The sequence below is a fragment of the Falco cherrug genome, chromosome 9, assembly GCF_023634085.1.
Source record: "Falco cherrug isolate bFalChe1 chromosome 9, bFalChe1.pri, whole genome shotgun sequence".
Classification (NCBI taxonomy): domain Eukaryota; kingdom Metazoa; phylum Chordata; class Aves; order Falconiformes; family Falconidae; genus Falco; species Falco cherrug.
The window spans coordinates 34,433,962-34,560,446 of record NC_073705.1 but is presented as its reverse complement, the minus strand read 5'-3'; the positions used below and the strand labels follow the sequence as shown (position 1 = coordinate 34,560,446).

Below are 126,485 nucleotides of genomic sequence, written 5' to 3'. Positions count from 1 at the left end.
TTCTAGGGGGGGGAAAAAGGGAGTAATATCATTTGGCTTATGCTAGAGAACAAACACAAAACCTCCCTGACTGCCTGAACTGCCATCTACAATAGAGGGAAAGGGAAGAGCGTGTTTACTATGGCAGGCTTGAGGGTAATGCAGGCTGTCAGAATTATAAAATATTCTTGGAATTGCTAAATGCTATAGACGGTAATTCCACCTCAGAAAGTCTCCTGGTGCAAATGAAATGTGTTAAATGTTGGCTTGACACAAAATGAAACTGGGCGTTGGCGTAGGAATCTGCTGCTGTTTAGTCCCGGTTTATGGGGAATTGCTCGAGGATTTTTTCCCAGATGCTCCAAAGCCTGTAACCTGGTAAGGAAGACTGCACTGGCAAAATAGCCAGGCTGGCATAGAGGGGAAAGCAAGATAGCTTGACTTCCATTCAAAGCGGAAACCAAACCAAGCCTTGAAAAAACAGTCTGCGAGAGATGGAAATAGCAAACAGAGAGCCATGGAAGTCGATGAGATGTTAGGAGTTGTTCAAAGCCACCAAGGAAGTAAATGAGAAGAAATGTTGGGCCAATAGGATTAAAAACAGAAGACAAATGCCACCATCTCCCCTTTCTACTGCCAATGTCACCATCAGGAGACCTGAGCCTTCAGGTAAGTAGACTTGGTTCACGATGGATGAGGTTAAACAGTTGGGGTGAGATCTCAGAAGATAAATTGACCAGAAAGGTGTTAGAGTTTCTTAAAGCCAGAAAAATCTCCCTTGGGACACCATGCCAGTGGGGGAGAGGCATGGTGGGCAAACCCTAATGCCCTCCCATGTCACTATGAATGAAAAACAGGCATGATAATGCCTTTGGCTTTTGGATAAGTAGCTCCTGACAGCTTTGAAGAAGCCTGAGTGCTTCTATGAGCTACCAAAAACTGCTATAGAGATGGTGGCAGCCCCCAGAGAGGCTGCAGGATGACAACTCAAGCCGTTACAAAGAGGCAGGTTGACCTAAGCCCTGGCAGGGGTGAGGGGGTATAACAATTAATACTGTAATGAATATCATGGGAAAACACAGAGTCCAGCCTTTTCTGCTCACAACTGGCAAGTTTTAAACATTGAGTCTCACACAGATGAGATATGTTTGGTTCCCATGAAGGCATTATATCTGTCCTGCAAGACAGACTGGATGGGAGACACTTAAAGGTGTACATGGAATGCATTAGTGGGATTAAAACTGGCTGGTGAGTCTGGACATCCTTCTAATTGAAAATAATTGGAGGGTGTGATTCCCATAGTGAGAGTCTGGCCTGGGCTGATTCTTGGACATGTGCTAATTTTTGTTAAAAAAAAAACCAAAAACAAAACCAAAAGACCTCACTTTGGTGGTATTTTCCTTACACTTCTGTGCTGGTCTGCAGGGGGAAAAGCTTTGCCAGCATCATTTTCATGTTTTTATGAACTTTCATGCTGATGAGCTTTTTCCAGTGCTGGCCCCGATCCCACAGCAGTGGTGCCATTTGGTCACAGTGCCGGCCGGGGCTGGCCAGGCTGCGTCCAGCCCTGTGTTGCACAACGCCGCCGGTTCCTGGCTGCTGCTCGGGCTCCCATCCCCATGCACAACTTGTTCCTGCACCCTTGCACTGGTGGTGGTTGTTATTGCTTTTTTTTTCACCACCTCGCTCTGGCAAAGGGCTATTTTGGAAGGACTAATTTAGGGGAAAAAAAAAGCTTTATGGAAGCGGTCAGGGAAATAAGAGGCTGTATGCAAATACGTGCTTGGAAAAAACAAGTAATGCAGAATTTGGGTAAATCCTGCTGAAGCCGCCTGGTTTGTCCACTGCCACTGCTGAAGCTGGCTGTGGAACTGAACAACAGCCTTGGGAGCAAGCCAACCAGATGCTGTTCTTAAAGTAAAATTAAAAAAAAAAAAAAAAGCACACCAGGATCCAACATCTGTTAGTGTCCTCGGCGTCACAGGCTGGGGTTGCAGCACAGCGGGGACTAAAGCAGGGGCTGCAGCTCGCTGCTGTCTGCAGGTACCACCACCTCAGCTGCCAAAACCCCCTTGAGAAAACGCTGGTGTTCAGCCACCTCCTGCCGCCCACTGGGGGAGGGAAACTGTAAATGGCAGGAGTGTGCTGGGTCATTGCTTTGAGGGCTGTAAATCAGCAGTGGTGATGGGGAATTAAAAGGAAAAGCCTGTATGGTGGGGGTGCATGGCCTCAGCTGAACTTCCAACTGGCGGTGGTTTAGGCCAAAGTCCCACTTGCTCATCAACTGTAAATGGACACTGAACAGGTGTTTTTGGGTAGAACGAGACCTTGATGAGTGTTCTGAGGAGGGAAAAAAAAAAAGCAGGATCTGCCATGCTATCAGCCTGGATAGAATTTAATGATGGAAAATCTTGGGTAGGAAGGCACCCTTGGAGGTCCCTAGGGCCAACGTTGCAGCAGGTTGCTGGGGGGCTGTGTCCAGGTGATTTAGGGCATCCCTGAGGATGGAGAGCTCCCACCGCTTCAGGATCCATCCTAGGGGTGCCCCTCACACACAGCGAAGATCACTCTGTGCAGTGCTTAATACTCCCAGGTAATAAACCAAGAAGTACAGTTGTCAGTGCTTAAATTTGTGGTTTATATTCCATAAAGATTTTAAAAGTCTTGCTTACATCTGGTCTCCCTTTCAAAAATGAAATCCTGCTCACAGAGTGGCAGAGTATGTCCTTGTTGAACTGTGATTCCCTAAGAGCAACCAAACCACTAATGATGGATATACGGTTATTTTTGGATGTGGCGTTCCTATTACTTGGTTTGTTTTCAGTTTTTCTTGAGTGAGTTTGGCTGTGGAGATCTGTGGGGTTTTTTCTGGATTTGATAACAGGAACCAAATTGAGACACTCGAAACATCAGCATGGTTTGCTACTTGATTCAACAAACTTCTGAAAAATTATCACACAGAAGGAGTCTGAGGGAAGGTAAGGGTTTGCCTTTCAAATGTAGTTGTGATAGGGGATGAAAAGCAATGACGAGCAGCAAGCTTACAGGAAAAACCCCAAAATATGCAGAAAATTTGTACTAAATCATGGGCTGGCTGCAAAATTACTTCCTTGCTGCTAAAATCTAGAGCGACTCAAACCTCTCTCTTGTTTTTTGGCACTGAGGGTGCAGACTGGACTTGCTCTCCAGGAGGCTAGCAGGTCTAAACCAGACTGAGATGCTTCCAAAAAGAGTTTGTCTATACAGGAAAACCTGATTCTGCTTCATAAAGACACGCTGTGACGATCTGGATAGGCCAGAGGAGTGATGGCAGAGATGGAGTATGCTCATATGACAGATTTGAGGCATGGGATCCATACTGGAGGTATGGAATGGAAAAAAGGGTTGGGGAGCTGGTGGAAGGAGAACTATGCTGAAGGGGGCGTGGGGTCCCAAAGGGGTGGTGAGCTTACCCATAGGCAACAGTGAAGGTCAGCTCTGTCCAGGGCTGCGCTGGCCAAAGTGCATGCAGCAGGTCTGGGGAAGGCGTAATTCTCTTTGCTCGGCACTGGGGACCCACATCGGATACTAGGAACGGTTTGGTGCCCCCAGTGCAAGAGAGGCATCTGCTAACTGGAGCGAGTCCGGTGTAGGGTCCCATGGAGACTGGGGCGGGGAAAGTAGCCCAGGGTTTTCTTTCAATGGAAGAGTAAATGGTGGTTTTTTTCTTTTTAAGTTAGCAGGCACAGCATTTTGAAATGGGTGTAAGGAAATCCTCCCTGCAATATGTATTTCTCTTCCACAAAATCCAGGGAACCTGTGTATCTTTTTTGGGAGTATGTCTTCCAGAGGTAATTGCAAGCATTTGTGCACAGCTGCAAAGTTGAGATGCTGCATGCAGGCTGACTCAAAGCACGGAGGCTTGAATGACTGATTTTATTTAGAAAGTTTCAAATCCACTTACTTTTCAACTGCGCTGGTTGTGCTCATTTATTAACTTCCTTCTCCACCTAATTTACTGTGTGTCAGATGTTCACACCCAGGAAATGTGCACTTGCATAACTGAAACTTTTGCAACTTGAATGTTTAGTGGTAAGTTTGGCGCTTTTTTTCTTTTTTGTTTAAATTGTGCTTTGCAGCCTCTGCTGTGCGTGCAGATCTATAGTAATAGTGTGCTGTTAATTCCTAGGCTGAGTAAAACAGACCCACGTTCTTCCTCTGACAGGTGATAAAAGCTCTGAAAAACAGCTCTGTATAGTGTGGGAATTGGCTGGTTTTTTTTGGGGGGGGGGGGCGGGGGTGGGCAAACAAAGCACTTCAAGCAAAAACGTAAAGAAATGACAAGACGACAGGTCTGCTTCAGTTTTGATTCTTGAATTCACTTGTTTGATCTGGGCAATCAGCATTGTCTAAATGCCATGGATAAATACCCATGACAGCCAAGTGCTCATTTCAAGATCACCTATTGCATGCCATATTGAAAAAAAAAAATAATATTAGCTCTATATTTTTAACAATACTCAGGGAATAATCTTGCCATGTACCCATAATTTCAGTACAAGGGTTTCATTGTTTGAAGGATGCAATTAAAGAAGGAACATGTGTTGCATCCTGTAAAAGCATTGCTGGGTTTGATTTTTAATTGGCAGCTAGTGTTTTCCAGGGCATACCTGCCCTTGCTTCTGTGCAGGAGCAGGGATCTAATCCCAAGGACCTACTCCCTATGCAGTGATCTAGTCCCCCTGCTCCCAGCATTGCTTCCTGCTCTCCCAGCTCCTCATGCTGCAGGATCTCGAGCCTGGGCTCTGCACCAGGGCCAAGTTAGGCGTTTTGCATAAGTGATCTCCTCGCACGCAACCAGCTGAGCAAGATGAAGACTGCGCCGATGGTGCTGAACTGCTTATTTTTTGATTTGTTGGAGGATCATGTGCCCCAGCACTAAGGGAAAACCCTCAGCACTTCCTATGCAGACAGCAGGACGTGAACAATCTTGTCCGAGCATTCTGACTCGAGACAGACATCACTCGTAATTGCATATAAGCAGGGAGATCCTAATTTTGAGGTAATAAACCTGGGGTTTCGGTGCAAGCCCTGTACGCTGGAGGGTAAGGGGGCTCTGCTTCCACCTCTTGGTCAAGACGGAGAACAGCCACAGAAGCACAAGCAGCCGGTCGGGCAGATGCTCACCTGGAGAGACCTCAGGCTGTCCACGGAGAAGGGGGAAAGGTGGCCACAGATGTCAGCCTTGGCACGGGTCATCAGAGACCAAGGATGGGGGACCTTTGTCCCGCTTCACTGCTTGGCTAGAAAATGCCATGACTGCCCTGGTCCTTTGGCAGGAGCGGACTCCTGCTGACGGGGAGGTTGCCAAAGTCTGTCTTGGGGGTCCCAAGCTGGAAGTTGCTATTGCCCATCCAAATGGGACTAGCAAGTTGTAGGGGAAGGTATTACTCGCCTGTGGATTTAGGGAAAGAAGAAATGCCCTGTTGTGTAGGGCGGCATGAACGCACTGTGGGAGCTACAGAGACCCACCAGGCTGGACAACTTCTGCTCTAGAGTTAGCATGGGGAGCATCAATTGTTCTTAAGGAGAACTGCTGTTGCATTGTGTTGGGAAGCATAAGGAGAAAGAGGCAATTTGAATGATGCTGTTGCCATCTGCTATAAGGCTGACAGTGTGGTTTCCTACAGAATCCTCTCTAATCCAGGGAGCAGAGCAGATGTTCCACTATGGACCTAACTCATTTTGAGATAGTTACAGTTCTTGCATACTGGAAGAGAAGAATTATTTCCAGATTAAACATACCTATGTGTTATTTAGAGCATGTGATTAATTGTTTTTTGGTTGATTGCAATCTCAAAAGAATAGATGCATATAAAGATATGAGGTGAGATGGGTTGAGCTTGTGATCTAGTGAGGTGTTGAAATGTGTGCAGTGATGAGAAAGTTACATGGACTTTACTGGCTTCTGTATTTAATAGTTGTACAGACACAGCTTTCCCCAAAGAGCAGCACAGACTTGCAAAAGTCCTTCACTTCAATAAGCAAAGCTGCTGTAACAAAATCCTGCAACGCTACAAGCAGACTTGCATCTACCGTACAGTCACACACGCTGTCATTGCCTCATCTTTAGAAAACCATGTGATGTTCTAGAATGACCTCTGAACACTGAATTGTGACAAATTGTGGTCCAAAATTTGCAATAATACAAGATTGATGGTTCAATACCAGTACTGTGCTTGGAGAACAGCGTGAATGTTGCCTGCATATGTAGTATGCTGAAGGACCTTACTTGAAACCACAAAATGGAACAGCTCTGAAACAAAAGTTGTGCCCTGGCCAGAAATATGGAAATAAGGTCTTGTCAGATCTTCACTTAGGATGTTCAGGGTGCAATGTTGTGTTTACTGCGCAGTGAGTAAATACCACAGTGAGAAACAGCACAAGGGTTCAGTGGTAAAATCAGAAACACAATTTAAAACCTGGGTTGGATGAGAATGAATTACTGGTGGTGGGTAAACCTTCTCCATCACCAGCGAAAAAACATGCCATAAACCAGCAAGAAAACCAGTGAGGAAACAATTTAGTGTGTTTTTGGAAGCCCAGTATTCAGAGCCTGGTGGGATCACTGGCGCTTTGCAGATTATAGCAGAGCCTAAGGGATTGTGGAAGTGGAGTCACAAGCTTGAAGTGAAACTGGAAGCAGGATCACCAGTGAAAATAGTTCGGGGACTTCTGCTCTGTGGTTGTTGGTGGTGCTGAGAGCCCTCACAACATGCAGATCCCTCAGAGGGAATGTCTCTACCACCGGGTCACATTACCTTGCCAAGCTCAATACCTTCGATTGACTGCAAGCCTCAAGAAGGGGGATCTCAGGCTGGGCAAAAGAGAGTTATACCCCAGATCTGGGTAGTAAACCAAAGGTGGAAAATCTAGGTTCAAACCATGAGCTGAATTCTAGCAGGAATTTAAGTCTGTGTGTTTTCCCACAAGGCTTCTGAGCACCAGACTGCTGCTTATTCCTATAGGCTCCTGTGAAAAGTTTCGGTTTTAATAAATCTAAATTTTTCCAGGAACAACATTTTGTAATGAAAAATCCTCAGAAGAACCTGAGGCAAATCATAGGCATGCTAAGAAAATGCATGAATTATTTCCAGCATGGGTGGGAGTTCTTACAAGAATTCAGTGAGTTATTTTGTTGTGAGAGTTCGTTAGCTTGTGGCCATGCTCTAACCACAAAGGTCTTTTTGAGCCCTTATTTCTGCAGATAGGCTGGTCTCCTGGCTAGTGTGGAGATTTATGAACTGCTTTTGTCCTTCTCACCATGAGGGTTTCATAAATAACCCATGTGTTCTCCCAGTTCTCACACTTTCAACTTTTTTTTTTTTTTTGGGGGGGGGGGGGGGGGGGGGGGGGGAGAAAATGGCTGCTCCCTCCAAAGAAATCCCAACTCTAGCTGATGCTATCTAGCATTTTCACACTGTCACAATTTCTCAAGCTCATTTTGTGGTCCTGCGCAAGTGTGCATCAGGGCATCTGGGGTTTGGTACACCACAGACATCACCTGCTTCTGAACTGCTGCTAGCTTGAGGAAGGCATTTAAAGTGCACAGGACCTAAACAGCTGGAAAGGAAAGCATGTTACTTAGAAATCAGGGGGAGCTGCCTGTTTTCCTTTTGGGTGAAGAATGGGAATTTTCAGAACTTGGTCTAGATGTGGTTGGGTGGTGTTAGAAGCTGGCTCCGGGGGAAATAAGCTTTGAGTTAATCAGCTCTACAAACCCTCCATATTTATTTGGTATATTTATTGATTTGTAACTTCCTCCCCCCGCCCCTTTTCTTTCTGTTTGATAGAAGGTTGGGTTGTTTTCCAACTTCCTTTGGTGTCCACAGCAGAAAGAACAGCCTTTACAGCAGCTGCCAAGGGAGCGAGACGTGCCGCCGAGGGAACACTGTGTCCCTCATGCAGCATGAAGCTTGGCTCCAGCGGTACTTGCTTCAGGTGGCTACATGTGTGGCGTAGGTGCCGTGAGTGACTCACAGATGACTGCGGTACTTAAGACTTCTTACAAGGGGTTGATTTGAGGTGAAGGGAGAGAGGAAGGAGGAATCTTGCATGACTGTCAGGACTGGTTCTTTTGAGGATGATGTAGAAGTCTGTGAAGTTCTCCCTCTGACAAAGCTTAGCTTTACAGCAAAATATTCTCAGGAGTTCTTCTAAACTTGTGAAAGTCAAGATGACTGGACATTTCCTGATGTGTGTTTGAATATAACCAAAGACTTTATTTAATGTGCCAAACTGCTATGAAAACTTCTCCAAAACTAAAATTAAGCTTGTGCATCCAGGCTATCCTACGGCTTTTCCTACAGGAACTTATGTAGGTCTACCTTCGAGCTTGCCCTGCCCTCAGTTGCCCGTATCTCTTTTGAAGGGCCAGAAGAGCTTCAGAAGAGCTGGCTGTAGTTCCTGTAGTTTTTAGTATTGTTTCCATCTTGTTTCAGAAGTGCAGCTTGCCAATTCTCCTGCCCTAGTGAAATTGGGAAGGGTAGATGGGTTCAAGAAATGCCAAAATGATGCACATTTGGTATCAAACACAATTTTCTGTTTGTCACCAACCCAGACACATAAGCGTGGTTGTAGTCACATGGGTGCCACAACAGATGAGACAAAGGCTTAAGACAACATTGGTGGAACTACTCTGATGTGATTCAGCAATACTAAGCTGTTGATGGGTGATCCATGTGTCCATTTGAAAAACATGAGCAAAGAAAATTACATGAAAGCTCAAGAGCTCCCTGTGTGCTGGGCAAAGGCTTTGGAGCTACCAGAGGCTCAAGTAGCCCTGCATTTCTTGAGGTCTAAAATTCACATCTGCCTTTAGTGGCTGGGACCGAACTGTAACGTAAGCAACCGCTTTGGCGTGTTACACTAAGGCTTTATCTGGATGGTGGTGCAACGTCCTTCGGGCTGTGGGAGAAGACAGCACTTTAAATATGCATGTTTGAGCAAGTTCAATGCAGCTTGCCTTTGCTGGAGCCTGACTTCCTTCCTTGGATGAAGCCAGAGATTTGTGGGCTCTAATAACATGGCAGCTAACCAACTTGGCATATAGAAATGAGAAGGGTGCGTCCCTGTTCCGGTTGCATAAAAATGTCAGAGTGTGTGGAGAGTAGAAGATAGAATGAAGACCTGGTTTGTTTTCTTTCCTTCAAAGTATATTGTATTTCTGGTTGCTGAGAATGGTTTCTTAATCGTAAGCATATGGTGAAAATTTCTGGGTATCAGGAGAGAGTTAAGGTCTGAACCCATGGCATTCAGGGGGGAAAATCCTGTGGCAAAAATTCTCGGTGTTTTAACACCAGGAACAAAGCAAATAGATGTCGGTTACGGTTATAGGTGTTGCTGATTTCTTGGGTGAAGAAAGTGTCTTTCCTCTGGCAGGCACTGCGGTCGCTTCTGCTCCTGTGGTCGAGTACCATGGAGTTGGTATGTGATGGGTGTTCATCACTGCCAGCCATGTGATGACCTGGCTGGTCCACGATTACCTCAAAGAACAAAATCAGTCCAGCATGGGCTGTTCTTTGTTTTCCAGCTTTTTGACACGCTCAGAGTAGTGCTTTTGAGCCGTACCCTGTAGCCATGATGACTAGATGTTTCCTTCTGTCAGCAAGAACTGAGACTGGTCTAACTACCTTTTTTTCAGGAGCAGAGGCTTTAAAACAAATCATCAGAAGCTACAAAACTTGTAAAACTGAGAGTTCATGTTTTACTTGATGCTGTTGTTCCAAATGTAAAACTGGCGAGTGCTCCAGCATCATTGTCACAGTGCTCTCCCCCATGAGGGAAAAATGCCTTTGGTCTGCTGGGAATGACAAACAATGCTGGCAAAAGGAAAGTCAACAAGGCTAAAATCAAAATGCTTGTACTTATAATTGCTTTTACCATGGTCCCTGGAAGGCTCCCGTTGCAGATGCAGGGTCCTGTAGGGTTAGGTGCTGTGCAGAAATAGAACACAGAGCATAATCCCAGTCCCTGAAGAGTTTGAGCTGTGTGGGACTCCTCCACTGGCCAGATTGACACTGACAGGCTTGGAGACTGTGTCACAGATGTACTGGTTTTAATTGGAGAACAAAAATAATTTATACCCTTCTTTTTCAGTTGCAAATTAAATTTCTTCTGTCTTGTCAACGGCTTTTGGATGGCTACTGCGGAAGGATCCCTTCGGTGAGACAAAAAGGCTACAAAAATAATAGAAATGAACGTCTGCAGCTGAAGAGCTTGACTGAGACTTGAAGAGTTTGCTTTGGGTGGGAGCCAGGTCCTGCCGAGGTCTGCAGGAGCTTTGCTCTTGGCCTCAGTGGAGCCAGGCTTTCGCCCTTGGAGATCATGTCCTGAGGAAGAATTTAGTCTAAAATAATTTTCAAAACTTGTATTGTTTGACTCGCATCCAAGCACTTTTTTTGAGACTGAGTGGCTTTGTGTTTCTGATTGACTCAGATTGCTCCCCTTAACATCTTCCAGGGGTGAGCTTTCAGCGAAGGGCCAAACACCAGGGAGGATCAGATGAGAACAGGCCTGCTGCTGGGTTCCTAAGCCAACAGCTTCTTTAATTGTGGGGGCACAGAACTTCTTGGGTGTCTGCTCAAGCTGTGTATTTGCAGTGAGAGCTGTGCCTTGGAGCTCTAGCGCATGAGAGGGCCACTCCGTGGGCATGGCCAGGATCTGGACTGTGGCGTCTTTGGGAGATCCTTCCCTCCCTTCTGCAGATGTCCTGTCAAGCAGCTTTTTGAAAAAGGAAAAGAGAAACAGTAGAAAGCGTTTTGATTCCCACTGCATGTGCATGCTGCTCTTGGTTATTTTCCCCTCCTTTTTCAGAACATGGCGTCAGGAAAAGCATCTTGTTCAGTTCCCAGCCCGGAAACCCCTGGAGATGCAAAGCTGGGTTTTTCCCTTGTATTAAGATCTGCTCTAGTATCACACTTAAGCAGTACATAATTATCAAGATTTAAGATATGCTTTCTGAAGTCAATTGGTTCCATAGCAGACACAAATTCTTCTTTTTTTTTTTCTTTTTTTTTTTTTCCTGAGAGTGTGAAATCATTTTAACAGGTTCCTTTTTGAAAACCTTGAAAACTGTTTAAGAAATAGATTTATAATGTCTAGGCTCTGTTCTGTTGCACTTGAAGTTGTCCAGCACGGAATGCATGATTTAGGCTTGGAAAAAAAAAATTATCTGTAAATCACTGACTGCAATACAGGGGCTATCAACCTTCAAGAGGCTCCTTTAAATCTCTGCTGAGCTATGGTCTCTAAAAACTGTATGTTTGTGTGGGGAAGAATAAGAATAAAAGGAAATCTGAGAAATTTGGGGCTTTTAATTTTAGAAAAATAATTTCTTTTTGCTAGGAGAACTTTTCTTTTCTCTGGTCTAAAATAAAGCAATGATATGTCCTGCTGTGCCTCAGGCTGTCTGCTTAAAATAAAGGCAGGGCTAAAAAGACGGACCATCTGGAAGCCTGGGCAGGAGGAGTGTGCCAGTGCAGTTTGACGTGGAAGAGCATCCTTTGGACATATTTTTGAACACTGGTCAATCCACTGAGGGCTTTTTTTTTTGTGTGTGTGTGTGTGTGTGTGTGTGTATGTTCAGTTGATGGCAACTTCTCAGAGGTTTTTGCTCTGTCTTCTAGTCCTGGTCACTTCCTTCCTCTTTCATTGCAGGCTGAAAGGGAATGCCAAGGCATGGTATTTCTCCCTAGAAGCAGCTTACCTTCTGCTGCTATGACTAGCACCAAAATCATCTCTGTGGAGAATGGAAGGTAAAGAAAATGCATTTTTTTCTTGGGCTTAGGGTTTTATTTTGGTGTTGTTTCCCTGGCTGGTTTCCTCCATGACCAGGACAGTGGTCTGCATAGCTGGTTTCACTGTTGTGGTGAGTGCCAGTTGTGCTATCCCTCCTATGTTGGGGGTGATGGATGGTCTCACACTTGCTTTCCCTTCCCTCAGCTTTGCAGGGTTGGCTGTGTGCCCTGCCGTTGCAGCTGCTTTTCCTGAGCTTTTGGGCTGAAACTGCTGTCTGGATTGGGGATTCCTCTGGGTCAATGGTCACCAAACTTTTTTGATCATGCACCCCTATCTACAAAAGATTTTTGAGCATGCACCTCCAATGTGTGTGTATATAGTTTTACATACATGTTACTGAAATTCTAATATTTCTTCCTGCAACCCAGTGGATCATCTTGTGCATCCCACTTTGGAGATCAGTGCTCTAGACGATGAAAGCACAAAGGAAGCCAGAAGGCTGGTGGCACAGATCTCCTCTTTATCAGGGCATAGTAAGGTCTTTATCCTCTTCCCAGTTTTTTTTGAGAGGCCTGGTTCCTGTAACTCCAAAGTATGGAATGGGAAGTTTTTGATTTTTTGTTTTGTTTTGTTTTTTCAGGACTTATGCATTACTCAGCAGGCTTTGTTTCAGTGCTGCTTCTGACATGAGCAGAAATTTGCCCCCATTCCTGGGAAAAGGGATGAGTCTCCAGCATATGCAGCATTCTTTTTAAGTTGTGTGCTCAGGATGTTCAAGTCCCGACCGTGCACATGGTGATGGATATCCAACTTAGCCCGCACATTGGACTTAGCCCATGCAAGGTGCTCTGTTGCTCATGGTTGAAGGACAGCTCAGGCTTAAGGATTTAGAACCTCATGGCCACAAGTGTCCTCAGGGTAAGTTAGCTCTTTTGTTTTAAGAAATATTGGGCAATCTATTTATTTATTTATATTTGGTGGAAATTTTCATGACACAAGCAAGATCAACTCAACTCCACCTCCTAAAAGAAACTCTCAGTGCTCCATGCAGCCTCCATGAGAAGATGATTCTTGGCTTTTTGGATGGTGGTGGAGAGGGACATTTGAAAGCTGGTGCAGTTTTTCAAAAAGGACAAGTGTAGGCACTTTTCGTCCTCTCAGCATGGCCCATGTAGAAAGCGTTGAAGGACTAAAGGACATCACAATGTCTGGACATTTGTGCCATTAACTGCTGTTGCTTTCATCAGCCATATGTACAGCTGCATTCTTTTTATAGTGCTGCATATGGCACTATCATAATTGAATTTTTCGTAATAATTGATCTGACCTGTATCATTCTGTTCGCTTTAGCAGAGCTAATTCAAACAGATTGAGATTAGGACTAAAAATATGGTCCTGTTAGCAGAAAACCATAAAGAGTCTGACTTCACAGTAATGACGATGCACAATCTGTTTTACCCAGTCAAGTTCGTACTTTTTATACGTAGCACGTGGTCAAGGCTGATACCAGTTTAGTTCCTGTTTGTGTCTTCCATAAGATGTGTTACGGGGGGAGCAGATGGCTGTCTTTGTCCATGCTAGGATTGTCATTTCTTCCAGCAAGGCCAGCAGGTCTAGGATTTTGTGGTTGGTGACTCTGTCCATGTTGCATGGAAAACTTGCATGCAAGGGATTAGAGCTGCAATGTCCCATCGCTGGATGGTAGGATGCTAAAGGCTCTTGATTCATCTGCTTAGCTTTGCACGGCAAACTATGGAAATATCAAATGAGAAAAAACCTGGAATTCGTGAGCTGAGTCTAGCCTTGTATTTAGAGGAAAAACCCCACCTTCCATGGTCTCTGAATCTCCCTTTGCTGAAGCCAGAGTTTGGCCTTTTGGTTCAGACTTTCAAATGAATAAACAGCGGTGGCAGGCTGTGGACAACCGAGAACATTTGAAATTGTTCTACAAGATTAGGAAGCTGCAAAAATGAGCTGCAGCTACTTTTTCTCCCAGTGCTCTCAGCTGCAGCTGAGAATCTAGACCAGACTTTATTTTTGGCAAGGGGGAAAAAATAAATCTCCTTTGATACTGTGAAAAAAATGAAAGTAATTGTTGAGCCCTGTGCCTTGAGCAAGGATCTCTTCTGCTGTATGGCAGCAGCATTTTAAAGCTGAAATCCACTTGCTTTGATCGCTGAAGGGGGAAAAAAAAAAAGAAGACATAAAAGGGATTTATTGTGAAATAATGGATTTGATCCCTAGTAATCCTTTCTTTGGGATTAAACTTGGAATATTATTTTTGTGATCTCTGGAATTAGACTATGCTGGCGTTAACAAACCAAAGCATGTGAGTTTCACTGCAGGATGAGGTTGAGCTGTGAATAGAGCCGAGTGAATTACTTGCACAGAACAAAGCAGCTGATGAATTTACAGTTCTATTTTTGTTTATGCAAGGTCTACAGGCAAACATAAAAGACAACAGAAAACCCCCAAACCCAAGGCAGAAAAGACTCAGACCCTCTCTTCTTTGTAGTTGAAAGTACCCCCAAGCCACTGGGATCTCTGAGGACTATTGGTTAGAGCTTCTTTTCTGGGTATTTTCTGCTTATGGGAATTACAAGTTGTATCTGCTCCTGTTGGTGTGACCGTGGGCATGAGATGTTGGTGCAGGCTTGCTTGGTACACATACCTGTGTACTACGGCCACAGTGCTTTCCAGAGAGATTTGGCAAGCCCAGGTTTCTCTGCCTGGACATTCCCCGCATTCACAAGCCTTACATCTCTCAACATGTAGTTACTTGAGGCCAGTATGTGCTGAGAAGTCTTCCTGAGCAGTTTGTTTATGGGCATATTAAAACTAAGTAGCTACAAAATGTGCTGTGAAATCTTGGTATGTTACTTTGAGGTCCCAAATCTTTCACAGAAAGCTACTCCAGGAACTTCTCTCAGTTTCCCTGCTAAATTCCAGCTTTCCACACTTGAGGTGGGGCATAGATGGCTTTTAAACAGGCGGCAAGTTCTTCTGTGTTATGCTTTGAAATAGCTAATCTTTACCAAAAAAACCCAACCAACAACAAAAGCCCACAACAAAAGCTGTGGGACAGAGAGCAAGCTATGGAAAAGGAAAAATATTCTTTGCCTGCCCTGTTCCTGGTTTTGCTGCTGGACTCGCAACCCCACTCCTGGTTGCAAAGGTCACTCCCACCATCAAACTTTGATCAGGCTCCCAACCTCACCCTAACCTTGGGAGCTGCCATCCTGGAGTGGCATAAAAACTGTGGGTGAAAAAGCAGCAAGGAAACAAGCCCTGGAAACCCCCTTGGGAGCAGGAGCCACATTGATCTGATGCCCTGTGCCAATTGCGTCTCCAGGGTCTTGGCAGTGATCTCTGGTCGTTACATGGCTGCGTTGCTCGCAGCCCCCCTTTTGGGAGCCATGGTATGCCCAAGGCAAATGAGAATCATCCCAAGCATTACCTCTTCTGAAAAAGTGTTACCTCCTGAAAGTGTTGGGGGTAGGATTGCTATGCTGGCTCTCTGGGTCTGGGAAACTCAGGGAGTGCTTAGTTTCCCATCAAAACATCTGCTGCTAGCATGGGGATCCCTACCAAAAAAAAACCTTAAAGGATTTCTTGAAACTGGGCAAGTAATCCTCTAGGAAGCAGCCAGTGACTACAGCCTGTTTTCCAAAGGTGAAATGGTCTCATGTTTCTTTGGGGGGATAAAAAACATGTGTTAATCCTTTCCATTTTTGGTTCTGAGAGAGTGAGCTACCTTTCCTAGCAGCAATGTATATTGAAGGGTTACAAGTGGTGCATGGGGAGCTTGGAATAAATCCTGCTTGGCCAATGTTCAGGAGCTTTTCTTGAGTACACTGTGTCTGATTGTGGCTGCTGACAGCCTTGTACACAGTGTACTGCAGACACCACTCCAGTATAGCACCGTTGCATGCCACCTGGCAGAACCATGGGTGTAAACTACTGAAATTCAGACTGGCGTGAGACTTTCTCCCTTTGAAACCCTTAAAGAGCAGGAGGGATGACTCAAATGGCACAGCCTTCTGCTCTGGGGTAAGTGTGTTGGTGCAAGTGTCTTGTCTGCTGTTGTTTACGTAGAGTTGGTAGCTTTGCTTGTATATACTGCCGATGGGGGTGCTCAGCAGGACCCCTAAGCACCCGTTACAAGCCTTCCTGGTGCTCCAGACCTGTCTGTGCACTGCTCTGCTTTCATCTGTTCAGTTTGCAATGCCTGATGCTGCTTCCTTCCCTTTCAACCACATTGGGGAACATTACCCAGACTTCTCATTTTTCTGCTGTAAAATTTTGCTGTTGAATATTCCCTGGCCCGCCCTTGTTCCCTGTGCCTTTTCCCCCTACCTCCCACGCATGCCCTTGGACAGAGTGCACCCTCAGCAACTTTGTGGACAATGCAGAACTAAGGGGAGTGGCTGACGTGCTGAAGAGCAGAGCGTCAGTCCAGAGGGACCTTGAGAAACGTGGGGATTCGGCCAACAGAAACTTCCTGAAGCTCAGCAGTGAGACGTGCAGAATCCTGCACTGGGGGTGGGAAAACCCCATTGCATAGATCCAGGCTGGAAACCAACTGGCTGAGCAGCTCTCCTGGAAGGGACTTAGGGGATGCTGCACTGAATGTGGCTTAAGGTGTGCTCTCACTGCAAAGAAGGTGAATCACATCCCGGGTTACCCTAGGTGCTGCAGGGGCAGGGGATTCAAGGATGTTGTTTTCCCCTCTATTCAGTGCCTGGGAGGTTGTATCTGGATACTGTGTCCAGTATTGGGCATCGCCCACACGGTTGGTGCTTGGAGTAGATCTATGGAACTCTCTGCCAGAAGAAGCTGAAGGTGCTGACAGCTCCCATGGGCTCAAGAAGAGAGAGGATGCAACCACTGAAGACAGATCTGCTGGGAATACATTCATGGAAGAAAAGCCTGCACGGAAAACCACTAATTATATTGATACCACCTCTAATTCAGTGAGCTGAGCTGAGCTAATTTGGTGAGCTGGAGCCCAGTAGAGCTTTCTATGGATGCATAGCTACATGCTTACAATATTCTTCAGTAATAAGTACCTGTTAGTGACTGCTGCTGAAGGCATGATAAGGGTACAGGTTTGAGCTGCAGCAATTGTTTTGTTCTTCTGCGTCTTTCTGGGAATCTCTTCTTCAGTGAGAAGGGTGGCAGGCAGATAGAAATGTGCCCAGGTTTGGAGAAAACTTTGAGGAGCTGTTGGAGATGGAGCCTGGGATAATGAGCAGGAAAATCAGCACAGAAGGTTTCTGCTCCATGCCCAGATCTCACACTTGGCAGGGCTGGGAGAAGAGCTGCTGTGAAGAACTTCCTTCAAGGTGTCTCCTGTTGGGTCTCCTTGGAAGTCAAACTCTAACTTGGTGGATGTGAATGTGATTTGATCTTCCTGGTCTCCTGGCTCGGTAGAGAAGTGTCTGTAGGCATTCTTGAGTTGGCTTAGTTGCCTGTTCTCTTGTGGTCCTGTGTTGGTTAAACCTACAACTTTCTGTGCATTTCCCTCAAAGATGCCAGAGTGCAAAATGCACAAGCAGCCTTCCTGAAGCATCACCCTCTCTCTGGGGAATCCCTTTCTCTTTGGATGCCAGAGCCAGGTTCCTTCTTCTTGGCCTCCTCCCATACCTTGTGTTCCATTTCTGCAATGGCATATACTGTCACTGGCAAAAACATAAACGTCAGGGACAACATTTTTCTTTTGCGAAGCAGACCCAGTGCTTCTTCACAAAATTTGCTTCCTAACCTGATCAAGAGGCCTGCCACCAGCACCCCTTAAATTAGCATGCTCAGAGGAAAGGTTTTGGGAGACAACCCAGTGTGGCTGAAATCAGCAAGGGAAATGCACGCTGACTTTACTGGGAAAGCCTCTGTTGCCACAGTCATGTTGCACAGATCTTTCTGCCATCTGAATTTTCTTCAGAGACATGGATACCAACCCTGCAAACTGATCTTGTGACTAGAGGTGAGCGGACCCCAAAGCAGGAGGGGCTTGTTTGCAGGTCTCAGTGGAGGTCACAGAGAAAAAGCATTGAGTGCTTTCCTGACCATTTTTTTTTTTCCTTTTTGGTAGCAAGTGGTGGTTCTCAAAGATAAATGCATCTTATTTATTTAGAGAATTCTTGTTTAAAAAAACCAAAAGGAATGGGAGGAAAAAGCAAACCACGAGTACTGCCTTTCAAATATCTGTGTTATCAAATATTTGGAAGTTTGGGACCTGAAAGTAAGGGATGGACCCACAAGCTTCCATCAGCAAACACAGCTTGACAAATGAACACACATGCTAAGAACTGAATAACTCCATGGCAGTGCCAAATTCCCCTTGTGCACTAACCTGTATTGTATCCAGAGATGTAGTTTGTTTTTCAACCTTCATTTAATTTCTAGATTTGGACTCTCTGATCCAAAATTCCCTATCAACAGAGTGCTGATGCTTGGGAAGTTTACTGGAGCTGATGAATTAGTAGCATAGCGCAGGCACTAGGGATTTGTGCCAATAAAAGTTACACCGTGTGACTAAGGATGAGCAGCTCATAGTTTGGGATGTCTGGAGTAAAGACCACACAGCACCTGCTTTTTTCCTGAGGGAGTTGCTCTCTGCAGGAAAGCAGAGCCCACCCTTGCCTTAACTCAGGCATTACTAGTAGAGGAAAAGCACACTCATTTGTGCTTTTGGGGAGGATCCCTCATTTGGGGAGGATCATATGGGCTTCATATTTTGGTGGTGAACTTCTTCAAGCTTCCCAGCCTGGCATCTCACTTTTCTAGTACATTTAGTTTAGTACATCTAGTATTTCCATGGAGGTTGTGTCTAGCATTGGACTGGTTCTAGTCTACACTCAAAGTGACTCACAGTTGACAACACAGTGATACAACAGATGTGACTTACAGTCCATGTGACCTTTGCATGAAGCAAAAGGGTACTATAATTAGAGAATCTGGGTCCCTACCTGGTAGAATGAGACAACAGTGCCATTTGGAAATCATGTTACGTTTTGCTTATGTTGTATGAATACCTGCACATGTAATTTTTAGGTAGCCAAGAAGAAGTTAGTCTAGGTACCAATATGTCAAGAGACAAAATATATGTACTTGCGCCCCTTAGCACACCACTGAGCACAGTCCTTCCATGTACGTAAGACCTAGAGAGGGGGCTGTCTGTCACGGCGGGTGCTGAATAATCACCCAGTGAGAGCATGCACAGGTGGAGGTCTGCAAAGTCGCTTGTAATGTCAGGTTTTGCACACTCAAGAGCAAACATATGGAAGATGAGTAAAGAAGGGCAGAATCTTGATGTCCATCGTGTGGGTATAAAAGACCATAGAAACAGTGGAAAAGCTGAGTCTGGGAAAACACCCTCTTGTTGTTGAGAAAAGCTTAGCAAAGAGATCTCCAGGTCAACAGTACTGCTTTCCTGAAATATAAGGGCAAAAAATCAAACTTCAGTTTGGCTTTTTAGCTTGACAGTGCATGCAGCAAAGCTCATGCAAGGGTAATGAGGATTCCCCCGCACCTCCCTGGGGACCTTGCTCCCCTGCCTGGGTGCCTCTTCTCTATTCCTGCCTGTGCCATGGTCGGGGCTATTCTCAAACCTCCCCAGACTTCCCATGGCCATACCAGCAATCCCAGCTCCCTCTCATCAGCTTGTGGGTCGGCTGCTCCAAGCCCTAAGTAGTTTGGTAGAAGATTATCTTCAGCAATCTGTCCGCCACCTCCATTTCTGCTCCACAGAATAAATATAGGACTCACCTAATGCAAAGATATACATTTCATTATGCCACCATTTACCAGTTCCAGGCCTACCAGCAAAAAGACATCTATGAGGTGCATGTGCATTTGGTTGCTTGATTTTTCTTGGAAGCAGAGGAGAATTTCCCCTTCCTGCAATGGAGCCTGTGCTGCCTACAGCTCAGGAGGTGAAACCTTTTTCATCCCATGGGCAGGGTAGGCTTCTGGTTATAGTTGTGCAAAACTCTCTGTACTGTTTCAGCAATAGCCCCTGCACCAGCTGCGGTGAGCTCTCAGGCTGGTATCTCATTTGCACATACCTGAGCTTTGATGCTTGCCAGCCATGCTAAATGTGGTTAGCTGCACAGAAACTCAGTGTTGTCTCTCAAATTTACTGTTTATCGCAAGTAAGATTTCAAGCACTTCCAGATAATTGTGGTTTCTGCCTGTCTAGGTGGCATTTCAGCTAATTTTGCTGTGTAGAAAGACATCATGTTTTGAAACTGGGTAGTTCTTGCTTGGCTTCTGATTTGTGGTTCTCAGAAACCCCTTTTGATTGCACCCTTTGCTCTGCACAACAGACACAATGTTGGGTGCCGTGCTTCGTGAGTCGCAGCTGGTGATTGCTGCTGGATCTGCCTGCTTTCCTCTCTTTCTGATTTAAGCATGTCCTTACAGGTGCTTCACTTACCTCTGAGCAGCCCCTGGCCCTCTCCTTTGTTTGGGGCTCCCTGAATGGAGAACTAGTGTTCAACTGTTCCTTCTCAAGTTGTAAGCTGGTTTGAATCATGGAGTCATATACTTGTGTTTGGCTGGGCTCCAGGTACTGCCTCTATCCTGCCCGAAAGGCTAAAAATAAAACCAAACCGCCCCAAACACACAAGCAACAGTTGAGTATGAGCTCTTCTAGGGCCTTGTCAAACTTAGGAGCCACAGTCTGACATCCTAGGACACGTCCAAGGCAGTGAGAGTGACAGAATTCTTCAGGCCTGCGGTTTTGTCCCTGTACCACGTCCAGTGTATGGTTTCTAGCTGGTGAGATCTCAAAAACTGTCTCTAGTGTGAGGTCTCAAAACTTGTTTCTTTCTTTTGAAGAGCAGAGAAGATGCTGACCTGTGCTTCAGTCGAATGGCCATTGACTTCTCTTTCTTTGGAAGCATGGCATGCTATGCTATCAGCTCCCACAGGCTAGTTCCTTTCATTTGACTAAAATTTAGTCTGAGAGAGTTCCTTGCTCCATATTTACTCTGTAAGTAAGCCTGAGGTGGTAGTAAAGAGAGGAAGGAACAGACTGTGAGTTCGAGACCTGCTGTTGTAACTTGCTTTTCTGCTTCCCAGCAGATGTCCAAGTCACTTGGACGTCTGTGAGGAATTTCCATGTGCTCTCGCGTTCCTGGGGCCTTCACAATGGTGTCTCCAATTTTCTGGGGAGGAGATACTGAAGTACAGGAGAAAGGATTGGAAGTGGCCTTCAGTCAAAGTGAGTGTGGTTGAGATCCTGACACTAAATACTCTGGGTTGGAAGGAAGAATTTCCAGTGCTATCAGGAGTACTGGATCTTAAAGTCACGGTGGAAGCATTTCACATGGTGCTCTGAAAAAGGCATAAGCTAAAGACCTCAACTGCTGAAACATTCACATCCCAAACACAGTGACCTCTGTTTGCTTTCCCTGGCAGAAGTGAACCAGCTGGCATTTGGTTCTCTGAATATCAGTTGTCTTTGCCATTAATTGCATTTACAGCTTGTTTATCCTGCCAAACATCCAGTTTGTAGAAAGATTTGGTGGAGGGGTAGTGGGAAGAAGGCACTCAACTTGATAGACACAAGAAGACTTTTTTTTGGTTGGGGAAAAATTAGAACATCTCCTTGCCCTTCCTCCAACCATCTTTTCCCAATGGGGTTTCTTCCTGCTCCTCTCCTTGTGTGCTTTGACTTCAGTGCATGAAAAGTGATCCTTTATACCTTCCTAAAGCTTCCTCAGAGCACGGCTGTAAGTTTGACTCTGTATCACCATAAGCAATCACCCCTGAACTCAGGGAAAGACCAGACTCTCCTGTCCCTCATCCAGCGGATACTTACCATGTGGGTTAGGCAACCGCAACAGATCAGGCAATCCCCTTGGAGTCCAGCTGTATGTGCAGGCTCGGGGATGAGGGCTTGCACCTGGAGCTCTTCCCCACTGTTGGTGTGATGCCAGTTTTGAAGCTAGCCCTAGCCTGAAGGAAAGGGCTGGGTGCCAGAGTTTTGCCAGCAGAGCACAAGCTGTCTGCTAGGGCTAAACTTTGAGACCCTTTTTGTGCGTGTAGGGTAGGCTCACTTCTTCCTGACAGCAGTGGAGAGGTGCTGGTGGGAATACCTATACTTTCAGAACTGTATGTGTTTGGGCTACTTGTGGGCACACCCTTGCTGAAACCAACCTGCCTTTTGTGGTTTTAGCTCTTGCAAAATATTAAGAGATGAAATCTAGAGAAAAGCTTCTTTTGTTTCCAAAGAAGCCTTTATCTTTGGGCTTTTTTTCTACCTTCACTTGTTTGGCTTTCAGGGCTCCTCCCACATGGGACAACTGTAGCTTGGACAAAGTGCAGAGACTGCTGCTTGCTGAGAGGAGGAGGAGGAGGAGGAGGAGCAGAAAGATCTCAGTGTCATTCAAGGAAAAATAACACTTTGACATCATTATTAGACCTCTGTTGTTTTCAGTATCAAAGCTCTGTTTCCCTTTCACCAGAACCAGGACAAATAAAATACTATGAGTTGTAAGCAGTTGCTTTGCATTCTTTTCTTCCCCTTCATTGTGAGTCAGAGTGCTGAGGTTCTTGGAGAGGCTGGAAAGAGGAGAGTGCCTAATTTCCACGGGCACACAGAGTACCGGCATCTGGACAGAGTTATAACAAGCAAAAATTATACATAGTGTTTATGGTTATGAAGAATCTCAGTTTCTTGACCGTATGAGGCGTTCGCAGATTCTGTAAGAGAGAAAAAAGGCTCAGCTTTTTATTGAAAGTGACTGACAGAAGAATAAAACCAGACAAACAGCTGGAGATGTCGTCAACATTAACATCAGCTCTGCTGGCTGGAGTGAAGCTCGCTGCATCAGGCATGTGGACACGTGTCCAGGTCTACAGATGTCATCTCATGTTTCACCTGCTCTAGGAATCACAGGACAGCATGTGTCACTTTGGTGACAGGAGAGAAGCAAAAGCACAGGTATGAAAGGGTGAAACTTGTTGGTGGGTCTGTATTGACTCTCCCTTCCCGCTCAGGGTGGAAGAAGATCCTGGAGGTCCATGCCTAGCTGATTTGTCTTGCTGGGGCACTGAGGCTTTACCTGCAAAACTGGATTGAAGCTGCAACTGGAGATGCCACTGCTGTCAGCTAAGAAGGGCACTTTTGTTTTCCAAAGGAAAGGCCTTATTGCACAGAGGGAAAGAGACTAACGGCAGGAACCAGGGTTCTCTTAAACCTGTGACCTGGGGGTTGCCAAACTTCACTGTCTCTCAGCATCTACTATTAGGTCAGGTCCAAGGTATCTGAGTGACTGACTGGTGTGACTGCTATGGATACAGATAACTTATGTCATGAGATAATCAACCTCCTGTTTTGTACTTCTCCATCATTGCAGAGCAAGGTGCATCAGCCCAGCCAGCAAGGGCCATGATCAGTTCCCATCTTCTCTGTCATTTTTGCCCTCTTCTTGCTGCATGCATCAACAGAAAGATGCCACTGATGTTTTACTCATGTTGCATGTCTTCTGCTGTTTTGAGTAAAAGTGGGTGGTCTGGTTTTGCCTACAGAGACAAGACTATGCCACCCCCTTCACTGCTGGAAGTGGCCCATTTAAAAATACACATTAATTTTTTTTTCCACATTGCTTATCTGAATTGTGCTGAATATTATCCTTTTTTTTTTAGTAGAGACAGGTCTTGTTTCTTTTTGGATGTTTCCAGAGTAGAATTTTTTTTCAATAAAAAAGGCCTAATAGAAACTGAGTGTGGGCGCTGTCCCCATCAACACAAGGGCGCCTGCCCTGATTCTTTGCACGTCTCAAAGCACAGGTACCACATCTAGGAATACAGGGAAGCCCAAGATCCCATCAGGAAGGCTACATGACTGTAAGTCAAGGGGGTTCTTGTTTTAATGAGTCAGAGCCCTGTTTAGCATCAGCTGAAGAAAACCAAAGGGAAGAAAATAGGTACTGACATCGGATGTATGGACTGCAGAGTAAACCAATGAGAGGTCCAATCTGCAAGATCCATCTCTAAACTTGAAAAAAACCCACCACTGATAGTGTCAGGCTGCAAAATAGCATCGGCTTCTGCAGCGCCAGTGGGGCAGCCGGGAGGCAGCTGGGAGACTTCCACCAGTTTCCACAGTCTTCTGGGGAAACTGGACTTGAGCCTGCTGACTTCCAGGTGTGTATTAACAACTGATGTGGAAAATCTTCTATGATAAGCAGCAGGTGGTGGAAAGAATTTCTTCATTCTCGCAGACTTGCGAGACCCCCACATATGTATTTTATGAAGTATGGGAACCCCAAAAGCTGAAGTTTAGTTTCCATTACTCATTGTTTTAGTTTTGCATAGTCATTTTTTTTTGCCTAAATAGAGCACTCTTCTGCTTAACGTTGTGCGATAGACCTAATTTCTTTCTGTGGCTCACGCACCTTGGAGGCAAGGTCACAGCTTGCTGATCCAGCAAGCCCTGATTTTTCATTTTCCCCACCCCTGATCACACAAAACAGTTTCTCAAACATACCTGCGTCATGACCTCGATTTTGATAATCAGTGTGATTAAAGAAATAGTTTTCACAGAGAGAGAGAGAGGCAGCTATGGGGAGGTTCTGCTCTTTTCAGCCCCATTAGCACAGGAACAGAACAAACCACAACTTGCAAAGCATTGCAGACAACCCAAGGTGTGATGCAGACCCTCAGCTGATGAAATTCAAGAAATACAGTGGTGGGATAATGGCACAATAGAAGCAAAACTACTAATTTCTAAATTAGTGCCTTCCTCTGGGCTCCGGTGGATGGAACTTCTACCTGCCAGGGGGATCCTTGACATTAAAACAAGTGTTAAAGAACGTTTCTCTGCATGGAAGTAATGTCTGTACTCCTCTCATTGATATTCAAATGTTGTGGGTCCAATTCTGTTTTCATTTTGTGAAAAAAAAAAAAAAAAAGTCTTGTTGAAAGAACAAAAACCAAGCAGTTGTGTGTAGGAGGATAAAGGACCACTCTGCGTGACTCTTCAGGGCTCAAGGGGAATCAATAGTTTTATGTCAATGCATAGCAGCTGAGCATCTGTGCCAGAAACTTTTCTATATCCCCTTCCCCCATTGACATATGTCGGTCATGCATTATGCCTGTCTCTAGTTTGTTATGCAATAAGGGCCATGCTAAATAGCATGAAGGTTGAAGTGTTGTTTAGGCTTTGCATCACAAAATTTCATGGCGGCCCCGTACATCACACTTAAAAAGCAAGGAAGTCTTGCCAAAGAGATGCCTCATGGGCGATCTCACCTGGGCATCCTTGTGCACAGCCAGGCAAGGCTGGAGTCTTTCCCCTTGCTCTGTCGGTAACGGCTGCAGTCAGCCCCTCTCCTCCCACTTGCTGGGTAGAGTGAAGGCAACAAAGCCATCTCTGTGGTTGCAGGTCCTCTCCTCCCCTGTTGAGGGGTGCTCTGCTGCATGGTCCTCCATGCTGAGCAGTGACTTTCTCTGGGCGATTTCCCCCAAAGCTTTAGTGCTTGTTTGAAAACATCATGCAGGTATGAATGCATCCATTCCCATGACGCAGGGAGATGGAGTGGAAATATAAGATGCACAGTCATGATCTTCCTAGTGTAGATTGACACAGCAATCTTGTTATGTTACTGTCTTAATAATTTTTTATTCCTGTATGGCTTCTATACAAGCTTTGGAAGATATATTACTGATGCAAGGGGAGGTTTTCTGTTTAGTCTTAAGTAAACTAATACCAGTTTAGATCCTTTCTGTTCCTCAATCAGTTTGTTCTTCAGCAAATTCTATTCTCTTCTTTGATTGAGAGATTCACATCTTGTGTTGTACTCCCTATGAAATGTTTTGTTGAGCAGGCTGAAGAATAAGACTATTCATTCTACATGTCTTCAAAGATAATTTACTTTATTTACACTCATTTGCAATTCTCCTAGAAACTTTCCTCAAGAGACAAACAGAAGGACACACAGGCTGGGGCTATAAACTAAGCTCTTGCTGCTCACAAAAGGTATATTGCAGTGAGGACTTTTGCTGCAGCTTCTATCCATGGAGACCTGGGTGGAAACCAGTCCAAATGAAAGATGGCATAGGACACAGTTGCTCCAGCACAGGGGAAGAGTTCTCCAGACCCAAGCTGTTCTTTCCTCATCCTTAGGCACAGCACTGGATGGACTTCTTTTGCAGGTAGGCAGGCAAGGTGAGCTCCATGTGGCTAGGGGTCAGCTGCTACCTCCTGGGCAGGAGCATCCTCCCACCCATCCATGTAGCCAGGCTTTGCTGTACTGTAATGCTTAAGGACAATGGCATGGGACCAGCTGGGATGCTGGATCATAGAGATATGGAAAGGTTTGGGGAAGTTTGGTTTGGGTTTTGGGGTTTTGTGTGTGTGGTGGTTTTGGTTTTTTTAAACAGTATTTGAAAAAGCAGAAGATGAGAATTAACAAGTGTTGGGAGATACAGGAACAATAAATTCCACTTGATCCTTCCCACCTTCAGACATCTTGGAAACATCTTCCTTTTAAATTGCAACTTACAGCCTGTGTTGTTTGATAAGGTGACAAAATGGGTAAAACATAAAAGCCTTTTGGATCCTGCTTATGGAATATCTCTTTCTGCTGGCTGCAAAGACTTGCCAGGTCAAACCATAGAGCCTCAAAAGTCCAGAAGTAAATAAGATTAACTCTTTTCCCTCTTTTTTCAGATGTGAATTTAATTACATTTTAAAATTTAAAAAAGTATTCTTGTATGCATTTTCTAAATTTATTTTACCTAGTATTGGTCCTTGCATGAAGCTTCTATACCTTGAACTGTGGTATGGTCATGCTTGAATTGTTCTGATACATGACCTAGGTGATGGAGTTCCTCTGCAGGATGGAAAAAATCTGTTGGTAAGAAAGCATGTGTAAATTCTCATCTGAGACCCAGGCCACATCTGCCACAAGATCAGAATTTCTGGACAGATACAACAGCTTCTGCAATTTTTTAATTTTTTTTTTTTTTAAAGTAACTTCACAGATTTATTTAAGCTAATATTTCAGAGCATGCTCTCTTCTCTTTAAGTAATTTCATACAGCGGTGTCCACTGTAGGGATCTGTGGTTATCATTGAATTAGAGCTCATTTATAAATACCATAAGCATCAGGGTAAGTGACGTTATTTGGAAAAAAGTAATTAAACTGTCCTGACGAGGTGGTCCAATCTGCAGGCTGAAGACAAGTCAGGTCCTGCTGCAGTGTTGTGCCCATTTCCAGATGCTCCCTCCCTCCTGGGGCTGGCAATCCCAGCACATCCCCATGACTAAACTCCCAGGCAGGCCAGCAGTCCCCAGGTGGGTGCTCCCGTGGCAGCAAGGGAGCATAAAATTCACATCCTTGAGCACACTGGCCCAAGGTCTCTAACTTGCCTTATTAGAACTATGCCTAGTTCCCATCCAAACCAGAAGACCCATAGAAATAATCTTCAACATCAGCACTGGTAGAAGGAGACAGGAGAAAGAAATGTTCAGCTACTTCTTGCCATGTGCCAAAATGTTAATGCAACCCATATGTCCGTATGTGAAAAAGAAACAATATCTTACGCAAACTAGCTGTCCCTCATCATGGAACAGCCTTGGCTCTTTCACGTTGTTTTACATTTTTTAAGTGGGGTGTCAGGTTAATTAAGAAATCCCTGTAACGGCCTTTTGAAGTAGGAGCAGCCGGGCTGAATCCTTCCTCTTCCTCCAGCTGTCCAAGCCCCCGCGGCAGGGCAGGTGGGACAGGAGGCAGAACTTTCTGGCTGGGGAAAGAGGATGTCGCAAAATGAATGGGAGCCCCACCAGAGGGAAGAGGGTTTCCTGGGCTGGTACACGTGGCTGGCAGACGTCCTGCCAGAGGAGGCAGGTGAACCTGTGATGAAGCCACTGGAGAAGTCAGGGCCTCCTGGAACCTCAAAAATTTTGAGCAGAGCTCAAGCTGAACAAGTTTTTCCTGTGTTGCGTTTGCTTTTTCTTGGGTTTTCACACAGGCTTTCTACAAAAACGCCTTTCCTTGAGCATGAAGCAGTGGCTAATACATGAAAAAGTACTAGGATTTCAGTTTCCATTTGCTGAACTTCAGCATCTTCCCAGGCACGCTTCCAGAAATACACAATAATAGAGTGGTTAAACTCAGAGACGCTACCACAGATGTCTCACTGTCCGATATTGGATACAAGGATATATCTGCTTCAGCACACTAGCTACAAAATACTGGCTTAATCTTTCCAGATTGATGCTGCCTTCATTATTTTAGTCTCAACAAGGGAGAGGGATGTCTGGGGGATGGAGACCAAACTGCCCCCGATGTAAAATAGAAGGCATCCTACACAAATGAGAATATTTACCTTATTTGCATTTTAGCTCATTAACTAGGGTAAAACCCTGGCTTGCTGCCTCTGTGAAGAGGCAGACCACATCATTTCCTTGTCACTGCAGATTTTTGGAGCTCTAGGCTCATTCCCCAGGATTCAGGCAATGTTTGAAAGACAGCTGGAGGTGCCCTCATCCCCACCTCCACCTCCACACCCAGGTATGGAAAGACCATGCCATGCCCAGGAGCACCAGTAGCCCCTGGTGTCCGTGAAGATGCAGGTATTTCTAGAGAGATTTGGTATTTGGGGCCAGACTCTGCCCAGAGGAGCACAGCAAGAGCCAGAAAGGCACCGGCACAAGCTGCAGCATGGGAAACCCCACATTACTGAAATCCAGGTTTTCCAACGCATTTGTTAGCAACCGGGAAAAGAGGAATTTTGCTGATGATGCTGTTTTGCAGAATGGTAAAGCTGAGGGACAACAGTGAAGAACTGCAGGCTGACTAACTGGATGCAAAGGAAAAATAACCCAAATGCCACGTATGTGGTGATGGATTCTGGCTGATGATGAGCACGCTAGAATGAGATCCAAACATTTTGATGGATGGTCCCATGAAAGGACCAGTCCATTGCTCAGGAGCATCAAAAAAAGCCGGAAGGCCATAAGGAATGAGCAGGAAAGGAAAAGAGAGCATCACAATGCTGCAACGCAAATCCGCTATGCTCTGTGTCTTGTATACCAGGTGCAGTTTTAGTCTTCCCATCTCAGAAGGGATACAACAGAGCTGGGAAAACTTTGGGGAGGATGAAAGATCTGGAACAGCTTCTGTACAAGGGACTGTACATGACCTTTCCTGCTATAAAATATCAGAGTGTATCAGATGGCATTAGCTTCAGCTGGAGGCAGGTTCAGCTTGGGCAAGAGGCAGGTGTTGCTCTCAGGACATGTTTCCCCTGCAGGGTCCCCTGGTGCATGGTTTTGGGGATGTGAGGAAATTTTGTGAGTTTAAAAGAGCGATGAACAAGTTCACCTATAAGGAATTCGTTCAAGGGTACCGATTGCTTCCAAAATGACCTATTTCATAAAATCCCTGAGCAGCAAAGTACCAGAAGCTGTGGAGCACCCAGGTGAAATTTCCCTGCCTGTTTTTCTTATTCTTAGCCTTTTCCCAGGTTTCTGGCCAATGTTCAGGACAGGGTCCTGGGATTAGTGGATTTGCACCAATACAGCCATTTTCGTGTTCTTCTGACACAGGAAATCAAAGAGACGTTCCCTTGTGAAGACGGATGTAATGAGCAAGGCATCATGAATGAGTGATTTCTGCTTTACATCCTGATTCAAGCTAAACATTTAATGATGAAGCCCAGAGTTCAGAGACTGAAGGAAAGAAAAAGAAAAATAACCCCCCCAAACTTCTGTGGAAGTGTAAAAATGCATTCTGTTTCAGAAAATCTGTGTTACTCGGTTTTGAGTAAAAGAATTACAGGATATCTCACAATACAATCATTCATGAACTGAACTGGTAAGCAATACTGACAAGACAAAAGGCGCTTGCACCAAAATGCTGAATAAGCAAAGAAATGTGTGCAATTTGCAATGTGTTCACAGTTATTTTGCCAGCAGAAAAGGGTCTCGGTCTGGGTGATTCACTTGCTGTCATTTGGCTCCACTTCAGAGGTGAGGGTTTCGGAATTACTCAGCCCCATGCTAACGAATCGGAAGTTGTGTAATGCTATTGAAGTATCTTGCACCTTTGACCCCTTTGAACCCACAAAAAGTACTAAGCAGATGACTTAAAAATAAGACCTTGCTGCTCTTTTTTCCCCTAACTTAATGCAAGTTTCATTCCAGTTTTATGCAAGTCCTTGTTTTAGACATACTGGCTTGCTCATGGCTGATACTAAGACTCAACAAAACAATCTCAGTGCTGCACTGTAGAGACAAGTGGTCTTTAATTACTGACGATAGATACTGTGGTCTTAGTCACTACTCAAGCACCACCAAGACTTTTCCATAGTACCAGAGCATCTCTTTTCTAATCTGACTCATACAAGGAAAGAAGAGGCAGAGTATCTGGGGCACGAGGCATAGTCTGGCAAAGATGGGACAAGGTAGAGTGAGAGGGCTCAAAATTCTAAGTGCAATCCTCTTTTGACTCAGTAATTGCTTTTTTGTCCTCTACCTTGACTTCTTCCCCAAGGAAGAGGAGTAGTAAATAAGGACATGTATTTGTTGGTGGGAGATGGGAAAAAGTGATAGTCCTGTCCTGGAGGAACCTGGGCAGAAATCAAGGAAGACTATAAAGCTGTGGGGTTACAAGTGAGAAATTTTGATGCCCCAGTTATTTTTTTCTTCCATTTTACCAGTAAGAGGAAAGGGTGCAGCCAGAAATAGATGTATAATGCCCATCAACTTCTGGCTTCACAGCTGGTGCCATCGGGAGGAGTTTGGCTTCTATGACATTGGGACATTCTTTGACTAGACCCTGTTAGGGTGGGATGGGACCCATCTGTCTAGAAGCAGCAAGGGAATCTTTGGCAGCAGGCTGGACAGCTTGGTGGGATGGGCTTTAAACTGAAGGACTTGATGTGGGTTGGGGTCCAAGGTGGCAATGCTCACACCATCACATCCAACTGGGGAATAAGCCAGGCCAACCAGAGCAGCGATGCATGTTCCCTTGCTGCCTCCCAAGATGGGTACAGAAGGCCAGCCACCTCAAGGGTGTGCGTGGCCATGGTGGATCCTCTTGCAGCCCTCCTGGGAAACCTGTGTGCTCTGAAGTGCCTGTACACCCACGCACGCAGCACGGGGAATACACAGGAAGAATGACAGAGCAGTGTGCGGTGGCAGGGCCATGATCTCATTGCAGTTATGGGGACATGGTGGGGTAGCCCACATCACTGGAATGCTGTCATGGGTGACCACGTACTTTTTAGGAATGTCCATTTGGAATTAAATCTGGTGAGGGAGGTCAACAGATCTTGTGCTGGGGCAATGTGTGGTTTCCCAGACAGCCTGGCAGGCAGGTTTCCACCAGATGCACCCTAATCCCTTCCACTCCCTGGGATCCCAGTGAGTGAGAGGGATCCCACTCCCCAGTTTTGGAGCAAACCCAAGAGAATCAGTGATCAGAGCCAGGACAGTGGCTGGGAAACAAGGTCTTGATTTCTCCATAATGAGCAGTCAAGGTACCCACCACTACAGGCAACAGCCTCAAGGGATCCTGCAGTGCGTGTTTCCCACTGTGCCTCAGGGCTTCAGAAAGAAAATATTGCAGGATTTCTAGTCTTTTTTTTTTTTTTTTAAAAAAGAATTAAAGAATTAAACAAAGCAAGAAAAATCAGCAGTTTTGTCTTTTCTGCCTGATTTCAGCCAAGTGTGTGTTCAGAAACTCAGAAGTTTTATGTAACTGGAACTTGGCGTCCCTTTTGGCTTTACAGTTAACTTCCCCATCTTGCTTACAGGGAAGACAAACAGAGATTTCTTTTCCAAATTATTTTATTGTTAAAGAAAGCCCATGTGCAAGCTCAGAGAGATTACCTGACAACCATCTGTTCCTCTCTTGGTGGAGGGGACTGGGTGGGTCTCTAGTCCAAACCCCATGCACCAGCACAGTCCCAGGCTGCTATAGTGTGGCTGCTCTCCCTGGGGTGCCTCTCCTCCATCCCTGCCTGTGCCACAGCCAGGGGCCGCTTTCAGAGCCCCCCCCAGCCTCCCCATGGTCAGACTCAAGGATCCCAGCTGTGTGTTTCAAGGTGCTGTTGGTAGGTATTTAATGATGCCAGAATTCATCTCTCCTTGATGGTTTTGTTGGAGATGTGTTTTCTTCTGGATGCCGCCATCAAAAAAAGCCACACTGCATGCAGGGCAGCAGTTGGTGCTTCTGGTTGTTTTGCATTTTGATGCAGAGGTTTCTCAGGAATTTATCTCAGGAGACCTACTAATTTGTCCTTCTCTCTTTACCAGCCTGTCTTGTCAAGCTCCTAAGACTCTTCCTTGGTCGTTGTGCTCAATCACTAACTAAAATCTTCTCATTCTCCCCCCCCCCACCCCCCCTCACCCCCACTATAAAATAGTTAATAAAGTAAAATATCTCTAGACCTGTGCAAAAACAATGAGCCTGGGCTCTGCTAGGTAGGTCTTCCATGGGAAATTTCCCCTAACATGTTCACTGGTGGGGCAGTGGGAGAGAGTATCTTTTCATGGCTGGGTAGAGCTCTCCCATGGTCTCTAATTCCCCTAAAGCTCTACAAAGAGGCTTGAAATTCAGGAGAGGTGGGTGCTAGATGTGACACCCCTGAGCCAGGCTCTTCTTGCCAAACCCAGCTCTAAACATGCATTCAAGAATTTGCTGGATTTTCCCAAAGCCCTGAGCAGGGACTTGTGTGATCCACAAGTCTGAAGGTGCTACTGGATAAATAAATACCTCCTGAGAGCAGCCACCTTCCCCCAGGCCCACCTGCCATCTGGTTTGGGTGAGATTGGCATGTCCCAAGCATTTGCACCACAGTCATGGGGGGTCATTTGAAGGAAGAGTGGGGGAAGAAGGGCATTCGTGCCTCTGTAGAGGAATAAATGAGGAAAACCAGTGTGTTGTGGTGGAAGACCACAGCTGCTCGTAGCTATTAATACCTTTCCTTTTCAACACAGAAAGGGTATAACCTGTCGTGCCTTTGCCATGGGCATCTCCAAGAAGGAGAGCTGCCCGAACCAAGAGGAGCAGCCCTTGCCATGACTCAAAACCAGGAAGGGCAGTGGCAAAACTCAGTGATTCGTGGCCTAGGTTTGCCTGGCATCTTGGGAAATGCCTCAGGTGGGTTTTAATTTGCTTTTAGCCTGTTTAGCTGGCGTTACCTCTTTCCTTGGGCTTTCTCCCTCTCTGCATTGGGAACCTTTCTGCGCCTGCTCCCACCCAACCTGTCTCTCCTTAAAACACAGCTCTGTGATTACATGCAGAGCAGGGAAGTAAAACCCAGATCCCATTGCTTTATAACCAGATAGAATAATGTTGATAATTCACAACTAGTCCAAAGAAACCTCAAACACCAAAGAACCGGCAATGAAAGTGAATGTCTTTGAGGACTGCAAAAAGCTCTGGTTTTAGTATAATGACTGCTATTAGCAAAGAATAATTTACATCTCTTGGTTTGATGTTCTTAAATATGAACCGGGGATGACTACTCAAGTAGACAATTCAATGCCTAATGTAGTCGAAGGGTTACGGTAGCCGCATGCGCCGTGCTGACCTTTCAGTAGTTTCAAACTGGCCGTCTCTCCCATCCCTCCCCCACAGGCTGGGACAGCTGTAAACATTCCCGTAATAATGAGACGATTGTAACATCCTATTTATTTTCCATTAAGAACCAGCCCGGCACAGGCTTAGGTGGCCCAAGAGGGTGGGCAAGCAAAGCCCGTCCATGCCCTCCTGCCACGGCCCAGTGCTGCTCACCCCTGGAGCTGTGAGAGCACCAGAGACCCATTACATGCAGAGAAATGCCTCTGGTGCTCTCACTGTGCCCCTCCGAGCAGAGTCGGGCCATGGCATCACTAGGAGCCCTTCTGCAAGATGGAAATAGCAGCCCTAATCCCTTTTCATCTCTCACCAGCTCTTCCCATCCCTGGTTCTCCCTGGGGTGCGGGAGCGGCGGGCAGGGAGGAGGGCAGGAAGTCGCTGACGCGTGTGGTTGGATTTCAGTTTGAACACTGTCCAGAAAGGAGCACCAAATATTAGTAAACAGATCAGGAAACATTTCCGTGTTTGGCGGTAACTCTGCTTTTTCACGGCAGCAATCTCCAGTGGTTTTTCCACTAGAGCAAAAGACCTGCTTGGCCGCTCTGCTTAAATCGAAGCAGCTCAGATCCTGATCTTCACACTGACGCCTCTCCTCCAGGGCTCCTGACTTTGTGCCTGGAGCCAAGTCCTGCTGAGCAGAGGGTGCACACTCTTGTGCATGCCCAGGGGATTACAGCACCCTGCTGCCATGCCCAACATCTCTGTAATGATCCAGGCTGAAAAGGAAAGGATCAAGATGGTTGGCCTATTTTGCTTTTCAAAAGAAGATTATGAAGCGGTTTCCTTGCCACGCATTAAAGAGGGAATTATTGCATACCAATGGGCTCTTTAGGACAATGAGAAAAGGCCTATCAAGTCTTGGTGGTTCAAGCTGCAGACAGTCACATTAGAAAAAAGACCTGGGAGAGAATCAAGCACTGAAGCAGCTAACTGAATGAAGTCCTATCTTTACTATTTCTTGACATCCTCAGGAAAAACCTGGCAACCTCTCTGGGATGAGTGCAAGCTGCTCATCTTCCCTCTATTGTTGACTTCCACTCAACAAGGTCACAGTTAGGTCCTTGGATAAGAAGTATGCGGTCACAGACTGGTTTCGGAAAGACCTCCTTTTGTGCACAACACCTCCCACTGCAAGTGTTGATGGATGTTGATGCAGGTGGAAGTGCCACCAGCATCAAGAAGAGCAATTGAGAGGAAGAGGGTAAAAAATGAGGCCTGTGCGGAGAAAATGATTTCTGATGAGAAAATCTCTATATTGGACAAAATGCCTGCCTGATCCATAGCCAACAGCAACCCTAAGAGGAAAGAAGGAGGAAAAAAGAAACAGAATTTGTCTGTTTTCATGTTAAACTTCATGAAAGGGTGTGAGAAACCATATGATCTGCCCTCCTCCCTGCCCTCTGCAGGTGCATGTTTCATGCACCGATGGACAACATGAAGAGTATAATGCACCCAGCTTCCAAAAAGAAAGCCTCAGCTCCGCACACACTGGCATCCCAGATGTCTGGAAGAAAGATTTTTAAATTGGTACATGTGGTCTCTCCAGGCCTACATGCACTGTCTACATGGATTGCCCTGCAGAAGGATGCAAGTGGGATCTGCTTGCTTGATGACAATCACTTTTCTGGTGTATTTTCAGATGGTCTTACATCAGACTGCCAGACTGGGTGGTAGTGTGCAGGTCTGGTGTCTCAAGAGAAGCCTGCAGGAGTGGTTTTACCATAAATCACCTATAACTAGCCCAGAGCATGTGTTTTGGTTCGGAAACACCAACAAAAAGCATCCCAAGGAAATCCCTCATGTAGCCTCCCAGTGCGGCTGGGAAGTTAACTCACAGTTTAAGGGTCTTTGCTGGTAATGGGCTGCAGATTAGTCACGTGCTCACCTTCTGCAGGGTTCATCTCCAGCTCTCATTCATCCAGTGAAAGTGCTAAGTGTGCTGGTGCGTTTTAACTAGGTTTGCAAATAGTTTCTACCCATCTACTCTGCATGTCAGGCTTACATGCAGCAAACAAAACTATGCTGAGGCGTAGATGGAGCCTGAATCTTTTGCTAGCAATGGCCAACTGGGAATAAGAGTTACTTCTTTATAGCAGATGTGTAGCTCAAAGTTCACCATAAGTGCACTCACATCAAGAGCACAGCGTGTATTGTTCTGCAAGAAGGCTAAACTCAGCTCTTCAAAAGACTATGGAACAACTAATTTCATTATTTGAGAAATAAAGCAAGCAAGTGAGTGAGAGTCAAAATTAACCCTTTGGTCAATCTCTGGAGTAGGGGCTTTCTTTAACGCCCTTGAGTTAAATGCCTGTGTTCACAGATGCATGCAGAAAATCTGCCATACAGTGTCCTGTTTCTGTTTTTCTCACTACTTTAGGAGTTAAATATCATATTCCTTCAAAAATGACTAGTTGGACCAACGCCAGGTGGAGCACCCCCACGTGAAGTCCTCTGTGAATATGGCTCAGGATTTTCATCTACAGTTATGACCTCCAGGGAAAATCAAAAGCAACAAATCATTTTTTTTTAATTATCCATACAGAAATAGATCATTCTATTACTGACCAAATTGAAAAATAACACTTGCAGGCAAGAAGGGCAAAAGGAGAAGACAAGTCCCATGAGAAAACTTCACCTAGGTATTTTTATGTAGATTTGAGCAAAGAAAAGTGCATTTCTACAATTGCCAGCAAATCCACATTAAGTGGTGGATCTTTGCCTGTGCTATTTGTTTGTGCACAGCAAGAGATGAATGCGATCCCTCGCTGCAACATTGATTTTAGCCTGGTGTGGTTCCCCCGAATTCAGAATGACCAGATTCTGCCCAAAAGCTGACCCTGGCCCTCATAATTTGTAATAAATGCAATAACAAACCCTGTGTCTCTGCTTCACTTGCAGCCATGCTCCAGAAACACACTAATGACTGGGAAAAGGGAGGTTCAGCTCCTGGTGTTTCCCTGGGCCACACAACCACCTCCATAGGCTTTGCAGGACACGGCCCAGCTGCTTTCACCTTGCTCTCTAGCCATGGTAACACAATGCCAGCCACAACAAGGGCAAATCATGTCCCCTCTTGTACACAACCATGCATCACTTGGCCATGTGGCTGGTGCATGAATTATTCCTGGAATTCTCCCTGCCTGACCAAATTCCTCTTCTCTGGAGCTAAGCTGCTCACTCAGCATGAGTCCTACCTGTGAGTTTAGCACTAATGGAAAAACTCAGGAGCATTTCACACCTAAAGAAACAGCCATGCCACATCAGAAGGTTAACAATGGGGGTTTGTCAAAGACCAGCTGTAGCTTTTATCCCATTGGTCTTCAAGGATGCACGTGTGGAAGTGTTCAGTAGAAATCTGCTACCTGGTCCGGATTGCTTGATGAACAGGACAAGGGCTACCAGAGGTTTCCTGTATTCTCAGAAATGTGCTCTGCGTAGTCATCCTCCATGAAGAGAGAGTTAACCCCACCCCTGCCAAATAGCTTCTTCTGTGGGTGAAGTCAACCCAGCTGGCAAGAAACTGTGAGCAGGGCGCTCTCAGGGGCACCCCACTTGCATGGGGACAGGCTGTTTCCTTGGGGCTGGCCGGGGTTTGCCATGTTGCAGCTTGTGCCAGTGCCTCTGGGGCTCTTGCTGTGCCCCTCTGAGAAGAGTCCAGTGCTGGCATCTCCAGGACTCGTTCGCTCAGAAGGAGATGCCGTTGGATCACTCTTTGCCTCTTTGCCTCCAGCTGAGCAAGCCCAGCTCCCACAGCCTCTCTTCATGTGCCCTGGCCCCCACCCACCATCACCAGGGCCCTGGAAGTCTCCACTGTACACCACCTTTAAACTCATCTCATCTTTGTTTTCCATTCCCATCCTGAAATGATCTCAGACACAATTTGCTTTTAGACATCAGTCCAGCTGCTTGTTCGTGCTCACAGTTCATTGCCACACTTTCCAACACCTTCTGCAAGCTGTTGGTACGCAACATCCTTGTTTGCAAGTGGAGCCTGGCTGGCAAGGCACAGGCCACCCCTGGTGAGCAGGTGGAAAGCAACCCAGCCTTGCCTCGAGCTAGCTAGAGGTTAGCATCCTTCACCTACCCAGTAGCACCAAGCGTGGAGTGTACTGACCTCTAATCTCCTCATCAGAGAGGTCTGAGGGCTTCTCTTGGTCTCCAGGGTGGTATTTCAACAGTACTGGTGGGGTGTTGGAGGGAGCTGACCCATCCAAAATGTGCACGGAGCACCGTGCTCTTTCCAAAGCCCCGTTCTGAGTCTGCGGTGCTCCCAGCTTGCAGTGATGCCATTCAGCTCTCGCCGAGCAGGTCTGCGAGGTGAGTGCTGCTGCTGGGTCCATGAACACCTTGGGCCTGACCCTTCTTGCCACCTAAGAGAGGAGAAGATGAAGTGTCAGGGTGTTCTCTGCAGCTTCCTTCTTTTGCATCACTGTGGCCTGAAACTGTGTCTTTCCTTGGGGTGGCTCTGCTCACCGAATGTCCTGCACATATTGAAACTCACTGCCTTTCACAGTGTCTGGGAAGCTTGCCTAATCCTTTTTATTTCATTACCAGGGCATGAAAAGTCCATGGATCTCTTCCTCAAGCCCTTGCTCCAGTGGGAGCTGCGTGCCCTCTCCATGGGGGGAGATCAGCCTGTGGGCTCTGAGCCTGCACAGCCCATCAGAGTCCTCCAGGGCACATTGGATGGGCCAGTTGCAACCAGCAGTGGGAAAATGATCCCACAGGTCTGCAAATGCAGAACTGTGTCCTCTTATGGGTGACTTTCCCTCTTTGTGGAGAGCTGTCTAACTCCCTGTCCCTGGGAGGGAGCATTCCTGGCCCTGGCATGGCTCTGGGTGCTGCAGAGGGAGGAGCGGGGACAGCCCCCTTGAGACGCTGTCACAGATGCCAGAAAAGACCTGGGATGCTGATCATGTTGGGGTGGTTCTGCCAGGATGGTGTCAGGATGGTCTGCCTGAATGCAGGTGGATACTCGAGGAGGTAGCCCGTGAACAGCACACGTGTCCGTTGCCGTAGTGGGGACACATGGGAAGCAAAGCACATTGTCCTCCGAGGTCAGAGCTGACCTGTAACCATCCCTTGTGGCCTCCTCACGAGCATCTGCCATGTAAAGGGAGTCAGCTCCCCCTTGCAGAGCAGCAAAGGAGCAGATGCGTCCCTTTCATTTCCTCTTTCCTTTCCCATGTCCAGCACATGGTCCTGGGGGTGCAAATATGACAAGCTCTTTTATTTGGCAAAGCAGCCAGAAACTATCTCCAGCCACATTTGGGCAGAAACCCCAGCTTTTTCTCTAACCCAGAGCTGTTGTGTCCTGCTCAGAAATCCTTTGGCAAGTCCTTTGGCAAGGGCCAGGGGACTGGCTTAAACACTAGACTATGATATTTTAAAGGTTTTATTTATACTTGCTGCAATCCTGCTGTGTTTGTAGTTCACACTCCCAAGCTGGTCTCCAAATCTGCCTTTTAAATAAAAGGAGAGCAGGGTTTACACTGCACAGGTGTGCTAAGTGAGGCAGCAAATCCAAAATGACCAGGGTGCTGATAGTCCAGGTTTTGGACCAGAATTGCTCCAGCACCTCCCTAATAAAGAGCAATAATCATGCACAGCCAATGGCTATTCCTACAACGTTTGTGAGCAGCTTGAAAACAAAAATCTCTTCATACTGGAGCATTTCTGATACTTCATTTCTTCATGATGGAGAATGACCACGTGCATGCTCACATCTCAGCAGGTGCAAATGAAACATCGGCCCTGCTTTGAGGTGGTGAGCTGGGATTTTCTGTGCACTGAAAAGGTGGCAAAGGAGAGTGGCTGAGCCCCTCCTCTCCTACCAGCTCCTCCCCTTTCCCTCTGCTCTGGGCAAGGAAAGCAGCTGTCAGGACAGAGGCTGACCTATATTCCAGCCCTGAGTGGTGCCTCACTGGCCACCACTTCTCCCCCCGCCGCCCCAATCTGTGCTGAAAATGGCAGAGAGGATGGCCAAATCCGTGCATGGTGCGAGCATCACTTCCATGCCCTGAAACAAGCCTGGGGAGGGGAAATGAGACCTCAGTCCTTGCAGCAGGGCGTGCTTTGCTTTAGAGATCTTGATGTGCATGATCATCCTGGAGAAGAGATCTGAGCAGACGATAGCGCTGAGAAAGGAAGGATGTTTCGGCACTGGCACAGGTGAGGGAGGAGGTGCCATTCGGCTCGACAGGAACCTTGTGCTGAAAAGATAATTTCAAGCTGAGCTGTGGTTTACCACAGTGTCCTCGTGACCGGCTGAGTGGTCGGGCGGCAGGGACAGCGGGCAACGGGCTTGTTTTCCCACAGCCGGGGCCCGCACAGTGTGTCAGGGTTTGGCTAGGGCAAAGCGGCGGCTTTCTGCTCACTCGTGTGGCCCCAGCTTGCACCAACCCCCCTTGCATTAAAACCCCTTCCCCAGATTTTCAGAGCAACCAGGGGGAAGGGCGACAGGCACGCACAGTGTGGTGCACAAGGACCTGGGGTTCTTCCTTCCACTGGGACAGCGCCCAAAGCACCTGGTTATAGTGATGCTCCAGTGTTACAGGATGAAATTGGGGAATGACAAGAATCACGAGGTTTTTCCAAGGATCTCTGCAGGTTTCAGCACCACGATGTCCAAGAGGACAACAATCTGCCCTGCACCCTCTTTGCTGAACACAATCTCTCCATTTGCAATTTGCTAATAGCTCCCCCAGGGTTATTTCTCACCTATTTCTATTCATGTACCTCCAGAGGAGAAACTTTGCTTGGCTTCCCCCAAAAACAAGTCCAGCCACTCTCACTCCTCCTTGGCAAGGGCTGTTCCACTGCCGTGAGGGGCTGCTTCTTCTACAGTGGCTGCAAGCGCCGGACGTGCTTTGCACTGCTGCAGTGTCATCACCAGCTGATCTTGAAGGTGCCACCTGAATGTGAGAATTAAGTGAAAATCCTAAGGAGGCTAATAGCGAGGCGGTGCGGTGAGACAGGCAGAGCAGCAGCAGCAGAAGGCTCCGGGATTTCAGGGCTTCAGCTCTGCCACACAAAGTGGCTTACAGACAGCACATCCAAGCCAGAGCCTGGATTAGAGGCAAAGCTGGCTCTCGCCCCAGGGAAATCTCTGCGCAGCAGCTCAAGGAGCTCACTGGGCAGCTCAGAGTGCCCTCATACCTGCTGAGAATGTTCAGGCACCTGATCCCATTGCCCACTTCCTAATGGCATGTCACCAGCCATTTGGTGTTCACTACACTGAATTTTGCAGCATGGAGCAGCCAAGTAAACACTATGTTTGCCCAGGCACGCAAAAAACCCTTCGGTGCTAGGGCTCAGTCTGCAGCTGAGGTCGGGAGCGATGACCCAGACATGACTGCAAATTTCAGTGGCGCAGGGTCAGGTTCCTCTTCTTCGCATTATTTCAAAAAGGAACTCATCTCAGCAGTATTGCACGCCACATTGGTGCTGCAGCCTGCTTTTAAGCTGGTGCTGTACCAGCCCAGTGTTGTCCCTCCATCAAGAAGAAGTGCGGTCATGGTGGAGGATGAGGATGCCCCAAATTGCCCAGACATGGCCCAGAACAACCTGCTCTAGCTGTGGTGTTGGTCCTGCTGGGAGCAGGGTCAAGTCAGAGACCTCCACGCCCTCCTTCTCAGTCACACGTGCCTTCTAAAAGAGCCAAATATGACGATGCTGGCACACCCTGAGGGCAGCAAATCTCTAGCAAATCCTGGCCTCTGGGAGACCAGGTCGTACCCCAGTGGCTTTGGCTGCAGGCATGTTTCACAACTCAGTGCTATGGAAACCCACCATGTATTTTCAGCTGGGCAGCAGCTCCCATCTGCAGCTGCCTTTTAAAAAACGAAAAAAAGCCCCAGCCCAAACTAAAAGAATCTTTTAATTTATTTTCTTATGCTTGCACAAAAATACTGTCCAGATCCTTGGAGACATGCAGTTAGTGAATCAAAGTGAGCTGAAGAAGCTGAGAGTCTGTCTCGTCTTCCTAGCTCGTTTTAGAAATGGGCTCAACTTTTACTAACTGCACTAAGTGCAAAAAGAGGTATGCAGGTGATTTTATAGATCTGGGACAGTTATTCCAACTAACAGCCACAACATGCTCTGTGCAGGCAGGATCGTAACAAGACGTCCTCTCTGCAGCCCGACATAGGGGCAGATGCAGCCCTGGTGTGGAAGGAGGGGTTGGGAAGAGGGTTGCCCCCTTGCAGCAAGCATGACATGGGGACATATCCACTGGACACGGCAGAGCCCTGACCTTCAGCTGGGAAGGTGTATATGGGCTTGGGCTACTGCGTACAGCCACAGCTTCTCAACCTGGAGCTCACCTAGAGCTAGTTTAGCCTAGAGCAAATGTTTTGCCCCAAGGCATTGCAATTAATGTGATGAGCATCTGCTCACATCTTCCTTGCCTTGGGAATGGAGAGGTCTCTGAAGCCCCTGGGACACAAAGCAAGCAGATCTGTGCTTGTTGGGGCTGCAGATGTAAAACTGGGGGTAATGAGAGCTCTGAGCATGTCTTTAATAGCACTTTTTGCAGTCAGGCTTTGTGGCTCTGATGGTCTCACAGCAGAGTCCTGTGGCTTCCTATGACGCTTGGTTTCTTAAAAGGCTTTGGCTTTTACGCACTTCACAGCACTTTTACTTCATCTCAGGGATCTGCAAGCACGGTCAGATGCCAGGAGTGGGTAAAGAGCGGGCAGGGTCGCATCCTTGCCACAGGGACCCAACTTCATGCTAGAGGGATGCCCCTCAGGAGGAGAGGGTGTGCCATGACTTCAAGCCCATCTCTGCCAGGGCCTCCTCCAAAGTTTGTCATGGCATGGGATATGACGGGTCTGCCTTAGTACCTGTGACATGGTGACAATGGCACCATATGTCCCACCCGCTGGGTGGAAAAGCACCAAACATCTCCTTGCCCGTGCCCAAGATCTCAGTTGGTGCTGCCTCCAGAAACACCTCTGCAAGTGCAGCGCATGGATGCACATGGTGCTCAGTTCAGGCACCTCCTAGAAGAATGAAGAAAGGGCTGCAAAGATCAGCAAGGGCTGTCTGTGACGGGAAGGGGTGGCAGAGTACAGGGTCTGATGGCTCAGTACAGCATGCTTGACTTTCTCAAATGCATTTGATTGAGGACCACATGACAGCTGTGACATGAAAACTGCCTTGCGTGGTGTTACCAAGGCACATGTTGGGTGGATCACAACTCGCTGAGCCACAGGTCTCACACTTCTGTTAGTAGATGTAGTTGTGTCTGCCAAGATTTCCTGCCTAACACCTCGTCTGCTATTTGGCCAATAATACACAATCTTTCCTGGTGAAACATGCTGCTGCCAGCTATCGGTGGGGCAGTAACTAAAAAGAAAGTATTGCTGTTAGACACCTAAAGGTACAATTGAACGCTCAGAGATCAGAAAATGCATCTCACACAACTGAACACACAGTAAAAGCAGTGACTGCACTAGATGCCATGGGCCAGCCCTGCAAAGTGACGTTCACTGGGTGGAAGCTAACACAAGTGTGAGTTAAAAGGCTTTGAGCATTTATGGCCCTGTTTTTCCTTGTGATGAGGAAGACAATAACATTGTCAACCGAGAGCTGAAATGCTTTAATTCAACTTTGAGCATTAGCTGTGGCTCGTGACATATAGGAGATCAGATGCAGCTGTCACCCCTGTCTGGGAACAAGGAGATAGTGGTTGTAACCGATGGATCTGCCAGTTAACCGAAAATTACATCCATCCAGGGAAAAGCCCAGGAAATCAACCAGACAAGTCTCTTCTGTTGCCATGCTTTCGCATACAGCGGCCTCTTTGAAATATCACCTCTTGTTACCTGCCTTGTGTGGGAAAGTTAATACCATTGTCTCCCTGCTCACATCTAGAAAATGAGACATCCCCACAGATACCCTTCAGTGCCCGCTGTCTGGAATGCATGCAGAGGAACATGTCCGTGAACTTTCCTACTCCACCTTAAAAAAACAAGTAATTTTTGTTTAAATCATCTTAATCTGGGTGGAAACTATGTGAAAGAGGGATTTTGATAGACTGTCATGATATGAGGAAGGATGGGAGCATTTAAGACTCATTGTGATTCATGTTTGAAAACCTCTGAATCAAAAATCCCATGATTCAAAAAATCTCTCAATCTGTGATTTGCTTATTATCAAGTATTTTGAGGTCTCATAATGACCAAAGCTGTTAGATTGCTGAAAGGATAGAGTCAGAGACATCTCCACTTATCTGTCACTTCTGGTATGAAAGGCTGGCACTGATATAAAGCCCCTGTGAGAGCATCATGACTCTTCGGAGCATGCCTGTTTGTGAGGAGGTGAGAGGAATGACACAGCGTTAAGTCAAAGATGCCTCATTTTCAGTTTTCTGCATGTCACATGCTTTCAGGATTGATCTTTATTTGGATTTTTAGTGGTTTGGCTTGCTTCCATTAAAATTGAAGGAAGGGGAAGGAAGTGCAAATTTTAATGTGTTCTAATGCAAAATCCACCTTTGAAGAAAGAAGCAGAAAAGAGAGTGAAGATGAGGAAAACAGCACAAGCAAAGAGTCTGGAAAAAGCCCCTCTGCTCCTCCACCCCTGCATGAAAAGGACCCACATGCTTCCCTGGACACTATGTCAGAGCTTGGATGAAGGCAAACTGGTGCGACAGGCCCCCAGAGACCATCAGCAAGAGTCCAGCAATGGTTGACCCACCTGCCACGGAGACGTCTTCCAGGGGAACTGATAACCCAGCAGAAAACCTTCTTGTACGGTTCAGCACATTCCTCCCTTGGGGACTGACTCCCACAGGATGGCCAGGCCTGGATGGAAGCTGAGGAACACATACGAAGAATGGGGCTTGGCCGCTTTTGTATGCCAACCTTTGATTAAGCTTTTCCAACACTGCAACATAGAACACTATTTCACCTGGGATTCAGGTTGCTTTTGAGCTCGTGCTAAATCAAGCCAATACTAAATGCCTCACCATATTAGATTTATTCCATGATCATGTGGCTCTTCATGGCTACCTCGATCTGTGGACGATAGATCACATGCCTTTGTAAAAGATTTATGCACCTACACGACCACCAATCTTTCCCGCTTCTGCACAACATGCAGTGACTGAAACCTGAGGCTTTGGAGCTGGTTGGTTCAGACACAGTAATACCACCTAGTTTTAAACTTCAGGACTTCATGGAAAGAAGAAAAAAAACCACAATAAAACCACATGGTATCACAGAATGTCCTTCAAAGATGTTTTTAAAAGTAACTTGTTTTAAAGTTCTTAGTGTCACTTAAAATACTGCACTAGAAATGGTCAAATGCAGCAGTAAATTACAGTGTCCAGCTGCAGTGAATACAGGATGTCAGATTTTTGTGAAATGCAATGGTGTAAGAAAAAGAGGCTGAATTGTACTTCTCTAATGGTTAAAAATCTGTCTGCTGAAAATAGTGTTTTGTTATTTTTAGTGCTGTAGTAGAGGTACTAAACTTGTGACACGTGATATAAGAGGAAGGGCAAGCTAAAATCAAATTTAGAATAAATAAATGATTTCTTGGTTAATTTCTGAGTAATTTAAAAATTGACTTCACAGAAACACATTTAGTAGCTTAGAAATACTTGAAACCATGACAGGTACTATTTTCAACACAATTATACTTGCTGTTTATTTTTTTAGTATTTCAAATAAAATTCCTTGTTCATTCACTCACACGTGTATTTATATCCTTCCCTGGACCTGTCCCTCTATTTCTACACCTGTTCTGCCAAAATAAAGTATAGACCTGTCTAGAACTCACCTCACTTTCAGACTGACTGTTTACTTTGAGTTTTTATGGTGGTGGTGATGTAATCCTAAGCTTGAAATGTCAGCAGTTTCCTTATTAACGCACTGCCATGGACCTCACTTAGATAAATTCTTTTCCCTCCTTCCTCTTGGCATTTGCCAGGCAAAGCAGCTAAACCACTTTCTATACTGGCTGCTCCTACCTTGATTCCTCCACAACCTGAAAGGAGGAAAGGGCTGTTCCTTGTTCAGGGGATCCTGGACCAGCAGAGAGCCATGATGCACTGGTGACTCTCTAACCCAGCAAATACTGACCTATTTTAAGTGCATCCGCTTTCCTGGCCTGTCCACTTTACTGTGTTAAACTCATGTTCCAGCCCAGATGTCAATGTCCAGTCCCAAGATGACTTTGGGATAGCAGCCCTATTGTGTTGGGATACAGCGCTAGAAACATGCACACCTTCTCTTTCACCTTCTCTCCATTCTTTCTTTTATGAGCACAGCTGGGCTGATGCTGCTTAGACCAGACCCAGGACGGGTACCATGTTTCAGTGGCACATCATTGCCAGTAATGTCATCAAGCTCTTAAATGAGGTCTTCCAGCAATCTGCAACCAGGGCTCCAGAAAAGTGGGCCAAGCAAGCTGGTTGGCAGACAGCTACTACCCCTCACTTATAAGTTGTCTGTGCCTGGAGACATGGTTAGACCTTGCGCTGATACGGTTAAACCCTGAGTCGACACTGTTAGACCTCGTATAGGCCATCCAACTTGAGAAGCATAGCAAGGTATGCCCCATCACTGATTGCCCATGGCAACACAATAACCATGACCAGGGCTGATCAGTACCGGAAGAAATGACCACGTGTATGTATGAAAGCTCTGAGATCAATTGTGCGTGTTCCTTCTGTCACTTCCAGGGCTCCAAATGCTTGGACAGAAGGAGAAAACTCTGCAGCTCCATGGGGTTTTGTGCTGCTTGAAGTCAGGCTCGTTTCCTTGACATAATTTTCATGAGCTATAAAAGTATCAGGAGACCTGGCAAGACTGCTGGAGCGCAGTGCCTCTGACTAGAGCCAGAAAAAGCTTTACTTCAAGCAAAGTAACCACTCACAGCACAGATCCTGGAAAATTCAATTCCATCCCAATAATTACTACAGCACACCAATAGATCCTCCTTTATTTATTTTCGCAAGATAGAGGCCAGTGATGTTAACACTAAACTAGAATTCAATCTGTCATAGTAAAATTCATCTTAAGTCTAGACTACGTTTAGCAGCCGACTTTGAAGCTGCTATAAATGAGACTTCACAGCCTCTGCAAGACTCAGAGCAGAATCTATACAGCCATCGAAGTTGGAATGAGTAAATCCATCGCCCCCACAAATCAGAAGAGGTTGAGTATGAAGAATCATTTGTCCCAGACAATTGGGCACAGCTTTTGTGACCTGAAAAAGAAAAGCATACAGGGAGATAGAAAAGAAAGTATTTTATCTACCTGAATTTCACACCAGAAAGGTCTGTATTCCTGAAGCATGCTTTCATACAAAGCACCCCTCCCATCCTAGATCATAAGTCCAAGCACTAGCAATCAAAGTACCGTAGTAAAATATTTATATCCTGAAGTCAAATAATTAAGAGCAAAACTTCCCTGTATGTGGAAATTTAGAAACTTTACAGCCCCATCCTGTCTTACTTCAGTCTGTCTCAGCAGAAACAAACTGCCTGACCCTGGACAGATGAAGCATGGAGATCTCTAAGCCAAAAGGCATTAAGATACACGATCCCACATCAGCAAAGGTGGGCTTGCAGAAAACCCCAGATATGTAACTGTTCCACAAAGGCAAGGGAGCCTGCTGTTTCCAAGACAGCCTGCAACACAACTGGGTTGACCAGGTGACCTCCCTGGATGGGAAGTGAGGTGGACTTTAGAGTAACGACTGTCATGATGACCGGGCCATGCTTTCTGCTGCTGTGAAAGCGTACATACAGCCTTGGGACAGCCACCCTGTCTCCAGCTCTGCTACACCGCTCTTCTTTTCCATATGAGGAGCACAACAATTTTTAGACGCTGCTAGAGATACAATCAACTCTTGCTCTGCAAGTAGCATGGGACAAGTTCTGAATAAAATTGCTTTGATAAATGTTTAATGTTGTTCTCAATGTATGCATTGTATTCATTTTAAACATAATTTTCCTGGCACTACATCCTCAATTACACTTGTATCTGTGGCATGGCAGCTCTTGAGCAGTTCTGTGTAACATTTCTAAAAGTGAATGGACTTTGCTTTGGGCAGTACCCACTAATCTAGTATCCTAGGTATTAACCTAGTACCTAGAACTCATGGAGAGAACAAGGCCTCTTTTCAGTATTGTACTTTATGACAAACACCAATGCATGTCAAACTGCAGAGTAAAAGCACACAGCATTTGTGGGTTTACCACACTTGGCTGTATCAAGTGTCGTTGTAGTCTGTTTCAAACCTATGTACAAAGGCTGAGTGTCCGTGTGGTACTAAATCAGTGCATCCCAGAGTAGCACCAGTGAATCTCAGAACGGAGATAAGGTGGCAGCAGCAGCAGCACTGGCCTAAAGGTAAATGTGAGGGCAAGGCAGGCTCAGGCAGAAGGGATAAAAAGATAAGAAGATGCAGGACAGCTTGATGATGAAGTGATCAGTAGAGGAGGGTGGGAAGAAATAGTCCGAGAAAAGGAATGACAAAACAAGACCCATAAGGATGAAATGTTGAAAAAGAGGAAAAAATACATGGAAAGGCAGAGAGAGAGGGACGGAAGAAAACAGCAGAAACACAGCAGTATACCAGCAATAGAGATCAAACCATAAGATACATGCATGATACAGAGAATACAAATGTCTTCTGTTTATTTCTTGACTTTCTGCCTCTGGTCCAAAGATATGTTTTGGATTCAAACATATCTTTTTGTCCAAAGATATGCTTTGGATACCTGTAATCCAAAGCATATAACTGTTGCTGTATCCCACTGTGCGACTGTCAGCTCCAGAGAACAAGACCTCAAGTCCAAGGCATCTTGTTCAGTCCAGGGGATTTTTCCATTGATTCAAATGTACACTCTGCTAGCCACTGCCGTGCCATTATCTGCCGTTTCCAAGTTAGGATCAGCTGCAAAACACCCACATTTATGTTACTGGCTGCATTTTGTGTTACCAGCATGTTAGCATCTCTTTAAAGGAGGCGATTATCTGTACAAATACAACTGTATGTGTAGCCATTTGCAACCCACTCTCTTATTCAACTTAACAGAATAGTCTAGCCATGCATGGTAAATCCAGACAGAGACTGTCTTTCGCAGACTAATTTTAGGAGAGTACTTAATTTATTCCTGAATTTTTCTTACAGATCAAGGTCACTGAGCATAAACAATGAAGAAAGGTTTAGCAGAAATAGGCTTTTTGAGTGCCCTTCCCTCTTGACTACCCAGTGCTTATTTGATGCAGGCTGCACCAAACAGTTTCTGGTTTGTCATATCAATCACAGGATCAGTATTTTCACATCTCAGCCTCCATCTTTTTGCCTGTGCAGCAAGACTGTGTGCTCAGTGTAGTGAAGGCACAGTCACTGGGGAAAGGAATGATCCTGCCCCTTCTTCAAGTTCTTCTGAAACTGTTGTCCAATATAAATTCCAAATTACCCTTGGCTATGACACAGCCTGCTGGATCTTCGTCCTTGAAGATCGACTCAGCTAGATAAAGCCATGGTGGGAGCTCACCTAGTGCTGGTGATAGCTCTGTTTTGAGCAACAGATTGGACTGGAGACCTGAAGAGGTCCCTTCTGAGGTCCCCTCTGAAGAGGTCCAATTTTTGTGATTCTCTGTTTTCCCAGTATCCCTTATAAAGTGACTCTGTCAAAGGGACATGATGGGTTGGGAAGCTGTTGGCTCTGAATGCTAATAGTGTCTTACCGTAATTAAAGCAGGGGATCCAGAATTGCAGCTGTGCTGCTAAGTAGTGTCAGTAGAAGTTTGGAATTCCTAATCCCTCATCCGCCATGGATAATTGTAATGTCTGCATTTTAATCTCAGGATTGTGTTTGGCCATGTGAAGGACGTTACAGCCGGATTTAATTAACAAGTAGGATAAAGCTCGTCTAAAAGAGTCAGGGGAAAGATGCACCCATCTTATCAGTTCTCTTTGCTTCTGTGGCAACAGCTTAATACAATCAAAAGTAAAGATAGCTTTAAGAGGGAGCTCTATCCCAGATATTTAATTTAGGTACTGATTATTTTATAGGGTGGCATTAGAGATCTCTTTATTGAGATAACAGATCTGACCTACACTGACTTATTTGCAATCTAAGACATATTGACATTCATCCACCGAATTAAAAGACTGGTGTTAATTCCTCCTGTGACACAGCCATAAAGCACAAGCAGCTACTGAAGTCAGTGGGTTTGGTTAGCAGCAGCATGGTTGATAGCAGGCAGAAGAAGAAAGCGGGAAAAGCTGTAAATGGTACAGTGGTTTGAGAAAATAATAGAGTATTATCCAGCAGTATGATGTCTGAATGTAATTTTTAAATAGGGGAAACAGGACGCACACCCAGTGATTTAGGAAGACAACAGTTTTGAGGCAACTGTAGAAAATAAGCGTTCATTCCTACCGTCACTGTTTCAGCTACCTCTAAAAGATGAAGCAATAGGTACAAGGTTATAATAAATCCTGTATGGCCATAACTTGCCAGGATTCAGAAAGCATAGTTGTTTGGTAGAATGCAATTAAGACTTTTTTTTTTAATCAGTAATAAGAAATTAACTGCTATTCTTGTCTTTATCCATGTGTTCAGGGTGAAATAAATCAGAATGGGCCATATATATCCCTCTGACACTATGCTAGAAGTGTGAGTGGTGCAAGGGAAAGGCATATTAAGCCTTTTCCTTGCACACACCAACAAAGTAGCTGAACCTGACAAATTCTATGATAGAGCTCTGTGATAGCAGCAGTATCTAGAGTGTATTAGTTGTGTTTAAATATACTTCTTGCTCTGTTTTGGGAGCCCTTTCCAGAGCTGGTCAACCAAGTGTTTGTCTGCTGGAGACAGATCCAATTCTCCTTCTTACCACCTGCAGCTCTTGTGCTCACAAGCAGTTTGAAGCGGGAAGGTAACAGGCAGTGCAGAAGACCAGAAGTCACAACCAGAAACGGATGCCTTAACAGTGACAACTGCTACTAGCAAAAAAACTCCCTGAACTGATAGAGGTATGTATAAAACATACCATGTTTTTTGTATGAGTCATCTGAAATACTAAAACCTATGTTAAGGTCATTTATGTTTTTATACAACAACTGAGAACAAATACTATGCACTGGGAAACGATATGCAAACTACCAATGCCTAACTGCAGAAAAATAAACTTTGGGCTAATGAGACCCGGTTCCTAAATCAAATACAGATCAAGGGGTAGGAGCAGACTCCACAACAGTCATCTACAGTTAACTTTTCCAGACTTCATAAAAGGAAAAATATTTAGGGGACTGCTTTAAGTAAATATTTGCATCAACTTCCACGTTCATTTTCACTCATGTAATTTAACTTAAGAGGCTTTGGGTAAACATGTAGATATACTCCAATACTTGGGAAATTGCCAACAATTGCCTTGGATTTTTAAAAGAAGACTGTAAAATATACACATTCTACTGTTATTGCTTTTAGGTAGTTTACTTTAAAATATTTTTCACATAACATACTGTTAAATTGAACTGGGCCAAATCAAATAACAATTAGTATATCTGAACACAAGGATTTCTGCTACTCTGTAGTAGAGTGGGAATTTTGCTAATAATATCACATACTTTCGGATACAGAAGAGACAGACTGAGTCATATTTTGAAATACCAGCAAAAATCCCACCAAAGTATGTGGGATTTGCTTCCTTCCTGTGCACTGCTCCTGTCCCCACTTACTAGGAGTACTGCATAACTTACCACTAAGCCAGGTCCATTATGTAAAAAGATGACTAGAAATGATGTGGCTGTCACTGGCCAGCCTTGGATGCTGCTCATGACTACGTGGAGGAATGTGTTATGGATATTGAGCAACTATTCCTTTCCTGGTGCTCCCTGAGGATGAAAACCACTGGGCTGTATGATGTCCTGTTTCTTGGAATACACCACAAATCCGTGCTACAGCATAGCCCTGGCAGCACTCTCCCAGCTGACTGATCCCACCGGAGTACCTGAGAGTATCTCCATTTCTGACACTTGATGCTGGCTGGTTTAGGTAGGGATGGCACAATCCTCTCCAGGTGACTGAGAATTAACTGCTGCACCTCTGCAGGGTCTGAATCCAGGTGCTCACTTCCAAATGTCACAGTTGTGTGAACTACAACTGAAGGCCCAATTTCAGGAGACTCTGAAATAAAGAAGAGAGATGCTTTTGAAAGATTACTCATGCATACTTGCCTTCCTTGCACATTAACAATTATGTCTCTAGCCTAGAAGTCAGTAAGAACGAAAATATCTGTGGCACCACTCTGTTCTTCCAGCTGGAAAAAAACCAAGGAGTAACAATACAAGTTGTTCACAAGAAGCACAGTGAAGAAATCCAGGCTTTTTGCAAAATTTGTGATGGTTTTCCCATACCCTTTAAGTAGCAGCTGGAAGAAGCAGGGAATATACTGGAAGCAAGTTTTTCCCCTTTTACCTCCCAGACATTTTGACAGCCTCTACAAGGAGGACAACCTACCTGGCAATTGTGGCAAACTGGCAAAAGAGAACAAGAAGAAACATGTAAAAATACTTTGCAGGAGATTTTCCAGCCAGGTCTACAAATAGTAACCATTAGTGCCCCTACAAGCACAGGGCACTCAGAGGCATGCAGTCAGAGTCACCCGCAAGGCCTTGCTTGGGTGGTGGTTGCGGAGGTGATGCTTCCCAAAGGGCTGCACTTGCAGCTGGGACTCATGTTATCACTGGCAACCCTAAAGGGGAAACCCTTTACCAAAGGCTGAAACCCACCCAGCTGTGTAGTAAGATTAAGGTATTGGACGATGCACCTTTTTCTTTTGGATGGAAAAAAAACCCCATGGATGACAGACCTTTCTTTTTTTTTGGAGCCTAGGGTCTTGGTGCTCCACTTACAGCCAAAGGCACGTGAAGTCCGAACACAGCAGTACACGCCAGATGCAAAACAAACAAATTGCAGTCACAGCCACCTGAGGCATGCAAACCACCACACCAACAGCACAGCTCTGCCAGCAACCCACCTCCTCTGTTTGAATAGCTGGAGGAGCGTGGGCAGCTGGGTCACCACAGCCAATTTGCTTTCCCACCTATATCAGAGTAACTTATATTCTTCCTCCTCTGCACATCTGAAACGCATGTCCCCTTAAGGGGACAATCTCTGCAACACAGAAATATGAAAGACCTGAACATGAAATCAACATGAGATAAAAATTATCTTTAAGGCAAAGGACAAAAAAGAGTGTTTATTGCATTACTGTGAAAAACATCTGCTCCCTCTGTAATTGGCCGCATACTGGCAATGCAACAGTATTAACGTAGTTGAAAGGCTAGAATAAAACCAGTACTTCACCTTTACAGAGAAAAAGAACAGAAGCCAGGGCAGGTCAGCTTGAGAAATCAGCACTTCCTTTTGGCCTGTACAAGTGAACTCAAATTTTGCTGCTCTAGCAACTTCCAGGAAACTGATGTGCGGTTGTCTACATGCATGTTTTAGGGAGTATGAACCTTCAATACAACTTCTGTCCTCAGGCAAGTATGTCCAAGTGAGCAAAACTGAAAAAAAGTTTCTCCCTTAAAAATCAACCAGGCTGAAGTGCCAGGGGAGGAACCAAAGGCAGCTCAAGTGCTGATGTTCACCCCAGCAGACCTGGAAATGGCCAGGCTTCATTATGGCTTAGGCTGGTTGTAGGTTCTCTACAGCAAGGGACTTCTGTCCCCACTGACATGTTGGCGTGTCACCTTACAGATTTGGTCTGGACAACTAACAACCATCAGCCAGAGAATCTTCCTAGAATAGATGATCTTCAGGCTCAGTGATTTCCCTGTGCCAAGGCAGAGAGGACCCAGCGGATCCTTGCATGAGTCATTCTGGGGGCTGTTCTGCTTCAAATGGGCAAGATGCACTTGCTGGAGCAAGGACATGACTCGGGTTTTGCTATATTTCAATTAAGAAAAAAACCTCACCGAGCTGGTCATTAAAATAAGCGATTCTCTCTCACTCCATTAATCAGAAATTCCCTCTTTTGGAAGCAGAAAGGCTTTTCTGGCTAAACCTTTGTTTGAATTAGCATATTCCTAGAAAAATATTTTAATTGCAGTAAATGAGCATTTTATGACCAAGGAATCCACAAAGAAAGACACAGTTGAACACTTTCTGACCAGTTCTTGCTGTTGGTACCAAACTTGATAGAAATCTTTCTCTCTGCTGTGTTGGTGAAAAGATCTCCAGCTCCAGCTCTTCCAGCTGGATATTCCCCTTGAGAAGATGAAAAATTCCAGCTTTCCAAAGGCAACCAAAATGTCTTTCTCTGGTAAGCTTTCTGTCCTGGTCTGATAACTTCAGAACACAACTACCAAGTCCCAGCACCCACAGCAAACATGAAAGGAATAGCTTTGACTTCAGTTGGAAGGATTCCTTCACCGAGTCTCTTTATTGGGTGGGCCAGCTCAGTCAACCTTTGCTCTCGAGAACTGGGAAAATGGGGCAATAAGGGTGGGAAGATGTTTCCTGGTTGTGATCAGGAATGCACTCTGACAGGCCACATCTGAAGGCACCGAGCCATGGTGCTGGCTCATTTTAAAGTTCTCCTTTTCCAAGTAAGGCACTCCTAAGAGCAGGAGATCACTCACTTCACTCCTTGGGTTGGGCTCACAAGCTCTGTTTTCAGCAAGTACTACAGATCTTTTCCCACCTGATTTCCTGAAGTGTCCAGAACCTTTGAGTTAGTTTCCTCTTTTCATCTGAGGTGCTGATTTTGCCCTCTTGTGTTCTGGCTTGAAAGTAAGCCTTAACCATAGGGGACATATGGGTCCAAGATATCCACCCGACATGGATTTGGGATGATGGCAAGGCAGATCTGGGGACTAAGACTGTAGAGTGAAACAAGGACCACTCTTGCCTAGAAGCAGAGATTCAGCCAAAGGGGCCACCTTCTTTCCTGAGCTCTGATGAACTGCTTGCCTGAGTCTAACACCCAGCCTCAGCCTCATCTTCCTGGGATTACTCCCGCCACCCCCAAGCCTGGTTTCACAGACTAGCACAAGACACATCTCTGTTCACATCAGCTTTTCCAACTGTCTGGAAAAAATGTCAGCTACTCAGTCTCTCCTTCCCATTTTGGGGGAGAAAACAAGTATTCTGACATCTCTACATAGAGACTGTCAGAGAGAGAAGACCAACTGGGGAAGTCTATTAGGTACCTTGGGATTTATTATAGTGCACATGGTATTTGGCAAATTCTTCCACATAAACTTGGCAAAAAGGCTCATTAAAAGATGTCTAAGCATTTAATAAAATAAATATTCATTGCTTGCTGTGACTTGTTATAGCCAATGATTCTTGGACAGGGCCGCCTTCTTTCAAAACCCTCATCTCTTCCATAGCATGTACAAAACAAGTTTCAGGAGAACAGGCAGTTCGTTGAGTTTTTAATTCCTCCTTTGAGCTACTGATAGCTTGGAGAGCTTCCAGAGGCCACTGAGTCACAGCCTTCCAGTACTGAAATATGCAGCCTGTGAGGATCAAGTTTAGCCTCAAGCCCTTTTCTTTCTTCTGCAAAAATACTGGCTATGAGAGGAGTTTAAAATAGATTTTTCCCTGAAAACAATGGGGGTATCTCAGCTTCAATGCACCAGGTATGAACAACTGTTCAGCTGTCACACGAGTAAACCTGTGATTTCCCTCCCAACGCTTTTAGATCAGGCCACAACAGCTAGCTTAAAATGATGACTTCTGGTAGTGCTTCTCATGAGTTTTTGATTTCCTTTATTTCTGGCAAGGATGCAAGCCATCCACAGCCATGCTAGCAGATGACGAAGTAGCATAGGAGATGTGGCAAGCCCGGGAATGCTCAGCAATGCGAGGGTTAATCATGTGAGGGCTGAATGGAAGCAACATAAAAGCTTTCATCTGCTCCCAGTTCTCCCCCCACCTCATCCCAGCTGCATGGCAATTAATCTGATCCGTTGATGCGATGGAAGGCATGAGACGTTGGTAGATCAGAGCTAGTGAGACAGCAGAGTTGGCGGTAGCTTATATCTACTTAATGAGCAAGGAGCCACTCTGCCAGGGCTGGCAACATCCTGGGCGTCCACAGTTGCTGAGGGGCCCCACTGAAAACCTACAAGCAGCGAGCTTGTGCCTGGCTCTCCTTCCTCTGTCCAGCCCATGCTGCACTGTCTCAGGGGTGACACTGGCTGCAGGGGCTGGGTGCCTGTCCCCACCCCCACCTCCCCATCCGTCCCTGAACCCTCCGGTCTGCATCTGTTGATTCGCACCTGGAGGACAGTGGCATTCTGTGCAGAGACCCTGCTCAGGCTGCGGCCAGGGAGGGAAGCACCAGCATCATCTTGTGCAGCAACAGCAGTTTGGCAGATGCAGTTTGTGCCTGAGGTTCAGGCTGGCCTCTTCCCAGTGGCACAGGGAAGAAGCAATACTATAATTACAGGTTTCCTTTCCTTCCACGTTAAGTTTTCCTTGTTTTACTGATAATTTCTTTTGCTCTGCTGCATTGTGTAGGACCAACACAGGCAGCTTGTAGATACAAAGTGACAAATGTGAGGATAAACACATTCCTTTTGAGATTTATTTTGCTTCCATGTAAACAGAAAAGAACTGTGCAATCTTTGGCGCACCACCCCATGCAGTCCAGTGTCCCATCTGTGACAGGGAAGGTGTGCAGGAGCCGCTACATCCCTGCCTGGCTCGGCAGCAGTGGCTGGGGAGGAGCAGACCCTGCAGGCTGAGGAGTGTCTGGCTTGTGGGGATGTGAAGAGGGGCACAGCCAGGCCCTGATGTGGGTCCCACAGGAAGGGATCTAACTGTATCTTCCACATCCTAAATAAAATGTGACAGAGATGACAAAGCCAGAACTTTCTTGTAAGTTTAAAGCAACAGGACAAGGGCTAATGGGCACACCTAAAACTAGAGAAAATCCCAACTGACATGAGGATACAGCCCCTTCCCATGTGAGCAGGCCATCCCTAGGATGGGGCCCTGAGTGGTGGGTGGTCTCCGTCCTTCGGGACTGCCCTGACTTGACCTGCTGTAGCTGTGATGTCTGGTGGGACCAGGGCCAGGTCAGAGAGCCCCACCTCTATGCCTCCAGCTGGAACCTGGTAGGTTTGTACAAGCCCACAAAAACAGCTGAGGAAGACCTCCAGCACTGAGTAGTGTGAAGTACAAGCTGTCTCAGGTAGAGAACACATCAGCTATCTGGAAGGGGTGTCAAGGACAGAAAGCCTGAAAGCAATTAGAGCTCACCATCCACTGCACTTCAGCCAGTTATAACCATGAATTAAGCACTAGCGAAGTCTCCTCATGTTGAACTCTCTGGGTCTTGAGCTGCAACCTGGGAATGAGGGGAAAGGTGTCTGGATTGTGAGCAGGAGAAGGCAGTCATCAGCTTCTTAACATTTCAGGACTGTCTCAAAGCTTGTCATTAATTCCCAGCTGGAGGAATCACACAGGCTATGTAAAGAAAGAGAAGGACAGAATGCTGACAGTGAGAATTTATGCAGGATTAAGCCTGTTAGGAGTATTATCTTCCAGAAAAAATGATGGGGCTAATAAAAGATGCCCTGGAGAACAGCACAGAGAACAGAGCCCAAGGATACTTCCCCAGCCCCGTGGCTTGTGGCTCAAGAGCATAGCATCTGGTGTCTGAAAGACGGCTCCTAGCTTTGAATAACACGTTTAGTGCAGAATTGTAAGATGGAAGAGCATAGTGTCCTGAGTGAAGCTGCTCAGCAAAGCTGCTTGGCCTAGGAGCATAGCTGTCACTATCACAGTGAGGTAAAAATACTTGTGGGTGAATTCCTCTGTGCACTCTGTTCTGCAGGACAGTGACAATATGAACAGCCTGCAATGCCAAGTCCTCCCACAGTGACCTCCTTCTGCCCTAGGAAGTTCTCAGATGATATTAGGGGTGTCAAGTCAGCTCCTGTGGTGGCCACGTCCTCCTTACCACCAGTCTCAGGGAAGTAAGGGGACAGAGAGATCACTAAAGCATAAACACAATAAAACAAAACTTCTCAGAGAAAGCCCAAAGTGGATTAACTGTCCACCAAAATCTTCTCCCTTGCAAAATGCAAAAGCTACTTTTCTCTGGTGAATCTATGCCAAGGTCAGAGTTCAAAGTCCCTAAATTCAGAGGACATTTTAGAAATTAGCTGTGATCCCTGGAATCCAAAGAGGCCTGAACTTTTCTTAGCAGGGAGAACACTATCAGAGCCTGCAAGTCATAGGATTCATTTGGCAAATGGTCAGGATGATATCTATCATGCTCTGGGAATGTGGCAAGTTGAAAAGTAACTGTGGAAGGGGAGGAAGTGGCAGGTTACATGTATTTCAAAGCACCAGGAAGGGAACAGACCACAGTGCTCTTGGGACTATACTAATGGCAGAAGATACCCTAAGAAGGACCCATCTGCCCTTCTGACACTGCCTGTGCAGCTAGCCATGGAGACTTGGCAAAGATTTCTCCTACTGCCCCCAAGAAAGCAGAAGTCAACAGGCTTTGTCTCAACAATAATATACTAGGAGAGAAAATCATATCTGAGGGCCACTATGGAGCACATCTTGCTGTTGCTCAGCTGAAAGGCGTTGAAGCAAGAAACCCCATACTGCAAGGGACACAGTGTCCACTGAGGTGCCAAGGACAGTATGCTCAGAAAGGCTGATCAGCTCTGAACTTAGAAGTAGTTGCACTGGTCTAGGGCTGGAGCACATTTGTGGGGAGGCATGAGGCAGCACGGGCTGCAGTCTGCATGCCCTGGAAGTGCCTTGTGTCTCACAGGCTCTGCAAAGCCTGTAAATCCACTGACCCTTGGGAGAATGAGATCTGCTTTGATAAAGGCATAAAAATAAGTAGGCAAAACCTGCAGATCACTTCCATAGATACATCCCCAAAAGGTACACAAAAAGTACAGTAAATTTTTACTGGTTAGCTGTGCTGACATTAAAACTTGCTGGACACCAAATATAGACAAACCTTGAAGAACTGCCTGTGTTCACCACAGGGGCTTGGTTGGACTCACCTCCCAGTTAACTTATTAGTGTGTTCAGTAAATATTCACCAGAACATTGTCTACCTCAGAGTCACAGGACTTAGGGAAGGAGGGACCTCTGGAGGTCTCTAGTCCAACCTCCTGCTCAAAACAGGGGCCAGCTTCAAAGGCAGATCATACTCCTGCTTTTTGAGTGCTCAGCTGAATGGCTGGGAGTCCCTCCAGCACAGGCACGGGCACCATGTCTTTCCTTCTTAGGGGAATGATCCCAGGGTTATAAACTAGTCTCCAGAAGAGACCTGTATACGGATCTGACAGGTGCACATCTTCCACAGCAACATTTTCTTCCTTCCTAGAGGAGCACTGTCAAGTATTTTTCTCGTGTTCCTGCCCAAAACCTGGAGTTAGAACAGACACCGATAAAAAACAAGACATGGTTGCTCCCCTCCCCTCAGGATTTTTTTCATCTTACTGGGGAGATGTGTTTTGCTATCCAAAACCCATTCTGGTCCTGGGTAGCATGAGGGAAGGGAAATGGATTCATCACTGCCGTGCTAAACAAACCATCGAAGCTAGGCTGTAAAGGAAATGCTGCTGGGTTAGCACAGAGGGCAGCAGATGCTGGACACCTCCCGGATGGCTGGAACTGTACCCCTGCTCTCTGAGAGGGTTCAGCAGGCTGACAAAAGAGAAGTCAACATGCAGGCTTCATAAAACTATACGTAAAATGAAAAAAAGAGCAGTTATTAAATTTACCACACCTAGCAAACGAGCAAGAGATATGGAGGTTTGCTTTCAAAACGTCACGCTTCTATTTAACAAAGAGGTTAGCGAGCTTCCCAAGTTATCCTCAGAAGTTCCTGTGGTTCGTATGGTCCCATATTCCCCCTGGAATAAAATCTGCTCTATCTCACAAGGCATGTTTTGGAAAAGTCCATGTAAAGAACGGTGCTGGCTTTTTTATATTCAGAAATTCAGCATTTCATTAGCCTTACAGACAGTTTCTGATTAGTTTTCTAAAAGGCAGGCAGGGCAGGCAGAGGATTACAAAGCAATTGGCCATGTAATGAGATGAAAACCTAAATAACTCTTTTTAACTCTTCCATCTTCCTAAAAATTCTTATTTTGGTACTGAGAAGATAAAGGAATCTGTATTTTAAAATTAAAAAGGATATTCAAGAATTACACTGATCTTGAAAACCTGTAAGACGAATCTTCCCTTTACATTATATAAGCTTGCAATCCTGAAGCGAAAGAAGGGAACTGCTTCCATTTTTATGTGTCATCTATCTTTAGTCCTCCAAAATGCAAAGAGATGCAAAGACTGCGGTATTACAGAAATGAGGCTTGAAATAATTTATACTGAAGAATTCCCACTGTCCCCCCGACCAGTTATAAATATTGATGGGGTGTTTAAAGCAGCCAATCACACAAATATTTAATATTCATACATATCGCACAGGGAATTTAACATACACTTCTTGTAGGCTCTTCCTTACGTAACATTTGAGCGCATTACCTCTGCGGACGGAGACACAATTTTATGAACAGTAGCCGAGATCCTCAGCTGATGCAAAAAGCCCTCCTTCTCAGAGGCTCAGCACACTCCAGATTACATTGATAACAGAAGTATCAAAGAAACAGCTTTATTATTGATTCTTCTGCATAAATCAGGAAGAAAACAGATGTCATCCGTAGCTATCAGTAAGGAACTGCGCTGTGTCACAACGAAGCCAACTAATGGTAGCATGTTGTGCCACAGCAAGGAGCTGCCAGGGGCTCCCCGGGTGCTGGTGCCTTCCCCAGCGGGCTCAGCCATGCATGGGACAGGTTCGCTACCTCCTCCCCATCGCAGCAAGGTTTACTCCTTTGCAAAAGACTGTATTTCTCTCTAGCAGTGTAAACAAAGACAGATCTCTTTCTTTGTTGAGAAGTCATGTTGTTCTGCCTCACCCACCTGGACTGCCAGAAAGATGGCACGGTCACCTGCCTTGTTCTTCACTACAGAAGTCCGGGGGACATGCTGACCAGAGTTATGTTGAATGCAAACTTACAATTTAGAGTATCATTACACTACAAAACTTGAAGAACCAGCAACATTTGAGCAGTCTACGCAAAGGAATTAATGAGAAACCAAAAAGAGAGGTGATGCTGCCACGTCTTCTAGCAAGAAAAGGCTTCATGAGTTTACAAGTGCCATGCCACAAGCAGCAATTCAGAGCACTGCAGCTTATCACAATGCAGCAAAGTGTGAGTGCTCCTTAGGGAAGTGTGTGGCTCCGAGAGCAAGCAAAGGCTGAGATTTCTGGAGAATTACAGACTGCAACTCACTGGCTCTGCTAACAAACCCATCCTATTGTATAATTATAACAAGGCTGCTTGAGGTATTTTTCACCGGTAAAATGTGAAACTTCCATAAGAGATTTACATCTCTGCTTTACTAAATGCATCAAAGCAGGGATTACCACATCTCAAGCAAACAAAAAGGACAGTTTGGACTTTTATAGTGAAAGCCAGACTTTGCCTTTCGGTCTTTGAGGGCTAGACTACTTGCTTTTAGGTAGACATTATTTAGATGTAGCTATTTTTTGTATAATGAGGTGTTTAACGAAGAGTCTTTTAGTAGAAAGCTAGAGTTATTTTCTTTGGATCTCTATAGTTCAATGCTGTTTACTAAAACATTACTATTTGAGGTGGTAACAAGGGTTGAATAAACCTCCATCAATTGTGGATACATCGAAGTAGGTGTAGAAACACCAGAAAAATCAAATTTATGTTCGTGTCTGATCCACTAATCACTTTTACTTATGCTTAGAGAACTTATGCTTAGGAGCAGTCATGCTCCTCTGTCTGTTGAAGATGTACTCCTGGTAAGCCCTGCAGCCACTTCTGATGGGCAGCAAAGTAATTTTCTCTCTTAAGATTAATACAGTGGAGGGAAGGATGCATGCAGGCGCTTGAGAAATAACAAACTGAATATACAGAGACAGTGCATACAGCATAGAAGGGGAATGGTAGAAGTGGGACCATTCACCCAGGAGACACAACATAAATCTTAGCCTGAGCATTTCTGCTTTCTCTCTCTGAACGCTACCTTTTTAATTATCACCATTGTCTTCTTCAGATGAATCATGGTCAATCAGGGTTGAAGAATGGAAGAACGGGAAGACTGATAAATAAGTGGAGCACAGTGTTAAAACATCAGCAATGGCACCCCAAAAAAACAGCAAACAAGGGACAGTGAGGTACTGCGGTACCTCCCATTGAAATGTTCTGGAGGACAGTCAGACGCATGGAAAAAAACCAATCCCAAATGCAAAATACTTGTGTATGTGCTAAACAAACATAAAGGCACTTTATATTCAAGTGTTTTGGCTGCAGTACTCCATATGTGTAAGTTTCACGTTCAGCCCCTCTTGTCCATGTTGTCTTATAGTATATATGTGTATGTGCGTCTATTATCAGCAGAGCTGTGCATGTGTTTGAAGAAAAGCGAATCACTTGGTTACCACTTTTGATTTTTATACTCCTGTATGTCAGCATCACCAAACACAATACAGGCGTGCTTTCCAGCCCTCCTGTGCTCAGCTCGGGTGCTCACAGCGAGAAATACTGCTCTAGCTAACACGTACTGCTCTCTCCCTAGTAATACTTTTCCTGGAACGAACTGCAAATCTGCAAAATGCAAGTTCACCAGGAAAGACAGCACAGTCAAGGCAGCTGGTTGACTGTTTATGTGTCACAAGGAGGGTCCTACCGGAGAGAAATCATCTTCAGTTGCTGACCCCCAGCTTGTTTCAGTCCTGTGAAGGTATACAATTTGCTCTTCTTAGAAAAATTTGCTCATATCAACAGATCTCTCCCATAATATGAGGGAAATTTCAGTGAGAAAGGTATGTGTCAACACTGATGTTCTGGTTGTTTCTATGTATTTGTTAACAATATGCCACAAATAATGTTTTCTATTTGGTTAAATTGCCTTTGGAGACAGCAAAGACACTGTACTTAGCTATTTGATAATTCCATTATAATTCCATATTTGTTATTCTCAATGCTGGCACTTTGAGACCACACATGTAAACAGGTAAGGAAAGGATGGGTGAACTTCTCCCCTGGGCTGTGTCCTCTTCAGGACAGACAGAATCAGGCAGCAGGGAGGGACAATACAAGTAGGTGCTATTAACTATCAAGTACTTATTCTTAAACACAACAATGGTGATATAATCTTAGATGCAAGATCATCTACAACTGCATATTGTCAGTAACAGGAGACAATGCCAGAGACAGAAAAAAAAAATCACTCTGTATTTGGCTTTCCTTACACTCTTTTTTTACATATTCACTATTGGTCCCTGCTGGAAGAAGCATATCAGGGTGGATACATCTTTCTTTTGGCCAGTTCAGCCATTCTTTTGTTTTATTTTCCCTCTTTTCAGATGAACAGGCTAAATAACAAAATCAGGCTTCCACAACAGTGAGTTGATTCATTTTTCCAACTCCTTTGCTCCCAGCACAAACTGCTGTTGCTGGAGGCACTTAAGAGACATTGCTACACAGGTGGCTTCGGTGCAAAGAAGGGCATATTGGGATGAGCTGACTTAAACTGTACTACCATCACAACAAGGAGGAGTGCGAGGTCCTGTGCCTGACACAGGACAACCCCATGCATCAGTCTGGCTTAGCAACAGACTGTTCTGAAAAGATCCTGCTGGTTATGGTGGACCCACCATTGAATGTAAACCAGCAGTGCAAAGGTGGCAAACCACAGCATATCAGGGCCTTGAGCAACATGATCCAACTTCACAGCTGGATCTAACTTCAAACCTTGCGTGGGGGTATGACCAGATGACCTCCAGTGGTCCCTTCCAGCCTGAATGGCCATGTATCTAACTGGTAGAGGCAGACAATGGAACAGGAGGCAACATCCAGAGGTTAAGCTTTGGGAAGTTCAGACTGCAGATGAAGAAACTCTTTTCCCTAGCAGAGATGCAGCCCTGGGACAGGTCACCAGCAATGTGGGGGATTCCATCCTCAATTTTTTTAAAACCTCAGCTAGACAAAGCATGGCTGCCCTGACCTTGTGTTAGCAGAGCCTGCTGTGAGCGGGAGCTGGAGCAGAGATCTTCAGAGGTCCTGGTCACCAGTGCCACTGTTACATGGTGGCACTCCCTCATGATAGTTTATTGCATGTTTACAGTGTAAGAGAGGGAAGGCATGCCCAACCTTATGGCTGTTTTCTAGCATGGTGACAGCATGCAGATGCAAGGGTGATGGGCACAGTTTTCAGTGCCCTGCCCAGCAGGTACTAATATCACTTATGCCTGCAGACTGCAGGCACGAAGCAATGAATTCTGACTGAACAAGGAAGACTGCAAACAGAAGTCTCCCAGGCCTAAATTTGAACATATTTTAGTGCAGTGAATTTGGTAATAATAATTAGACTGCATTAGACAGCAGTTGATTATGAAAATCCTTCCTTATTCTGTGACAGTGAGTCACAGTGCTTTGTAGGTCACCACAAAGGTGGGTAGGTTTTTACCCCCACTCTACCGATGTGGTTAAACCTCGTCATTGTCCCAAAGTGAGCAAGTAACAGAATCAGGAAGTCTTTTCAGCTCCTAACGAACTTGATTAAACTCAAATGCTAGCAGTTTTTCTTAAGCTATTCTATGCCAACAGAGTCTTGGTACATGAAATACATTTAATAAATAAAACATACACTTACTCGACTGCCATCTTCCAAAAACATATGAGAAGTGTCTGCCTTGTGGGATGTTCTCCAAGCTTTAGCGAGCAGCCGTACTATGTGCAGCCATTTCAAGGATTTTCCATAATTGTAAAAGCACACTGGCTAACTCTGAATTAGACTGAACAGCCTCAATTATATAACTCATTACTACTTCCAAGCATGCTTAGTGGAAAGAACAGGAGTTGTAAAGTAACGGATGATGGGAGATAAATTGGCATGTGTATGAATCAATGTTTAAACAAAGGAACTCCAGCTCTTTCTTGGAATAGCAACATTTTGATGTCTCAAATCCCCTGACACTGGTTTCATAAATGCAGTAACATAAACCATGTGCTGGGTGGTGATTTTCTGAGGACCTTCCCGCTTTCATTGTGTATTTTATTACAGGCCAAATGTGACATTAAATGCTATCCGCTGTGGCTTGGAGTTAAATACTTGCTCTGTTCAGAATAGCAACACTCAATTAAACAGCATGTTTCATGATCTACACCCTCTATTGTCACTGTGTTTAAGGGAAATAATGGGAGCACTGACCTATATTGCGTTTCTTATTATCGATGGAGATGAAGCGTATGCAGGGATTATCGGTGATGTACTGTGCAGCCCAGGGGACATCAATCCATGTACCGGCTTCATAAAAAAGTCCCAGAGCATAGCGGGAGGAGTAGCTCACAGATTCCAGTTGCTGCTTTTGACTTTCATTAATTACTGTGGAAAAAAAATATAAAAATCAGACAATCCCTCTTCTCTCAGAACATTAAATATGTGAGTGCTGTGGTTAAGCTGATTATTCTTTCCTGAAAATGACCAGACTGCTAAAACTAAGAATTTAATATTAAGCTTAGTGCTTTGTAATATTTTTTCTGGGACACCTCTTCATGAAGTTTTAATGGCGCATTATGTAGAGTACGTCCTTCACACGCAACCCTCCCCCATCTGTTGGCCGTTTATTTCCCAGTTCTCCGCTAGTTGCCTCTGACTTGAAACATCAATGAGTGGTGACTTTTTTCCAAATCTTTTCTCAAAGGGTGAATAAATGGGAATAAGAGGTTTGGGTGGCCTCTAGAACACCAAGTAAATGATTATATGACTCTTCAAAAACCCAATGACTTCACATACCAACAAAATGAACATAGGGACTCTTGAATCTCTGGGGAAAACAGCCCTGCAGCTTATGTGTTGCAATTCAAATGGATAAAGAAAACTCTGCACTTCAGCATACAAAGGGTCCATAACGAAGTTCAGCTCCTTCAGCTGCAGGTATCTGAAAGCAGTTTAAAAAATTTCAGAGCAAATATGAATCCAGTCCTTCCCATGATTAATTCTTCTATCTTCCAATTACAGCAAGATTTTTTTTGCCTCAATTTTATAATCTTCATAAAAAGCTGCACAAAGTAATATTAGCCCCACTGTGCATTCAAATACTATTTTATTTCATGCTAAAGAGAAATGCAGCAGTTTGACAAATTGTGGAGTTAGGTACATGTCTCTTCCTATTACCAAATGGACAGGCAGTGCTTCTGTGAGCAGGAGCAGGATGTGCAAAGACAACATCACAACAGTCTCCCACTTGCATGTGAAACTGCATGCTCCATTGTGCTTGCTTGGAGATTTGATATTGAGAGGCAAATGGAAAACAATCGAGGTGCTTCATTGTATGCAAAATTCAGCCAACCTAAGGAACATCTTGTACGAAGAAAGGAGCAGCTGATGGCTACATCCACCATGGCACTTCCCACAGGCAGCAAGTCAGGTACTGAGTGGTACCTTCAGAAAGACTTCAGCTGAGTCCTGCCCCAGACAGACCAGCACCACGCATGGGGTAGGCTGGGATGGGCTGGAGGGGGCAGCTCTCCATGCAAGGCTCTGCATGTGAGAGGCATCTCAAGACTCATGCACAGCAAGCTGGCTAGGAGTCACGGCAGTGAAGGCCAACCAGCCCAGCATGAGAGCATCTAGCAGATATTATTACCCTCGAGCAAGGCCACATCTGGCCACACTGTGCGTTTCTTTGTGGCCCCCAGTACAAGGAAGACAACAAGAAACAGGGTAAGGTCCTGAGCAGGGTCACTAATGTGGTCCACTGAAGGGGGTCTCCATTCCCGGGGACTGCCCCAGCTCACCAGGGAGATGGCCCTGAACAACTTGCTGCAGCTGTGGTGTTGGACCTACTGGGAGCAGTATTAGGCTGGAGACACTCAACCTCGGTGCCTCCAGCTGGAGCTGCATACCCTACTCATGCCACAGTACTTCATAGAAGAACACTGTCTTCATGACTGACCTTGCTGTCACGACAAATGCCGCTCCTTCTCAGACCTTGCAATGAGAATGGCTTCATTACACACTCGCTCCACCAGCACACACTCTGTGCCCGGGAACCAGTATTTCCTGCTGTGCCAAGGTGAGACCCTAGGAATCAGGGTTATACATCAAACCTCCACGCATGGTGCTGTGACACTGGCACTCCCGACTTATGCAGTGCCGGCCAGGGCAGGGGTCCAGCAGCACTGTCAAAGCGTTTTCCAGCAGGATGCCTATTTTAAAGCACATTGAATCATGCTGAGAAGTCCTTGCAACAGCTGCCATTAAACCTGCGTAGCTGGTTTGCATGGCAAGGTTTTGGTAGCGGTGAGGCTAAAGGGGTGGCTTCTGCAAGAAGATGCCAGAAGCTTCCCCTATGTCCAATACAGCCAATGCCAGCCATCTCCAAGACGAACCCGCCGATGGCTGAGGCCGAGCTAATCAGCGATGGTGGCAGCACCTCTGGGATAGCATATTGGGGTGGCGGGGGGTGGAATATCTGCACCACTGAGAGAGAGGAGTGAGACTACGTGAGAGCAACAACTCTGCTAGGTCAGTGAAGAAGGAGGGGGAGATACCCACAGATATGCACTGGCAGCCCAGGGAGGACCCCATGCCAGAGCAGGAGGATGCCTGAACACAGCTGTGACCCGTGGGAAGCCCGCACTGGAGCCAGTTTTCTGGCAGGACTTGTAACCCTGCGAGGGACTCAGGCTGGAGCAGCCTGTTCCTGAAGGACTGCACCCCGTGGAAGGGACCCACGCAGGAGCAGTGTGTGAACTGTAGCCTGTGGGAAAGACTCAAGCTGGAGAAGTTCGTGGAGAACTGTCTCCTGTGGGAGGGACCCCACGCTGGAGCAGGGGAAGTGTGAGGAGGAAGGAGCAGCAGAAACAACATATGATGAGCTGACTGTAACCCCCACTCCCCATTCCTCTGTGCTGCTTGGGGGAAGGAGGTAGAGAAATCAGGTATTAAGTCTGGGAAGAAGGGAGGTGTGGGGGGAAGGTGTTTTTTCTGATTTGAATGGTAATAAATTAAACTAATTTTCCCCAAGTCAAATCCATTTTCCCATGACAGCAGTTGCTGAGTGATGTCCCTGTCCCTTTCTCGACCCATGAGCTTTTCATTATATTTTCTCTCCCCTGTCCAGCTAAGAAGGGGAGTGACAGAGTGGCTTTGGTGGGCACCTGGCATTCAGCCAGGGTCAAACCACCACAGCCTGTGAAGCCTACATACCACCGGTCTGCCTCAAGGTCCATTCCCACCACCACTGCTGGCATATGCCCTTCGCAAACAGCATCAAGGCTGCCTGCATATGGAGTCTATTTACTTGCAGAGGACAATGAGGAGGGGAGAGTGTCATTCCTGAGCCAGTCCCGGTAGAGAGGAGGTTCTGATGTCACTCCAGCTTTTACCAACCAATAGGTGACCATTTCAGCTGTGCAAGTCTACAGGTGCTAAGTCCAAACTCCTTGTCATGACTGGTCTATCCTGGCAACATTTCCATGTGGCCTCCCAAAATGTGCAGGGACTTGATTCAAGTCCCCATTTAGTGTCCTCCGAGAAGCTCAACAAGTAAGCCATAAAGCCTACTATGCCTCAGAAGCTTTGGTGAACCACCAGACAAGGTTTACCATGGATATGGAGTCCACTCTTCACAGACAGGTGCCTTCGACAGGAGGATGCATCATGGTCTGCCGTCACAATCTCTCACCTGAAACCCCACCAGGTTACTCATAGGTATCTGCCCCATCCCATTGTTTCTCTAGTTGTGTATTTTTTCCATGATGTCTCTCCACTCTATTCCTCTACATGTCATGGAGAAGATTGATTTCAGAGGCTGCTTTCTGCCTCCTCCCTTGAAACAGTGACCTCACGTACAGACTGCTCTCCTAACTGAGGTTCCTGGCTGGTCTCCCCCACTCCACCACACCCACACCAGCCTTACCTAATTACCAGCACACAAGAGGATCACAAGCCAGATTCCATCTCAAATCCCATCAGAAATAAACCTTGAAATGCCCCCAAGGAAAACGCTCACAAATTTTAACACAAATATGCTGAGAAACGTGAGGGGCAGAAAGAAACCCTCACCAGCTCATGAAAGCTGGGGAGACATAAGGAGGAGAAACCAGGCATCTGCCACTAGGGGTGGTGGCAGTGGAGCTGCCTTGACAGAGGAAGGCAGAGGACAGGCCTGCCCAGGAGGGTAGGACTGGCTGAGCACAACGGGGTCTGAAGAAGTTCCCTTTCCCTCTCCAGTCCAATGCCCGCTCTGAGAAGGTGTTGAGGGGGCCCATCTGGCTCTCATCTTGTCCCTGCACCTAGATCTTTCAAGCAGGATCAACTCCTCTCCATGGAACACAGGAACTCCTCTAAGTGTTGTGTCAAAGACCCCTCAACCTCTGCTGTCACCTCCTCTTGACAAGGCTGCCTCCACGTAAGTTACGGCACGGTAGGGTTACCATTTGTTATACTGCTGGTCTGTGACCAAGACTCAGTAAAAGTTCAGCATGGAGAATGCTGTTGGTATCCTACTGCCTTGAGCGGGCTTCTGCAGCTCTCCGTGGAAGAACAACCCTGTACAACGTGCTCCACAGCTCTCCGTGGAAGAACAACCCTGTACAATGTGCTCCACAGAAAACCAGGAAGAGGTAGTTGCAAGAGCTGCTCTTCAAGGTCATTTGTTCTTGTTTCACCCTGAGCATGTCCCAGCTGAGGAACTGGTGTCTCCTGTCTCACCCCAAGACTCCAGAGGTGGTGCAGACATCCCATCTGTGTGCGCTGCCTGGCCAGCCAGCTCTGAAAGCCACAGTGTGCAGAGGACCCTGCCCAGGCTCGCTCTGCCTTCCTCTGGGCCAGGCTGCTCCCCTGGGGCCCTGGGCTCCTGGGTGCACAGGGCTCCACGCCAAACCTTCGGAGCAGCCTGGCAGGGCAGCTGCCTTGGGCTGCAGTGAGGCACTGGCTTTCATCCCAGCTTTTCATGCCATTCAAAGGTTTTGTGTTGACCTGGGCATTAGCAGGACTCCCCTGGCTCCATGAGTCTCCTGCAGGCTGTCATCTCCATCCTCCTCCATCCTTCCCCTCTTCCACAGCTTCTCTCCAGCTTCTGCAGCCCCCAGCACCAGGAGATTTTGCGGTGTGGCACCACCGCTTGGCAAAGCCTGCGACCAGGAGGGGAAGGGAGGGGATTAAGCAGGGACACAGGGTGAGCTGGAGGACTGCCCTGGAGAAAAGGACGCCAGCATGAGAGGACCTCGCACATCCCACCCCACTGGAAATGTTCCCCATCCTGTGATAACTTCCCACCCAAGCCATGAATTCAACAGCGCAGGCACATGGTGCCAGCATCCGGGAACTGTCTCGGGGGCTCGTTACTACCAAGTCGGAACCGTGATGTTAGCGACTTCAGCAGTGTTTGTTCCAGTTCCTCCTGGCAGACCACAAGAGCCCAGACAGGGAACTGCTGCTAAACACATGCTGCATGGTGGAGGGGACAGACCTTGTCCAGAAACCTCCCTGTCTTCTTTGAGGTAAGGGCTCTGCACAGTTGGGTTTTGAGATGTCCATCACCACCAGGCCCCTTCTTACAGTTATGATAATCACAACTTATTACGCATTCTTGCTGTGCTTCAAAAGAATACAAAAGCCCTATAAACAAGCAAATAAATACAAAGTTGCAATATCCCATCTAAAACACTACTCTTTGTCCAGGTTACTTTGGCAACTCACTTCCCCTTGGGGAAAAAAAAAATAAACAAGACCTCCTCCAGCCTGCAAAGCAAATTCCCTCAGCAAAGCTCAGCACACAGAAACCTCTGCACTGCAGGAACGCATCTGAGACAGGGATGAACTGCCCAGCTTGGGGGCTGCAGCTGCTGAGCTGCCTAAGCCCGTACCCTGCCTCTGCTCCGCAGCACACATGGGCTGCTGCAGGGGAAGGGACGGGCAAGTTTAAGTTTCCTCCGCAAATGGTTTATTACACAGAGCGCTTCAGCAGGTACAACCTTCACAACGTTAAGTGTTGCCAAAGCCGAGCCAGCCAGTTGGCTCTGAAGTACCTCGTTTAAGACTTAACGTCACTTTATGGCCTGTCTTCACAAGCTATAAAGTTTCAGAAGGTGTTAGGGGTCATTGGGGATGGGTGCTGAATAGCGGTGCAGTAATCAAAGATAAGTTACAATTTTATCAGCTTTCAGCATACATATACACATGGAGCTTGACCGGGGGATGCTGGCAAAAGCGGATGAAGGCAACGAGCCCAGCTGAGCAACCTCCCTCCCAGGAGAGGGAAGACAGCAGGCAGGCAGCTTTGAGGCTGTAGGCACCAGCCAGAAGTGACAGAACTGTGACTTAACAGATCAAAGGGCTGTAAACAGCTAGGGCGGCTCTTTCTCAGCAGCGAGGGAAGGAACAGCTTCGGGAAGAAGTTGCTTTTCAAAGCCTTGGGGAGATGGAATAACACACAGGCTAAGCACACCAGGTTATACTGCCCAGCGCCTGCAGGTGTTTCAGAAACAGTGACAGGCAGCTCAGCAACAAGAAGTGAACCCCAGAAACACTGAGGAGTTTCTCCACACTCAGTCCTACCCTGTCCTTGGATAAACCAGAGCTGGAAGGGAACCTGCAGAGTGGAAACAGAGGGGCAGCGCTGCAACGCTAACCACCCCACACACAAGTGCATTGGACTTATGGTCGGGCTCAGGCTCGAGGCAGCTGCAGCAGGTCGCTGGGGGCTGCGGCCGGGTGAGTTGGGGCATCCCCAGGGATGGGGATCCCCCATCACTCAGGGCCCCATCCCAGGGACGACCCACTGACATGGGGATGGGCTGTTCCCTTGAGGCCAGCCGGATTTTCCTGTGCTGCAGCTTGTGCCGGTGCCTCTGGTCTCTTTCTGACTATATCACAAACCAGAAATGACTAATACCCATTGTCTCCAACAGTCAGGTTTATATCTCAAAATTTAAAAGTGTTTTAATTCAGTTAATGATCTAAGTTTGCTAACCAATTTGCTTAATTATTGCTTAGGTTTTTTAGAAATAATGTCTGTGGTTCACTGGATTTTAAACTGCAAATCTGCAAAACTGAGAAATTTTGTATAGCTTGAGAAGACAGGCAATAATGTGATGTCAAGTTTGAAATCCAGCAACAAAAAAGCTGAACTGTATGCAAAAACAATGCTACGAGTTGTAAGACTAAGGTTCTTCCCCTGCTCCATCCATTACGTATTTTAGCAAGGCCAACAAGTTGATCTAAGGACAAGAAGACAGCCTTCATTTTGAATTTCCATACTTTTATTGGTTTAAATGAAAACCAGACTGTTGTTTTAATTTTGTGTATGAAACCACAAAATAACTACTAATTTTTCCCCTTCCAACAAAAATGGTTAAGATGATTTTAATAACATTTTGGAAAAAAACCCCAGCTTTCAAACCATGGAATTGTCCAGCATACAAGACTCAGCCATAGTGATATTTTTAAAGCAATGCATAAAGACATGAAAATCTTATATTTTCCACTGACAAATTCAACTACAGCTGCACTGCAAATGCCACTGAAGTAAATGTCCTCTGGAGATTTCATCACATCAAAGCAAGGGGCATGTATACTTTATTTGCTGTTTCTCTAGACACTGACGGCAGAGTGGATTACTTATCTGTAACACTCAATAAATATAGTTAAGGGCCTTTTATCTGCTGTTCCAGTACTTTAATGTCACCTCACTGCCTCACTCATATTGTGGGAAGGAGAGGACCCAGAGATCCCATTAGGGCCAGCAAGAGAGAGGAGAGCCAAGGCTTCAGCTGGCAGGCGGGGCGCACGGGCACCACGCCATTCAGGAGTGCAGGACTGAGCCCAGCCTACCATCACAGAGGCCAGAGAAGCAAAAATAAACCCAGCTGCTCCAATGGCCAAGAACCAACTAGGACTATCAAGGTTTAATCCTATATGTTTAGTCATTTGCCAGCAAGTAAGGGAGGGGATTGCAATATGCACCTTTACCTGCAGAAAGGCACTGCAGGAGCTAGGTAGCACCTCGATCATTGACCATCAGCTTGTGGCAGCTGTCAGAGGCTCCAGCAAGACTGGACTTGCAACTGCAATTTTGAGCAAGCAGAGATGAGGAAGAGACATGATGGGTTGGTAAAGGATTCAGGTCAGTCTGGTAACTGAAGCAGATAGGTTACCCGTAACTTCACACAAAGTCCCATGTACCTGTCACTGTAGGTCGCAGCTGCTGGGTACAGGGAGAACTGCAGAGAAAAGCAGATGCTACAATGTGAGATGCATTTTAAATAATACTTGTTTTGGAAACTTTGCTATTCCCAATTTCAGTACTTCTAAAAGCCTGTGGACACTTATCTCTCTATCAAGTCACCACATGATTTCAGAGCTCAGCTGGGATGCTTGTATCCAGCTCTTGCAATGCACGTAAGGGTGTGTGGGCAAACTTGGTTAAACAAATTGAGATCCTGGTTTGAGAGACTTCCAGGCATTAGAGTGAAAACACTCTTATTTTGTTTTACCGTCCAGTCTTGCTGGGTGGCACAGAGGATGTTGCATCCTGACAACTAGCAGCTCCAAAGAAGATAACAAACAACCAGATACAGTTCGTGTTTCAACGCACACAGCTATCACCCAATATATTCAAAATTGCTTACTAGGTATGACCAAGGTAACTGTAAAACTAGAGACATTGCCAGCCACTGAAGCACTAAAAAAACCCACCCTATAGCAGTACTTTTAAGAACTGAAAGTGAATGCTATTAGAGCAGCAAAATAAGAGGATGCTGGACTTGAAGTTTTTTTTCTTTTAGGAAAAGATCGCTCTTTTTAGTCTTAACTTCTTTTACTGGAAACTTCTTATTCTTCTAATTATCCAACAGCTTTAGCTTTGGTGGGAATAGTATTAGAACCTGGCTTGAGCTCTGTGATTTTTCCAGAGTATCCTTGCAATTCAGTGTAACTCCTGCTCCTTGTGGGCCTGCTTTCAGCACTTCCTTAAGCCATTCCTAGGAAGCAGGGTGGCACAGGTGTGTCTGATGGGACTAGCGGTTTCTGCTAACCACAAGAGTCCTGCTGGGGCTGTAAGCAATCAGGAAAAACGAAAATACTCTGAAGGATACCATAATTTGTATCAAGGGATGAAGCAGCCCCTTGTATCCACCCACAACCACTACAAGAGGGAAAAGGTGCTTCTATGGTTACCTTCTATTCCTCCCTGCTTGAGTTTTAGCAAGCAAAAACTTCAGCTGAAGCTTTGCCAGCGACCATGGCTTATGCGGTGCCTCAGTATCCACTCCTGCTTTGACACATTTGCAAAGAAAAATATCCCTTTCATCTGTTGAAAAGCTCAGCATCAAGGTTGGGCAGCAAGATGTCCCTGCATCCTGGGAAGAAACCAGCTATCTTTTGTCACTGCCCAGACACCCCCGGGTTTTCAGGACTTCAGCTTTGTCTTCTGGAAACAATACCAGTCCTGCCCAACTCTCATCTCCACCTGCCAGGGGATGGCACAAAGAGAAATAAAAACATCCTGCCCATTTTCTCTCCTACCTTCCAGAAAATTTTGTCAGACATATGGATTTAAGAAAACCTGACAAATTTATGAAGGATCTCGGTAGGTGTTGCCTATTTTCCAGCAGATGGATAAGCTGGTGCACAAGCCCCTCCCTGTAATTCCCTCGTACTCAATTCAGCCTTTAATTAGAAGGTTTCTTTCCACCTTCTTCATTTTTCCTATACCTTATTTCTGTGATGATACACTTCTGTCACAGCTATGCCTTCAATAACCCTGCCACTGATGCTATCCCCCGAAAGGTGTTGTTATTCCCTTAGACTGCTTTACTCAAGGTTTTCTTTGCAGCATCTTAGTGATACACTGACAGCAAATCTAAACGCATCAATCAGATGTTGTCAGTGACACAGTATTTGTAAGTGACTAGTGATCACCACTATTTTAAAAGTTAAAAAGGAAACTCCATGGTTAAACAGCAAAGATATTTTTAGCCTAGGTATCAAGTTAAGAGATTTTAGTAAGACGCTCACCCAGCAGAATAGGCAGCTCAGCTAAGTACCTGGAGATACAGCTTATTGTCACAGCTCACAAAGTGCTGCCATAGCTCTGTTCGGGAGATGAATTATTCAGGACGGCACATTACTATAACCTTCACACAATGAAGCCTCTGTGGATGGCAACCTCTTCTTCCTCAGCAGGCTTGTGGAAACCTTTCCTACTACTCCCCAGAGCAAGAAGCTGCTGCCCTGAGCTCTCTAGTTGAGCGGTGACAAAGGACAGACTTTTCAGACACTCCCCCTCTGCAGAGTCATCAACGCTGACACCGTGCCATGACACTGGCCCTCTGCCACCACATTGACCATTTCAAGATGCAGGCTGTTGCTGCCTTTGCGTAGGAGGGAGCAGAGGTTATGAGAAAGGCTTCGTTTTTAAGTTCAGCTTCCTTATCAAACAGCTCAAGATTTCTTAAAAAAGGCAGCATAACAGTTAAACACAGCCATGCCTGTATCTGCATTGAAATACTCACTAAACATAGTTACATGTTGCTATATACTTCTCATTTTCTTATTATGCTCAGCTTTTGTTTCAACAATCCTGTTTGGATCCAATGCAATGCTCACTCCTGCATGTATGCAATGTCTGTAACAACTTGAATAATTATTTCAAATCCCTGTGGTCCTGGCTGACTTGGCATAAAGCCACTTTAAAGTTTGTGGCACGTGAAGGAAAGGCATATTTAAAAATGCAGATGATTAAGCGGAAAGAAAGATGCTGGGGGGGTGGGGGGTGGGAAGTACAAGTAATTTTTTATGAAGTTTATGATTTTGAGAACTAAGCTCGAATACCTGTGCACCAGCTACTCTTGACAATATGATTAGCAATTCACTCACTATTAAACTAAAACCTCCATCAATTTTCTCAAGAAACATTTACATTAATCTCCTACAGCACCACACATTGTGTTTGAGTCAACTTTTGCTATCAACAGAGAAACAAAATTGCACTGTTCCTAGGACTAGGGACAACACTGGCATGAGGACTGAATACCACCAGCTCCTGTCTCCTGGAGAAAAGGCAGGTGAGAAAAGAGGAGGGCTGCCCTGGATCTCTGCCAAACAATGGACCATGCTACACCTGCTGCACCAACATTCATTCAGCAGTACGGAAAGGGCTGTGCTGCTCTGAGAGCTGATACACTCCGGTGTCTGCACCCCGGCACCACCCAAAAGGCCAGGCCCAGTGCCTGCCTCCTCCAGCCCAAACTGACACAGATCCTGCATTTTTGTGGTAGGAGACTGGTACAGGAGCATGCTGCAAAACTACCTTTGTTTTCTCTACCTTTACATTGGTCCCTGTTATAACTATTCACACGCTCAGGTCATACTTTTACCAAAAAAAAGTCCTTGACTCAAAGCAATAATCTTTTTTATCACTCTTAATACATAACTCAATTTCTAAATTTAACAAGCCTCTATCCTCTTTCGCCCATTCCTCAGCTTATTCTTAACCTGCATACTGTATTACACACAGCTACGGAGCGCCATACTGTTCTCTTTAGCCCATATGCTGTGTGCAGTTTTTAGGTGGATTTGTATATGTATATGTAGACAGATTCACGATTTTTATATTCATGTTAATGGGCAAAATTACTTTGCAGACATATTACTTGGATGAGTTGATTGTGAGGGCGGAAGCTGAAACTTAACCAAAAATCCAGTCATTTCCTCGGTGATGCCATCAGAAGCAATGCAGCCCCCTGAAGATGCATACAATGACAGCACATGACATTTTAGTCTCGTGAAACTGCAGCATATGTGATGCCCACACCACACCACAGCAATGCTGCTTGCTGTGGTTTATTGTATCTATGGTTTTGATTCAAAATTAATGACATCTTAGTTTAAAATATGAGTCTCTGCTAAGCTTCCACCCTGGGAAGAACAGGATATGACATTTATAAGCAAGTAAAACTAAAGAAGACAGTAACTGATTTTTCACAATTGTAATGGTTCAAAATGCCCATATTTTAGCTGGGAAATTTCTTCCAGTTTTGCCTGAGAGGGAGCAAAGATGAATACCTCTGTGGAGCCACCAGGACAGGCCAATCCTTCCAGCAAGGAATGAAGATACCCAGGATTTTCCAGGAGACTTTGGACTTGCTTGGAAATTAGAGTCACTTACAAAGAACCCCAAGAAATCAGCCAATAAAGTCCAAATAAAAAATGTACTACAGACATACACTCCAGTTTCTATTTTGTAATCATTTATAGCTAATGATATAGAACATATATATATGACATGACATCATATTACTCTCATTAGCACAACTGCAAATACAGTTTCCATACTATAGGCAGAGCAACATTTGTCATGTGTTATAGTTGCAAAGCCTGCTAGTTTCTGTGACTGACTTTGAAGCAGACAGAAGCTGAAGACATCTTTGAGAAAATCTGATTTTATTCAGAGACCTCTGTATAGATTTAAGATCTCATCTTCGAGCTAAGAGACTTGGAAAAGTTTAGCTAAAAAATAAATAAAGCTCATTGTCACATTTCCTCTGGATTAATTTGCAGATTAATCCAGATTCATCTTCCTGCTGTGCCGTCATTACAGAGGACTTAGAAGAGCTTCCTTCCTACATCAAGTTACAAAGTGCTACACACAGTTCTGCTACTCTCTGGTGCCAAAATGTAAAAGCTCATTACTTACATAATCGTCATCATAAAACATTTACCAAATAACTTATGCAGCTACTGTACACAGCATTGAGCTGAATAATAAAGTTGAAAGGATTTATTTTCTTTAAGTATGACACTAGTTGCTGAAATAGCATTAAAAGCTTTTCAAGGCAACAAAGATGTTGGCTTACTGCTCTGCATTTTGACTCGGACAGAATAAACACATAAATAAATTGAATTAGATCTGCCTGATGTTTCTGGCTTCTGGGCTGCAGCTCACCACTGACTGTGGTGGAAGACCCTAATGGCATGCAAAGCTGAAGTGCAGCAGTTGGAGGCTCATCTGTAAGGTCTCAGTACAGACTGACTCCTTGCAACACTTCCCTATTACTAAACTCAAGCCAATACCTGTAATGCAATACCAGCAGTAATGCACACTCACAGAATCAAAATGCAGCTTTACAATAATGGACAACAAAGTTATTTATTGTTATTTCAATTTAAATAAGTACTACAGAAAATGCTTTCAGGCATTATTAATTATTGAGGAAGGATTCGGCTGGCCACTGGAAATTTCCACTTAAGACAAAAAAAGAAACATATTTTCCTCTCTTTTTAAAGTAAATGTGCATCTCTAGTTCATTACCAGGAGGACACAAAAGGAAAGAATACAGGGTTGAGCCATGCACATCAAGAAGACGCAAGAATTGTATTCAACTTTTACAAGAACCCTCTCAGGGTGATTTTTAGGGGATTTTTACCCCCATTCAGGCCAGAGGTTATCAAGTTTCAGTATTACCTCTATCCAGACCTCTTCTCTTTTCATTTTTGGAATCAGTCCAAACAGCTTTATTGGGCTTTCCAGTTCTTGTACTGGAAGAGAGGTTTATGCTTTCAGAGACTGCTAATACAATGCAGCTGTCTCTTCCAGGCTGAAGAATCCCAGGCTATTTAGTCATCCCCAGCTGAGAAGCCATCCCATGCCTCTGGCCATCCACCTCTGTGGGCATCCCTGAAGCTTTCTGAATGATCAAAACACAACTGCATGCAACACTGAAGCTGCAGGCACGTCAAGAATGTATCTAGCAGCATCATGGTATCACTCTCCTCTGTTCTCTATTTAATTCTGTTTAACACTCAGTTTCTTTCACAGTCCCAGGGAGTGATGAGCTTACATTTTCAATGAAACTCAAGCTCTCACTGAAATTGGTCAGATCAGGTTTCTACACCAGATACATGAAGTTAGGATTATTTTTTTCAATTGCTTCACATATTTATGCTTCTGATCACAAAATGAAAGGGTGACAAGAAACCACTGCTCTTTGCAAAGAGAAAGACACATTATAGGGACTGGCACCTGTATTCACTTAAAACACTATTTGAATGCAGCTGGTGAATCACGTGAGAGGTGGCAGTGTTGGAAGCATCGTGCTGACATGACTTTTGGAAATGAGTGGCAGAATACATACAGAAGATGCTCCAAGTAACGTGCATCTTACTTGAGTAGGCCAACTACACAACCACTCCATTTAGAGGAAAACACTAGAGAAAGAGAAGTCTCTCCCTCCCCATCCCTTCTGCTAACGCTTACCTGGCTTTTAGTCACAAGGAAGACCCAGTACCAGCTCTGTGCCCATCCCAGCCCACCGTTAGCACTTTTGCTGGCCATTACTTTGGTACTGCAAGTTTAATAATACCTTGTATTCCCACACATTTTCCAGTTAAGGAATACACAGATAGGAGCAGCTCGCCCTAATAAAATTTGAACAGCAGCCCAAGTGGCCAGTTCTGGTCTACCTCCTTGCCTTTCACACTGACCTGCAACATGGCCCTGGGCAAGTCATGTAACCTTCCTATATACAGGTTTTTTTAGTGCTGAAACAAAAGTAATTATAATGATTTTTGTCATAATGATGTGGGAATTAATCAATCACATTCCTTCCTAAACAGTAGATGTAGCAGAACTAAAATAGAAGATGCAGCCAAGAAGTGGTGTGCTGCCATCCCCTCCTCTTGTGACAGTACAGCTATAGTTTCCGTATGTTTTTTCCTGGTAAGGAAAGATTGTATTAAGTACTGGAGGATCTGTCTGCTGCTTTAACTATTTCATAAAAATGGTTACTGGGGAACTAAATGACCTTACATGTCTGTAAGGAAGTTTTGGACATCTATTCTACCATTAATTCTCAATATTAAGTTTTTTTTTTCTCAAATCATCATAAACAGTCTCCCTTTTTAATACTATTAATGATCATGCATTTCTATCTATCACACAATCTAGCTTAAATGTTTCCAAGTTGCTTCTCTTCAGTTCATTAGTTTGGCCTGAAGTTGCCTATATATTTTATCATCCTCAGATGGGTCATCTAACAGCTCTGCTAATTTCCGCTCTTCTACTGCAGTAAACCCAGACCTACTGACAAGGACCTCACTGCATACTGATACACCTCTTGGAAAAGAGAGTGTTGGATCCAGTGACAATGGTGTTCTCCCAAAATTACTCTCCTGATGCATGCATGGCTAGACACATCTCCAATTATACTGACCTTGTGTGGTCACTTCACTGAAGAAATGTGAACCGCCCTGTGTTTACTGACTTTGCAATACCTTGGACACCTGACTTCTCTACGAGATGTAACCCATCATGGTACAGTAAAAGAGGTACATGGATATAAATATCATTTAGTTGATGTTTTTTTTTTTAAATCTGCGAAGAATTATTCCCTTATGGAGGTGATAGGAATCAGCTGCCTAATCTGTTTTGCTTCCACCATAGCAAAGCTGGGACCAGTATTAAAGCAAAGAAGCAAACAAAAAGCAGCGTGGAAAAAATCCCAAACTGAAAACAGATTCCGAAGTCAGTCTGAGTATGATGAGTCCTGAAAACCAGTCAGGAAGTAAGACTTGCTGCAGGGAGACAGGTTTCCCCATTTGATGAAGTTCTGTCTTCTCCCATGGATTGGTAAGCTGAAAACCCAAGAAATATCAGATCCTACTGTTCATGGCACCATATGCTGAGGAAAGTGCCTAGTAATTAAAAGGATCGTGATCAGAAAACTACCAGTGAGAAGTGAAGGAATGGCACTGGCACTGAGACATGTCAGTATCGAGGTGCCAGAAAATTCATGACAAATCACACACAAATATTGGGGGGGGGGGGGCCACGGAACAACTAAATTATATTTAGAGGAAGTCTGTGATTTTCTGGTGTTGGGAAAAATCTTACCATCACGAGCTTAAACACTGAATACATTTAAATGGAATTTAAACTCCCAATGAGGCTTTCAAGTTGATGTTTTCAAAAGCATACAAATTATTTCAGAGGATGGGCTCATACTCCACTAAGATAATACTGAGAGAACTATGATTGGTTTGTCAATACACTACCTTACAGTAGGAAGATACAACAGGTTTCAAGAGAAGAGAGGAAGACAGACAGCAGAAAGTGAGATACGTTCAGAGAGGTGACACAAGGCAAAGACACTTGTTTCTCACCTCATTACCTGGGAAAACAAATACTTGCTCAACACCATCCATCACAAATGGGCCCTACCAGGGCCTACACTACCTAGCAGTAGTAGCTTTCTCATTATCAGCTTCTCCTCTAATCATACCTAATTTCTCCTGGCCTCAGAGGATTTTTATGAAGCCTTTAATTCACCCCAAATACTTTTTAAAAGCAGCCAGTGAATGCACCTTCTTGTCTTCTCAATATTTTAGGGGGTTGTGGGGAAGGAAATAAACCCATAAACTTTATTCTTTCAAGAGGAAAATAAAAATTTTGTGAAGAGTAGATTTATTATAAAACTTAATATGTAATGGGAAAGTTTATTTTTAGAAGCTGTTTGCACTGTAATAATTAGTTGAACAGAATCTGGGACAAGTCTCAGGAATCCACATCCTGAGATAAAGCTACGTAACACTGGAGAATCACAGCACTGATGATCTTTATAATCATGTCACAAACATCTACACATCCAAATCTGGATAGAATTTAGAGCTTAATAGTCACCATACTGTGTACAAAATGTAAAAATAATAATAAAAAAATCCTTTTATTTTCATTTGAGAAACAAATAAGCAGTCTTGAAAGATAAAGCAAATCCACTTGCTGGGGAAGAAGAATCTATTGGACAATGGGAAATGCCGAAACTTCACAACTACCTGCCTGGACAAATGTTTCCTTCAGGATGAAATTCTCATCCACCACATCTTTCAGAATTTACACGACTCTCATGTTCTCTAAAAAGAAAATGGTGTATCTGGGGCATTTTAATTGCACACCAAGTTATGTCAGCTGTAATATCAACCACCAGAACTGTGAAATACACAATAATCCCCCTCACATAAGCAAACAAACCCAGGATATAAAATGCCACTTTGAACTACATATGCCATACTGACACTGTCCATAGGTAGAGCACACATGACATTTGCTGCCTTTTTTTTTTTTTAATCAAATAGGTTGTGGCTGTATTTCTTATCTTTCCTTCTGTTCTTTATTTCACTTTTAATTTTTTCCCTGCAGCTAAATTAGTTATAGGCTTTACAGGGCTTTCCTCCCAGAAGTTCTAATAAAGCAAAGACTGAAAAGCTGAAACAAAGTTTTATCCTTTTACTATTTTTAGAAGCATATTTGAATTCTTATGTGCATATTTCAGCAACTAAAAGGGCAGGGGAGAGGGGAAAACATCATTTCCGATGTATTCCAGCACTACAAATGGAACAATCTGGTGCAGTGGATAGAAGGGGATAGGAAGGACAGAAAAGGGAAGAAATCAGGACTGAATAAAGATATGCAAGGAGATAAGCAGAAGAACAGACGAGAATGAAGGTACCAGGTGCTACGTACAGAAGAAAGACAACATGAAATGCAAGGCAATAGGGCAGGAGGAAAAGACAATGAAAAACACAGTGGAGGTAACAGATATACAAAACCCCCCCCAACTTTAAGGAAAATCACTTTTCAAAAAGAAAGTGAATGATGAATCAAGAGAAATGTGAACTAAATGAGGAAAACATAGAACTGAAGTCATAGAACTGAAGTTAAGAAGAGAGAGGCAGACCAGAATGAAGGCTCACAGCCCAGACGCTCTTGTGCATTTCCATGGCAGATGTTCTGTCTCCCTAAATTTAGTAGAAACAATGGGATTAATCCTTTTACTGAACTGGCAGAGTATTTTATTTTCGATTATGCAGTTTAAGAATTAAAAGTTGCCTTGGCTGGTGCTAAATGTCTGAAAGCCTTGACCATATTCTGGTACCTCCGCTATGGGTAATGTGGGTTTTGGAGATATTGCTTATACTAAAATAATTTTTCTATTTTCTCCTTCAACTGGCCAGTGTTTTGCAGCAAATGCCAGTTAGAGGGTCTGCGCACTTTTTTGAGGTCCAGACCTCAGCCACATAAATAGGCAGGCTCTTTAGATCCTGATGTTTTCGTACTAAATTTTAAACAAATATTTAATGTTGAAATAAGCACAAAAGATGTGCTGGTGGAATAAATCTAGTTTTGTTGGACAATGCTGAGACTGTTACCAACAGGTGTCCATCCAAATGAAGACACTGAAGTGAGGTTCACAAATGTCACTGGTTCCTTAAGAAAAAAGATGATTGGAATTTATTTTGTTTCTGCAGTTAACTTAGTCTAAAAAATTATACTCTTTGCTTTTAGAATGTCTCACATAACTCAGACAAGTTCAGCTGACCACAGAGGACTCAGCACTTAATGCAGGGTTCCTTGCAACTGCAGAAAACTAGATGTCGTGCTCTCAGTGGACCACAGCAGCCCATGCTGCTACTGCTAACACCAGTGTGTCTGATGAGGATTACTCTGCTTCCCCAGGTATGTTCTAGAGACAGCTTTTGCGTGTGTTGCTCCACATTTTAGAGCTTAATTAGGAAATAAGTTTATGGGGCTTTATACTGAGTATCTCCTATCAACCAGAGGTTAGTAGAGCAGCTGTCATTATATTTACAGTTCAGCGTTAAAACTGATGACTGTCTTAAATTAAATGTCTCCACTTACTGATAGGAAACTTTATACGAAACCTGCAGTCCACATTTACCAACACTTTACTGAGGCTAAGACAGTTACCAGTTTTTTTAAAAAAAGATTTTTACATTTTTTAAAGGTTACTCTTTATAACTTAGCATTTGGTTACCAAATATGAATTAAAATTTCTATCTACATCCCCCCCCCCCCCCCAGTCCCCAACAGGGAACACCTCAGGTTCCAGAAGAAAGTCAGAACTTTAGAAACTATTTAAAGTTTTCCACTGTAAATGCTGAAAAGAATAATCTAGAGATCTTTTCTTCTCCCAAATATGCTATGTGAGTTGTGATTTATTGTTCTGAATTGCAGAACCATTCCAGAACAGATCTCTCTATCATAAAGTACCTTAAAAGTTATTATATTCTATAATTGAATGCACAGCACCACTACTAGTCCCAAATAAGTCCATTCTACATTTTCAGAAAAAAACCTGAAAGGCTGACAATAAACAAAGAAACCTGAATAATGATTCAGGCTCACCAGTAGATGAAATGGTAAAATACAATGAATACAGAAATGTTCATTTGTATTATTGTGCAAACACAGAACAAAAGGAAGAGGATTTGTATCACGTAAGGATGGATAACAAAGCATCTTCAAATACAGAAATACAGTACCGACAAAGCTGTTACTATTTATAAAGACTTGACTAGCAACAAGTAATAGATAGTTTCCACTCAGAAGTACTGAAACAGCCGGCTGATCTCCCTGTGATGTCTTTTGAGGTAGATTCGTAACATATCCTGGAATTCTAGGGAAATCACAGAGATGTGGAAGGGTTCCAATATTGTGCCAAACAGACAAACAGAAGTGACTCAGGTAGGTGGAAAAAGCTGACACCAGTCCCCAAGCATAATGAGTGAAATCTGATGGGGAGCTCACTTAATAAAAATGGCAGAATTAATGGCAACATGACTCCAAAACATGTCTTCCTGAACAAATCTAGTCTCTCTTCAGAGGGACTGCCCATCTGGTTGATTACAGTACATACAGGCAACACACAAATCTTTGTACGGTACAGAAATTAGCCCTGTGTGGTATAATGCTTAAAGAGAGCATCATAATGATAAAGCACACGCTAAATGGGTTAGGAACTGGTGGACTGACAGGTCTCAAGTAGCAACTATTAGTGGGTATTTCTAGCGGTTCTCTGCAGAGACTAGTAAGCAGCTTAGAAGTATACAAACAATTTAATTGCCAAAAAATTAATGGTAATGAAATTTGCAAATGGCACAAAGTCGGAGTGGGCAGTCATGCATGATCTGTATCACCATGCAGGAAGCTAGAGTAGCAAGTAGGAGGACAGCTTAAATTTGTGTACAACACTTGCCAGATGCATACTGAAATGCTGTGCCCAATTAAAAAGGATCTGGAAGAATAAGATGTGTGAGAGGTGGGATAATTAAAGAAGCTCAGCACTTCTCTAGACAGAGAATTCCCATCACTAGGAGGATCTGCAGCCAGCCGCAGAAAAACACTTGAAAAACCAACAACTAGAAAGAAAAGTTTTCAAAAGCACATTTTGTTAATGAACAGGTGCTTCATCTTTGATAGTTTCTGCAAACCCAGAATGAATTTCTCTACTGAAGTGTCAGAGGAAAGCCTAAGTATGCTTTATTGTCATCTGGGTTACTGGGCTTGATACAGAAGGTATCTGGATGAAAACCGATTGCTTGTGACACACCACCAAATAGACACTGATTGAATGATCTGCTTGATCCTTTCAAACTTTAAGCAATTTGTAAGACCTGTGCAAACTTTACCCTCTGGTATCAATCCACAGATTTCAATGCATTTGAAACAATGTCATGCTTGCTTACTTAGGCATAACGCACTCCTCGTCAAAGCAAGGAACGAATTATGGGAGTGCAAGCACTCAAACTTCAGCTTTCCTTCCAAAGGCTTGGTAGGCTTGGTTGATTTATGCACTGGGAACATACAGACTGTAGTCCAGTAAAGAAAGGGAACTCAGATGAGGAGCACAGGGGAGTTTGCTGCACTGGCCTTTTCAACCACACCTTCAGACAGGCACTCTGAAGGAACAGGTGATGTTCCCTCTCTCCCTCACCCCACTGCATCAGCCCACATCACTCACGTAAGTCAAGATCAAAACATGACTTCCCCACATATAACAAATGACCTCATATGTAACGTAGAAAAGTGATGCTCTCACATGCCTCTCAGTGACTCCAGTTCTTCATATTATATGCAGTCTGACAGAGGAAACACAGTACTCAATTACCGACTAGACACAAGGCCATACAGGTAAAACACCTGCTATTATTTAACAAAAAGGCTGTCAAGAACAGCTATCAAACAGCCTCTCATTTCAAAAGAGTAACTGTCTGGCATTAGTGAATAATTCCTAAGGAACGGGCAGAACAAGAAAACTTCCCATTTTAGCAGTGGACCTTTACTTACAAAAAATCTTAGGTTTTATAGAAACTGTAAGAAGGAAGAGTGGGGAAAAGAGGGGAGGAAACAATTTTTTAAAAAAAGAAACAACAACCAAAACACTAAAGTGTATCCCAGGTTGCCTGCTTGGTAAGAAAATGTGTCAGGAACAAGCCCCAGGCTGTGAGGAGAGGAGGTGAACAGCAACTGGCCTCAATCTGCTGGGGCACTGCCAATTACTTCAACACGGCCCTCTGGTTACTGCAGCCATGTACCCCAAGACAGTATGTTTCTCTCTTCCTCACCAAGACTGATTCACACAGCCCTTCTGCCCTACCATTTGCGACTCAGATGAGTGGCTAAGGGGAAGATGGGAGCCCACAAGCAGCCAGGCATTAGAGCTCAGAAAGGAGGATGCAGGATCCACCCCTCCAGCAGCGCACATCCCTGCGCACAAGGCACTGGCAGCACTGCCATCTGCTGCAAGAGAGCCGAGCACCAGCCAAAGGCATCGCTGCAACACACAGCAGTACAAATCGCTTTCAATTTTTAGGCAGAGACAGTCAAGCAGAAAGGTATTGAAGGCAACCGTCTTTGCTGTGCGAAGCATTACACTGTTATAGAAGCATCATCAGACTTCAGCGTGTCCAGCTCCTGGGTCAGGCTGTGAAATCAAGTGTAGGGCCTGCTCTGCCTGTCTGCCTTCTGAGTTATTGGTTTATTTTTTTTTTTCATATTTAAAACTTCTCTCACCAATTATACAAAGTATAAAATCAGTTTTTCAGACATGGTCAAAGAAGCTTAGAATTTAAGGTGACTCACTCTGGATTTAAAAAACAAATCAAAACCAAAACCAAACCCACCAGATGTTGCAGAATAAAACTGGTATCACTGTAACCACTTGAAAAATACTATCATGATAGCTGCAAAAACAGTGTTTCTATTTCTGAATAGCTGTATGATATAATCAAAGCAATCTGCCAAAAAACTGCCAGAGAAAAAACTCTTGCAGTCCCCCTACTCCCATAACAAACTCACAACAGGAAGTAAAAAAAAAAAAAAAAACAGTAAATTATGTTGGAAGATTAAAAAAAAATCTTTCGTGGAGTAGAATTACATTTAAAAAAAGACCAAGTTCTTGATCAAGCACTAACAATTTGGGGCCAATATCCTGATTCACAGCAAAAATCCCATTGATGCCCGTGGAACATCTATCTGGGCTGAACAGTTCACTGAAAAATCATCTAGGATGCAAACTAACTGTGGCAATAAGCACCACTTCATTGGAAAATTTGATACTGATAATTTCCTGGACAATGTTTAACTCTGCCCTTTTATTATGTGTTGCATCATTGTTAATTCATATCTAGTAAGGAACAAGGATTCAAAAGGTCTTCAATTAACACACTCAAAACCGAATAAAACTGCCACTATGTCTTCAGGCTACTCTTCAGAAGGTTCACTCTCAATCGCTAGGATGGGAAACAACTTATTTTCAACAAATCCCTTCATTCTGCGGAACTTGGACTTGTCACAAAGGCAACAGAAACACATTAAGTGAGTGGTCCAGGCTTCACTGAGTATTATGTCTCTTCCCTGGATCAACTCATGTATGTTTAAACATAATCCAGAATAAGCAGCTAAATGTTATCACATTAATAGTAAATAATAGCAGTGCTTTTCAACTTAAACAGACAACCCAAAACAGGAAACTTCTTTTGGAGGAATAAAACCCCAGGAAAACCTTGGTATATTTCAGAGCATTCTGCTAAAACCTATTGGCACAGGTTCTTGTCCTACAAGAATCTCTGAACAACTTGTTACTGAAAAGAAAATCAATTACAGCTCAGTCCCTTCTGCTGGAAACCGATCCATTATTTTCTCATCCAATAATCAGAAGTCAGGAAAAAACCCAAACAACAAAGAAACCCAAAAACCCCTGCTGAACAGCACAACAAAACAAAGAAAACCTGCCTGGTTATCTGGAAGCAATTCTTTCAAAAAATCATGTCCTGGACCTTAACAGATGGTCTGCTCTCTTAGTTCATACATAATGCACCTGCCTCATTAAAACATGTTATTCCAAGTTTCCTAGTTACTCCTTTGGCTAAAACAAAGCAGAGCAAGTGTATCCTACAAACGCGTAAAAGTTGCAATTCACCACAATGCTCATTTGCTTGCCATTAACACATGCCGCTTCCTACCCTTGTTCTGTTGTGATTTATGGGAAGGGTATTAAACTGCAGGAATTCTCTCTTCTGGTGTCTGAAATCAATCTAGCACATAAGGTCCCAGTCCTAAATGAGGCTTTTTATACCATTGCACAAACAATAAAAGATACTTCAGTATTCAAATTACATCAAATTACAAAATGACCATAATGGATATTTCATGGTTAAAAATACCCTAAGCAACATAGTCAACACCAGCCACTTAAAATATGCATTGTTTATTAGACTGAAAACTCTTCTTTTTACAAATAAAGATTTTACCTGTAGTTTTGAAGAATGATTTCTTTGCAGCCATACTTTAAAAAAATAGGTTTTTAAGTTAAGAAAATGCTTTAAGGTTGAAGTTTTCCTAGTCCAAGTCTCAGCCTGCAGCAGCTTTTGCCGTTGAGTAATAAACCCTTTTAAAGTACGGTTTATTATGGAAATACTGTCAGAGCCTTAATTAAAGTAGGCGCCACAACAGTAGAGCTGCTTACACAACAAATGGATTCAGCAAAGAACACCAGGCACTCGCTGACCTCTGCATTAAGTGCTTTTACTTCAGCCCACTGTTTCAAACGGCACTGTCGATAAAGTCATCTGAATGAGATCACTCTTATATCCCGCTGCACAGCCCATGGAGTGCTGGACAGAAACGAGACAGATTAAACAGCAGCTAATGTCACCAGTAGCAGTTTGAAACCACGAATGTGTATGTCTCCCACAACAGGCCAAGGAATTCACTGTTGTCTGGAAAATGAAAAAGGACTTTTAAACCAGACTTTCAGGTCTGAGATTTAATTCAACTCTGGCTCAAATCTACTGTGTAGATCACAAAGAATTATGCTCCCATGTCAGCAATATTTCTGTCTTATTAAATTTTCATAAAGAGTGAAATCCTGGCCTCACTAAAGTCACAGGAAATTTTGCCAGTGGCTTCAGTGCCCAAGTTTTACCCAAAGTGAATCAGAGATTCACCTGCTTGTCAGAGAAAATTCAAGGCTTTTAGAAAAATGATGTTTTATGCCAGGATTTCATGATATGCGGATGAAATGGCTCAAGGTGGATAGAGTCTGATAAATGCAAAAATAACCTCAGTATCCTTCTATCAAATAAATTCTGAGTCTGCATGTAAATGCATTCAGTATGCCTATCCCAAGTAGGAATGTTCCCAGAGCACAGTGCCTCCCATCTTACTGCAGCCTTCACTTCAGCGTGTGCACCATGTGCCTAGATTTAATCCCACAGTTCCTTATCCTGAGGCAAACAGGATTCTTTCCCAGTCAATTATGTTAATTGTCAAACAACTTGTCTGTCCCTAGGGAAACTGTGGGAAGATGCATCACCACGCCAGTGATTCTGGCCACATCCTCAATGCTGCTGCAAAACTGCAGGGGAGGATGGAGAGAAAGGGGCTTTTGCCTCCAGGTTTAACAAACGCTGTCAGCTGTGCAAGCAGACTGCTTTGAGAAGGATGCTGAAGGTTGGCTGAATAGATGGTGTCCCTAGACAGACAGATTTTAAGTGGGTTTTGTCTTTTTTTCAGGGTACAATGCAGGCACAATCTCCCCTCCAGTTTTGCAAATGCCACCTGGGCATCAGTCAATGTCCCCATTGCAACTTCCTCTTGTAGTTTGTCTTCCCCAAAAAATATTAGGAGTGTGCAGGACATCAGATATTTTGTGACAAGAAAACCAGTCATATAAACTATTTCTTGACATTTAGGTTTATTCAGCAAAAGAAATGCAGTGCTAGTACATGCAAGGAGCCCTGTTCAGGAATATATGAAGACACAGGATTGAAAACCATGTCTGCTAATGAAAAGCTTGTGGACTGTGTTCTATCCAGCCCACAAAGAGAAGGCCAAGGAATAACTTCATCCCACTCACCAGTATTGCATAAGTATGGGAAACAAACATTTGATAGAGGACTTTTCACTTTGGCAGACACAAGTCTAATAAGATCTAATGGCTAGCTAAATCTAGACTCAATTTAAGGCATGACAATGGGGTTCCAGAAAAAGAAATACTAAATAAATTTTTAATAGTACATTTCACAGGCTAGATGTATGAAAAAAATCAAATTCCAAATCTTGGGCAACTTATCTTTTGAGTAAAAACGTACTGCTCTGGAATCAGCAGTCTCCTATTTTTCAAATGATAAGGAGATCTCTGTTTATTAAATATCAAACAGCCAATTTTCATTCCACAAGAGTCCTATCTATAATTACTTTAAGTTTTTCTGGAAGGCAGCACTGCAGCGTTCTGGACAGGCAGTCATTCTTTTAATCCGTTGATGTCTGTACTTCATGAGCTTATGAGTAGGAGCTCCTTTAAAATTAACATGAAAGAACTATACACACATAAAGAGCATATTCACGGCCAGACAAACAATAAGTAGCTCAATAAGGTCAGATTGTGATATTACAGTGAAGACTTGTCTAGCATATGTGCATGTTATTTAAAAGTTCAAAAAGTCACATATATTTTTAACAAACCAAAAACACACATTATGCATTTATTACTGTTGAGTCTTCAGAGAAATAGCTTAGCAGACTGGAATAATAACCCAAGCTGAAGTTTATGACGTCCCATGTCTTTTTCTGCAAAACAGATTTAAGCCCCACGCAGCTCTGTAACCAGAAAATTCCCACTCTTTACCCACTCAGCCTGGGATTCCCATAAACTACAAACTTCCTCCACCATAATGAAGAGAAACTAAAAACAAAAATTATGCAAATCACTCCCCAAAACATGTATCTGTGTCTCAGAAAAGGAAAATTAAAATAATTACTGTACTGTAGTTTAAATTCTACATAATTATTTTTTTTCTCACTTCAGTTAGCACGAGAGAAACAGAACAGTCTGACTGCTTTGTGGTTAAGTCGCAACGCATTTAACGGATTTCCATGGTCCCTGCAGTAGATTTAAGGCTCATGAGCTCTGTCCACGTTAAATTATAAATTCCACATTTTGAAAAAATTAGCAGCTCCTCAAAACAGAGAAATGCAAATGTAGCTGTTTAACCACCCTAAAGCCCTGTTTAAAATAAATCCAGTTTGTTAAGTAAGGAAAGGAAGTAAAAATGTGAGCATCACCCCTACAACATTTCCTCCAGAGTGCTGTATGTGGGAAGCATGTCAACATGAAAACCATGCAGCGTTGTCAGCCCACAGAGAGAACTGTGGTTATTTGGACCTCTGAAACCCAAGACTCAGCTCAGCTGGTGAGGGCCTGGCCCTGTCCACAATGCAGGGATGGTCCCACTGTCTCCAGCTTCCTGGAGGAATTTTTTTTGTTGTCAGATGGTAGGATTTGGGAAAGGCCCTGGAGAGGGATTCCACCATCAGGCTATGCTAAAGTGCTGAACAACCTTCCAGCGGAAATTCAGCTGTTCACTGGGTCAAGGCTCATTCTGCCCCTCTGTTTCACAGACTTCATGTTTCTGGAATATCTGAGACAAACCTCCACAGCACAACCTTGCTGGTGGTGTCACCCTGCCTTGTGCAGCTGTATCTCTTGTGCAGTCCCTAGAAGCCGAACCACTGAAGACCACCCTATAGGTAGGTGGCTGAATTTTTCAGTGGAGAAAGAAGCCTAACAAAACTCTTTCCCCTACATTTGCAAAGGTAAACAACCACCAAAACAAGTACATCACTTCATCCAGGCCTCCCCGACAGAAGCAAATGAGGAAAAGTGGAAGCCAATTTTTGTTCCCTCTCACACATACCTTTGTGCCACCTCTGGGAGCACACTCACAACTCTCGGGCACATATCCAGCTACAGCAGTACCTTCTCTGGATGATCAGCGTCACTGAGATGGAAAAAAACAATCCTTGGTACCAACTGCACAACGGGGGGGAACATGCTCCTAATTGAGCGAAGTACCTCTAATGAACAAGGTTACAAAGACAGCTCACTAATTTTAAACTGATACAGTTACCAGCTTCCAAATGCAAGTTATTTTGGGTATTTAATAATTGCTGAATTTTATAAAACCATTCAGATACATACCCAGTGATGCCTCTGTAAGACACACAGTTACCTGTGGCAGCAGAGGAACCTCTTAAAACTCTTAGGTTGCATCCTTCATTTCATCAGGTGAAGTTACAGGAATTACCATTTCCAAGGGACCTAATCTGCACGTGAACCTAAACATGCCTTCCTTCTCTGCCTGGTATATGGTTTAACTTTTAGCTGGTAACACTCAGAGCAGGACAGAACCAGCCATAAAACTAGTGTGTCTACTTATTCTGGAAAGTCCTTGCCACCACTAGCCTCCTACACAGATGCTCAAGGAAGGCTCAGTTCCCTCCAATAAACTAACTGTAAACAAGACTACAAAAGCACAAAACCTGACAACTAGAAGGTGATTCAGGCTACCTGAAACAGCACGGGCTTCCCTAAACAGTTCTTTGCATGCAACCAATGGTATTATCATCAACTGAAAATTAAATTTAAGGCTTGCAATCACAGATAACATTGCTGCACCTCTGCTTTGGCACCATCAGACTGAGCACACCTGCTGGCAATGTTTCATCTGAAAGATCACGCACATCACAGACAATTTTCAAGTTAATATCAAGTTGTGTACACATGATGGAGGGAACAGCAGGACAGTTCAAAGTTCTCATTACTTGCCCAAACAGGCCCATATTTAAAGGCTGCATGAATAAATGTGATGCTGATCTATGCTGTGGTTGGCTGCTTCTAAAATGAAAACTGCATCCTGATGTGATCTGATCACTGAATTTTTTATCCAGTCATACTGGATTCATTCCAAAATTTCAGGCAGTCTGTTCAAAATTACCTACATTGAAGCTTGCTACAATAACATCTGGTTTAGCCTACAGCTGTCTTACCAACTTGATTAAAAGAATGAAAACAGCTCCAGTGAAAACTAAGACCACAGGTAGACCTCACCTTCAAAACACTGAGCCACATTCTCCCCTCTCATCATTCTTGTGCTACCCAGCAAAAATCACTGGCGTTGCTCATTGTCAAAGGGTGGATCTTATGCAGGACTTCCGTTTAAAATGGTCTGCAACTAGTAAGCAATAGCAATTAGTATCCATCTGATCTGCTGAACTCAAACTCAACACACTGTACCCAAACAACTTGTCTCATTTGAGGGCTAAAGACACTCCAAGCCCCAGTTGCAAAAAAGTAGTATTAGTTCCCACATCGAAACATTAAATTAAAAAAAAAAAATAAATCATTTCTACTATGCTCCATGTTTTGGGATTGGCACAAATCAATTTATCAAAGAGTATACAGCATTTTCCCTTGCTATTCCCCATTAATTAAAAAAAATAAACCATGCAAACTAAAATAACAGAAAATTTTGCAGAAGAGATTTTGCTTTATTTGGCAGTCAGAGTGCTGAGTTGCTTTAATTTGGCTGCCACAAACCTGAACTTCTTGTTACCTTCTAGCTTAATCAGAAAGGAAATAGGACGCTAGGTACCATGATTAGTGAGGAATCACTTCAGGAACAGTCTTCCTATGAGGAACTACTGACATTCCAGATGTTTCCATTCAAAATTGTAAAACTATGATAACATGCAATTCTCAGACATCACATGCATACCTAGCCAACCTTGGGAAATTCACTAACCAGTGAACCTTATGTTTTTTAAAAATAACATACACAAAGCTTTATGTGCATATGTATACACACACAATGTCTGTATGTACATACAACAGGTATATACACACCTACACAGACACACACATTCAATATATATACTTTTACAACTGTTCAAACATAGAGCATCCCTGAAGCTACTGCAAATCAACCAGACAACCACTTTCTCCAGGTCTTCACACATACAGTCATCAGGGCTTAGGCGCTGTCAGAGAAATGGTCTACAGGAGTCTGCCAAGCTGGATCAGATCACTTCATGCAAGAGCAGGCTGAGAAGTGAAACTGAGGTTTTCTCTGTAACGGACAGTATGCTCCATTTTGCAGGCATCATTCCTAATGCTCTATTTCTGTGGTTTCCACAGCCTAAACAGCAAACCTTAGTGGGCAGGCTTTCCATCTAGATTGCAGAACTTCACAACTCTTACTAAGGCTCAAGAAATGTCTGAAAATGTTGAGACACAGCAGAGGTGTCCACTCCCGTGCTCACAAAGATTGCTGCAGCATTTCTCCGTCCCTGTGCTACATGTGAACTATCACATCAGCCATCTGATCTGGGCATTAAACCCCAGCATACCACTACCTGGACACAAGTACATGCAAGTGATGCCTGAAAGAAGAATAAGCCAGAAAACAAATGAACAAGAAATTTGTTTTTGCCTAGCTTCCAGAATATGTAATCCCTTATTATGCTTCTGCATATAAAGGACATGCAACACGTCTCTTCACCGTTCTAAAAACACTGAGAGGAAGTTACAAATCATCTAGCAAACATCTTCAAATCTTGCACAAGATTTCTATTCCCAATACAATTGATGACTCACGATTTGTAGCCTCAGTAAGTGAAACTGCTGACATCAAAATCATTGCCAAGAGTGAGCTGGCATGATAATTATGCCCACTTACTGTCAGCTAGCCAAATGCCTCCCAAAAATAGAACCAGAGATATGAGGTCTAATTAGAAGTGTCTGAATTACCAGGGTTCCTGTATAAAAAAAAAAAAAAAAAAAAAAAAACCGAAAAAACCTTATTGATGAGAACTCAGCAGAAGATTTCCGTTTCACTACAAGCATTCCAGTAAAATATTCTCTCTACAGCATTGAGAATATTAAAGCTCCAATTTAATGACTGGCCTCACAAAAAACTTCCTACCTGGAAGTTTTGTCCTTTATTCAGAGGAGAAGATTTACAACTAATTCTTTAGCACATCTCACAAAGGATCACAACCATCAGACATCTGTAAAGAGAAGATACATGCTATAAACTGCATTGAGAGTTTCTGAAGTAAAATCCAGTGTAGCCTCAACTGCTAATGGACAATTAATTATCATGCATTTGAAAAAAACATTTAAAATTTAGGGCTGGTCAGATTATACATAACCATTTATTATGAAAACATGTTTACCACACTGAAGAGTAATACATAGCCACACCTCTTCATTTTACTGCAGTGTTGATGAGGCTGATGTAACAAAGCCAAAGTATGTTCAGTATGCCCTGCTAACCAACCTACCTGCATTTCCCTTTCCTAAATTCTGATACCGGTGATGTCCACACACAAATCCATCACTGACTCATGTGAAGCTTAGATTTTGTTTCACACATTGATGGAAACAGAACATCCTTGTGCAACAGTCACAGAGTCTAAGAAAGCAATCTGAAGGCTATGCAGTTCACTTCCCCAACAAACTATACGTTTAAATTATGAAAGACAGCAGTAAAACTGTTAGTCAGCACAATACCTTCGAGAGCACTGCCCCTTTCAGAAATGTAGCTCCTATTTAAGCAGGAACATCTGGTAAATCATCCAGGACTCATCCTGCAAGCACCTGTACACACTGCTTTATTTTATATACAGACAGTAGACATAGAAAGGGAAGATCAAAACCTTTCATTTCTTAAAGATACTTGTTACAGCAGCCTCTGTGCAAATTTCAGCAAAGTTTTTCAGGCACTCCAAACCTCAGTGAGCCATTTGATTTAATGCTTCCTTAGAGATCACCAGTGGTTCCCTACAGCATAAAATATCACCACCTTTGGAAAAAAAAAAAAATAATCTTATAAAGTGCTAAAACTTAGTCAAGCCACAGAAAGCAGTATTCACAGCACCCTGAAATGAACATTTTTACATACCAAAACGAAGCACTTTTGGTACCAACTGTTCCCACAGAAGGGGAACACTCACTCCAATTTCCCCAAATGGAAAAAAAGCAAGGAAAGACATTTTTAGATCATATAAAAATACAAAGAACTGATATTACCAACAAGGAAGTGTGGCTTGTGTGTAACGCTATTAATCTATCTTGACTGAACAATATGTATTTTTTTTTATTTCACTCTTCCGCCTCCACTTTTTGTTTGCTGTTGAGCACAGATAAGTGCTACTGACAGTATCTTGGCACAGACATTTCACCAGTAGGTATAGTAATAGCAAAAAATCTTAGCCCTTCAGATTTTGCAGAATTTTACTTCAGGCCTATTTGACTGAAAGATCTTCGTTCCAGGTGTATGTTGGAAAAACTACTATTTACAGAAAATAACAAATGTCTCCTCTGTAGAAAGTGCTAAGCCAGTGAATGAGGTATTTTGAAATTCTGATTAAATTCCATAAGCTTCTGCCAATCACATACTATGAAGGCAAACACTAACTGAGACAAAGCATACCATTTCCAGAAGTCATGGGGTATGTACAATCAGAAGTATGGCCGGTTAAGTGAGGCACATAAGGAACCCTAACACAGAGACAAAAGTACCATGTTCAAGTTGAAAGACCGGTGCTGAAGACTGATTAATAACCAGAAACAGAAAGTAGTTTTGCTACAAGCTAGCATTTAGGAGAAGCACATTCAGCACATACAGAAACATGAACTGTAATTTTGACACTGAGCAACGAAGTGTTAGTAGCAAAAGTTGATTAAACTTTCTAGCCATGGAATTATTATTTGCCTTCCTCTGGTGGCGTAAAAGCTACCAGATGATACAAAAAGCTTTACTGAAAGTAAGGTCAAGTGGGTTCTGTATGGAGAGAAAAACAAGTCCTGTGACTGAAAACGCCAAGGCTGAAGGAAGAACAGCATCATCTCTCTGTATCTTGATGGAAACTTAAGTGCAGAAGATGCATCTTCTCATTACTCTGCTTTGCAAGAGACAACTCAGAGTACATGGGAATCCCATCTCTCGGTGCCAAGGCAGTGGTGGTAGACATGAAGATTGGCAGCACAGTTGTCATGCCATGGTGGCAAGACCTGTCAAGTGCCACACACTGTGCTTCCAACATTGCCAGGAGTGGAAAGAAGAGCAGGTGAAAATCCCAGACCATTTTGCAAACACGGTCATGGTTGGTCAGCACTGTCAGCACCAAAATAACCCTAAAAAGGAGGCTGCTTTAATAACCACAACCACCCAGCAGACGATGACTCCTGGACAAAACGTAGATGGCTCAATCTTGCAGGGCTCCACTTTAGATCTGACCAGAGTAGTGCCCAAGAAAGCCAGACTGACACCTGGATGAGTCCCCAGGGTAGCTCCATGCAACTGGGAAGTCTCAGTCAACCACAATACTCCATAAAGGCAAGAAGATGGATATCCCACCAGAGATGTTTTAGTCAGTCTTCCCTGGGCTAAGGTTGCACTGAAAATCCAGGAAGGATTGAGGACAGAGGCTGAGATTATGAAGTGGATGAGGAATTCTTCCCTCACTGATGTGAAAAATGAAAAATTTATATCAGCAGCAGCTGACATTAGGAGTTTTCACATGGAAAAAGAAGGGATTTGCTCATTCTAGTAAATATTCAGAATTATGGTGTGTACATTTTCTTTTCTAAGGGATTTTTTAAATCAGTTCACAACTGTGTCACCTTTTGTACCAGCTTTTTTATTTACTCTGAAGTGTCTCTTTAGGGAAGATTTTAAACTGCCACGAAATAAAAGTGCTAAATCTTCTTAGACATTAAGGTATCTTAAATAACCATGTCACTGTGCCTTTGATCATTTCACGGTGTAAGTTTGGCATATGCTGTTGAGAGAAGTCATACCCTTTATTAATTCAGCATAGAAAAAGCAGGCATACTTTCAGGCTCACTAACCTTGCCTGCCTTTATCAAGTCTGAAATAGAAGCTGTAATTGGCAAACTAAGTACTAATTGAGAGCAACTGCTCTGACTGTAACTTGATTATGTTAATCAAGTAACAGTTTGGGGGAAAAAAGGTGATGGTTGATAATAACTATCTTTCTCTTCTGCAAGACTAATGCACGCATCTTCTTCCTCTTGGCTAACACCCTTTCACTACACAGGCATCCACTACCTTTTCTTTCAAATTGTCCAACTGAAATATGGCTGTGCCCCCATCAGCAAGATGTTACACAGGCAACGTTGAGGTTTGGTTTTAATTTTGCTAGTGTTCTGCCTGTAACAAATACAATCAAGTTCTTCAAGGCAGACTGGGGATTTCAGACACACTTTCCACAGTGAGACGCGTATGAATCCTGTAAATGGCACCAATAGCCTCAATCACATCTGAATCTGAATGGGAGGACGCAGCCTCTGGACTATAATTTAGTCACTTGTTTCCTAGGTAAAAATCAACATAATTTTTGTTCCCATCTTCAACTGGATTTTTTAAATCCCCTTACTACTCTCAGTAGCTCTGCTAAACTCATTTCCTTCATTTTTTCACTTTCTTGGATAAAGATGTTAACTGCATCCTACCATACTCAATATGACTGAAGAATGCAACCAAGGCAAAATCTAGTCATGATAAAAATCAATGGAAATTGTCAACGTTGAGCAGGATGGGTTGAACAAACTGATGGATACAGTCTGCTCTTTCTACAATGGTGATTAACTTGTGACAGTACTATTTTAAAAGCAAATTCAGTTTCCTATATAGTTTTCCAACGCTCTCTTACCCCCTGCTTTATCACTGTTCTGAGAAGGCAGGCATTACTGCATATTCATGTAAATATCCAGCATGTATTGGTAAATCCCTCCGGGTTTCTCCAGATGCTCAAATTTTCCATCAGTTTTAATAACCAGCATTTCTTCTGCTGACTGCTTCTCACTTCTTCCTTCTATTCCTGACTTCAGGGATTCTACATTTTATTTCCTCTTATTCTTTCTGTTGGGATTTCTTTTTGCACGGACAGTTCCTGAATTTTGTGGTTTTTTCATTTACCCAAATTCTCCCAAGACAATTGCCTAAAACCAGGAATTCATAGTTAGTGTTGTCTCCTACTAACCTGAGCTCAAACATTCCCTGCACAATTAAGGCAATTCAGTTTAAAATTAATTGTTGAGTAAAACAAACACATATACCTAAATTGCAGCTAAACACGCCAAACCTCGCAGTGCACTTTTTCAATGAAGGACTTGCTATAAAGCGTGAAGAAGTGATAAAAAGATACAGGAAAGGCTTAAAATACCTTCTCACAGGAACACTCAATTGTTTATTCCAGTCCAAAATACCTCTTGTCTTTGATTCAAAGAGCTTCGATCAGCTTAGCCCATCACTATCATGGAAAGCTAGCAATAATTCTTCTTAAAACCCACAAATAATGTTAATGGGAGAAAAAAACTCTCGAAGTGTAGATTTACTAGACGTAGTATATCATGTATAATGGTATACATATAAAATGTATATAGGTATGTATACATATATATTGCATATATGTATATACATATATATACACAAATATGCAATAGTGTATAATATTATAAAGCTGCAAACAGGGATTGGTAAAGTGCCAGAATTTTCAAAAAGAAATTGATAAAGCCTTCAAGATCCCATTAGAATCACTCCTGGGAAATCTGCAATGTGCTCTATTTCACGCAAACATCGGATTAAGCATCTGCGTGTAAAATAATCTAGGGTTTTATTTCACTATAGGTTTCCTTCCCCTCCCTACCCCCATTTCAAACGATTCAGCAGGCCCACTTTCTCCAGACTACCAGCAGCCCCACCACACTGTAAGGGAGAAGGATTTAACTGATCACAGCATCACACAAATTTCACATAAGCCTGTGATCCTGTTGCTAGCATCAGTCAGCACTATGCTCTCTAAAACCAAAATTTGGACTCTGCAGCTTCTAACAGATGGCAGGTTCTCCTATCACATTGTTATTTGGTGCAAGAGCAAGATGACATCCACAGGGCCCTTCCTTTTCCCCTTCCTTCATTTCCATCCCTTTTCATTTAGATACTTTTCTAATCTACTATCATTTTCACTGGCTTTAATGTGAGGCAATATCACAATTTTTAGCAGTATTGCAAAAGATTCAAATGATATTTGCTCATGATGGCTCCAGGCATATTATAATATCTTCGTTATACAGCCTTTTTCATGGATTGTATCCCATTACTACCTTAACCCCTACTGGCTGTAAACCTGCATCCCTCAAATATGTTTCAGTGAGTTGTCAGCTGCATTTCAAAGCAATCAGTGAATTAGGCACCTCAAAAATAACAATTTATTATTACTCATCACCTTGGGAGATGATATGCTCTGGACTCATGAAAGCTGATCATTGTCTTCCACTTCCCCGTTTCATAAAGCAGCTTTATGTGAAGTAGACAAAACCTGCAGGCTGGTGACAGTCAATAGAATTGCTGCAACCGAAACGGAGAACTATAATAACAGAGCTCAGAGAAAATAATACATGCAGGAATGTGCATGCTAAATCATACTGCAACTCTAGCATTAAAAAAAAAAAAAAAAAGATGAAAAAAATAACTAAAAAAGAGGGAAGCTAGTACTGGGGAGAACTTCAAAGTCAAAACTGGAACCAGAAACAAAGTATACCAACTTTCTGTAGCTGTCTATTGTTCTGGAGTGTGACTCAGCAGAACAAAGGCTTTTGTCTTCATTTAGAAATAGAGTTCATATTGCACAGGAAGTGGCAAAAATCTGCTGTCTGGAATGTGACCGTAGTTCCATTTGTTTTCATGGGGACGTACCACAGAAAGTCCCTAGCTTTATAGAAACAGCAAACCATGACCCTGTTCCACATGAGATGATGACACCAGGATAAGACTCTAGTTTTCCTGTAAGCATGGAGAAGCAGTCAATGGAAAAATAGAAATTTGTAGAAAAAAAGATGAGTGAGATGGTCATAGCTTACAGCATTCCATTTTTTACTTGCATTTAATGAATCTGCAAATACCTGCATTTATAAATTAAAACAGAAAGAAGACTCTGAGAAGGGTACACGACAAAGTCTGTGCCACCACTACAATCCAACACTGTGTAACAGTCACCATGAAAAGAACTGCCAGCAGGTTTAAGACTAACATCTATATTCGACATACTTGTACTTCCCTTTTTATACCATGATGTACATGTTAAAGGCTGAAAGGGGATATCAAATAGGTTTTATACCATCAATTTTTTTTAAAAAAATTGTTTTAATAGTACCAAGATATGCTATTAATCACTTGGATGTGATCAGACCAAGAGGCTATAGTTTATTAGCATTTAAATTAAACATTATGTAGTAGAAAAAACAAGCAAGCAACATGTTCATTTAAGGACAGATTTTTCTGTTCATGCACACACCACAATATCTGTGTTTGGACTAGTTTCTGTCACTCTCCCTTCTTCTCCAAGCATTCCCGTATCAATCATCAGTGATTTTTCTGATGAAAATTCAGCATTATTCTACATACAGAAATTACCTGTTATCATGCAAAGCAGCATACTTTCAGTTAAAAAGTATATGTTTTTTCTACTACATAAAAGGTAATTTTCTTTATCTTAGTGAAGTAATATTTATCCTCAGTTCGATAAAATAAAGCTCAGCCTACTTCCATGCATTTTTTCTGTTTTTCTTAAAAACGTGAGTGCACATATCAGAAGTTTTTGTTTGCTTGCAGAGTGAATGAGTAGGAATGTGTACACAAGTAAGCCCTGTCTATGAATGTCACAGTTGTGAAACAGGTTATAAATAAAACCATGTGCTCTTAGAAGAGATTTTCGCCTCCCCTTTTGCTGCATGTTGAAGTGCTCAATGCAGGAGCGAGAACCTGCAAACACACACACATTAAGGTTTGCGGAGTAACTGATAAAAAACAGAATAATTTCTGTAGTAGTTCTGCAGGGCGAATGCGTAAGACACTTCATTTTAACAAGAACTATATGACTTGGTTTCCTCTCGTTTTCTCACTTGAAGCAGTTGTGAATTGGTGTTAACTGGCACCTGCGATATATGTCCAGTGGTTTAGTGTCTGCCTAATACTTCAATGATTTTCAGAGCACATACCTTATGATGATGGGGAGAAAAAAACATCAATCTACCATGCTAGTAAAAATAACCAAATAAGATTTAATCTAGATTTTGTTAGAAAGTTCTGTAGTTTGACCTACTAGTTAAAAACTTTACTAATGCACTGTGTAGCACTCCTCAGAAAAGCTACGAAACCAAACAAGTCATTTTGTTCATTCGTTGTAACATTTTGTAAAATACGCCTCTGACATGCCATGGTAGTAATTTCTTTCACTGAAACCATGTTCTTCTTTTTCCTTCCTTATTTTCTTTTAAAATACATGCTTTGGTGACAAAGGAAGATTAACACAGAACGTGGTGAACAAAGATAAACTACCTCATTTCTCTCTTGTATCATAACTTCTTTTAGCAATCTAAAACATACCAAAGGGGAAGTGCCATAACTTCTCCCAGTGTAATATACATCTTTTAAACTTCCAATTCTGAGTTATGCAATGATCTCTTCTGTGAGCAGTTTTCTTTCCTTGGCTAATGTTAGGTAACGTGCAGACACATAAAGCTGATATGTGTTACCATCATGGTATTTTTCTCCTATCCTTTTGTATCTCACCTGCTATTAAGGGCTAACAACAAAAGCAACACTTCCTAAATGCTGCAGTTCTGTAACAATGGAAAAATTAACACTGGGAAAGCAAATCAGTAAGCCTAAAAAAACCCTTGTTACTCAAATGTTGTGAGGATAGCAGAAAACACCTCATAGGGTCTGACAACCAACAGTCACAGCATTATATAGAGGAAAGTGCTTCTGCAGATTAATACAAATATATTTAGCAAATGCTGTATATCTTACTAAACATTATGCTACCTCTCCATGTTCTTTACCATCTATAACTGAGCTTGTTTGCAGAGTTAGAGAGTGAAATAGTGGCACACAGGCTTTCTTGTCTCAAAATTGAGTCCTAATCGAACCTTCCTATTCTTCCTCAGTATTTATCTGTGTGGTAAGCATTAACCTCCATTTGCACAGGTTGAGATACTGATTAAGAGAAGCTGAGCTTTCCTCAAAGCTGAAAACAGCACTGGCATACAAACCACATTCACACCATGGAGTTTGCACATCTATGTTCTGACAACACTTTTTGTTAGACTACTGTTCCATTAATAATTGGAGGTTTTTCTTGTTTTTTAAGCAACTTTCTTGCCTTGTATTCAGAGATACCTAAAAATAACCACTAACAGAAAAGAGCATGAAATGGCTAAAAAAAAAATATTAAAGCTGCATACATTTGTGACACTTCATCCACTATCAGTATGTTGTTTCACGTGGCTTCAGCTGTATCACATTCTGGATATCTTACCTGTTTTATTTCTTTTGGTTTATCACACATTATTTTGCATCCTGTCTCTCATCTCAGACTTTTCAAAGGATCTAGACATGCAACCAAGTATGCATAGCACGTGTTCTGAAATCAAAGATAAATTAAGAAAGACCCACCTGATTGTAAATGGCCTCTGCCATAGCTTATCCAACTTTTGTAAATTAAGAGTGTGCATATCATGCACACAATCTTAGACATGCAACCAAGTACATAACTTAAAAACCTGCCTCTTCTTTTACTTGTAAGAAAGTAAGACACTGCTATAAAATATTAATGCTTAAAATGTAACACAGTAAGGAAAAAAAAATTGGTTCCTTGAAAGTTATTGACAGATCAGCGGCAACCTACCAGAGGATGCAAAAAATACCAGATGGAATAAAAAAAAAAAAATAATTAAATTTCCTTGACGTTAGTACATCATACCAAATGCTGTATTCAAAAGCCAAACTCTCCCCTCCTTCTGCCACACCAAACCATTTCTTGGAAAATTGTTTATGACTTTTTCAACTATCAATAGCGACCATTGACGCCAATAGCTAAATCTGACAAACAAACAAAAAAGGCAGAAATACTGATCTCATAAAATGCTGCCCAGCCTTATCTGCCTTGCAAATCCCATTGAAAAAGAAGATGCAGGTATTCACCGAAAATGGAACCTCAAAATCCCACAAATTGTTATAATGCCTAGTATCTTGACATTTGACTTTACAGTAAAATACAAGTACTGCCAGGGTGACATAAAAAATAATAATAATTGGGGAGATAATGTTTATGGCTAAAGGCAACATAAAAGAATAAATATTAATTTAAAAGAAACCAGTCAAGTATGTATCTCATTGCTTATAAACACACACATCGCAGCATCACTGCCAAAACTTATGAGGGGTTAAAAAACACAAAGCAAAACCCTTAAAGCTGGTGTCTATATAAACCCCAGTTCAGGCCAGCAAGCTACCTGAAAATCCCACTTAGATCGGTTTCAAAACCCCAGGCTACCACAACATTTTTGAGCAGCTACAGGACATGAAAGCTAACCCTTTTCCCTAATGAATCTCAAACTGAAGCTGCTCACAAGGAACCCTCAAGACTTCTTCCCCATGGGATTACTACGGCATTTTGCTACCTCCTAAGGGTTTAAAAAAAAAAAAAAAAGTTATGTGTTACAATTATTTTCCAAATATCTGATGGTGTTTCTACTTCTTCCACAGTATCTAAAGTAGAAAACATGGCATTGTGACTGTTATCATCAGAGAGAAGAAAGCTAGAAAAACTTCTAAAAAATGAAGAGGCAAAAACTTTGAGTTGAAATTTCAAAAGTACTATCTCTTTTGCTTGCCAAAATTATGACCTTTCATAGTATTTTAAGCAGTACACAAATAAAGACTAGAATGCCTTCCTAGAAGCATTTTGACAGTGTCACAGATATGCAATTTACTAGTCTACCTTCTTCCAACCTTACAGATGCTAACCTTGCCAGGATCCTGCAGCACAAGCATGACGCAAATCTAAAGGTATCTTATGTGATGCCTTATGAAAATGTTTGGGAAGTGCTAGCACTCTTATAAAGTGCTAACAATACAGAAATGAAGAAGTGTCAATTTTTATATCCTGAAGGAGACAAATTCTCACCCTCTCTCTCAAACATAAGTTAAAAGCTTAAGATTCCATACCATACCATGAAGAGATAATAATCTCCTGTAAATGCAAAGGAATATAAAATATACAAAATATTAAAAGTTACCAGCAATCTGTATTTCTGAAGTTTAAGCAAGGATTTACTTGGTAAATTACATAGGCTGAAATGCAAGTATGGGAAAGGACATGGAGGCCCTAGGCATTTCAGTTCAGTCAGTATTTAATTCTTCCAATGATCCTTTGCAGATAAATTAAAAAGATTCCAAATCCAAACTTAAAGCAACTTTCCTTGTTTCAGTAAGAATTACATGGTATTTTCTTCAGAGCAGAAACTTAAGCTCTTGCTTGGACAATTTATCTTACAGAAATGACCAACCTTTTCAATCAAGTTGGGCATAAATTCCAGAAGTAGTTCAGCTATTTGAAAACAACTTATCATTTCAAAATTAATATTTTTGCCTGTTTCTAAGTTGTCTTTGAGCATAATACAGATCATAAAATGCAGATGTTTGTTTTGAGCTTACTTTTGCAACAAGCATGCCTTAATTCAGAATAGATAAAAGGGGGTTTGATCAGTGTTCCAAAATACACTTCTTACTGTGCCAGTGAGAAAAGGATATGCAAAGAGCCAGCAAATCTATTTCTTTTATGCTTTACAAAGTTGTATACCACTTTCTTGTTCTGCAGCCACTTAACAGTCTGCAAGACACTTAAACTGCTTATTGTCTCCACACAGTTCATTTAATAAAATTCACTTTCCCAAAATTCCATAGGCAGCTACCTTGTTCTCCCTAAAGTATAAATCCAGTAAGAAGAGGTCAATAAATCCTTCTTTATGTAGCAGTATACATGCACCCCTCATACCTGTCTTTACAGAAGGGCACCAATCAGCTGTATTTCAGTCCAGTTGTATTTTTAAAGCATTACTTTTGGGAACAGACTTGGAGGCTACTGATGCAACAGGAGTGACTCTGAAAAGCTTTATTTGCATTTCCCTTGTTCTTTTGAATAAATCAAGTGAAAGGATAGCTTTAATCCCTTTAAACAAGGCAATACATTACTTACTTTTTTAATAATTTGTAGCAACTGAGTCCATTGCTGCAACATAGGGCGCTTCAACAACTATGTCAATAAAGTCAACCAATCACACCTTCATTTCTCACCTAGCCTATTCCATTTCCTAAATTAAATAAGCTTTGGGACTGTGAGACTGCCTGCTTATCCTGTTCGACAGCAGTGGAATGGGAAAACAACTACGCACATGATGCTTCCTGAAACATAACCAATATTCAAGCCCACCTTGATCATCCCTGACCGTAAATCCTGATCAGCGAGATCCAAACACTTATGATCACTCACCTGACAACTGCTAATAAGCCACTAACTAGTGTTTTAAATCTTCATTCCATCCCGGTTTATGTACATGAGGACTTCTCATCTGAAGTGAGGTAACTCATCATTTCAAAGATTAAAATTTCAGTACTCGGTCAATGAAATAACGTGCAAAAGCAAATCCCAAAATACCTCTAAGGCAAGCAGGAGATGTTTGAAGTTGAATGTAGTAAAATGCCATACTTTTATTAGGTAGTCCAGCCATTATAAATTATATTAATTTTAAAAATAAATTAACAAAAAAGTTAAGCATTATAAGTTGTTCTGCAAACCACATCTGAAAAATTCTCAACCCCTCAAAACGGCACTAAATGAAGAACCGATGGCAGATACTAAAACAGTTGCTAAAGAAAACAGAAATTCAGATAAATGGACTCAAGACCCAAAGATATTTCAAAAGTTTCACACGTGACTTATTACAAAGCTCAGACAATATTTATGGTTGTCAAACAAACAATTAAGGTACATGACTGTAGCTGGTTTGCATGGCAACGTTTTGGTAGTGGAGGGCTACAGGGGTGGCTTCTGTGAGAAGATGCCAGAAGTCCCCTATGTCCAATACAGCCAATGCCAGCCGGCTCTAAGACGGACCCGCCAACGGCCGAGGCCAAGCTAATCAGCGATGGTGGCAGCACCTCTGGGATAGCATATTAAGAAAGGGGAGGGGGCCAGAATCTGCACCAGCGAGAGAGAGGAATGAGACTATGTGAGAGCAACAACTCGGCAGACACCAAGGTCAGTGAAGAAGGAGGGAGGGAGATGCTCCAGGAGCCAGAGCAGAGATTCCCTGACAGCCCATGGTGAAGACCATGGTGAGGCAGGCTGTCCCGCTGCAGCCCACAGAGGTTAACAGTGCAGCAGATACCCACAGATACCCACTGGCAGCCCAGGGAGGACCTCATGCCAGAGCAGGAGGATGCCTGAAGGCGGCTGTGGCCCATGGGAAGCCTGCACTGGAGCAGGTTTGCTGGCAGGACTTGTGACCCCACAGGGACCAAGGCTGGAGCAGCCTGTTCCTGAAGATCCTTTCACCCCATGGAAGGGACCCACGCAGGAGCAGTGTGTGAAGAGCTGCAGCCCATGGGATGGCATCACATTGGAGAAGCTCATGGAGAACTGTCTCCTCTGGGAGGGACCCCACGCTGGAGCAGAGGAAGAGTATGAGGAGGAAGGAGTGGCAGAAACATATGATGAACTGACCGTAACCCCCACTCCCCATTCCTCTGTGCTGCTCAGGGCGGGGAGGTAGAAAATGGGAAATTAAGTTAAGCCCAGAAGGAAGGAAGGGGTTGGGGGAAGGTATTTTCTTCTGATTTGAATGTAATAAATTAAACTAATTTCTTCAAATCAAGTCTGTTTTGCCTGTGACAGCAATTGCTGAGTGATCTCCCTGTCTTTATCTCGACCCATGAGCCTTTTGTTTTATTTTCTCTCCCCTGCCTGGTAGAGGAGGGGAGTGGTAAGAGCAGTTTTGGTGGGCACCCGGTGTTCAGTCAGGGTCAAACCACCACACAGACAAATGCAAGACCTTACACCCAGGCATGCTATTTGAAACAGCACGCTCACCCGCACAGGCTTCAGCCTCCGCTCTCAGTCATCTGATCTAGGCACAAGTCAGGTGAGCACCCACAGTCATCTGCTAGCTCCTGGGAAACTCATGTGGAACAGAACAGCAGAGTGCATCTTATGATTACAAGTCTTGGAACAGAGTTCATTCTGTCAAACATACTACCAACATCAACCGACTCTTAATGCCAATTCATGCTACATAATACTGGAAATAACGGTATATCTGAAGAAAGCTGTGTTATCAGTTACTTCTGAAACAATGGGTTATACAAGCCAGATTCTGTCTCGAAATGAGGTGAGAAATGAGTTTCAGGGCTTTGCTGAGTTTTTTTAAGGAATAGAGTTACAGGAGACCAGCACAGTGCTTTGAGTATCTCTGGGAAGGCAGATTTAGCAGGGAATTCAAATCCTAAGGAAGAGGAAGGCAACCAACAGTAAATGCAGGCTTCTAAGGCAACACAGGTAAATCCAAAACACCATACAGCTCAAATACTAACAGAACATTAAAATATTCTGGATGGAAATTATAAAAGAAAAAGGCCACTGTTCTCCGCTTCTCTGACAATGTAAACCACTGCCAGTGCAGTCTGGTCTTTTCCACTACTACATCCCTAAACCTAATTTCACTTGGGTTTACACAGCTGACTGCTGGCCATGCAGGGAAGGGGAGTAAGGAACTGACCCAGGTTTTGATCTGGTAAGGAACAGAGAACAGGGAGAAAGAGAGGGGACAGAGAAAACATGCCTCTATCCGAAGTCTCAGTCAGCTGCAACTGACTCGACTGCAAATTTCTGTATTGAGAGGGGGTTCACATCTCTCAGGTTTGCTCAGCATTAGAGCCCACACAGCCACAGACTAAACCAGACCAACACAAACCTTTTTAGTTGTGGGATTTTTCCCCCTAGTATTAGTTTTCAGCCACATCAGTGAGATGAGCCATCTGACACCTTTAAGACTGACAATGAGTATTGCAACACTTCTGCAAAGTAAAAATCTCTACCATCTCTATAGTCTCTCCTGATGGCTCAAGAAAAGGAAGAGAAGTTAATTTTTACAAGAAGTGTCTGAGTGTAAGTTATTCCTGAGGGTTTTTTAATACAAGAGCATACCATACATTCTTGGAAATTATAATGCCAAGTGTGAAAAGCTGACTGCAAGCTTAATGCAAATTTTATGTTTGACTCAATGGAGCCAAAATCTCATTAAGTTTAAAATTAATATTATTTCTTTTCCTGCTCTAATCCAGGTGTGGACTGCAAAAATAACTTTTAAAACTTTTAAAAGTTTGCAGACGTATCCATGTGAGGTAAAGATAATCTTTGTAAAGAACAGTTTCAATTACTGTGGTGTGAGTGGCCGGCAACTATTAAAAAAACCCCTAGAAATTCACAAAAATCCATCCAGTCTAGAGGCACTGCCTAAACTATGAGAATATATTAAAATGCACAAAGCATTAAAAATATGTGTTCCAGTGAAGACTTCTGTCTGCCTATTTGATTGCAGCACTAATTAAAAAAAAATAATCCCAAACCAATTAAATGTTAAGACTGCCTGCAAACCTGCACCAGACTTTTTAAAGTTTTTCAACTCTATAAAAGCAACAGTTTGAGTTGTAGATTTCACATCAAAATGAAGGCTATAAAGTCAAAATCAGCCTATGGTCACCTTTGCACATTTCTCTCCCAAGTTTGCTGAGCAGGTGTGGTAACAGGAAAGCAGGGAGAGGTTTTCTAAATGTGTTTCCCCCCATCCCCCCCAAAATACCCCAGAGCAAAACTTCAAACAAAAAAGGATTTTACTCAAAGAGAGAAGTTAGATGTACATTATCATTGTTTCCCAAAATTAACCACAAAACCCATTTTAGATTCAGGATATAAAAAGTCAAGTGTGATATAAATGCCTTAACTAGACTTACTAAAGAGTAAGTTCTTAGTAGAACTCATTCAAGCTTCTTACAACACAGAAGCCATCAGCTCATTAAACGTACATCCCACGAGACACAAATAAAGAAGTTTCAGAATTGCTCAGTTTGATCACATTTTTTGGCAGCGAACTTTTTTTTTTTCCTTTAGGCTCATGGCAAAGAGCAGTTTTGGAAAGATCTCTCTATCTACACAGTCCCTGCAACTATACCAAAGACTGTCTGCTGTTGGGAAAAACTGAGAGGTATCTGTGTTTATTGTTGAGATAAACAAATTTTAGAGCATTTATTTGCTCTGTTCCAACTATGTCCTCTGTTCAAATACCATCACCTTTATTATTTAGAAAAAAAAATATCTAACATACACTTACGCACATGGGCTCATGTTTAGCTGATCTAATATTCCTGTGGTCCCATTCTCTATTTTGAGATACACTACTACTACTAGAATGACACAGAGAGGCTAAAAAAGCATTAAAGTTCTGTGATCAAGTCCCCTGGTATTGAAGCACTCTGCCAACCAGCAAAGGCAGCAAGGACAGGAAGAGAAGCATGTCCAGGTTATAGTAATTACAGATAGCCAGAACAGGCTGAATTAACATGTGTCAACACAAAAAGGCAGCACTGCCTTATGTATCAAAAGTAACTTCTTTTCCAAACCAGTTTAGCTAAATCAGCACAATGTGCTGCCAGTTTAACATGCAGGTGCTCTGAATCTCTCCTGGGACTAAACAGGAAACCTAAACTTAGAATTCAAACCACAGATTCATGAGCATTTCTTTGCTCATACGGCTCAATCACTTGCACAGACCCTGTACTGCTCTCCTACCCTTGCTGAAAGTGCATAGTGTGCCAGTAAGTCTGTGGGCCACACGGTGAACTAAAGATCACATCACTGATCCTGCTAAAAATAACTCACACGCCTTTTGGCAGGGGAAGAGGGATAGGGGGACTGTGTTATTGTGGTCCCACAGACAGTTATGCTGATACAACTGACTTGCTGGAGGTAGGACAGAACAAATAATAGGGACTGCTGGAAGAAATGTTTCTGCAAGATTACCAGGCCCTAAAAAAAGATGCTGTGACAGACTGATACCCCCCTCTGCAGGGTTTCTGTTTAAGAGCTGTCATCCTGGTCTTGCCAAAGGATCTAACACAGGTTCCCCTGGAGTGGGAAGCAGCTGTCCTATTCCCTCCAAGTCTGAAGACAAAAGGCAGTATACTTTCCCCTCGTTTTTTTTCTTCTGTTTTAACTCTGGGATCTGTAAATCAAAATTTCAGCTTTCAACCAAAAGCAGGTAGTGTTGACAATAAAATGCAAAGTAGCCCTTGATCTAATATTCTGTTCCATTCTCCTTTTCAAACATTACACGCTCACACACACTGGATTTAATCCTCACACTTCTCAGACAAAGAGGGTCACTGGAATCAGTGTGGCAGTCTATTTGACTTTTGATAGGCTTTCAACATGTCCAGCTAATAACTGCAGAACAAGTCCATTATAAGTACTCTAGATATAAAGGAACACCTAAAAATAGGCTAAGTCAAATACACGCTTAAGAATACACACTGCCTACTCTGGTTGGGGTTTTTTTTTTTTCTTTTCCTAATATGCATATTCCAGCTTCAGCAGCCTTGTTTTGAGAAGTATTCCCTAAGAAGGAAGACTATACCTGAGCTGCAGAAGACAGAGAACACGTAACAACTTTGCTTGATTTAAAGGCTGATGTAGCGACTTCAGGGGCAGCCGAACAGACTGTGGGTTGCTCCTCCTTAGACCCTCCTCTGCTCCCAGAGGTGTAGTCCCACCCTCTCTTTTCTGCCTGCTTTCTCATGCTTGGTCAGACCATTCCACAACCTAATCTCACTCCTTGAGAAAGCAAAAACAACTTCATACTTACATTTTATATCTATATATATATGTAGAGATATATATGTCTCCTTGCTGGATTGGTGAGTCAGATCAACTCGCGGGAGGATACAAAATGCTGCAGTGGAAAGTAAAAGGTAGAGCTGATACCAGCAGTGGGAGGTAGGGACAGTGTTCCATTCACTGAATCACAGGTGAAATTCACAGCCAGAAGCAAAACAGAGAACAGCTCATCATAACTGTTAGGTTACAGCTACGTAAAGCTGTATTCTGTCTGGCTGCATCAAGCTAACAGATCTCCCACAGGCAAGGACAGAAGGTTTCACTACAGAGTAAGATGCCCTGTGTTTTCTGCTGCAGCACTGATAATGCAGACAATGGCCTCTTGCACTTCTATCAGAGTGTACTGCCCAATTCTACCAACTCAGATCCTTCCTCCATCACAACCTCAGTCAGTATTAGGATGCTTCCATGTCAAATGAGCAACAGATTTTTAAAGGATCACATTAATATCAACAGCTAGTCTCATGCAAAACTAGTAACTACTTGTATTTCCAGAAAGCACAAATATTTGCACTGTGTGACCCCAGCACCTAAGGTCTGATAAGTAGCTAACAAATCAGTGTACATGTTTATACTAGACATTTTAGATATGTTAGGTAATGAGACCAAACTCAAAGCCTGGATAAGCCCTGCTAAGATTGCTTGGAACTGGAACTACGAAATCCAGAGTTTATCATCGTACTACCCAAAAATAAACACATTCACTCAGCAGGAACTTGGGACTCATGAAAAATTATCAGAGTTGTGCTTTCCTAATTCACATTATAAAGCCTCCCTGTGTAAATACAGTCCTATTTTACTTGTATCTTTGCATCAGCTTCTATTATTTAAAACATGTGGGACATTCACACAGATGGAAAAAAAAATAGGTCAGGCTTGAAACAAAAGCCAAGCCATTCCGTTTTATTAGCAGATTAAACATGCGGAATTGTAATTTTAGATTCCAAGTAAAGCAACTTAATGAAAACATTCTGAACAGACAGATAAAAACTACTGCAAATTCTTGCAATCTTAATTGCCATGCTGCCAAATGTCTTAATAAAAACAGAACCGATAAAAATCAATCTGATATGAAAACGCACAGAAAAGGATTATACTTCTTAGTGATCACATTGGATCTGGTATATAAATCTAGGATTTTTCTAGTATCGGGAGGTAATGTAACAGTCCAGCATGTCTGAAATACTATCAGATGATGAACATTTGCAAAATCTAGTCCCTTCATTAGCAAGGATCCTGCTTTTAAGCAAATGTATTCCTTTTCTGACACCAAATTTATACTACAAACTCAGGCACATCTATTCGTTTTCCTCTTACCTTCTGCATAACCACAATTTTTACTACCCAAATATGTATAGCCCAAAGACAAATAAGTGCACTAAATTTAATTTAGTTATTCAAGCTGAAAGTCCTAAACATCATTTGATTGCTGCCACCTATTGTTGTTTCAAACACATTGCAAGTAGCTTTTCCCCTTCTGCCTCAACACAGTACTAGCACTCAGATGTTTCAAAAACAGTAAGTTACTAATTCTTCACATACTGCATGTTATGTAAAGAAAGGAAAAGATGTGAAAAATGAAGGCATTGCAAAAAGACTTTTATCTTTTGATTGTGTTTGGTAATTCTACTGTGACTTAAGTAAACACAGAACACATGCAGTTTCTGAATGGAAACCGACCACATCAAATTAGTGAAGAGTAACTTCGTGTCCTGCTTCAGCTGGGGTGGAGTTAACTTTCTTCTTAGTAGCTAGTACAGTGCTGTGTTTTAGCTCTGATGTGAGAACAGTCAGTGTTGATAACGCACTGATGTTTTTAGTTGTTGCTGGGTAATGTTTATACTAAGTCGAAGACTTTTTGGTTTCTTGGGCCTTGCCAGCCAGAGGGCTGGAGGGGCACAAGAGACTGGGAAGGGACACAGCCAGGACAGCTGACCTGAACCAGCCAAAGGGATATTCCATACCATGGGACATCGTGCTTGGGGTATAAACTTGAGGGGTTAGCTGAACAGGAGGAGCATTGCTGGGAGACTGGCTGGGCATCGGTCAGCAGGTGGTGAACAGCTGTACTCTGCACCACTTGGTTTCCTTCCTCCCTTTTCCTTTGGATTTTATTCTTTTCCCCACCTTTCCATTATAACTGTTGTTGTTGTTATTATTATTAGTTATTGTTATTGTTGTTCTTGCCTTTTTATTCTGTTTAAATTATTAAATTGTTCTTATCTCAACCCTGGAGTTTTACGTTCCTTTCCAATTCTCCTCCCCACCTCTCCAGGTGGCAAGGAGCAAGCAAGTGGCTGCATGGTTGCTGGTCAGGGTTAAACCAGGACACTTCATCAGACACCAGTATCAAAGAGCCCTAAGAATGCCTGTTTCACAGACTACCAATTGAACAACTTTACTGGTTTAAGAGATTTCAATGTCTGTAACTTCGAACAGCATTATTGCTACTTCTGTCTCTGCTACTGCTAAATATGCAACTGGTAAGTCTAGGGATGATAGCTGTAGACGGAATGAAGAAAGGCTGAAAATGAAGATGAATAAAGATGAATAATTCTAAAAAGACTGGCCACAGACAAGCTGCTTCTCAGTTAAGAATTGATAAATACTGGCAACAGTCAAAGAATACAAACAAAAGAATGCAAGTAAATAGAACAAAATACTTTATATATATCTACACACACATATATTTATGTGTGTGTAGATATATATTAAAATAAAAAAAAAACTTTTCCATTAATCTAAGTTTGGCTTTACACTCATAAGAGAAGTAATTCTGGAACAGTCATTTCTCATGCAGTCCATTTGAAATGGTAATTCTAGGTTGCCAAAGGCCACTTAATTCTATCTCCTCTTAAATGTACACAGTTTCACAATGACATAATAATTCAGGCTCATCTAAAAGGCTAAACAACAGGAAAAAGACACAAACTAATATATCAGCCTAACAAAAGCTTTAGTCTGCAGAGCTTTAGGTATTAAAATCAGAACATTGAACATAAGATTTGGGAGGGTCATTATTTCAAAATCTTAATTCTCTGAATATCATGCAAATACATTTAACTTATTTTCAAAAAACTTGGGAGGCAAAAGAAGACCTCCCTCAAGCAGGCTAGAATTTCCCTTGTCCGCAGTCTTCACTCTTGAAGCCAGAACACAAACCCAAGAAGATTACTAAGTAATCTCACCGAAGGTAAAATTTCGGTCTGTTTCAATTCGGTAAGACTCATCCCATTCGCTTTCTGCAAAACAATATTAAAGGCGTCTAAATAAAGATGTCCTGAAGACATCACAATAAAGATACAAGTTAACATTTGCAAATCAAAGAGCAGACCGGCCGCTGGACCCAAAGGTGCCCACATTAAGGTAACTCGACTGCCAGGTGCTGCCTATTCACGTAGCCTAGTGTAGGCACACACGCACACACCAGTTCTACAATGAAGAGGAACTCACAACACACTTTTGTTGAAGCACCTAATTACAAACAGAGGAGCCTGAATTTCAGGAGATGTCTCTGAAAACATGGGCATCAGCGTCCAGACTGTTTTGTCACTTAAGAAACATACTGCATGTTTACAGCCATCATCTACGAGACCACTGCTTAAAAATACAATATTCAGACAGTTAAATATTCTCAAGCAAGGGGAAAGCATCCATGTGACAGGGTCAGTCTCAAGGCTCAAACAAGAATGGTGAACTCCTGCAAGGGGTGAGTTACCACTTCTGGCTAGTCATTTGAACTCTCCAGCTCAGGTTCTTTTACACACAAATATCAAAGGCTAATTCCAATGCTTACTAGTGGATCAAAGCATCACCTATTCCACACAGCCATCTCTCTGCACCTTCATTTATTTTACAGCCTTTATCTCCACATTAATGCCAACAATCCCTCATCAAAATCCATTTAAAACTTCATTTGGCTTTGAGCTGATAGATCCAATTATACCTAAGTGGTTAAAATGGAACCTGGCACAAGTCTACAGTTAGCAGTTCAATCTCCAGTATGCAGCAAAACTGACATGAAAAGGCATCTCAGAGAGAAACCTCAAATAGGAAAAGCAGAGGAAAATTATTGAGGATATGGAAGATCTTTAAACTTGCTAATTAAGAAGCTGTCAAAGTAGGGATGATAACCTGAAACAAAGGAGGGCGTGCAGTGAACACACAAGTAAATGTGCCAGTTACACTCAAAAACAGGGCTGTTGGGGAAATGGCCAAAGCTCACTCCACTGACACTGCTCAGCACAAATCACAACAGCAGCTAAGATTAATATTACCACAAGGCACCAAGCCACATCTTCCATTTAGCTTCAGTGTCTGTCTTCTAAATAATAAAGGCTTTCAAGATCAGCAATTAAGGTAGCTGTACTCCTAAATCCTGCCCCCACCTCACTTTAAGCCCCTTGCCTGTAGGCTCAGAGTAGCTGCACGTGACCTTTGAGCTGGCCACACAGGCTGCTGTTGCTGGAAGGAGAAATGTCTCCCTTCCTCCAGCTCTGCATATCCCTCACTTAAGCTGCAGCACAAGCACAGCAGCAAAATGATTCCTTCCACCCTGAGTGACAGCAAGCGGCAAGTTCGCAATAAGCAGCAGGAACCTCCCCTTCCAGGAGCAGCTGGAATTGGTAGATTGTATACCAGGAATGCACAAATCTGTTTTCATTAGAATCACCAAATATTGTCCCTGGATTTGGAAGACCGGAGCACACAGATGATTGAACTGCTTTACAGCTAAGGAAGCAGCCTCAACACATGCACAGGCTAACTACTAGCAACCAGGCAGCTCAACAAGTCAGCTCAGCTTGCACAGCCGAGTGAAAACTATCATATCCATTTGCACCATCAGAGTCAGTTTTGGGTTAAAACACGGAGCAGTTCTGACTCCCACCATGGTACCCACTCACTAGTGCTGACAGAGGAGGTAAAGGTAGGATGTTGTCAGAGCGGAGAGGACAACTATTCCTTTCAGCAGCTGTCCACAGTTAACTACCTTACGCTTAACAAGAAATTGCATCTTAAATCCCAAGAGAGATGTGATACAGGAAATTCCTGTTCTCTGTCAGAAAACCTCAGCTCTTTGACATGTCATCAATACGAGGTTGAGATTTAGAAATAGTGATGTACCTAAGTCTCTGTTAAGTCAAAAAAGGATCTGAAATCTATACCCTGTTCAGGTTCTGAAACATCTTCCTTACATTATCCTCCCCTATTTTCCCCTCACTTCTAAAGAAACAGTAGTAAAGAAGCCAGTAGCTCCAATGCTAAGGGACTCCTAAGGGACTTGTGGGTATGTGGGGTCAGCGCTGTTGTCTGAGATGAAGAATTAACAATTGGTTGGAAATCTGGAAGCAAGCCTCACACAGGGTACAGGAGAGAAAGGAACAGAAATGTGGAGAAGGGGAGAAGACAAAACTTGCTAGGTTCCCTCAGATAAAAGTTAATCCTGTAATAAAAGTTACACAGAAGATTTAAGGAAAGGATGTTGTGGAAAGCATCTGACAATTGCAGCATTTCAAGACCAAGTAATATTAAATGCTTACCTTAACAAAATTTCTGAAGGGGACCTTCCCACTTTTTGGATGTGAAAGAATTTAATTACCTCAAGAAAAACAATTCATAAAGGCATCAACCCTCATTGAGAAAGGCCTTGAGATGTACTAGAGAAACCCCGGGAAGACTCTGAGGAAACAGTACTACACACTACCTCTACTTTTCTTCTGTTCCCAGGACATTTACTGTTGACGATCATTAGAAAGGACAGGATGGGCCAGACCCACCCTAGTAGTCATTTACCCGAGTAATAACAGCACTGAACAATCAAACAGCCACCTCGCTACACCTGTCCCTAAGTGCCTGTACAGTTTGGGCTGTTGAGGTTTCCTATCCGCTGTGAGCTGAGCTAACTGAACGGAAGGAGCTTGACAGTCAGCCATGACTGCACACATCTTTGAGCAATATCCCATGTTACACCGTCATAACAAACCTAACAAAAATAGAGATGATGTCTCTCCTTGCAGACAGGGGAATGGCCCAACACATCGTAGCTGTCATACATCACTCTCCTCTTACTTTCTAATGCTTGCAAAGCTGCGCTTCAGTTAGTGGCTAGTCAATGTTTTTAATGTTTATTGTATCTCTATATAGCAGAACAGTACACATGACTATTAAAAAGAAAAGATACAATTATGTAAAGGGTATCTATTAATTTACCCTGCTCATACAATTCAGAGTATGAAGTGAAAGGGCACACACGCTAACCAAGAAAATTCAGTGGGATTACCATTACTTTCCATGGTAAAAGGACAGGGAAATGAGAGACCTTGTAAAAAACCAAATAGCAGAGAAGTGCTGTTCTTACACAATATTTACCTATTTAGGCATAAAGCTTACAATAAGAGGCTGTAATGAAAATATTTCTCTTCTTTACTGTGATCAGACATCAACTTACCCTTCGCTACCATAAGATGCTGTGCTGCTGCCATCTATCCTTTTCTCCCACTGCCCCTGTCCTCTTCATACAGGTCCTGGTTACTATGAAGCAACTTCAGAAAGACCCTGGCAGCTCACTCTAACCACTTCCATCTATTGCTCCAGTATCTTTTAACAGACAGCTTCCAAATCACACTCAAGTATTCAAGCACATTAAAATCCAACACACAGCGGAGCACAAGGGACCAAGCTTTAACATCAGCTCTCCATCTTTCAAGCTCTGATGGCTTTTCTACAAACCAGAGAGCAGAAAACCCTCAAATTTTAGAGTGTCTACTTCAGGAGCTGGCAGGAGACAGGCAACAAGCCCTGTCTGACCAGAATTGACTCGAGCCACGTGGATGTCCCTGTGCTGCTGCCAGCATGCCGAGTTCAAAGAGAGGTTATTAGCCAGACCCAGCACGTCTTTGGCACAACACTGCAGCTGAGGTGATAAATCCACAGCCCAGTGCACTTCTAATGGTTCCAGGGTCAGCATAGGCCTGGCTGGGCTTCCTGGCTTATGCTCAGCATCAGCCCTGCAGAGCTACATCAGGATCTCTGCCCTGTAAATCCTCACAGTGCCTGTTCTGAAAGGAACAATCAGATCTCATGGCAAATACACCAAATCTGCTCACAGGCTGCAGCACCTCAGCTAACCAGTCCACCCAGAAACAACACTGCTGGGAGCACACTGTAGACGGACACTGACTGTGCGCAGAGCTAGCATGGGTGAGCAGGATTCATCAGCCTGACTTCAGAGAAAAGCTGGCTCTGGAAGCCTCACATCTGAGACAATGCACCTAAGCTAGTAAACTTGTCTAGACCTGAATTTACACTTCTCAGCACCCAGCTCTTCTTAAGCCTCCACGGCACTGTCAACACATTCACTCTAATCAATCACCAAAGGATAATTCAGATTTACTCATATTTGGGGAATACAACACCCAGGGGGCAGCCAGAAACAGCAAACAAGCTGGAGGGTCTGAGAGGCTTTCATCTTATAAACTAGCGACCAAAGAGTTCTGAGCTGGGCTTTCTCCTGCCCTGCATTTCATTTGATTTTAGGCTCAAACACCCTAGGGATTTTCCCCACAGCACAGCTGTTATTCAGGTCTTACTCTCTGGGTCATTCCTACTGCAGACATACCAAAGGCAACACTGAAAATGAGCATAACATGTCAACAAAGAGCTAGCCATAAGGAAACAACCACATGCAGACCAGCTGAGGTGCCTGTCTGATTCAATAACTATTTTCAAGATACAGAAAGAAAAGTCTTAGTTTTAGAAGTCAGCAAAAAATTAAAGATCAGATTAAAAACTGACTCATCTATTTAGATATTTTTGCTACCAAGGTATTACCACTCATGCACCACACATACAATCTCAAAATTATCCATCTCCTATCATTTTCAGATTCACCCTATTCTAGTGGAAGTTAACAGACAGCTCGGACTATTGAGTGTTTCTTTGCTATACAAGACACTCAATTGCCATTTTAGGCTAGACACCTGTGATTCTGAGGTATGAACTTACTGTTTACAATGTCTCCTTGCAGCTGAAGAATTTGTGGAACAGGTATTGTGAGAATAACTATATCAAATTGTTCTGGCGGTCCCATTTTCCTGGAGACTTCCCATTTCCCATCTCGGAGAGAGATGCAAGTTACAAGCTGTTCATAGAAGACGTCTGCACCTGTTTGGAAAAAGAAGTTAAATACATGTAACAGCAAACTTCACAAAGAAAATGCAGAGTAGTTTCCCTTAGTAACTAGATGACTTGCAAACAACAAAGCACACAGACAGTCTTAGGGCAAAGTTTCACAAATTACGCTGAATCAATTTAAAGCCAACATACGACATTAAAAGAGGGGATCCCCATTAGCTGAAAAGATCCCTTCACTTCCCTGTACTAGAGACCCTGATATTCATCTGACTCCTCTCTAACATGATTCAGCTCAGTAAACAGATGGAAAACTACCAGCTGCTCTCTTTGACAGGTTAGTTTACTAGTGGCTTTAGTGAGGTGAACCAATTCAGAGTGAAATCTGACAAGCACAGGAGGCGGCACAGGGTGAGCACACCCCCAGGAGCCAAAAAAGAGAGCACTTCCCTGATTAGCATCTCTCATATATCAGAAGACAGGAATGCAGTTAATTATTTGCAAGATTAGGGTCTAAAAAACCAGCTAATTAAAAAGAAGGCCCAAAAAATTCACATGAAAGGATCAAAGCTTGACTGCTCATAAAGCTAACATTTTTCAAAATAGAGTTAACTTAGTCACTAAACCATGCAAGTGGTTCTGCCACATTATACCTAATGCAGTAGTTACACAGTTAGAACTAGCAGATGATCTTCTCTTTCAGTCTTTTCTAAAGGACTTTCAAGACAGCAGGCACACAAACTGCATAAGCACTCATTTCTACAAAATACAGGATGTAGCTCACCGCTATGTTCCCAGTTGCTCAGTACACACATGAAAAACCATCCAAACACTAACTTCATTCAAGCTGCAAGTCAAACCTCAACCACGGTCTCACTCCCACTAACATATCTCTGTCCTAACTGTGTTAGGTCCAACTTCCATATGCTAAAGCCAATGGTGTAAATGTAAGCTTGGCCCCCGATTCTACAGACATTGTATTTGCATAGAGACTTTTATATGCCAGCAGTGCAGCTGAAGTCAGCTAAGCACCTGCAGGAATTGGAAATTTATAGAGCTCGCAGACATGTTTATCCATCTAAGCTACTTCCAAGACATAAATAAACAAACAAGGAACTTGAACATTCTCATTGGAAATTTAAATTTGACAGTTCAAGAATGCCATCAAAAGCACAATCATTAAACCATTTCATTTCATACAAAGAATTTACCTGACTGTTTTAAATAATACTTGACAACTGAGGAGATACCCTGTGGTGCCATGTAATTGCACGAGCCTTCTTTCACCACCATTCCTTCAACCGGTGCAGTCAGCGGTTTCAAGATGCCGTGAGATAGAAGTTCATCATAGAAGCTTAAAGGGAGCAAACAACACAGAGATGAAAATACACTGCATGGAAACCAACAGCAGTGGTAGCTATTTTTCACAATTACAAGACCAGCCTAACTTTCAAATTTAGAGAAGTTTTTAATGACCTCACGCAACCTGTGTTTCAAGCCAGGCTATGCACAAACAGGAGCCACAGCTACAAAATTACTAACTACCTTGCTATTTTACTAGGGGCTGGCCTTTGACACGAGACCAAGGCTACCTACTGTGCCTGTAATAGAAACCATTAGCAGTTTAGCCTGAAGGTTTCAGGACTAAACTGTGGCAGGGCCATATACAACAATTACTTAAAGCTCTGAGTATCAGTAGAAACTGCACCATCACCACAGAGCACAGGAATATTCTAGCGGCTGGATGCAGGTGCCTGAAGCACACCTTTTCCCTGATTTCCACACAAATTTTGCATCTTTACATCACCATCCCCCTGCCCAGCCTACAGTGAACCGCCCCGTGTACCCAGCAAGCCCAAGCTGGCCCCACCAACACAATCCTCCCCATCCTCAAAGCCAGGCACCACTGCCAGAGACTCCATGTCCCCACAGCGACACGACACCTCACACTTCTTCTTTCATACCTAGATTTCCTGACACCTGCACAGTGTTTAAGTGACTCTGAGGTATGTTAGCTCTTGAAAGCAAAGATCTCTGTGGACTGAAGCAGCGGGGCCACACCTGCCTGCATTTCCTACTGCGGGCAGATTTGCCCCGCGGGTGAAAACCGTCAAGCCACGACACCAGTGGGCTGGCCTGGGCAGGGCAGGGCTGGGCTGGGCAGGCCGCCTGACCACCAAACCTGCCCGACCCCACACCCCACCACCTGCTTCGCCCCCGCCAAACCCCACCCCGCTTTCCACCTGACGCAGCTGAGAAGGGCGGGAAGAGCGAAGGCAGGGGGCGGCGGGAGGCGGCGGGAGGCGGCGGGAGGGCTGGGGCAGGGCCCGCCCGCAGCACGACGACCCTCGTCCAGGCGGCGGGGCGCGGGCTCCCTCAGGCGGGGCGGGGTGGGGCGGGGCGGGGCTCACCTGCGGCGCGGCCCCGCGCGCTCCGTCTCGAGGGTGATGTACTGCGCGCCCAGGTCAGCGGTGCATGCGGCGTCCCGCGCGCTGCGGCTCGTGCTCATACGGCCCCCTGCGCGACAGCCAGTCAGAAACCGCCACGCCACGCCACGCGCCACACCCCCCTCCGCGTGCCGGGCCCACCTGCGCCGCGCGCCTTGTCCCAGACGGCGATGCGGCCCAGCGCCGCCCCCCGCAGCAGCGCCGCGCAGGCGCCGCCCGTCAGCCCCGCGCCCACCACCAGCACCCGCGCCATGGCCTGCCACGCCACGCCACGCCACGCCCATGGGCGGCGCCGACACCGGGGGAGGCGTGCGGCCACGCCCACACGCGTACGCGCGCGCGCCGTGGCACGTTCATGCGTGCGCGCCCACTCCTCTGCGCGCGCACCGCAGCGCTCACAGATTCCGCACGTACACCCGCGCGCGCCGCGCGCCCGGAGAGCTAGGCACCCGCCTGCGCGCGCACCCAGACACAAACAGCCCCCAGCGTGCGTACATGTGCACACGCGCACCTCTGCACGCGCACCCGCCTCCACGCGCGCCCGTGCATACACACACCCCTGCACACGCGCACACCCTGCACAGCGACCTGTGCGCGCGCGCGCACGCACGCACACCCCTGCACACACACCCCGACACACGCACACACGTGCAGTCACCCCCGCAGCACACCTGTGCTCACACACGCACCCCTGCACACACCCCGCGCCCACTCACCCACAGGCGCCTCCTGGGGCAGGGGGCGCCCCCTCCCTCCCCCCCCCCCCTCCCCCCGCGGTCCCCGCGTCCCTGCTGCGGGGCCGCACAGCCGTGCTGCGCCGGGGAGCCGCTGCGGCGCCCTGGGCTGCCCTGGCGCTGCCCCCCGCGCTGCAGGGGCTGCGGGCGGCCGGGACGGGAGCGGGCGGGGGGCAGCAGTGGGTGTGGGAAGGGCAGTGCTGGGACCCCGGCGCGGAGAGAAGGACCAGCACTGAACATCGGCCAGGGTGACAGCAGCCTCCTGGGATGAGGCCAAGGATGTGCCCGGTGCCATCTGTGAACAGGCCTAAGGAACACCTCCAGGCTGACAACGCACTGCATGGGGGGCTGGCGGCTGCTGAGCTCCTCTGCTCCGGGACGGTCGGATGCCAGGAGCTAAAGCCAGCAGAGGCAGAGGCCTGTGGAAGGCCATGCTCCGCCTTGCCGAGAGAAAGGGCTCAAGCAAGGAGCTGCAAGGAGTAAACGGAGCTGTTCACATGACAAATCAGACCCTGTCAGCTGGGAAAACCCAACCGACAATCCACCAGGACAGCCAGTTACGGGCAGTGAAATGTGTGTTTCAGAAACCCATGTCTTGCCGAAAGACCTCTGCCCCCGGTGAGTCTTCAATGGCTTTGCAGCTACATGGCACATGCTGAGCTTTGAGTATCACGGCACGTGGGGTAACGATGCTTGACCACCTGCATAAAGTGCTGTGGTGACGTGACTGGCCTGGTAGACCAGGCAGGAGCAGTGGGTATTGTCTACCTGGGCATTGCCAAGGCCGTTGACACGGCCTCCCGTGAGATCCCCATAGAGAAGCTGTTGATGTAGGGGCTGGATGAGCAGGCGGTGAGCTGGGCTGAAAACTGCCTGAATGTCTGGGCCCAGAGGATGGTGGTCAGCAGTCCAAAGCCTACCTGGAGGCCACTGACCAGCAGTGTGCCCCAGGGGTCAACACTGTGTCCAGTCCTGTTTAACATCTTTGTTAATGCTCTGGATGGTGGGGCAGAGTGTACCCCCAGCAAGTCTGCAGATGACACCAAAGTGGGAGGAGTGACTGATATACCAGAGGGTCATGCTGCCATCCAGAGGGACCTCAACAGGCTGGACAAATGGACAGGAACATCATGAAGTTCAACAAGGGGAAGTACAAAGTCCTGCACCTGGGGAGGAACAGCCCCTTGTACCAGTACATGCTGAGGGCCACCCAACTGAAAAGCAGGACCTGGGTGTCCTGGTAGACACCAAGCTGAACATGAGCCAGCAGCATGTCCTGTAAAGAAGGTGAATTGCATCCTGGGCTGCACTAGGAGTATCGGCAGCAGGTTGAAGGAGGTGACCCTTCTCCCCCTACTCAGCACTGGTGAGGCCAGACCTGCAGTGCTGGGTCCAGTTCTGAGCTTCCCTGTACAAGAGAAAGTCCAACAGGGAAGACTCCAGCAAAGGTCCACTAAGATGATTAGGGCGCTGGAGAGTCTCTCCTATGAGGAAGGCTGAGAGAGGTGGGACTGTTCAGCTGGGAGAAGCTCACAGGGGACATTTCATAAATACCTGAAGGGATGGTGCAAGGAGGACAGAGCCAGACTCTTCTCACTGGTGCTCAGTGACAGAAGCAGAGGCAATGGGCAAAAATGGAACACCGGAGGTTCCCTCTGAACATCAGGAAACACTTGTTTACTGTGAGAGTAACCAAGCACCGGCACAGGTTGCCCAGGATGGAGTCTCCTGTTTGGAGATATTCAGAAGCCATCTGGACATGGTCTTTGGCAACCAGCTTTAGGTGGCCCTGCGTGAGCAGGGGGAGTTAAACAAGATGACATGCAGAGGTCCCTTCCAACCTCAGCCAGTCTGTGATTCTGTGATAAGCCATCTTTGCCATCAGACTGACTTTGTCCCAACACCAGTTATCCAGGAATGCTCTGGAACTGGGTCTGATCCACCCTTCTGGGAAGCTTCTACCATAATCAAAACCTGCCCACGTGGAGGTGCTACCCCAGCAGGAATTGCTCGAGGGTGTGACAGTTTCCAGAAAGTGTCGATGGGCTGTTTCCAACACCTGGAGTTTTTGTGTAACCGTGTATGACACTAGCTTGTATTTTGCAAGAAGCTATGGCTTGATGTTAGGAAAGTGGGATCCTGAGATGCTGAGACTGGAGCAGATAGTACTGAGGGGTGTTGGCATGTGTGCACCGCCTCTGCCTTGGGAAAGATGAAATTTTCTGCAAGATGGTTACAGAAGACATCCGTCAGGAGGTGACAACCAGCCGTTTCTAAGGACATCTTCATTGGCCTGATAATGCTTTTACTTGGAGCCCACAGGCATGAGCTGAGGGATTTTCACCCTGCCTGTTGTCGTCACTGCAGAGCTGCCCCTCTCACTTTTAACACACTGCCAGCAGTTTGTCCAATAGCCACAATTCAGGAAAACAACTTCCCATCCTGCCAGCCTTGAGCGTGGGCGACTGGGGGAAGTATTTGGATTACTATCCTTACCTAGCTGCGTAGGTGAGAGAAGAAATTCCAGAGAACTTCTGATAGGATCACTGTGGTATGGGGGACACCAAACCTGACACTTTGGCACAGCTGTTTAGCAATTGTGGGGTTAGACTGATGTAAAGTGCCTTATGTGGAGCTTATTGCACCTAAGGGACAAGGGCTTACCTGCTGGGGGTGTTGATGATACTCATCTTCAATGGGAGCTCTAAGTTGGCCTCAAGGCAGATGTTTAATAGACACTTCTTGGAGAGAGGTTGGAGCCCCTGTCTCCCCTTCCCATGTGAGTTGTGCAGCAGTCATGGAGGAGAACAGGTGGTCAGTCTGGGCCTGCCTCATTTTTTTAAAAGGTTGACCGTATAACTGACCATCCAACATGTAAGAGTAAGATTTTAGGTTTGGTGGGAGGTTTTGTCTTGGCACTGTTGCCCTGGGAAGAAGCATCAGGAAGTTATGTTGCCTTCCTCAGCACCTCCTATGGAGAGTACCAGTTGGAACCTTGCTCTGCACCCTGCCTGCTGTGGATCCCTTCCAACACCCCTCTCTCCATGCACCATGCTGGTGGCTCAGGCAGCTGTTCAGAGCTGGCCATTCTCTTGGGCACCTGGTGCCTAGGACACAGATGTGTCACAGCTGAAGTCCCCTGTGGTGCTGGGGCTTGGGGCATCTCTGGCTTTGCATTGAGCTTTGCTCGGGAGCATGGGAGGTCCTACACAGAATTCAGTTGCAGCTGGTGTCTTCTAAAAGACTTGTTGGACTGCACGGATTTACATGTGCCAGCGGGCTCAGCAGTGGTTTGTCACTGCAATTTTCATGTTTATTCATGAAAAGGAGACTTCTCAAACCTCGTAAATGTTTGGCCTATGACCAAATGGTCTGTATGTTAAATGTGCTTGGGAATGGTTTATTGTACTGCACGGTTATCTGGGTTCTCACTGCCAGCTTAATTTGCAAGAGAGTTCAGTAGAGTTTCTTAAATGTGCATTTTCTTGCTAAACTGTGGCCTGGTAAAAGCAGGTAGGAAGGTAGTCATAGAAGAGTATTAAGACAGTCAAAGAATTGAGGCCAAAAGAGAAAGATTAAGAAGACAGAATCATTGACAGTAATTTTATAGAAAATATGATTATTAAGTTTGAGCACAATAGGTAGTTGTGGTTTAACCCTGGCCAGCAACTGAGCACCACGCAGACACTCACTCAGTACCCCCGCCTTGGG

At 44.1% G+C, this 126,485-nt stretch overlaps 1 protein-coding gene across 2 annotated transcripts; it reads right to left on the bottom strand.

The window, feature by feature from the left end:
• Positions 1-46,306: 46,306 nt before the first annotated feature.
• RNLS (renalase, FAD dependent amine oxidase) lies at positions 46,307-122,313 on the bottom strand. Of its 2 annotated transcripts, XM_055721337.1 has the most exons (7): positions 122,182-122,313; positions 122,005-122,110; positions 120,805-120,947; positions 119,468-119,626; positions 64,648-64,821; positions 51,350-51,525; positions 46,307-46,583 (listed from the first exon to the last, which is right to left on the bottom strand). In XM_055721337.1, the coding sequence occupies exons 1-7, from the start codon at positions 122,291-122,293 to the stop codon at positions 46,431-46,433; spliced, it is 1,023 nt and encodes a 340-aa protein (XP_055577312.1). In that variant the 5' UTR covers positions 122,294-122,313; the 3' UTR covers positions 46,307-46,430. The 2 variants fall into 2 exon arrangements, with proteins under 2 accessions (XP_055577312.1, XP_055577313.1); XM_055721338.1 differs by lacking the exon at positions 64,648-64,821.
• Positions 122,314-126,485: the final 4,172 nt, after the last annotated feature.

What these genes read in the sequence shown, in the direction of transcription:
- RNLS (XM_055721337.1), bottom strand. Translation starts at nt 122,293, where the DNA reads ATGGCGCGGGTGCTGGTGGTGGGCGCGGGGCTGACGGGCGGCGCCTGC. An exon ending in GGACAAGGCGCGCGGCGCAG is followed by an intron (nt 122,111 to 122,181) that starts GTGGGCCCGGCA and finishes GCTGTCGCGCAG; the next exon opens with GGGGCCGTATGAGCACGAGC. An exon ending in TAATAAGAAACGCAATATAG is followed by an intron (nt 51,526 to 64,647) that starts GTCAGTGCTCCC and finishes TCTTTATTTCAG; the next exon opens with AGTCTCCTGAAATTGGGCCT.